The sequence below is a fragment of the Chanos chanos genome, chromosome 3 (genome assembly GCF_902362185.1).
Source record: "Chanos chanos chromosome 3, fChaCha1.1, whole genome shotgun sequence".
NCBI lineage: Eukaryota > Metazoa > Chordata > Actinopteri > Gonorynchiformes > Chanidae > Chanos > Chanos chanos.
The window spans coordinates 51811711-51925275 of record NC_044497.1 but is presented as its reverse complement, the minus strand read 5'-3'; the positions used below and the strand labels follow the sequence as shown (position 1 = coordinate 51925275).

Sequence of the window (113565 nt, the reverse complement as noted above, 5' to 3'; positions counted from 1 at the left end):
AAGTACACAAACTAAACTAAATCCATTAAATGCCCACCAACAATGACCTGTTCTTGTGGATTCCTGAGAAAACCGCATCGGTTTAACAACTCGTTGTTATAAATCTGTAAAGTTGTTTTTTTTTTTTTGTTTTTTTTTTTAACTGGGTACTTTTCGGACCGACGAATTCATGGGGCAGGTATGCTAATTGAAATACCTACAGTGGTTTCTCACAGCGTTTTAACATTTGAGTTCCCTCATCTGAAACGAAGCCCCGCACACATGTGGGCCATATGTCAAAGCCTTTTTTTATTAGGGGCAATGTGTGTGCAATGCACTGAGGGAAACGTGCACAGGGAGCTTTTGGAGTGTGGTGACCAGGTGCTCCAAGCCTGTGCAGAAAGTCTGGGCTCACCACGAGTGCTAAACACATCAGCACTAAAGCAACAGCGATTTTTTTTTTTTTTTTTTTTTTTTTTTTTAGAAGCTGTAGGATAGCTTGAGTGAATGATTTATTTTTTTTTTTCAGGTAGAGATTAGGACCGAAACAAGATGACACGTTTTACATCCGCAAGTCCCCGAGAGCCATTTCACAGAGAAAGCGTACATGATTTCAGAACCTGGGAGGGAGAGAATTTTCGATGGTAATAAGAATTACAGCAGATATTTTCAAAGATTCGGGGAGAAATTTCCAGTGCTTTGAATATTTTACAGAAAGGAGAGGTCCCCTGGTAATGTCTAATTGGTTCCAGGAGATCTGCTATGAATAAGACTACTTTCAGAAACTTAGGCACAAACAAGCTGGGCTGACAATCCAAAAGTTTCCTGCTGCACACGCAAAAGAAACTCTAAACATACAAACCAACCACGTACCCAGCACAATATCAGGTAAGGTTCCCATTATCTCTAGACAAAGAATCAAAGGTAGGGGGAAGGAAATAAGCTGTACCCTGTCTTGTGAAAACATTTAGCCTTTGTAGGATTCGCATGCATGTCTGTGTGAGTGACTTTGTGCGTGTGTGTGTGTGTGTGTGTGAGTGCGTGTGTGTGACTCAGCAAAGAAAAGTGAGGAGAAACCTGCGGGGCGTTTGCGTGTACTTACTGTATGGGTCGTCTTTGCTTTTGGTCCCATTGACTTTGCCATTTTTATCAATCCTGAGAAAGAACTTCTGGAAGGAAAAGAGTTTCCTCTTGCGTACATCTCCCTGGAGATGGCTGTAGCTACGCACATGCCGCCCCACAACCACAGAGGAGTTGGCGGTACGGGGCGTTCGCGGGGTCCTTTGGGCATCATCGTGACAGGCGACGGGCAGCGAGCAGAGGAGTAACACCAGCAGGAGAGAGAGGCAGGAGAGATGAAACCAGGCTGAAGCACCCTTAGTCACTTTCCATTTGCACATTGTACTAGAGCTGGGAAGACTGGGAAGAGCCTCACAGAAAGGTACATACTGGAGAACTGGAAGGGAGAAGTGGTGAGGCCAGGAGACAGACCCCCAAGCCGCCGTTGCAAATGCTGCTGCTGCTGCCGCTGCCGCTGCTTCTGCTGCTTCTGCTGCTTCTGCTGCTTCCTATTCTGGATCTGGTTCCCCTCGTGTCCGAAAGGAATGTGTCAACATCCATAATTCAAAACACCTCGGCGGGGGGAACAGCTTCACCTCTCACCCTCTCCTTCTCTCTCCCGCATGAAATCCACTGAGAAAGTTATCGTACCCCTCTGAAGATGGGGAAATCAAGAAGAGAAACAAAAAAAAATGTTCTTTCAACAGTAATAATAGTAATTAAAAAAAACAAAAAACCCTATATATATATATGTATGTCAAAACGGCCAAAATGTAACAACAGCAAATCTGTTCTTGATGAAAATGAGAATCCACAGTGGGAGAAGTCATGTAATCCCTGCTGTTCACTGCTCTTTCTGACTCTTCAGTCTCTCTCTCTCTCTCTCTCTCTCTCTCTACTCTGAAGCAGTTTCACTTAGAGACCAAGCCTCACAGTGTGTCTCTGTCGCAATCTCTCTTTCTCTCTCTCTCTCTCTCTCACTCTCACTCTATTTAAGAGTATGTTTCTTTTCCCTACTTCGTCCTGTTCTCGGCTGAAGCACGGTGTGGATTCCGAGGTGGAGTGGTTCTCCTCCTCTGAAATGACTGAGCACTGCCACTCTTCTCACCTTATTTATCTGCTGCAGGGTCCCAGATGTAATCTCTTTAGCTAATAGGCAGTCTATGAAAAGCAGTTGGCTTTGAAGATCTGAGTGTGTGCGTGCGTGTGTGTCTGTGTGTGTGTGTGTGTGTGTGTGTGTGTGTGTGGTGTGTGTGTGTGTATGTGTGTGTGTTTTGCTTGCGTGTGTGTGTGTGTGTGTGTGTGTGTGTGTGAGTGTGTCAGAATGAGAGGGAAAGAGAGTGGTGCATTTTTTTCCCTCCTCCTATCTGTTTCGTTCTCTTTTCTTCCAATTCTTCTCTCTCTCTCTCTCTCTCTCTCTGTCTCTCTGTCTCTCACTCACTCTCTCTCTCTCTCTCTCTCTCTCTACCAGTCCCTCCCACTCTGCTCCCTCCCATTCAGCCACAAGTGTTGCCAACAACAGGTCTCACTCTCTCTCCCTCACACAAACTCTCTTGAAGCTAGGTGGACCAGATTGGGACGAGATCTGAATGTTGTCACAGGTGTCTGGGGCTGATTGCTCTTCATGTACTCATTTTGTCTTTGCTTTATCATCAACACGGTATTAATGTAATAAAGCATCTCTGGTTCTTTTTATAGATATGTAATAATACTTTTCATGGGGTTTTTTTTTTCACGTTGAAAATAACCAAAGAAGCCTCAGTCAAGGCTTCGGAAAAAAAAAAGGAAAAGAAAACGAAAATAATGTTCACCTTTCATGTCAGAGAATTTTACTCCGTGAAAAGAATCTGACGTTCATGTCTGGTTGGTTTGTTGTTTAATTTCCTTTTCACATTGTCAGACAAAATGCATATCTCCGGTCTTTTCCCTCTTGATGTTTACCTACAGTATCAAACATGTTCATCTGTTTTGGTGGTTAAGGGCAATCGAGTTAAAGCGCTGCAGAGGAAATGTCATTTATATGGCAAATGGAGGTTTTTCTCCGTATGCGGCGGTAGCTCTTCACTCTGAAGTGCTCTGGAAGTTTCTTTTTTTCTGTTTTTTTTTTTATTTATTTACGTATTTTTTTGTTAAAGCATCACCCACCATGGAATATGTGATTAATCTGAGAATGTGGGCAATGTTAATACTTTAGGCATGTTAAAGCTGTTGTGATTCATAGCGTTCTATGTTTTATAATTGTAAAACCACTCTTTTTTCGGTTTGTCCTGGGGAGTCTTCGGACTTCAGTCTTTTGTCATTCTAGTGAGCATTGCGTAACTGCTGTACCTGCATTAGATACTGGCTAATCTGTCTCTTGCGTCACAGGGTCTACTGGAATCTCTATCATTCACCCAAACTGAGGAGAACTCCCAAACCAGGGGAGACATGAGCTTGTATGGGGCTGGGGGAGGGGCCGCTAGAAGACCAGGGAAGGGGAACATCTGTTACCTACCCCAAAAAAAAAAAAAGCACTGATTTCAACGGCACACACCGACAAAACAACTTACTTTAACAGCCATATATCATTAAGAGTTGTCAGTCGGATTGGAATACGTCTGTACATATACCTCACACTCTACATAGATCTAATTGTTCTCAAATGAAGTATGAAAAATATTGATACAGTTATAATTCCGTTCTTCTTTATAGGATAGTTTTCAGCTGCAGACCAAAAAAAAAAAAAAAAAGGATTGCACTTGTGCCTGATAAAGTGAAAACAGAACTTCACTGGGTCCCTCTAGTGACAGGAGCAACAAAGGAGACCCAAAACGTCCAGAAGCTGATCCATTTCGGCAGAACTTTACAAAGAACTCACTATTTTAAGACACATGACCGAATCTCTGTCTCTGTCATCCTTTAAGACCTGTCTACCAACCTATAGCTCTACAGTAAGGTCCAATTTACAATCCAGACCAGAGCAATGTCCAGGAGGTCAAATGTGTTGTCTCAGCATTTCATTTCTTGTCCATCTAACACCCCAATCTTATCGGGGCACTTCCTCTGTTAGACATTTCCTGCCAACAGCCAATAGCTGACAAAACAAATAAGAACTCTGGCCAGAGGGACAAACGTGATTGATTTTTAAGGTTTTGAACCTGTTCCAACAATTGATTTTTCACTGCTGTGCCACTGTTGTTTAATTATTATTTGCATTTGGAGCTAGTAAAAAGTAACTTCGTCAAACGATGATCTTCAAGTTTTTGTTGTTGTTGTTGTTGCTGTTTTCTTTTTGATGAAATTAAGATTGTTGTGTAATCATCACCTTGATGACCCTAACAATCATTCAACAAGGTGAGTTTAGTAATTTGTTGCATGTATTAAATACAGATGATGATGATGATGATAATCATGATAATAATAATAATGATAATAATAATAATCAGACCAAGAAAGTCCAAGAGACTGTGGAGTGCTTTTCAGAGAGATAACATATCTATTGGAGATTTGTGAAAGGGGAGACTATGAGACAGCCAAAGGACTTTTCCCGGCCAGATTTCGCCACTGAATGTCCTGCAGTGTTTCGCATTGTGTTGAGCCTCATGGGAGATAGCCAAAAGAGCCTGAGAAAACTATAAAACAGCACTATTTAACGGAATTCAATCTGTCCCACTAGATTTGAATCACTAACTTACATGTCTGAGTGTAGATTCTATCTGACTAATGAGAGGCCCGAATCCGTCTCTGTTACTTCAAAGGGGCTGAAATTCTACCTTTCTTGAAGCACAGGACTTTAGCTTGGGCTCTCTGTCAGGTGTTTCACTGTTCAAGGTGAAAGAGAGTTTTTCAGAGCGCAACCTCCCACGGACTCCCCACCCCCCCCCCCCCCCCACCCCCCCTCCCCTCACCCCCCCTGCCCCACCGTTGCAGTCAGGTTTTGAAGGAAAACAGAGATAAATACGTCCACCATGTTAGAGGGCTACATTATTTTTCTTATCCTTCCTCTAACCATGTACTTGTCAAATTCTTAACTTTTATAAATATGACCCATAAATGTAGTTCTGAATTCAAGTTTCAATTTTATTTAGAGCCCAGTATCACTGTTTACAGTCTCAAAGGGCTTTACAGGCCATAGCAGTCAAAATCAAAACAGGACGGCACCCCTTGACTTAATCCTCATGGCGGGCAAGAAAAATGGGAAAATGGGAGAAATTTTGAGAGGGACCACAGAGAGAGGAGACCCCTTCTTGGCCAGACAGGTGTGCAATAGGTGCCGACCCAGCGGGCAGTTACAGAATTGTCTATTCTTTATGATTTGTTTACATTTATGTTCAAATCATAGGTTTCAGATTGTGTTTAGAATAAAAAAAAAAAATAAACAAAATGGGGATGACACAGGCAATCTGTTGTTGCACCGAAATAAGAGTGATACCACTTTCTAGGCACCAGTCCATAGTTTATCAAACAACTAGGACTCCCCTGATACAATTAGGGGTTGCAGCTTTAATGGGGGGTTGGGGGGTTGTATGGTTAAGACTTCCTGTACTAGTGGAATTCTATTTTAAATCAATACAGTGAAGGAGATTGGGTATTCAAATCAGTTTGGAAACAGAGTGTAGGAAACTCATCAAGTTTAATATCTTGGAACGTAGTAGATTAAGATGAGGTCATAAAGGTTCTAATTTTATATTGAAGGAAAGTGTGAATGCACAGTCTCATATACATCTGTTTCACAGTCATCAGCCATAGACATATGTAGGACAGACATCCGTGATGCAAAAAAGAAAAAAATATATAATAAAGAAAAAAGTAAAAAAAAAAAAAAAGCAAATGTTATTCTAGTAAGGCAGAAAACTGGTACGTATTAAGCTTTAAAAGGTAGTAATCCAATATTTTGTGTTTAAAGGGTGTATAAATCATGTACAATAAATTAACTGGCATTGACAGACAGCAGTTGTGGTGAGGAAGGTTTCAACAGAGACCCCCGAACACCTCAACGCATGTTCACTCTTTTTCACCCTGTGAGAGACATAGACTTACATTATTACCAATGATTAACTGTGCCATGAGTTTTCATAGATTTAAAATTGATCACTTTGACTCCTTCTGAGTTCATTTAATTCCTCAAAGTGATCTGTACCTCCCTGACCAAAGTGTTGGTTACCTGACCCTGAAATATTCATAGGGTAAATGTTCATCAATGGTAAATAATGTATTGGACGCATTAGTTCTGGTTTCGGGGAAAGCAACAGGCAAATGAATAAAAGCCACCTAATAACTACCTCATACCCGAATCATCTGCAGCCTATATTAACTGAAACACATGTACACACACACACACATGCAGACAAAGATACACATGCAATCATACATTTTCATTGTTTTTTTTTTAAACAAAAACTAACCAACTAACTAACTAACTAACTAACTAAATCTGCCAGTTATGCTCTGGGTAAGCACCCTGTGAGTACAGTCAAAGGAAGGTCAGCCGTTAGAGGGAACATTTTTTCATTTTTCACAAGCTTCAGTATATGACTGACATTCTGACCACGTGAAACTGAAAGCTATTCCCAGTTTATTTTCACAAAAAAACCCCCCAAAACAATAAAATATCATGACTGAAAAGTTCTGATCTTAAATCATTAGATTTGTTTGTAGGAGACAGAAAAAAATATGCTGAGCTGTGCAATGTTATAATGTTCTTAATTTTGTCAATCCAGTGGAAACATGTCCAACCCGATGCCTGCTGCTGCAGTACAAAAATGTCTTGTGAGCGTTTCCCTACATTTTGGGGTAGGCCGATAAATCCAGTTTAGCTGTGGGTGGGTGGGTGGGTGCACACTCTGATATTAATCATTTTGTTAGCATCATGTGTGTATCTTCACATCCCTGATAGATTTTTCTCAGGTGTTCTGCTGTTGAGTGAAAGATGTGAACTGTAAGTAGAGGATGTGAGGAAATGAAGTCCAGGTGGCTTTGAGTGGGAAGAATCCTGAGGCGATTAGGACAAAACACTCCCAGGCCCTTTCTGAATGAGGGAATCTCCTTCATGTCAGGTTCAACTAACACAAAACAAAGAAAAGTGCCGAAATAAACCAATCAGGTTCGATGTTCCTAATCTGTGTGGTGAATTCAACCCTGAGCGAGCAGTAGAAACTGTACTGTCCGCCACGATGCATGTAACACTGTACATCTTCTTGTCATTACAGCTCTGACTAAACTGATAAATAAATGAATAAAACCAGAACTGTGTCTCCTTTGACAACGACAACAACAACAACAGCAACAGCAACAAAAAAAACATGTCTCTCTGGTTATGACATCTTTACTTCCAGCTATCATTTTCGCATGGCTCTCCTTTTGCTATTACATCTTCGAATGGTATGTAGGGAAAACGGTTTGAGTCATTTGGAGGTCACCAGTAGTAGAGCCAAGCGGTGACACCTCTAGCTAATTGTCAAGATGACATTGGAACCACCTTTGCCCTCCCCAGTGGAGAGGGTGAACCTGTGTATCACTCTTGAACCGGTGTCAGGATGTGAAATATCACTCGATCAGTGACAGATCTGGGTTACTGGGTGTCATCAGAGTCAATAGCGGCAGTTTCTTTTTCAGCTATTAAGGAGTAGCGGAAAAACTACGCACAGACGCTCTGCAAATTTTATTCTACAAACAATTTAATTGCGGAAACTAGATAGTCGAACTATCAGTTATTTTGTTAAATATTGTATCTATATGTATTAGTATCTCAGATCTAAGAAGTTGAACATTTGACTTACAAGTGTAATAACAAACCTTTTTAGCCTCAGGGCTAGTGTATACTGTCACTACCATGTGTGTTTTTCCAGTCTTGTTGCACACCAACTCAACCTATCAGGTGGGGTTTCCAGTTTCCATTCACAAAGATCAAATACACAGCAACACTAGGCTGAAGCTTAAAAAAAAACAAAAAAACCTCTTTGTTATCAGGAGTCCCAGACAGATATTCAATTTCATATCTGTAGTCCTCTTAAACTTGTCATTCACCACTATAAATTCTGCACTAAAGTTGGAGAAAAGGTGAAATCTCACAGGTCTATTTTCTGTGAAATAGGGTAAAAAAAAAAAAGAAAAGAAAAAAAAACCAGTTTAAAAATACTCTTGAAGGTCTTTTCATCATGATAAGCAGTTTCAGCACACCTACCATTACACCGTTTTTACCTCATTGAAGAAGAACAGACAATGAGGCTGAAAGGTAATGTCTGGAAACCAGAGCAAATGAATCTAACAAAAGAACTTTGGGGCTCTGATGTGGTCAAACATCTCAGTTTCAAACAATAGTCCTTCAGCTTACAACCAAGCCCCTGTCTGTCTGCACTCCTGAGTCAGGGATTGAGTGGAGACAGTTCTACCGTCTGATGAGTAAAATTGCAAATATTTCAAAACAAGAAAAACATTTTTTTTTTCTCTCCCTAGAGAAGCCAGTACAGAGCAGCTGCTCTGTTGTCATACAATAACCACCACAATATTTGAACTAAAACCTTATATTATTGCACTTAAAAAAAAAAAATCTACAGTGAACCATTTCAGAGCAGATAAATATGTTTTTTCCCCTATTAGATGCAAAAGGCAGACAATGTACATATAGTTTATTTTAAACTATATCAGATTTGATCTTCCAAGTTAACTGAAACAACAAATAAACATGCTTGGATTGACTGGAATAAAACCCTTAACTGTATTACTTTATGGCAAACAGAACATAAGTGGTTGAATACTGGCCCACATTTGCGTCAGTTGCTGCGTCCTCACTTTTTAAATTCAACTTTCCGTGTAGGATGACATAACATATTAAATTACTCACAGTGTGGACGTCAAGATTGTCAACATTTTGCCAGCAGACCAGTTAGTGGTGTTCTCCTTTAGTTTCAGGCAGGCGTTTGTGCTCATATCTCATTAGCAGTACATTCAAAAGGAACCAGTTTTTACAACTGTGACACTAAGATCAGCTGTCTTTACCACCAACATACCCGTCAGCTTACTTCTATGTTCTCCTGTTGCCAAACTCTGTTTGAAGAGGTGCAAAAAGTAAAATACCCTGTGAGCTGTTTTGGGGGGGGGGGGGGGGTGAGGTGGAGTGGGGTGTGGTGTTACATTGCTACTTTACCACAAGGGTCATGGTGAAACCCAATCTGATGTTATAGCATTTCATGTTCAATTCCCTAAAATAGTTTTTTTTTTTTACCTTCACTATCTCTGCTTTTGTTTGAACGTCAAATGAATGACTTTATCTTTTTCTTCTCTTTCCGTCTTACGGCGTGTGCAGACGGTAGCACTTACCGTCCACAAAAACGATACAGAAAACAAAAATAAATCTATTAATCTGACCCTATTTAATATTGTATATGTATTAAATTAAAATATCGTGAGGAGGAAGGGTCACCCATATGGTCTTATATATCCTTTGATACTCATATGAATGCAACATGTCAGTTTTTCAGTGGCATACACACACACACACACACGCACATATGACTGAGGAATGGCTGGAATTGGAGAAGGGAAATGAGCCGTTGCTGTGAAGTGCGCAGTGGGTGTGAGGGACACACCCACACACACGTGTCATTTGCTAATGCAGCTTGTTTTATTATTTGTTCATTTTCTGATGTGGGAGAAGGGAGTGCTTCAATTAGTCATTAGGAAACGTCAAAAAGGATACCAGAACACACGCTGCAGTCTAAATAACACCACCGGACATACACGCCAAGCTTTCACCGCGTGCTTGGTTTCCTCTGTTCCTGAAACTTGAAAGGAAAAACCTGACTTGATTTACTTTAAGCTGTAAAGCTGACTGTGTGACTGAGGGTATACACTGCGTTAAAGCTGTGATTCATGCCAGCTAACTGGGTGTGTAAGTGACAGACTGCCAAGCCTAAGGCTTCAGTCATCACTATCACCTAGCTCAGAGGACTGTATGTCCCGGTCTCCAAAAAAAAAGGTCCCTCTAACCCAGACTACACATGTCAGCATGGCCGCTCATGGCACGGGCCACAGTGCCAGGAACATGTTAGTGAAATTTCATTTACGTGAATGCTCCATAGCTAAATACGATACAAACCCGATGACAATACAATCATTAGAGTAATTTTATTATTATCTAAAATGAAATACCTAACTTATTGTCCAGCAATTATACTATATCTATTACTATACCATACCATACCATACCATACTATACTATACTATGCTATACTATACTATGTCTAATCACTATATGTATATAATTACGTAGATGTTGTTGAATAAATGTAAACCTATACGTGGGTGGTGTTACTGTGTTAACTTGTATGTGACCTGGATTTACCCTGTCTGAAATCTATCTTTGTGTCATGGATTTGAGGTAATGTAGGCTGTAATCACTTCAGGAAAGATTAGAAGACGGAAACACGTCACACACACTCACCATCACGAGGTTAAACAGGAGACTCATTCTGGAAACTGAACACCTTAAAACAACCAGACTATCGCAAAGTCATGCAATATTGATGCCGATGACGAAGTAGACAGAACAGGTGAGTCAGCAAGTCTCTTACCGTTATCGAGTCAAAAACCGGACCAATTATGAGAAAACGTTGCCTGATGCTCCTTATAAAGTCTAAGTGACATGTCCCAGGAATCTTTGTTTAATTATATCCGCATTAGCAGTCATTTGTGTTCCCTTTGTGACTAAGCGCCCATGTTGTAACCTCTACCGTCTTAGTCATGTGCTCACATCCAGGTATTGCATAACTCCTGCAATTAGGATTTTGTTACCACTAAAACAAAGTGTTGTTTTAGCTTTGAAAGTGTGTGAGCAAACATAAAAAGCGGCTGTAAATTTTTATGACTCTTTTTGTAACTGCCTACTCAGGCTCTGAGTATGATTTACACGTTACACCCTTGCAAACAGAACTGTTTAGGGCTGTTCTTAACAAGAATGAGCTTTTTCAGCACTTTCTGGGAATTTTCATTATACATTATTATTAGGACTAATTTAGTAGATGTGGTATTTCAGTGGTTTTTCATGTTTTCATCCTTAGTTCAGTTATTAGCCAACATAAACTTTCATTTGAATGGCTTTGCTTGGAATAATTACAATTACAATTTGGCATTTAGCGGACGCTTTCAAACCAAAACGGCTTACAATTAGTGCATCAGTAATTACAAGGCATGCTCACACATCTGTACAGAATGTGGGGTAAGGGTTTCAATTAACAATGTATTTTGCTATGTATATTTTTTATATATAAAACATACAAGTTGTGTAACATAACCCTAAAGCAACACATCTGTGTAGGGAAAATATTGGAATTATGGGAAATAAATGAATAAATGTAACACACAGTCACAGGCATGTCACACTATATAATGCCAGCCAGGATTCCTCTCATGCTTTAGTAGTATTGCATCTTACTGTGTACATCTTTTGCTTTTCAGTATGAAACTGCAAAGACTTGACCAGCAAAGCAAGGGGGGAGAGAGAGAGAGAGAGAGAGAGAGAGAGAGAGAGAGAGAGAGAGAGAGAGAGAAAGAGAGAGAGAGAGAGAGCAGATTTAAGATTTAAACCAGCTTTTGTTTTGTGTTTTTAATAGGGTTAACTTCTACCTTGTCAGCCCTAGTTGTGAGAATTTGTTGTAGATGACTCCATTCTACTATAGCTGAATTTGGCCTTGAGGATGTATGAGATGTTTCTGGAAACCGGAAGAAGTTTTGTCAGTGAAATAGCTTAGACCTCCTGCTGTGCTAATAAACAGGCCTGACCTGCTTAGGAAAACTGTCACATTTTCATGGACAATAAAATGGCTGAAACATTCCCAATGGATCATGCCCAAGATTTAACTGCACATGGTGACTCTAAAGTGCTACAAAGTGATGGGCAGCCAGTGTAGAGTGAAGGAATCCTTTTCTAAGAATTCGACATCATTTGACCAGAAATTTACACACAGAATTAATCTTTTGGTGTTAAAGATTCGTCACTGTCAGAAACAAGTTTATGCTCCTTGTACAGATCAAGTCAAACTCCGTTCATCCGACAGTTGCAATTAGTTACGCAAATATTTTGACCCACATAAATAGTACTAACCCTAAAAGACAAAGAGTTCTCTTACTCAAGAAGGGCAGAATTCCATCTCAGGACGGTGTGTGTGTGTGTGTGTGTGTGTGTGTGTGTGGGGGGGGGGGGGGGGGGGGGGGGGGGGCTACGTTTCACAGATTTTCAGAACAGGTTGTTATTCATTTTGACAGGTCTAGACTCCTCTACCACAGCGAACATTACTCCAGAGACCCTCCCTCAGCTTTATCCCTCATTTTGACATTCTCTGCCTGGTACTGTCAGAGAGGCCCTCAGTGGCCTACCTCCCTCTTAGTCCTAAAAACCCACACAGAAAAGGTGAGGTGAAATAAAGCATTACTTATGCGTTAGTCATAAGAGAGAGGGGGGTGGGGGGAGGGGGGGGCAGGGGGTGCTTGCTCAAAGCCCTGAGGACAGACGGGCGACGATTCTTCCTCCAGAAGCTGACAGTTTCTCCTGAGTTGTTTTGTGTTGCAGATGTGCCTGACAGAACTCTCGTCTCAGCTCGGATGACCGCTCCATAAGTTCGCTCTGCCACTTTTAAAATGTTCAGGGTTTATGAGTCTTTTGACCTATGCCCATCCTGAGGATAAATCTTCCGTATCTTCAGCTGGTGGACCACACATGTATACATACACGGCTCTGCAGAACACATGATTATTTCAATTGATTTCACCTGAGCCAACTGGGGCCACTTTAATCTTATAGGAAATTTTGTTTTAGAGGTATATGTTGTTTCTTTGTACTGATGTGATTTATACAACATGTAGATGACTCCTTACAGCAAGTACTATGCTGCTATTTCTAATTCTAGAAGCATTTGCTTATTTCCACATATCACAACATAAAAAGTAATACAACACCAAAGGGGAGACGCTAAGCATCTAATAATAAATATCGACATTAATTACTGTAGTACTGTATAATTAGGCCAGATCTCTTCACATTGTGAAAGACAAATTTACTGTCAACACTTCTGAATGCTGTATTTTTACTGATATCAGTAAAGACTCCAGACTCGGTTTTCACATAACAATAGTCTGCTCAGCTGTTGCTGAGACAATTTTTTTTTGTCTTGTAAAAGAAGGTTTGTCTTAGTTTGACATAAAACTTCATGAGAGACTTTCACATTCAAGCTGTTGCAACTAGTCATAACAAATTAAAAAATTCATGGAATTCTTATATAAATGAAACACTACCTGAAGACTCCTGGAATTTGAATTGGAAGAAATATTAAATTTTCCATTCCAAAAATGAAATTAAGATCTGTCCAACTAAAACTGCTACACAAGACTTAGTACACTCCAAATAAACTACATACCCTTGGTTCTATTTATTCAAATCTTTGCTGAATATGCACACAGGAAAATGGTTAATTAACCCACATGTTATGGAAATACTTATGTCGCATCCCACTCAAAATGTGTTTGATTTCATTTCTGTAAAAATGTCAACAATATAGAGACACATCTGTCTCTGATCTTGGTAAAGGTATGTATAAAGTTATCTAATTTTCTGGAATGATAGCTTAGAAAACAGCACACTCTTGGAAAGACATCATCAATAAAAATGTGAAAAAATGTTAAAGGAAAAGTTAACACTTGAAAAAATATCATTTACCCTGGGTGTAAAACAAACATTATATACTCACATGCAGAAAAAAAAACCTATGATATTGAGATGTAATTCCTTTAATGTCATTATGACATAATATAGTGAGTACTTAATGTAATAGGAGAGAATATATGAGTTGCTTCTTTATGGCCTTAGCCTGTGTATGTGCTATTTTGTCTAAATATTACCTCACCCTTGTTTGTTTTTATCTTATGTGATCATATGGTTTACTATGTATTATTTTTAATAAAATATCTTGGAAAAAAAAAAAAAACAAAAAAAAAAAATGTAATTTTGTAAACTGGATGAATGATAGGAATGTGTGCTGGACTGCAGATGGTGTGACTCATTAAGAAAACAAACAAGCACTCAGAGGACCACAAACCTTTGAATAAACTCCAAAAAGAATTACTGTCAATTTAATGAGAGCATGTGGTCTAATTATCATGTCTTATTAGGATAAACTCTGACCGGCAACCAACACAATCATAATATGATTCATATGATTTCTGACCCCCCAGACAGAGCTCCACACAAATGAAAAATGCAATAACATCGAGAAGAGGTGTAGGCTTATGGACAAATAATTTCATTATCTCTGCAAATGGCAGTTTCCGATACTACAGAAATTAAAATGACGTTAACTGAGTGTGGCATTTCTACAGACTTGAAAGGCATGGATGAATTTCTTGCAAAAAATGATATTAATTCTGAATGACAAAATGATTCAAAGAGCGGTTCAGATGATAACTCATGATCAGACCGGCAATATATGTGGCATTGGGCTTAGTACTAAGGTATGTTTTAGCTTCCAAAAACAGCAGGGCAAGAGAGAAAGAGACAGCTTGAATATCAGAATACCAGAGTACACTCAGATTTGCTTAAGAATTGTTTACTTTTTTTAGCCTGCTTTTTTGTTTTTCTTTCTTTTTCTTGTAAGAAGCAAGATGTGGATGTACAGGCCCAATGTCAAATTCAGACTGACATGCAGAAAAAAATAAATAAATAAATAAAAACAATTGTCAAACAATTGTCAAGTGCATCTAGTGATCATTGTGTCAGAGATATTTACTCTGAATGGAAAATGCTTTGACAAGACAATTACATGGGTTGGGTCTGAAATTATCTATGGCTGATGGTTAAGCCACCACCATGAAATTTGGAGGAGACTATTTGATGTTGTGCAGTGGGAGGGTGTGAAATATGCAGAGAGGGTTACAAGAGTCACAAGTATCAGTTTTCTGTGGAAAAGACAGGGGAGCTTCAGCTACTGCTAAACTCTAGAATGTGGATATGTGTGGAACTGGTTAGACATGCCGGACAACATTCACGTTTCTTATCAAAGCTTATTCGACATCTATCTTTGTCATCCTGGCATTTCCTTTCAAACCACTAAACACTGGAGCAACCGTATAATACTATTCATTTTCGTACTTCAGACTGTCATTACTGAAATTCTGTCACATCTCAGAGTTGTTTGAAAAGAGTAGAAGTGCACATGACCACGAGGACACCACAAAGGAAAATTCCTCCCTGATGTTTTAGCTCGATAGTGACAAATTTAATTTTGTGTAAAAAAAAAAAATGTTATCAACAAGTATAAGCCAATAAGTGATGAAAAATAGGGCCAGCTGGATTGAACTCGTCTGCATTAAACTTTGAATGGTGTAATACCTGCTGATCTACATGCCTAGTTTGTTTTTTTGGGGTTTTTTTTTGTATAATGATAGATGACCTTTTTTCTTTTAAAGGAATAATTACATTTAAAAACTGACAAAGAACACTTTTATATGATTTTTAATTGGATATCACACAGTGGGTCTTAATTCGATTCACCTATTCCTCTCTAAATGATGAGAGAGCCGTAAACATCTGAGCAAGTGGACCGTTAGGCTCGTCACGTGAGATCTGACAACGGAAAAGTAGCTGCTTATAGATTATGTCAATTATAGACCAAAAGCAAACAAAAGAAAACAAGAAAATTTCTTTTCAGAAGGACAATCTGGGACTTCTGATCATTCCTTTTGGAATGAATGAATCAGTGTTCCTGAGGTGAACTGTGTGTTTAAATGTGGTTGATGTTGTGCGTTTTATGACTATTCCAAGGAGATACATAGGTATAGTGGCTGCTTTACTGCAGAGATAATTTTTAGTACAATTTGCTATCTTTTATGAGTATGCCCAGGAACAATTTCTGGTGTCAGCAGCAGATAACACATTACCAAGAGAACAGTCTGTTCAAAATGTTCATAATATAGCTTAGTGTAGGAAAGCGCTTATAAACATATGTGACCAGGAGAGATTGTAAGACTGTTTGAATACTCCTCGGTATAGGAAATAAACTTAAAAAGGAACCCAGGCACCAGTGATGCTAATTAGCCTGAGCACCACGACCTGGCAGTCACATGTGATTGAAAAATAGACATTTGACTTTTCAGAGTTTTTGAACCAAAGATAACATTTTCAACAGTGTTTAACTTCCTTTTCAGTCACTAAATACGTAATTTCTTTCACTTTAATCATTAACTGACTTTTATTTATTGGTTGAGTGCAGCTGTAAAATGGGACAAATGTTCCAATCAGCTTGTAATAACTGTTCAAACTTCCTTACCAGTCCATCATGTTATTTGGCTGCTATTTAAAATTGGCTAACTGAGAGCTGTAACTCGGCAGTCATTAGATGTTGCATTGCTATTTGTTTTCATCAAGCAAAGACAAAATATTAGTCTGCCAACACATTTGCTGTATTCAGTATATGGTATTTCAGGTTACACTTAAAATGTTAGAACAGAAATTGTCTATTACCACGACCAAAATTCTCCATTACAACATGTGTCTTGCACATGTGGGTATATTTCAAGATGTTAATTTCAAATCTGAGTATTCTTTTAAAAACAGCGCACATAGCAATTTAGGTTTTGTTCCAAGAGGCTTAGGTAAATGTTTGTCTATAAATATAACTTTATTTTCGGAATATTAACTCAATTTTCTGACTGTCTGCGGTCAGGATCATTTACATATAAATCCAGACCAGAATAACAGGCCTTGTTTTGTACACTTAATTGTTTAATGTCAAAGGAATAATTACATGAATTCAAATTTGTTACATCAAACTAAATTAACAATATACCATTATCATGGAAAACCACCATCTTTGGATAGTCAAACTTTGGCCTTTTTATAGAGGGAGGAGGGGGTTTGGATTGAAAGTCCAAAGGGAAACAATAAGGACAGACAGGATATCCAGAGCTTTCATCCTCTGATCAAAACTACAAAAAAAAAAAAAAAAAAAGTTGCCAGATTGGACAATCTAAAGCTACTTTCTGCATGCAAGCTACATTCTTGTGTTTCTAGAATGTTTTATCAGCTATCAGAAAACATCGGTGATTTGTGTCAAACGGTTTCAGAATATAGTGATGATTTCCTTGAATAGATCAGAAGGTGATGATTAAAGACCACATGTTAGCTATTCTATTTCACTGTGAAGCCAGCGTGGGTTCTTTTTCTTTATGTGAAGTAAGGATGTGGGATTTGTTACAGGAGTCAAGAAGGCAGGCAGTCATAAATAAGTTGGAACTGCATCTGTGCGCAACTCTGGCTTCCAGATTGGAGATCCTCCTTTGAAAGTAGTATGTTAAAATAGCAGGCACAGGGCCTAATTCAATTAAAAGTGCCACTGTACTGACTTTCCCCCCCTCCCCCATGTGTTATTCAGTGGTTACAGTGTTATCTGCTATCATAACAGAATACTTTAATCACCTAATTATCAGTTTATGGACTCACATCTTTTTATACGCTAGGCTCTGAATATAGACCAATACAAACAATTTCACATTATAGCTTTGTGGAAGAAGCCAAATCTTAAAAGCTAATAAACCTAAATAAGATATTACCATCATAGTATTTTTTCAAATATTTCTTACAACAGTAATACCTTATCTGGTTTAAATGTCATTTAATTATCCTTTGTATGTATATAAACAAATGATAACAACGTTATTCATACATTTGCAAAAACAAGCGCATGCAACAAATAAAAAAAAAAGGCAACAGCTCTCAGATGTTCATAGATATGATTCTAATAATCTTCATTATGGGTTAAGGTTTTCAGATGATAAAAAGAGATGAAACAACTGGACAACAAATTGCAGGTTGGTAAAGAGAAAATGCATCTGGCCTTCCTAATTCAAAACATATGAAATTAGCTGTACACACTGAATTCACCATTAGCAGTTCTGTTGACTATGTAAACAAATATGTGCCACAAAAAAAAAAAAAAAAGGCTGGAGAACACTTTGATATTTTGCCTAAATAAATGCAACATGTCAAAGTAACTGGAAAAACATAGATTCATGGGCAGTTTCACTCTTTTTGTTTAATCAGCATATTCTGTGTACGAGTGTACGGCTAACGTGTCCATATTAAATTATTAATAGTATTTTGTCCAAGTTACAACCTCAAACTGAGGTAATACGTTTATTTTACTTTGTAATTGAGACATCTCAATTACATTTACAGCCTCCAGAGAAGAAGTGCCAAGGAGTATTAATCTTCCGCTAATTCTTTTCAGATCCCAGTCGAAAAGTTCTTTCAAAGACTCAGAAGTCCTCAATTAATAACAATAAAGGAAAAGACGGCCAGTTGAGGAATTAGAGTGATAATAAAAATAAATAAAACAGTCTGTGGACCCAAGGAAAAAAGGCCATGCGGATAATATGGTTCAGCTGTGATGAAGTGATAATTGTAAATTTGTATTGGAATAAATCCCTGAGGATTTGCCAAGAGAATAAGAATACATCCAAAGAGTTATTCAGAGTCGTTGAACTCACCAATCAGGGTTCGTCGAGAGTAGCTTAGTGCTTTGAGGTCTTACCAGGACGTCATAATTAACGGCTAATACTAACGCGTGGGAAACCACATTTCATCGAGAGTTTCCTCTAATGTGGAAGACAACATGAAAACGTGGATGAGGAGTAGGTGTAATAGATGCGGTTGTGCCAGGAAAGGTGACACAATGTGAAAAAGGTAAAAGTTCCATGACCAAATGTCCATGAAAAAGACAAGAGGATTGAAGGAAGTAGGATTTAAAGTTGTTCTCACATGGGTACCTTGTGTTCACAAAGGTTGCTGTAGAGATGCAATTACACAGACTATAAAGGGAGTGATACAGTGTTGTATAAAAGGTTAATCGTGTCCCCGCGTACTTCAACATTCATGCCTGTCACCTCACAGACGTCGCATGAAGAAAGAAAGAATCCATTATTCACCTCAGCCGTTACACAAACAAAAGCTATACCCAGGCAAATTGGTGCAGTGGTTGTGCCTCAGGAAATGATATTTAGTATAATGTTCGGCAAGGACATTTCCAAGATCTTAGCGATGTTAACGATGTTTATATTTAGGTACATTTAGGTTCAAACTGAATGACTGCTAGTTGTGTAATGAAACCTGAAAGTAAGCACACTAGTCGTAGAAGAGCTGCTGACTTTTTTTCATTGATACACCAATAGCACTTGTTAGGGACTATAGACACAGGGTCAAGAAGTAAGAGTGTGTTATCTTTTGTGTGACATCAGACATCAAGGGATCCTAGAAAACAAAAGGGTAAAAGTCATGTTAATTGTGAATTATTTAAATATTGATTAGAACATGCAATCAAAAGCAGTATTGTTGTACTGTGTAAAAGTAAGTGGATTCACAGTGTAGACAGATTCATTCATAATTAAAAAAATGTTTTAAAAAATGTTAATGTTTAATCAGCTATGCAAATTTAAATCTCAGTTCAAAACTGAGGACGAGGAATTATATCACACATGTAAAATCAACCGAATAAGTAAAATGTTTCTTTTCTAGAAATGGTATTTCAGAATGTTTAAGCTCTGCAGGTTTCACTGCCAATGCTGCTCAGCTCATCAAAACAGGAAAGTTTATAAATTCTCCACATTTTCTGAAGATGCATTCATTTTTAGTTAAATGTCATATCTGGAATAGAACAAATACAGTTGACCTGAGATATATTTTATTAACATGGCTTTTTTCTGAAAATGCATGGATCTCTAATAGAGCACTGATAACTGGATTATTCACTTTCAGGATGTTATACAGTATTGTCTCAATGTAATGTTCTGAATTTTTCAACAAGTCAGTCTCTTTTTGTAGACAGCTTTGGGGATGTTACCTGACCAACTGGGTGACGTGGTAATGATTAATGGCTTAAAAATTGTCAAGCTGGGCTAGCTTTGCTGACTAGCTCTCCAGACACTGTAAATGTTAGCTGTAGTGGATTGGTGGACGAACTTGGCCAGAGGGCGTCAGATTAACTTGGCTCAAGTGAGACATGCCAGATACATTGTATCACGCTTTAACCCTGAAGAAAACCAGTTGGGAGATTCAAATCTGTTTTTACTTCAGCTCTTAAAAATAAAAATGTGCACAGACAAGCCCTCATTTACATACATGTGTGAATATACATTCATAAATTGTATAAATTGGTCTTTGGTGTGATAAGTCATGAATTTCTTATTTGAGGACAATGCCTCAAGTCTGCACCTAATCACTGGCAAAACACACATAGTTTATTCTTCAAATAAATACATTAATAAATACAAATACATTAATAATGCCACTAACAATGTCACTCTGAAACTTAAAAGCATATGGTCTAAGGTCTTTTCCCAGTGGACAAAGTTTTATTGGATAGATAATACAATAGAAAGCAGCAAGGCCTTTCTGCTGGGTGGGAAACCTTGACTGGGCGAGTTAAGAGCTATTGTCAAATCACATTTTAACGTCATTGTTTGAGTTTGTCCGCTTTTAATTTTAAACAATTTAAAGTTTTGGAATTCCAAACTATCACATTCAGTATTCTATTGAATGAGTCGCTGGTATTTTAGAATCATAAAATAAAATCCCAAAGGGCAAAAATGGAGGATCTACTAGGTCTGTTACAGTATATGGCCATAGTTCAGCAAGGTTTCCATGTTAAAGCCCCAAAAACCTGTGTTACAAAATTCGATATCTTACAGATTATATTGAAAGCCTCAATTATTCTAATTCATCCTCTTCCTAATACCAAGAATAAACTTGCTGAGAACAACTAATCCACACTGGAAGGGAATTTCAGTCCGACAAAAAGAAGACTGGTGATCTGCCAGGCTGGATGGAGAACAGACTTTAAGGTATTTTCAGTCATTTGGAATGAAACACTCAGGCTGAAAAATACGTTTCATCTGTAAAAAGTGATCAAGGCATTGTATCGGTTCACAGCTTCCATCTCCAGAGTTTATCATCTCCTGTAATCCATCCGTGTTACAGTACCACTGCAAACCTTCACTGCCAAACTTTGAACATCTTTATGCAAAGAGATTAGGTGGCTTTCGGTTAGTGCATGACCATGAAATATTTTTATTTACCGATGATTTGTCTCCGTTAGTGAGAACATTAAATATGCTTTGACTTTTATCGCTGCTCTGCCGTGTCACATCAGGATAACAGAAGAGATTAGCCCCCCCCAAAAAAAATTCGCTCCACATTTAATGAAATGGCACATGCCTGGGACAAACCAAAGGAGAAGTGCGGAGACAGCTGAAAGGAAAGTGTGCTCTGACACATCCACACATACAGAGATGGGGGTTGAAGACAGCAGAACATATGGTGTCTGTAGGTCCAGCTTTGGTTTGGGACGAGACAGTTTGATCCGCCACATGCCAATGGAGAGGCAAGCCTCTCGAAAGCCATTTCCTCACAGGGTCCCTTGACAAGTCGCTAACGATTTTCCACTAACACGACTTGCCTTTTGAAGTTCCTTTTAAGAGCATAATTATGCCCCCCCCTCCAGACAGTACACTCACTTCGCACCTTTTTAATAAGCCACTCATAGACAAGTGTTTGACTTTTTTTTCTCTCTCCCTTTCTCTTACCTACTTCCCAAAGAGCCTAAGTGGTCTCATAAATTCTCTGTCACTTGGCTGCAAAAAAAATGGAAGTTCCCCCCTTGCCCTATCACCCCCCACCCCCACCCCCACCGCCCCACCCCCACACCCCACCTCTCCCAGGTTGATTCGTTTTGAGTCATTGCGACTGTGGGCTCCGCTCTTTGATTCTCAGTGAATCAGGTGTGAGTTAGTGCACAAGAGGCCACTCGAGAGGGGACGGGAGGGGTTGGAGGTGTTCGGGGGGGCGGCGGGGGGGGGGGGGGGGGGGGGAGTGGAGGGTCTCCCACGCCACGCTATAAAACATATATTGAGGGACACACTGAAAGACAAAGTCTTTGCTCTGAACTGCCTCCCAGCCTCACCGCGTAGAGCTATTTATGATTCGCCTGTACACACAAAAAAAAAAAAAAAACTGAAAAGAAGGGAGGAGGTGGTTAGAAGGTCCAGATTGAAATACTATGTCATTAATAATATGATCCCATCTGTTTTGAAATACAACTGCCACATCTGGCCCTGTTTAGGCTCATAAGAACCTGATGTGATTGCTGTTAGGGAAGGGAGTTTGAGAGCGCTGGTGGCATGTCAGGAAGCCTAATGCACTGACACAACCTGTGGGATGGCTTTTTTTTTTTTGTCTGTTTGTTTATTTGTTTGGGTAATTTTTTTTTTTTTTGAAAGAACATCATTTTAGTGTTAAAACCATGGTCCAAGAGATAAGCTACATGCAGACCATTGGGAACTTTCTTTTCAATCTGTGGTATTTTTTTTACAAACTTTTCACAGAAATCAAGAAACCACAGACCAGGAAAAATAAAAATTCATCATTCAGCTGTCACTTCCAATTGGGTCTAGTGAGAGAACGATGAAGAAGAAGAAGAAGAAGAGGAAGAGGAAGAAGAAGAAGAAAGAAACACGGTTAAACATTCGTGTATGCCGCAAACTGTGCTTACTAAGTACCAGAGTAACTTTATCTCGCTGACCTCAATTAGAGAGGGGAGTCAACCGCACTCTAATCAGTTTGGTTAAGCAGTAGTCCATACATCTTGCAACAATTTAACAGCATGTGCCCTGTGTGTCGTATACATTCATCAGTTATGGTTTTCTCAGCCCGGGCGTATTAAGGCTCAGTGTTTTGATGGTGCGTCTGACGGATGATGTAAAGGAATAAGAGCATAACAGCAAGTTACTCAACAATCAAAATGTGGTCTCATTTGACAGAAAGGCAAAGAAAGCAAGAAACTAACAATGACAAGCAGTTCTGGGAACAGATTTTTACTCTAGCTAGTTAAAAAAAAAAAAAAAGTTTAGCTGTGATATGCTATGACATGGGTACATAGAGAATAAAAATTAATTTCATTTCATTTTTGGAGTCAGGTAATGTTGAATGCTGGTGTGATACATTAGAGTGTAGTAGTTTTATACGTCTGAATGACAGTATCTTTTATTTGGACACTGTAGTGTGTCTGCCCCAAGGGCTACATTTTCTCTCAATGTTCACATTTACTTGAAACCTAAGGTAAAAGTTTTTATTCAAACCTAAGCTTACCCGAAGCTGCTAAAACAGCATCAGATGTTTAGGAGTAGATATAGTGATCTGAGAATTTCCAGTTATTTGAAAATAATTTGAATCTTATAGCATTCATTCCAACATATTTTCACCAAAACCTTTCAACTTATCTAAACTCAGATCACAGCTATGTGGGACTGCGGATCTGCAGTAAGACAGCAATATATAGAATGCAAAGCTCCCCTGAGAGAAATATGCAGGTCCTTATTCTCACTTGGCCGAAAGGCGCTTATTAGCAGGTTTGTAAAAAACATTGTCCCACACTACCACCTAGCTGACACAAGGATAATCGTCTTATTTACTCTGACTCGTACTTTGAGGAATATGGTTATTTATGCATAAAAAAAAAAAATGGAATTACCCAAATTAAATGTATCACGACTTTAAAATAGATCATGTGTCTACAGTTTTCTGAAAATCTGCAGTATCTGGTTAGTGTCCCGTAGGAACCTTCCTCACCCAGACAGAAGTCATTGACCGTTGTCCTCATAAACACAAATTGAAAAATTCAGAGGAGCTCTGAAAGCATCTAATACATCACTTTTGGAGTAGTATTTGTGTCAAATTCATTGAAAAAGACCACAAATACTGAAATTATTATTATTATTGTCATTATTAATTTAATGGTGTAGAGGGGCAAGATACAGTGCCACTCGTATGCAAATTGCTATTCGTTGTGCAGTTGTGTCAGAGAAGAAATGTGAGAGGGAAGGAAAACCGGCCTGGTGTGGTGTGGCAATCGTTAGTGGAAACTTTCTTCTCTACCTTCTGGTCTGGACACTTGGCTAGGAGAGGGAACTCTAAAAGGACTGAGCCACCGGGAACAGACAAAAGGGGCCGTGACATTAAACAAAATTCTTCTGGCAACACATCTGAGACAACTGCAAATAGAAGACAATCCGTTGATGTGCGCTTATGTGCATGCAGAATGTGATAGAGAGCTTGGTCCTGAGGTCAGAGGAAGCCTGCAGGCATGTCCACTGTCTCTTCACCGTCTCCGAATGGTAGCAGTAACCCCTTCCTCTGAAACAACCCCATCCACTCAGCAAGTAACAAACATAAAATGGAATTCAGGGGTTGAAAATTGTCCGGTGAAAGGGTCCGGTATAAGTTTTGCAAACATTTAAAAGTATGTGAAATCCTGAAAAAAAAAAAACAAGCTACAAACCCTACTGCCCATAACAGCATATTGTCATTAACAGGCCGTTGCACTATAATATCCTTGGTTGTTTTTTTTTCCTTAACCCCCCCCCCCCCTTTTTTTTTCCCTTTAGAGACGTGTGATAGAACAATCTATGGCATAACAGTCGTTATCCTGTCACGGAGGACTTCACACACACACACACACATACCACATCATGTCTATTTTTTTCACAATGTTTTATCCTTCTTTTCAAAGTTTTGAGTTAATTACCCTCTGTCTCTGTTGCGTAAGAAACTATATGTGTCTTATTTTAGTGCTTACGCAAGATGGCCGAGAATATCTTTGACACCCACACTGCCATAGAGGTTATTGGTATCCACAATGTGATTAAAAAAAAGGTTCAATTACAGCTTTATAAAGAATATGGTGTGCTTGAAATTAGCGATCCGATTAAGTTCAAGAAGTAATTAATTGTTCGTTCTCATATATCTTCTCTATACCACAGATACATTTTTACCAGTTTTAAAATGAACAAAAAATTGCCATTTGTTAGTCTTATGTAAGTCTCAGATCTCAGGAACAAGCCTCTATCACCATAATGAATAGTGCTAATTGCAGCCAGATGACAGATGCAACCATTAGCAGACTTTCCTCCCAATGACAGGTGGAACATCTGAGAGTGAGAAAAACTGATCTGTTTTTCAGCAGAGGTCACTTATTATGAAATAGACTTGTTCGTCTTAAAATTCAATTTCAATATCAACGGTTGAGCGATACATCTTCAAAAATGTCATGTTTCAAGTCACTGTCTCTGTCACTTTCCATTTCCAGCTGCGTCCCTCTTCAAGAGTCTTTAGAATATGTGGCACGTCCTAGAGATATCATGTAATTCATTATGTGCAATTAAACAAATTGTTTCAATTATTGAATTGATTTTGTCCTTATCTCCTTTCCAACAGAGAACAATTAGACATCTACCCGTACCCCCCACCCCGCGAGACATTTCCACTTAGCACCATTTTAAATTATTCACAGCCTTCATACAGATAAGGACAGACAGTTGTATAAAATGAACGATACAGTTAATGAGCTTTATTTTATGCTCATTGTAAAAAAATGTTTCTTAAGTGAATACAATTTATCTAACAACAAAAGAAGTTTAACAGGTTGGTTACAGTATCTTTTCAGTCTAAAGATATGAACAGTAATAAAGATGTGTTTTGAATCAAGGAGACCATGCAGCAGAGACAGACATAAGAACTAATTCATCACAATTTTAATTACTTGAGAAAAAAGTCTTTAGCAAACAATTTTGCAAATCCTTCAATATTACAAAGTCTTAAAAACAAACAAAAACAGAAAGCACTTTAGTACGTATTTTCTTTAAATAGTTGTACAATCCATGAATGCTATCTGAAACAAAAGCTTCTGAGAGTGCCAAAAGAATCATTTCATTGAAAAAGGGTTTAAATGCCAAATTTCCAAGCACCTGGGGACATTGATTTGCTTACACACTTTAATGGGGCAGCACAGGGGAAACTGATGCCTGATTCAGGTTTTCCTGGTTTCTTTTCTTCCATGTGTGAGGTTTGTTTATTTGAACTTTCTTCTTCCAAATAGGCTGAAAATTTTGAGATCTGGCTTTACTGTTAAAATTTCTGCCTCACATCTGAACAAAACAACCATTCAGAGACAGATAATTTCCAGATATAAGCTACACACTGCAAAAATTATGGCTTGGTTATCAACTATTCCGATAAAATGAGCCATTTTACCTAGAGAACAAGTACAACATAAGCTTGTTAGTAAACCTAATTCTATGTAGAACAAAGAAAGAAAGAAAGAAAGAAAGTAGCTACCCTTTGCTTGAGTTGGCAAATTAAACTGAATCAATAACCTATGTTTAATAAACCTGGCAACTAAAAATGCATGCACTTAAAAAGGCTTACCAAATTAACTTTCAAGTTAAAGTCTGGTACTTGGGTTTTCAAAGGACAATGAAATCCGAATCTGGCTGTTGTTGTAACTGAGCACTGGTAACGTGCTTTAGAAGTGCTATACCATTATTCTTTCAATTTTTTTTTTTTTTATCAATTTATGTTTTTGTGCATTATTCCCACAGCTCTGGATTCATATTTCAGGTCTCTGTCTCTGCTGTAACCCACCTGATTTAACCTAGTGGCTAATTATCAAGCCCTTAATTAGATGAAGCATGTGTGCAAGAGCAGGGAAAAACCTTAAACACACAGAGCTGTGCACTAGTAAACACTGGTTCACTAAACATTTGAATGTCAGCCTTTGTTTAGTGTGTAGTGCATGTGCATAATTTCTGGTGGTTACACCAGCTTGAGAGAATGATGATAAAAAGCAGTTGAGAATATGGCTAGAGTTTTATGTATGGCACATTCATGATCACATTATTCAGTCAACGAAGTGTTTTCAGCGATGAATAACAATCGATTTGCAAGGTCAGTGTTCCTTACCGGGATCTAAAAAAAATTAAGCGTTTTTTGCTTTAGGGGGTTTGATGTAACAACTGTTGCTTTTCAGAGTAAACAAGAATAGTTCTCTCGAAGTGCAAGTAAGGACATCTTTTTTTAAAGCCTTCAAAAAAGCCCTCTTTTTACAAAATACTGCATGCATTTGATGCAATGTGTGATACAATACTAATATTGTGATAAATTATTCACAGCAAAACTTCAAGCAACCAACTTCATCAACTAACTTGTAACTTAACTGTAGTGATGCAAATTCCAGCATTCATTGCTTTCTGGGGGGGGGGGGGGACACACAAGTGTCAGGTAGAATTTTCTCAAATGCTACTGACCAACTACAAATCATGGGCCTTTAAAATCAAAGTAGGCACGTGGGCTTAACCCTTTAGGTGTCCTGAATAGAACAGGCAAACTGCAGAGGGCATTTCCTGCAGCATTTCCTTGAGTGAGCAGAAATCTATGAGGAAAGTGCATTTTGTCATGTGGGGCTTTTTGTTGCAAGAGGATTCCCTGAAGAGAAAACTTAAAAAAAGAGTTACATAATAAGAAATTTAAAGAACTAATAAGGATAGGCATCTAAAGACTAATCGCCTTCTTTATGACTGTATGTTCAAGCATGCAGACTCTGAATAGAGGCCTATGTCTCTCAACGACTGAAAAACATTCAAAGACAAAATGAAGTTAAAATGAAATGACAAAAACAACATTGCTCTAATTTACCAAGTGTCTGATAACTGTCCAAAACATGCATATGCCTGAAACAATGTATAAAATGCATATGGCAATTTAAAATACATAGCTAAAAATATTTCTTAATCATGCAATGCACTGTATATGCAAATCTTGATATTTAAAGGGGTTTCTGCACCTTTAAGTCATCAAAATAATTCAGATTGCATAGTAACAATATCAAGTTGTGACATTATCAAAAATAATACTGTTTCTTGACACTTTCTTGACAAGGACTTGAGAAAATATGCAATATTTGTGATTGAAAAATGCTGCCTGATTGTCCATTGTTATCTAGAATATGGGCAGTGTATGTCTTTTTTTGTTAGACTTAGTTGTTTACTATCTTCAGAATAGTGTTTTTTTCCAAGGTGTTCTCATAGAGGACTTCCAAAAGGACAAACATGACTTAGAAGACATAACCGAAGGCAATACTTATGATTCATAAGTACATAAAGACATGGAGCTTGGATGGACGGAACCCGTGCACTCAGTCCAATGTGACAGGAAACGAAAAAAAAAAAAAGAAGAAGAAAGTTTTGAGTTCCTCGAGTCATTCTTGTTTTGGCAGCGCGTCAGCCGATGTGGCCAAACAGCTTCACTTGGTTTCTGTCGGCATCTTGCACATCATCAAAATTTGCTTCAAAGCCTTTTGTACATCTTCATCCATCTGGCCCTAGAGATAATAGAGGTGTTATTCAAAAATTAAATGAAAAAAATATCAATAGTGTGTGTGAATATTAATGCGTTTCTATGAGTGCGCGTTTACAAAATACCCTTGAACCATATTCACACTCTATAGAAAGATGAATGAGCAATGACTCTGTAAAATAATGGAGCTCTCCAGTGATTTTCAAACCGAGACATATTCTACTTTAGACCTAGTGGAGTCAACCAAAATAACATTTTTCAAATTCCACATTTCTTTTAAAAACTAAAACGTGTCAAAAATAATCACACCTCTCTATTCAACAGTCTGTACAGGGGTTACTCACAAAGATATCTCTATTGAGTCATCCTAAATGGGTTTTTTTTTTTTCCACAGATGGGTGAACATATTGGGGTGTATTTTTGACTGTTCCCCTGAAAATAATGTTTCAAGACCTCTCAATCTGCACGGGCCTTATTTCAATGTGTTCATCCAGACTCAGACGGTCATTGAAAAACACAAATTCTGTAGTGAATCTAACCATTTTTTATTTCAGAGCACTTTCCCTCTTTCAACAAATCTTTAATTTCTTAATTACCTAACATATAAATTTAAAGAATAAATTATTAAAATGTCTTTAATCATTAAAATAATTCAGCACTGCTGTAACATCCATTTTAGTATTTTTATTCAGGAATCTCAGGTTAATGTTTTATTTGAATACTAACACAAATGCATTCGTTTTGTTCCTATATACATCTGGAAGTCAGATTTTCAGAGTGTCTGTGTTAGCAGAGAACAGTAAAACAGTACAGACCTGAACAGCATAAAGGAGATGCATTCTGTAAACAGAGACTATTTCATGATGTTGCTTCTTGGATTCCTATGCACGAAGAAGAAGACAAAGAAGAAATTAAAGAATAAAGCAAAAATTAGTCTTTAAATAGTGACTAAATAATATTAGTTCATATTTTGAACTAATATAACTGTTTCAGTTGCATGTTTAAAAACTTCACAAATTTAAAATTAAAGAAAGATCTAATGTAGATGTAACAGAGCTCACTGTACTGTATTGTGCTTTGTTAAACTGTAATCTCCATGATGTTTCCAGAATTAAATCTCATTGATCTCCTATTGAAGGCGGTTAGAGAGTCAGATTTCCAGAACTTGGATGTCACTTGCAAAACTAGCCTGACAAGGAAAGACCAGCAACATCGCTCTTCAGACTAGCTGAAGTTCTAGCACTGGCTCTGGTACATCATTAATCCATGTACATTCACTCAGATGCTAGGGACTTTTTTTTTTTAATCCGCTTAGGAAAAGAACAAAGAGAAATTTTACTTACTGCGAGTTGAAACTGCAGCTGCTTGACCTGTTGTTGCAGAGATTCCAATTGCTGACTCTGTTGCCTCTTGGGACTGCCGGTGGTGTAAGACAGCTGGGAAAGGCTATTCAGAGCATCCTTTAGTTTGGTCACTTCCCTAGATAAATCATCAATCTAAAATAACACAGCAAAAAAAGAAAAATCGATTACGGCAAGCCACAGGAAAAATGACGGATTTTACTGATTGTCTGAGAAGCCAGTGAGGCTTTTCAAGTTTACCTTTTTATTCTTGTCTCTTTCTGAAGCAACATGGCTCTCCACCTGTTTCTTCAGCTGCACAATTGCGTCTTGTGCCTCCTTATACTTGGTGTTTAGTACATTATTCTCCTGCTCCTTGGCTGCAGCCAGCTCCTGAGCAGTCTGCTTCTCATTCCTGCAATCCTTTGTCTCCTGCCAGGCTGCAGTAATCTCAAGAGCAAGTTCATCCTGCTTCCTCAGGGCATCCTGAAGCAGGTTTGTAAGGTGACTGATTTCACCTTCTAATCCCTCCCTCATCTGTTCATGCTCCAGCCGGGACACGGAGTCATCTGGCGTCACGTCTTTCTCAACTGTCAGCCTGTTTTGCAAAGCATCCACCTGCAAGGTCTTCTGAGCAAGCTGCTGTTTCAGCTCCTCAGCTTCCGCCTCTAAGTTCTTGATGGCACTTCCTAAGGAAGCCACAACCTGAGTGTGATCTGCGAGAGCCACTGACGACTGGGCTTGGGTTTCAGCGTCTTGCTTGAGTTGGGCGATCTCCTTTAAGGCTGCCTGATGTCTGATCTCAGCGTCCTTCAGCGTGTTTTCCGTTTCCTTCATTTTTTGAACCATCTCCTGTATTTTTTGTTCATGCTGGTCTTTAGTAATACAGGCCCCATCCGGCCCATCCCTGGATTCGGAGGCTTTGTCCTGAAGTTGGCTGCGGGCAGCACTGAGTTCGCTTTTGGCCTCGCTGTAAGATTTTGAGAGCTCCAAAAGACGTCTTTGCAGACCATCAATAACCTCGGCCAACTCCGTTTTCATCTCCTCAAAATCTTTGGCAGCAGCTTCTACGGGCACTGTGCCTCGAAGTGCCTCCTGAAGCATTTTGATCTCTTCTTGTGCTTCCTTGTATTTTTCAATCAAAAGACTTTTCTCCTGATTGATGTTCTCCACCAGAGCACCGTAAGAGTTTTTAAGCGCTTGAAGTTCCTCCTCAGGTGGTTGGCCACCTTGAAGACGAGCCTCAAGATCCCTTATGATACGAGCATCATGCTCCTTCTCCTCTTGTGCCTTTGCTAATTTTTCCTTCAGTTCTTTTACTTCTTGTTCCAGACAGGTCTTCAGAAGCTGGAACTTCTGCACAACGGGGTCTTCCCCTTTACCAGAGAGTTCCACCTTCTCCTCTGTTTTAAGTGTCTGAGCATCTGAAAGTTTAGCCTGCAGTTCAGCCATGTTATCTGACACACTGTCCTGTCTCATTTCCTCTATGTGAGAGTCAGGATGGAGCTTGGCCTGCAGGGCACGATTCTCCTGCTTGGTTTCTTGGAGTTTAGCTTGAAGATTCTGCAGTGCATCTCTCAACAGCAGGATTTCTTCCTCGTTTCCACCCTTCGTGACTTCCTCATCTTCCACATGTCTCAGAGATCTGCCGCTAACATCCAATGAGGAGACCTCCAAGAGGTCTTGATCTTTTGAACCTGGAACATGAACCTCGCTGGTCTGATCAAAGTCTGCATGTGTTGAGTGGAAGGAGGCATTAGAATCAATGCTGTTTGGCCGAGACTCATCCTTGCCCTCTTCACCCTGCGGAGATGGACGTTTCTAAACAATAAAAGAAATAATATGCCTTTCAAACCACATACTGTGGTGATTTCTGAGAAACTGGGCAGATGCAATTAGACAAAACTGTTCTTTACTCTGAGATCATGAAGACTGTAAGTCCTGCAACAGTTTTTCTTGATATGTCTGCACATTCTTTCCATTCTACTGAGCAAGCTACCAAATGATTTGTTAAACAACAGTGTCAATTACCTTGATTATCTGTGCAAGCTGTTGGTTTTCAAGGGAGAGTGAGGCAATCTTAGCTTGTAGGGCTGCAACCAGTGTTGAGTCTGTGCTCCTAGAATGTATTGTCTGTTTGAACACAGGAAGATAAACAGGACTTATTTTAAAAGACGTTTTTTATTAGGCAGAAATGCTCCGTAAACCACCGCTAAAGCAAATAAGCATGCATGATTCCAAGCGATTCCTCAGCACATACAGCATGGGTTTTACTGGGATAGCCCTGACCTATAACTACAAAGCTCCCCGGACAAAACCAAACCACTACAAGAGCATCATCGTTATTGGCCATGACGCATTACTGCTCTTCACTTTGAAACATGCCACCTTTTTTTTTCCCCCTTGGCGCTGAAGGAGGAGAGCATATCATTAAAACCATGTCACAATAATGAGAAAAAAAGGGATTTGGATTTTCTTTCAAAAGGTGAAATGAATGAAACTCAAACACTCGATGAGGGAAGTGAGGGCTTAAATGAAGAGCCTTAATCCTGACACGTATTATCTGAAGACTGGCGGAGGAGATGAGAGGTGTGCCGCCGTACCCTAAAGCAAGGTCCTTTACCTGGACAGGACCAGTAAAAGAGCAGCTGTTTAAATGGGTTCCAGAGCGCAAGAACGGCTGAGGATCAAAGCAGCTGCCACATAAGGGAATATTAAAGGGCTGTGCTGTACTCGCCTTGGGCTCAGTCTGCTCCACAATCTGCTTCAGATCTTCAATGGTCTCCAGCAGCATACTCTTCTCCTCCTGAAGCTTCTCTATCTCCTCTTTCAATACCCCACCCTTCAGTTCCTCCTCCTGAACACAGGTGACAAAAGAAAAAAAAAGGTCAACAGCTCTTAATAAGAGAATAACGGCATTATATTCCTCTGTCCCCCACATCAACATGTATACACAGGGAGAAGCTGTTTTTTTTTTTTTCTTTCTTTTTTAAAATGTTTACCTTATAATTGAACCTTTTCGATGAATCGCTTTTACTTGACAGTGGAGTTTCAGACGGGGTCAAGTAAGGCGGAGAAATAATGCCAGCCAACTGAAAGTTGTAGCGAAAGGGAAATAAAAAAAAAAAAAAAAAAAGATCCAAACAAAATATTGAATGCAAACAGACTCCGATGAGGAAATGCAGCTTATACTTGCACAACACAAGAAAGCAGTTCTGTGAAATAGCATTCAGATTTTCTGATTCGTCTCATATTTTTGCCATAAAATGATATCAGAACTTTATGTGGACCCCAATGATGCATGAATAGAGCAGGAGCATATAATTTTTTTTATCAAGGTTTGGTGCTTGTTTTCATTAAGCCATTCAATATCCCATATTCATGACAGAAGAAGTCAATGCTTCCCTAGAGCCAGCTGAAAAAAAACTTCATTAAACAATTAAAACTTATTTAGACCATGCTCTGCATAAAACTCCCCAATTTCTGCTCTCATCAACACCAAAATGAAGAAATACATCTGATAAAATATTCCTAACGACTTCCAATAAATAAATAAATAAAAGCTATAGATGCCTATCAGTCTGGAAAATGTTACAAAACCATTTTTAGAACCCTAAGGCCCATCTATTGGATGATACAGACATTCAAAGGAATGTTCTGCAGACAAAAGAGTCAGCCTCAGCATGTGTGGGTACAGTTTAGAGAAAACCAAACATTGCATTGAGCTGATATCAACTGTCAAGCATGGTGGTGGTCAGGTCACGGTTTTGGGGATGTTTTGCTGCCTGAAGAAACTGAGTGATGTCATAATTAAATGCAGAATGAGATCTGCTCTGCATCAGAGAATTCAATGTTTTTGGAATAGCCCAGCAATAGTCCAGCTCGGACCTGAAACTCATAGAGGGGTTATAGCAAGACCTGCAATAATATGGAAACAATATGATAATGACAGGAAGCCCTCAAGCTCGTCGAGAAGGAATGGGTCAGAGTTTTTACAGTGATCTGAAAGACTGATCACCACTAAGTAGAAGCCAACAGCTGCAGTTATTGCAAGGTAAAGGTAGTGCAACCAGTAACTGAATATAATGGAGGGCTAATGGAATGTATGCAGGATGACTTTTCATTTATGAAAGAAATAAAACTTCAATGCCGATGTTAATGGTTCTCTCAGGCTCCACTGATATACATCACGAGGTACCACATGAAGCTCTGTCAACATTCAGATGCAAAAATATCCATTAAATGCAGAAAATCTGAAAGGTGAGGACTTGTTTTTTTTTTTATGAAAGTATAAATTTGAGCAAGACATGAGAACGACAAACACATAATTTACAGGACACACAGAAGCACTTCATTGTATATACTTTCCTTAGGGGGAAAAAAAACTGATTTGAGATTTTTGAATATGAGATTGCAGGGGACACAGAATGTGCTGTTACCTGGATGGGGCTTATAGGTGGTGGAGGTGCTTTTCGTTTTTTGGGGGTTGTGCTTCTGTCCTCATTTAACCTAGCCACATGATCATGCTGAGATTGCGTGAGTGAGAGGGGGGGGGGGTGGGAGGGGGAAGAGAGAGAGAGAGAAAAAAAAACCCAGAAGAACGAAAAAGGGCTTTTAGAGTGGTTAGTAACAGAGGTGAACTTAAAAAAAAAAAAAAAAAAGAAAAACAACAACAATAATCTGAGGGACTTAAGTGAGGCTTTTACTTCTACTCTTTCCTTATTCCTATTTCTTAAGAGTTAGGTCCATGCTCATGCATATTACTAAGAGTGCATTGAAGAAACCTGAACCAATCACTTGATATAACACAAGAAGAGTGTATGTATTTGAAGATATTTACAGTGTCGCTATCATAGCAAAGCACTGAGGAGGGCACAGCGCTAAAAAGAGACTATAGCTGCATGATATTACATTGGGGTGACGTCCAGTTTTGGCAAAGTTAAAATCATTAGCAGTCTGCAAGTTTGACACAATACACCTCTCCCCCTCAGGCTATCAATCACAAACGGAAAAAGCAGAGAAAAATTGGCAACGTGATCTGAGTGGTCAAAGAAGATTAAAAAAAAAAAAAAAACCCAAAAATGTACAAAATAAATAACCTGGCTTACCTGAGGGCTTTGAACTAAACTTTTATCTGCTTTGGGGAAAAAAAGGAGAAAAAGGGAAAAACAGGGGGAAGGGTCACTTTTTAATGCACAGTCTAATTATGCTTTCAGGTATAATGTTTATTTTTTTTCTCAGAGTAAGTAATTCAATGAATAAATAAATAAGTCGAATGAAATAAAATATCTGAGAGTCAACTTCTCTCAGTTTTCATTTTGCTTTTTGCAGCAAGGAGCAAGTGTGTGTGTGCTAGGCTTAAACAAGAAGACGAAACTCTAAAGAGGATATAAACTGCCACAAGGTGGCAATGTTAAACCAGAACAATGCGAGCAGTGAGAAGATGTACACTGTCATCTAACCACAAACAGAAAATGTCAGAACTAAGGACTTAAGAGAGGCTTATTTTTTTATATCTATATTTACCTATCTATCTATCTCTCTCTCCCTCTCTCTCTCTTTCTCTCTCTCTCTATACATATATAGATAGATAGATACAGATATATGTGTGTGTGCGTGTGTGTGTACGTATGTACGTATCTTTGAGATGTTAAATAACCATGGGTTCTGTCTGTAATTCTGCGGAGTTATTTGAGTTTGAGGAATAATCGAACTTGTTTGGCAGAGGGCATCTGGGATTAAGGGAAGATTACCTGACTCGGGCTGGTGCCTGTGGAGTGCAGCGTTGAGCACAGCTCGCACCTCGCTGCTGCCAGACAGTTTGGCGTAATGCAGGACATCGTGACCGAGCGAGTCAACGACGTGCAGGTCTGCTCCTCTCTCCACTAACACCTCCACAGCAGCTGCACAGCTGCTCTCGCTGGCCAGCATCACCGCCGTCCTGAGGTGTCAAAAGGCTTTCGTAAACAACAACCGGCGCGGCCAGAACGCGCTCGCGCGACAAATTCTTACTGTGCCTCGCGCAGAGGTCTTACCTGCCGTTCTTATCGCAGGCGTTGACGTCGGCGCCCCAGTCGACCAGGCTGCGGCAAACCTCGGCGTGGGCATGCCTGGCAGACAGCAGCAAGGGGGTGAAACCGTCCTAGAGAAAGAGAGAACATTGGACTGTCAATTCTCTCCCTCAAACGTTGCAATTTTCGAGCTAATGGCCTTTCCTGCGGTAACAGCGCTGCTATTGCACAGGGGTAGTCTATGATTAAGACCAGTACGTGAGCTTTTTTCCCATATATGGGAAGAATGATGTGTAAGGGAGTTTTTGGTGAGGATTTGTGATGAATGTGCTATAGTTTTTGGCAGCATATTAAAACGGAAATGACACACAAATGAGTATGAAAGAGCCAAGCAAGTTTTTTTTTTTTTTTTTTGTTTCTGCAATATCCTTTGGCAAGGTAGGGAAACCATTCCCGACCCCCCCCCCCCACTTCTACAAATATTGCCCCTTCACCTCTTCTTCCCAGGTCAATGTGGGTTGGGCCAATGAGTCTAATGTTGGAAACTGACACCTCATCAAAGGCATATTTAGACAGCTTAAGCTTCGCTAAAGCTACAGCTTGTTTCCAGTTCCTTGCTGGAGAAAGGAAAATGATTCACCGCACTCACAGTACCAGTGCACATTTTAAGGCATTACATCTACGACGGAAACACCACAAAACTGAAGTTAACAGAATTCTCCCGGGTCCCCAGATGCCATGTCTTTTTCTACAAAATCACCCAGTCTTCTGCCTTCCTAAAGAACTTTGCTACTGCCTCTTTTAAATGTCACGTAGATATGGACATGTCAAAAAGACACAAAGTTTCTCCTTGTTTAAAAGTCAACTAGTATGTTCTTTTTTCACCTCTGTACCTCAGCATGCATGAGAGGCTAGTTTTTGACTGACTGTCAACTGAGTGAGGCTTCTACTAGCAAGGTGTGAAAACACTAAATCTCTTTCAGTCCACATTCATGGAACGGGCAGGCTGCTCAAATCTAACATACACAAAACGTGCTTGCTATGAAAGAGTGCCTCTGTTTACGTGTGTGTTCTTTGCTGCATGTGCTGTATATGTTTTTTTTTTTCTTTTTTTTTTCTTATCAAGTAAACTATTTGTTCCCCTAAAATCCGAGTGATTAAAAGATCCTAAATCAATCCTATTCGCGCTGAACAACCACCAGTGGCAAACAATTTAGAGCCTTCTGATTAGATGCTCCATTTAACATGCTCCAAATTTGTTTCTTTGATTTCAGAAGGGAAGAAAGAAAGAAAGAAAGAAAGAAAGAAAGACAGAAAGAAAGAAAGAAAGAAAGAAAGAAAGAAAGAAAGAAAGAAAGAAAGAAAGCAGACTGTTGCTCAGAGGGTAAATATTAAGAAAAGAAAAACTAAATCAATAAGCACAAATCTAAATCCAGAAGGCTCACCTGCCATTGATCTGCATGCAGGAAATTCAGAGCAAGGGGAACCAATTTAACAATCTGACATTTAGGCCATCTGTAATGTTAGTGCTGAGCACAACGTGCCAGGGAATGTTATGGTTACAGTTTAAGCGAACGGGGGGTGTGGAAGGGGGGGGGGTGCAAAAAGTGATTTGAAGGGCTATATTCAGACCATTACATACTTAGGTGGTGTTCGTTTCTGACACGATGTGGGACACGTTCTAACTTTTTAGGTATATGGGCCAAACCCTCAACTACGTCTTGTAATAATAAACTCTGCAATTACCCCCGCTTGCATTTCAGAGGGCGAAATTTAGAAAGCACTCTGAAAATTCAGCTCTACTGACTTATCCTCAGCGTCATTCTCCCAGGATTCTCTCGGCTTCACACTTACTTAGCCGCAGCAAAGTAATCAGACACGAAAAGGCAGACCTCTCTTTTGCTCACCTGACACGCTGCCTTTACAAAGCTAGCCTCATTATACTAAACGTGGTCGTGCTCTGTTGTCCGACCGAACATACGGTAAACGTTCGGTTTAGTCAGTCTGAGGTCTGTTGCTGCTGTTAATAGCAGGATTTTCAATTTTTTTTTATTGGAACATATTTGTGGTATTTATTCAGAGATACATAGACATACGGGATGCCAAGTCTTAGCGAGTTGGTATGCCCTGTTTTAAAACAAGAATGGGAATAAGAAACAGATGCGTGTTTTTTTTTTTTTTTTAACTCGACGTTTGGACCAACGCCCTGAACCAAGCTTGTACCCTGTCTGTCTGTCTGTCTGACCGCTGAGCTAAAGAGAGTCCTCCAATCACCCAGCGCAAGAGTAAAACTCCAGGAACGAACCTTGGAAAACAAATCGGCCACGCTAGATCGGTGCCGCTTTGTCCGACGGTCTCCCGTTCTGACTGGCCTGGGTTTTGAACTCTGGATTCTTCTCACTTCTTCCATTCTGAATCCCTATTCCCTGAGCCTCAAGGGACAATCACTCTTTCCAGACGAAACAGAGCACCACGGTGGTGTGACCTCCGTTATTTTCAGGTTTCCGAGTTTTTAGCGAAGAAAGGCCTGCGTGTACCGCCGAGGGGACGAGTGAAAATTGAGGGAGTTGAGTCTATAAAAAGGTGCGCTCTTTGAGGAAAGAAGACGAGAGCGCAAAAAAAAAAAAAAAAAAAAATCCACAGACAGAATTTTAATCCGAAACACAATGCAGTTTTAACTGTGCTTCTCAGCAGGCCAAAACCTGGCAGTCTCTGTTATGACCATCTTTACAAGATGGGCACAGCTTGAGCTGACGGAGAGCCTCCCACACAATGAGCCTGGCCATTTACGGCTTAGAGAGTGATCATTTACCGTGTCAACAACGGTAACACGCAAAGGCAAACTATACAGTCGGAAAGACATGCATAGGTTCTCAACCTATGATTATGGCAGAGCCGTGCATGAGCGTCACTGGGGACTCCTGGTGTCATTTAAAATAAGGTCTACAACACCTGTGCATTATCATCTAAGTGCTCAGTGTGCAGGTGGTCACCTATAGCTTAGACTTAGTATACATGGCAGACAAGCACTGCTGAACTGTGTACAGCCTCTTTCCACTGATCTTTAGTGACGCTCAGACGGCAGCGAGGCCACCAGAGCACGGAGAATATTGCGCTTGTGTTGCATCAGAGATCCGAGACCTAAAGAGAGACCTTCTTTTTGAAATATGACGGAGTCACTCCAAAGGAAGAACGCAGTGTGAATAATTAAGAAGTTAATAAGCTACACTCTGAAAGACTGGGCGTCAGTTTGAACGTGCAGAGGGGGATAAACATGGGTTTGTGGGGAAAAAAAAAAAAAAAGACAAAACAAAACAAAACATTTTTTCTTTGTTTCTCGGTTTCTTTTAAGTTCTCGACGCAGCCCAATTTTTCAGGCAGCCCGTGATTTGTCGTTAAAAAGAGGATGAGCACTTAAAATAAAGAATCTATATCCATAGACAGAACGCACATTAAGAGAAAACCCCGATGGGCATTCACTTCCGTGCATTCGATTCTATGCTTTATCCATTAGCACATTAAGTTTAACATCTGGAGAAGAACTTTTCTGCCCTCATAGCTCTGGACTGAACTGTGATCTTCGCCGTGTCAATGATCAGCTTCATTCAGACTGAACGTTGACACATCTGGGTGTCCTTGAATTTGTGACTTACTTCATTTCGCTGAACAATGTTGTACCACTTTTAGATTTTGAGTTACCCGATTTTAGTAACAGGGTGCAAACGTTGGTTTATTTGCAGCACCGTGCAGAAACGCTATATTAAGTCAGCTCTTTAATGAGAGGAAGGCCATGGCTGTAATGGAGCTATTTAAAAAAAGAAAAAAAAAAAAAAAGAATGCGTTTGGCAGAGGGTAGCTTGGCGCCATCTTGGCAACTGCTATGGCATGACACCAACTAAGGAGAAGCCCAGCTGAAAAAAAAAAAAATAAAAAAAACCTCAGGCGCGTCATTTCCCTTTCGCGGAGACAACAAGTCTGCCATTGGTAGCTTAATCATCATTACCAAAACACTGCATCTATGCTCATGGGAACAGAGTCAGAGAGAAACTGGATGTTTGTTATTGCACATGCTTGAGGTAGACCACACAGCAGATTAGGGGAGCTGAATCGAATATCAAGGATACATGGGGTGGGGGGGTGGTAAAAAAACAAAAACAAAAACAAAACAAAACAAAGAAAAAAACCCAAACAAAAACAGTTATACATCAAAATAAGTACACACATAAATAAAATAATAAAATGAAAGATTGAAGGGACTCTGAGACATACCGTATCCTTGAGGTTAACTGGAGAACTGTGCTCACACAAGAGCTGAACAATTATGTTATTTCCACTGATAGCTGTGTGAGAGAAAACAGATGAGAAAAAAAAAAAAAACAGATTGAGTTGATCATTGCAACAAAGAAGCAGTCAAGGTTTAAAAAAGAAAAGATAAAAAAGGAAGAAAGAAAGAAAGAAAGAAAGAAAAAAACGTTTCCAAAGAACTACAACAAAAAGTACAAATTTCTAACATTCTCCATGTACCCAGTTTAAAAGAAATCTTACAAACAGTCATGATCCATTGACACATGGTAGTTTTCCATCAGTTAAATTATATTCCAACGATGTTGTCAACAAGAATGTCAATAATTACTTGTTTGACTGTGTCAAAGAGTTTGCTTTTGACTGTCACTTTTTTTTTTTATCTCCCATAATTCATATGATCTGCCAGCACATTTTGTTTCTAGGCGGTTGAAAGTCCCTCTGGTATTGTCCCTGTTGTCACAAATACAAACAGCTCACAAAAAAGGGCTCAATTTTCGACTAGCACGCTGACAATTTACCAATACAACAATATCTCACGATAGCTAAAATGGCCGTGTGGGAGTTCAATTTTCTTTTGTGCTGGACCCTCACCCGTCGCCGACCAACGTTTCAACAGCATGTGTCTTGGCGATAAACGGCGCCGCGCGGTGCTCTGCCGCGGCGCTAACGTCAGGTAAACGCGAGGGGAGCATCAGTACTCATAGGCTGTTTGCCAAAGACCTGCAACTGCGCGCTATCACAGCGCACTATCCTATACAAACAGCAACGCAATGATAAAACTGCAGGTGGTAATGCTCTCTAAAACGGTCTGTTGGCTTCAGAAACATCTCTTCTACGGGCCTTGATGTTCAAGCCCAATGGGTTTGCAGGGTTCTGATGATCTTGAATGTACTTTAAGCCAATCTTACCTGCATGATGAAGCGGGGTTTTTCCTGAGCCGTCCACGGCATCAACCAAACATTTACTCTGTTGGTCAAAAACGCATTATTGTGGCATTACAAATGTGTCTTCACATTTGCAATCTTCGCAATGAAACATTCATTCGAGACAAGCATATCTAACTGCAGATAAGCAGCTGGACAGAAATTCGCAAGTTTCAGTCAAAAGAGGGCAGAGTCCACTTTAACACCTTCTCATTCATCATTTAACAGCATGTCGAGACAGTGTTCATGGTGGGAAGGAAACACAAGACATTGATTTGACGGGCCTTATCAGACAAAAAGAACTACCTCACGTCAAATATGACAGAAGCAAGCAATCGGCTCCCAAATTATCTCTGGTATGGATGTATCATTAGCTGCTGTATCATTAGCTGCTGTCACCGACAGACCATAATTCAGCGTAATGGTTACGCATTTGAACCCAAGGCAACAAATGACGAGTTTAGCTTGAAAGACAGTTGTTGCATCATTAGATAAGACAAGCTGTCAAATGAAGGCAAGTTACAATGATCAAGTGCTTGTCTTGTTTAATATTTCAAAGCTGACAGAAAGACTGAAAAACAAGACGTGAGTAATGACTGTGCATAATGTTAAGAGGTGAAACACACCTGGAAGACCTCTATTTGTTAACAGATACAGATTTTTGTCTCAAGCAACGCAGCTTGTTAACGTGTCGAGACAGTTATGAAAATGTACCGAACCGTTTCCAGCCCAGAGATGAAAGAGATGGGAACAGAGTGTCGAGCAGAGAGAGGAAAAGCAAAAAAAAAAATTCCGCGAGGAATTCTCCACCACTCCCGGCAGACGCAGCAGGAGTATATAAACCCCAATCTGAGCTTTCATCTATGGTGGGTGACTCAGTCAGTCATGTGCTGGTTGTGCAACAGCACCAGGGACACTGAGAGAGACGTGATCCACGATGAACACACCACAACGGCCCACGCCGGACCGCAGGAGGTGGGTGATAGGACTGGAGCCTGACGTTAAGTTCGTGGAAAAATATGCAAGCTACCAGGCAGAACACTGATTTGGTTTAGTGTTAGTGGCCGCAGCAAAACTCCACGCTATGGCTCTCATTCGCCCGTGGTTTCTTTCACAGTAAGCATGTTCTGCATCCCGGATTAGTGTGGAGTTCAGCGCTTATAACCCTGCTTTTTTTTTATTATCATTTATTTATTTATTTATTTAACGAAGTAAGGTAAGGGGAAAAAAAAAAAAAAGAAAGCTCATAAGTTGATTCCCTCTGGAATTCCCAAAGACATCTGGAATCAATGTATTAATTATTTATCAGCAAAAAGAAAATTGAGAAACTGCATTACCTGTATTAATTTTTTGGCACACTCTTGATGGTTGTTTTTGGCAGCGAGATGTAAAGCACTAAAACCTAAATTAGGTGGAAAAAAAAAAAGAAAGAAAGAGAGAAAGAAAGAAAAAGTCATAAGGCATCTGATGTGCATTTGGTCCGAGGCATTATTCAATTATGCAACAAAGAAGAATTGAGTAACGCAAATGCAGGACTAAATCAGTCGCTGGCAGGAGGGGGAAAGAAAGAAAGAAAGAAAGAAAGAAAGAAAGAAAGAAAGAAAGAAAGAAAGAAAGAAAGAAAGAAATTCAGAGGAAGTTATGGGAACAAACCTGAAGCATCTACAACGGACAAATCGGCTCCGTGGGCTAGAATCGTTGCCAGACACTCTGTTTGTCCACGGGTGGCTGCCACATGCAGACTGACAGAGAGAAAGAGAGAGAGATAAAACAGTGTGACAATTTAATTTTCTTTCCAAACAAGAACTTAACATCATCACAGACGATAGCAGAATGCATGACATAAAAGAGCACTGATTCTATTTAGACTTTACCTGAGGCTAAATGCTCTATATGACAGAATGTTAATAAAGGAGCCACTGAGAACCATGGGATCAAAACTGAATGGAGCTGAAATCGATTACAATGGGCAACTTATAGAAAGGTAAATGTACTGAAAAATTTCACAATAAAAATGAATGAATGATCAAATGAAGAGTGTTCCTTAAGGCTGAAGAATGTAGGTTTTTTGAATACTCCAACATTTCAGAAGATTACTAGCCTGAGATAATCCTGAGGCAATTTCTGCACAAAGAATTTCTGTTCCTTTACTTGTGATTAAATCTGATCTAAGCACTGAATGAAGAAAAAAACAAACAAACAAACAAACAAAAAACGCTTCCTACTGAATGGCTGCTATTTAAATTTGCAAGGCTAAATATCTATACAAGTTTATCCTCAAATGCTTGATTTTCTAGACATAAAACCAGTGAACTGTGAACAAAAGTGATGGACATGGAGACTCCACCCACGTCAGGTGTATTATGGAAGCATTAGACCTTAGGGAAAAAACCTCGGATCTCTTCACACAATCTATTGAGATACTCAGATCTGTCATTTTACAGCAATGATATACTGCACAATGACCTTCGACACATTCACTTATGTTATAAAAAACAGCCATGGCACGTCAATTTAGCTACCGTACATCCCCGTATGACCATTTCAATGTGTTTTTGGTCAGGACTGAAGGGGATTTCAAGATCATTACGCTAATGATGTTGATTATGTGAGTGAAGATCAGTCAATGAGGTTATTTTCAAAAAAATCCGTACAGCAGGAAGAGACTTTTCTATCTCTAACTGCAACATTATTGAGATGACTGAAATGGCTAGATCAGTCTTGAAAGACATTCCTGGTGTTTTTTCTTTCGCTTTATCTGATTGGAAAGAGCTTTTTGAAAGAAAGTCTTGACAGCATGAATATTACTCTTTTAACTTGGTTTCCACGGACGCGTTGATGATATCTCTGACACTTTGAACATGTAAGAAGTCAGATAATAAAAAAAAAAAAATGAACTATGTAACCATGACATTCACAATAAAGGGTACATTCCGTCTCTTTTTCATGGTCTTGATGCAAACAACTGAAAATCAAATGTGAGCGATATACTCTCAGTGAATTATTTATTTCCCTGGCACATAACATTAAATTAGAAATGTGTACAATTTTTTTTTTTTTTTTTAAACATCAAGTTAGGTATAGTCATTGATTCTGACATTTTTCCTGGTTACTGTAATTAACATAACTGAATGACAAATTTGGGACTTTTTCAAGGTAAATAACACGGTTGATGAAGCAAATGATTACGAAAATCGTGAGAGGTCTCGCGTCTTATCCCCCTCATTATCCGCAAATTACATATCCCCGTGGTGATTATGACAGCTCAAAAATGCCGTGCACGTCTGTGGATACGCTGCTTGACAGGGCCTACCACTGAGGATGCAAACAATAGGCTCTTCAAACGGGGACAGATAAAGGGGTATTGTGGGGATTTTGTGAATGTTTCCTCTCAGAGTCAATCTGCTACAGTAGGCTGGGACCCATTCAAGTCACCTGTTTCCTGTTAGGCCACATTCTTGTGTAAGACATTGAACTGGTGTGGGTCTCCCTTTGGTTGGGTTTAACTATAGTGGTCTCAAACAGAAAAAATTGCCTCTGATAGTGCTATTCATGGGCGTACAGTGGCACAGTGGGTAGCGCTGTTGCCTCACAGCACGCAGGTTCCGGGTTTCGATTCCCGGCCAGGGTCCTTTCTGTGTGGAGTTTCCCCCACGGGAGCTCTGGTTTCCTCCCACAGTCCAAAGACATGCAGGTCAGGCGAATTAGAGATACTAAATTGCCCCTAGGTGTGAATGTGTTTGTCTGTGCGTCTGTCCTGCCGACTAGTCCAGGGTGTTTCCCTGTCTTTTGCCCAGTGAATGCTGGGATAGATAAGGATAATTAGGATAAGCTGCTTAGATAATGAGCGAGCAGTATTCATTATCTACCATTATCTACCTTTCTCAGCTCCATGTATTAAAAAAAAAAAGACCACGGTTCTGTCATACCACATACAATGGATCTTTTCTCCTGATTTCACATATTTTCTGTGTTTATGCTGCTGATTGGAGGAAAGTGGCGTTAATATTGAAGAATTATTTCACCAAACATATCATTCAGAGCACTGACAGGTAGTTTATGGTCCCTGTCAGTGAAATGATATATTCACAGAACAGTTCCATTTCCAGCCTCTTCTGACGTTTATTTAACCTTGTATAAATAGAACATATCACATCACTGTTTTTTAAAAAAAAACAACGTGGACGAACAACTCCAAAGTCTCTAACCGAGACAAATGAACCAAACCCCCCCCCCAATTTGTTAACCGAACTTGGTTCTATCCTCTACGTCAAAAGTTTTTAAGCAAGTGGTTCATCAATATAATGCAGTTTGGGATTAGGGTTGCCAAGTGTAAAATTAACTCTGAAACAGGCCATGGAAGGTGAACACATGTAAAATCAGTCCTGTGAGAAGGGTGTCTGTATTCACTAGGTTTGCTTTCCCTTATATTCTGCAATGTCTGACCTACTCTGGTGTTTTGAAAAAAAAGAAAGAACTAATACAGTGCAGAAAACCAAAATAGTTAGCCCCTTACTCCTTGTGGTAAGTGAGGTTTTATTTTAGTGAACTATATTGCATAGTTGACCCACTGTAAGATAATACATTAAACACAGCGCTGACTTAGCCGAGCGGCTTTTGCCTTCATCGCGTACGATGAATGAATGCAAAGCTTGTTCACGAGAGATGCTCGCACAGCATTCTCGCACAGAAAACCCGCTCCAGGGTTCAATGTCCCAAATGCAAAAGAATCAATATAAACATGACCATTTAAACACGACCTCCATTCAGTTCCCCCCCCACCCCCCACCCCCGGTACTCACGCTGACTTCCCCTCGCTGTCAAGCTTGGTGGCACTGGCCCCTTTTTTCCCTAAGAGTGAGGCAACCTTATCGACCTCCCCGTGTTCCACTGCGCCGAGGAGCCGTTCGTCGTTCTTACTCCATTCGTGGGCCTAAAGGGGGAGGAAGCCGAAATGTCAAGTCTTATCACAGCCACACGCATTAACACAAGTTAATTTACAGGTCACCGCTCCACACTGCAATACTATGAGTAACAAGCTCACGTTGTTTCAAGGAGTTATCGCACAGTGTGTTGCAAGCTGTTCTGTTTACATAATTCGGTAAAAAAAAAAAAAGAGAAAGAAGAAAAAAGGGACAATGGATTATTTCAGCTGCATCAATTAATCAGATACCAAAGTTTTATTCAACGTCTCTTGTTCATCCAGTGTCTCAGTAGCATCTCCTATTGTATAGAAAGAGTGAGTGACACTTTCCAAGAGATACTAGCAAAGTAGTTGCAAATTAGTTCATTTTCGAGCCATTACGACACTTTTCATGACATCATCTCTTTGTGTTAGTAGCTCTGCAAATAAAACAGCATAATGTTTTCCAATTTGAGAGAGCAATGCCTTGCCATGCAAGACAAAAAAAAAAAAAAAAAAGGATGATGTCATCAAACTGCACAGTGTGTCTCTCCTGCTCAGCAGATAATTTCCTGCCATAATTGCCATTATTTTGATAAACTGGACAGGGTTCAGCCATGGCTTACACAAAAAAAGAAAGAAAGAAAAAGGAAGTGGTTTGATGTTTTTTGCTGCATTCCATTCAAAATCATCCCCATAGGACCTCCTATCCATCTCAAACTACAAAAAAAAAAAAAAAAAAAAGAACCCTGACAACAGCGCTCAACAAGGTCTAGGCACTGAGTCATCGGGACAAGCCATCAAGCACCCCCCCCCCCCCCCCCCCCCCCCCCCCGCCCCAACTACGGCGGCTAAAGCAGGAGAGCGAATACACAATGGCAGGCTAGAATCAGTCCATGGGAGAGCTGGTCTCTTCAAATGTGTATACAATACAAGGTCCTGACTCCGAGGATACATGATTGATGCAGTGTCTCCACAGGCTATTGAAATGGAGGTGAGGCATCCTATAGAGCTACGGCTTCAGGAAACTGTCCAGATCTGCTGGAGGCGCTCTTCAAGAGGATTTAAAAAAAAAAAAAAAGTTTTAGAATCATTCTTTCAATCCTCAGTCCGAGACAAATGTGAGGAATTGTAGAGGGAACTTTATTTATTTGAAGAGATGGAAGTTCTACAGGGAGCTTTCGAAAGCATGAATCTGATTTAGGACAATACATTTTAGCCTACATTGTTTAACACATCAGCGAATGTGAAATAAGATTGCCCAAAAGCGGCTGGGGTTGCAAGCCTTTTGTTGGCGGAGACTAAACTAATACAGCACAATGAGTGGACAAATATGCAATTCACTGTATACAAAACAATCACAATGAAAATGTTAGTTTGTGAGTTTGTGTACAAGGGAGGGACAGTGTTTACAAGAGCCTGTAAAAAGTAGACCACAAAGGTCAGCCGACGCTAGTCGAGGTTGCTGCTTAAGTCTGTCACTATTTTCGGAATGCATGGTAACACTATACGACTGGCTGACAGACAGTGGAAAACCCAGGGTTATTTTTATGAACTGCATGGCTTTGGTCTACAATACGCAATGCACCCATGTCAGAGTACCACAACTCAACAGGCCTAAAGGACCAAACATCTTTTTTGAGACTGAACTCCGTGCACTGGTACGAAAAGGGTTCTCAGCTCATCTATGCTTGGTAGCCCTCAGCTGTGTCAAAGTTACAATTAAATTAAGTTGATAAAATGCATATTTCAGTTCATTTCACATTATTGCAGCTGATATCGCACAGTTCAGTGCCATCTTTACTCATACATCACCTCAGTGAAGGTAGCTACCAAATGTTTCTGTCTACACAGCTAAAAATATTAGTTTTCTTTTATTTCCAGACAAAGATCAAGCCCAGAATTTAATGAAGGTAACCATGAGCTTGCATGGGAGAATGGTGAAGAAAGATCAAACGATGGTCTACCACTTTTACGACATGTCACGATTTTCAAAATAGCTGTAACGTATTAAATCAGTCAATATTCTTCTGATGTGTACAGCTGTGTTTCAGAGACATTTATCACGGTTTGATTTTGGCCTCTCTGTTTATTCCAATCAAGTTGATGTTGACTGTAAAAAAATAAATAAATAAAAAATAAAAAACAACATGGCAGCAGTCCGAGGGCAATTAAATCCAACATCTTTTGTGTCGACATTACCGCTTAGCATCAGGGAGTCTTCCTCTTAAAGCAGAAATTACAATGCAGCGGAGTGCATTTAAAGTTCAATTTAGTTATGCACCAGATTGTAGAGATAGTGGAGGTTGAAACTGTAATCAATGGGATTACAGGAGAAAAGAGAATAACATGGAGTAAACAGAAGGAAGATAAGCTTACTGTCACTCAACGCCAACGCATAAAGCTTAGCCTCGAAACTAACATGCATTTCTTCAGCTGTCTGTAGTGATAAAAGGTTACCGCCGAGAGGCAAAAAAAAAAAAAAAAAAAAAAAAAAAGGCTCAATAAAACACAGGGCTGTAGCTTGCAGAATCCTAAAAAACGTCAGTTAAACATTAGTGGGCGTGTAAGAACGTAGAAGATATCAGAAGATATCAAAATACCACGTCTCGCATACCCAGTCAGCATGAGCGGAACAGCTGCCCTGGGTCTCAATAAACAAATGAAATAAATAAATAAATAAAAAGACCCGATTTGAACCGCAACGCATCACTGTCACACGTTATCATCTTAAATCATGTACTATATTTCAACAGGTCTTTTATTTTTCCAAAAGAGCATGGAATTAAAACGACAAACTGAAGAGGACATCCGACTGGGTTCAGTCGTCCACTGTTCATTGAGGAACCAAACAGAGGGTCTAAAATACAATTAAGTTCTTAAATTAAATAAAGTTCTTACAATAAATGAAGAAAAGACCTTCACAGTTTAAACAGAACACCAAACACTTTATACAGACCACAATCACCCTCTTTGGGGGGAGAAAAAAAATATTTTGGAGAAACAGTGCCAAGGTTCCATGCATCACTTCAGATTCCCCATTTGAAACGAAAACTTCGGAACAGGCCGCCAACTAACGTAACGCTGGTGACGATGGGGACGTGGGCAATAACCCTGGGAAACCGATATCTACAACGGGTACACAAAAATGTCTTATTCAACCTGAAGGCAAATAAACCTAAACAGAAAAAAACCCACTGAATCTTGTAGGCTAATCTTGTAGTGAGAGCACTGCAAATTACTCAAAGTCCTCTCCTTTCCTGGTACCACAGAGATCAGATTTAAACAATGAGGGGGAAAAAAATCTGGAGTAGCAGCTAATCTGGCATGATAAAATATACCCTACCCACAGTCATTCTCACACAGTAGTCAGGAAAAGGAGGGAAAAAAAAAAAAGAATTAGATTTAAAATTAGTTCATTGGAAAAATGTGGGCACAGCACGAAACAGACGCAAAAATGTCACAAAAACATGAACCATAATGAGCGTGCATAAAAATAGACTGTTTAATTGGGTGCTCCTGCTAAGAGACAGCTAATTAAACTCGAAACCACAGTCAAACTTCAAACCTAAACAAACTAGACCAAATTAGCTTTGTTAGAACGAGTTTAGAAGCTTGTGATCTCCTGCAATCTTGACACAGAGAATCGAGGGGGGGGGGGGGGGGGGGGTCTTTAATCAAAGGCCTCATTCAGGCTGTAATACTGACATTTGTGATACTTAAGAGAAAGTTGTGCAAGTCTTTTTCTGTGGTTCAAATCGTAGCAAACCTATGAAAATCTGCCACGATATCTGTAAAAAAAAAAAAAAAAAAAAAAAACCATGTAAAAACATGACAGAGTCCTCTTTTGTGTCATGACCAGCCTCCTACAAAAACAGGAAACACTTAACATTATTTGAAGGAGGCTTGTGACTAAATAACCACAGGGAAAAAAAAAAAAGAAAAGAAAAGAAAACCGTGTAACAAAGATCATCTCCACCCTTTTCTCAGTGTAAACATTAATCTCTTATCTGATAAAGGTGTTCCTTGCCACAGCAATATTCCTGGATTTTGTGGAAGTGGTTTAAAAAAAAAAAAAAAAGCAACGTTTTACCTCATCAATTTTCATTACCAAAGAACATACAGCCAACAGTCTGGAAATCGGTACAGCCAAAAGCTAAAAATACAAACAGAATTTCTAGATGATTGGTGTGGTGTTGTATGAGAAATGCTTGGAAACAGAAGGTAAGTTATCAAACGTAGAGCCGTCGGCTGTACATGAAACCCTGCGGATCAAAAGCTCATGTAACTCAATCCCCTCGTGTGAAACCCCACAACAAGGATTTCACACTAATAGGAAAGCTTGATTGAGATGCTCTGGCGGCTAAGCTAAACCACTGAGAAAGGACTACGCTAGGATCCCTTATCACAAGGAATCTCTGTTCAAAGGAATCCCTGCTCAAGCTCCATTCTCCACGATATCCAAGAACACACACCAGCGAAAATGTCTCTGAATGCTTGACTTTATTCAAACTCAAGAGAGTGTTACAAAGTTTGTCCAGAGATTTTAAGGCTTTTTTTTGGGCCAAATTAGCTTTGTATGACAAGGGAGGGAAGTGAAAGTAAAACATCTTCATGTGACCATGTGGGTGGACAAGCAGGTCCTTTCTCTTGAATGTTATTAGTGCAAATATACCTCACAATGTGTACATTATATACTATCCCATGACACTACAAATGCCTGCGTTTCAACCTCTTTGTTCTTGATAAAACCGGATTTCCCATTTACCCCAGTCAGGGAACAGAACGGCACAGATCACATCAGGATTTGTGCTTGACATTGCACTTTAATCTGTAAAAACATCATATTATTTAGCAAGTGTTATACAAAGCATAGACTAATCCCCCATTGGAAAAAAAAATGTTGCATATGACCAGTGCTGAGATTGAAATACATATTTGGCTATTTTACAAATCTTTACAGATGTCTTTTCCAGAGGGCGAAAGTACACTAAAACTATAATCTCTCATAATCCCGTTAATAGTTTTTTTTTTTGCCGTGTGGCATATTGATGAAACTAAGAGAAGAAACAAATGTTGTGAAGGAGAAAGAAAAGTAGATGTTCTCTGTTACCACTGAGCTCTATACCATGTGTTCTTCCAACAACCATAGCGGCTGTCTCCAGTGTATTACACCTTGTAAGAGAGAACTGTACAAGATTCCTTGGGTCTGAGAAAATCCTTAGACCAGATTTATGTTGCTCTGTGTAGACAAACAACAGCTGTTAAAACCACTTTAGATTCTGCTAAAGCCCTAGACATTTTTTTGTCCTCTGAGTTTTTTTTTTACCCAGAGCATTGAGCTGGGCTTTTAAAAAAAAAAAAAAGGGGGGGGGTGTTTGTCTTCCCCCCACCCCCCCACCCCCATTTCTCCTAACACACATGAACCAATCCCATCCATCCCTACAGAAAGCAGCATGTCACCCATAAAGCGGATGATTATGAATGTTGTAATCCCTAGTTCATAAATGTCACACACTCCCTGACATGTCGCTTCCCGTGGAAATTCTTATTCTTGCTCATTATTGCTTATGAAAAAAAGCTGCAGCCACTCATTAACTAAAGATAAAGAGGAACGGCTGTCAGCTGAGATCCTACAATGCTGAAGATGTCACAGAGATAGTTCCTTCCAAACTAAGACCAGCACTGATGCATCTCAATTTCCAGTATTAGCCAATGCTGAGCATATGAATCATGAAGCAAAAAACAATGCACAGTTTCTACCAGAGACCAGCTGAGAAAAATGCATACTAATTCTCAAACTCTCAAGCTGTTTACATTACTCTAGATGCTAATAAAGAGAGAAAAAGGCCCAATTTATTAGTTTCAACCCCCCCAAGTGCTGACAACAAAACAAAGCTTTTTTTATTTATTTATTCATTTATTCAAAAGCATGTAGTTATGGTTAATTTCAGCCACCACATTCCAAGTAGAAACCCAAACTAATAATTGTAAAGAGATTTCCCCCAAAGTTTTTCAGATGAGGAGCACAAACCAGAACAGACAGATATGACAACTGATTGACATTACAAAGTACAAAGCCTGAACATTACTTTAGATTTCACAGTCCTGGAATGAGGTGGAATGAGTTTAATCCTGACGTATTGATGTGTACAGATAGCTCTACACCTCTGCTTCCTTTTACCAAAAATAGCTTTCCCTGCTGTATTAATAAAATCTACTTGAACTTGAAAACCTCTTCGCATTCTAGTACCATTCAAGAAATCACAAGGCTTTTTGAGATGAAGATCAGGAACGGGACAGGAAAAAAAAAAAGTAAGGCATCTCTTTTTAAATTTCACCCAGTTGCACTAGACACAGTTACATAAGGAGTCCGAACACATGAATTTGGCTTTCCCCGAGGTCCTGAAAGCCAGCTTCCTTATCTTGGATCTGCTGCCTAACCCATTACTTCATTTCTGCAATGCACACACTCTTGCCTAGGGAGGCAAGGAGGTTTGAATTGTTTGGACAACTTTATTTATGACTGCATTAAAGACAACAACACTTAGAGTGACATGATATACACATGAGCTATAATTACCATCTTTGACTTGTCACTTTGACCTGTTCCCCTGATGTTATCTTGCAAAGCCATTTAAGAGCTAAGGTTGAAATGCTTGAGTATCTCTGGTCTACAACTGGATTCTTTTTTTTTTCCCCCTATCTGCTTCTTACTCCATCTGTATCAGCTGGTTATCTCCAGTTTATGGGAGGAAATGAGAACTGAGCAATGAGCTCATGGTGAGTCATTTTATGCAGCCGCGTTAAACAAGAAAATATAAAGCATAATCCTGAGAGCAAATGAATTAGAGACTCAGGGCTGAGGTGAAGGCTATCTTAAGACTAGCTCTTAATCTTTCTGAGTAATGCAGTGGGGAGTAGGTTATTACAGAGGCTCCACTCTAACTGAGAATACCTGCTGTGCCAATTCTCATCCGCTTTATTGCACTCTTGCCAGATTTGCTCTGACTGGTTGTCTGAGGCTTTGTTTGCCTGTTAGCTTCATCGCGATTGGTCGCCGACACAGAACTCTGCAGCTGTGAGCATTTGATTGGTCCCTTTATTCGAGAGACGGTATAAGGGATTCACACGGTTGTAGGTGGCGACTAGCCAATGCAAAGAGCCTGTAAGGCACCTGAGAACAATGTTCTGGCATTTGCTGATTTTGCCAAACAATCTTTACATGTATGTCCAGGGGTTCGGCTAATTTGTAAAAGGCTACTCTTTACCCTATCTTTTTCCGAGAGACATAATATCAGGTGATTATTTGAATGTGGCTTGACACACCCCAAAATATGCAAATGTGCAAACACCTGGCACTGTCAATAGAGGTAGCTATTTATGATCTCACCCCGATTTGGTATGGGGGCACTGGGACATAAAAAAGCAAAGGGTCACTCCCCTGTAAGGCTTGTATGAAGAGGCGAAGGCAAATGTTTGGCAAAAGCCTCAATCCAGGCTCCAGGTACGGCATGGAATCAGTGTCCAATCAGTCGGCTGTTGCCAACCAGATAGTCTGCATGAGAGTGCAGATAATTCTGTTCAGTGCCAGAGTGTTGTAGTAGTGAAACAAATGATATATCTTACATCAGTTGACTGATGTGCTGATCCTACACCCTTCTTCATCAGTAATGTCTCAGCTATGACATCATTGCTCAACCTCTTCCATACATAGTAATCTCAGCTTGCCTTCTTAGCATTCAGGAAGGGCTGTCTCTCTGTAAGCTTTTCTAATTGTTCCATTTGACATCTAAAACTGTTTCTGCAGAGACACAAAAAAGGCCAAATGAAATCTTCTGGGTTACGTGTTAGTTTGTCTAAAGGGCTTAACGGTGTATTGATTTTCCGTTGCGTGCTAATACGTGCAATAAGCTTCAAGAAAGGGCAGGTTTAGGCATACCACGACTTGAATGGAAGTCATTTATTCACAGCAGATGGGTGATTCGCCAGCAAGCATGAGAATGCGCACTGTTTTCTGCTTTGATAGTCAGGCTTTGCGCAACTTTTGCCATCATCACGATCTGATAAACAGGGACATTCTGAGGTATGGCTTTAAATGACAGCGGTAATTCAAAACCCCTTCTTTTTTTTTTCTACCCGAGAACGATAAAAGGATAAACAAACACACTCAGTAAGATCTGCAGAGACAGGCTTTGTTTCACATAAGCCAAAAAAAAAAAAAATAGTCCAGAGACATGTCAAAATGACATACTCCATAAACTGACCGAAGAGTTTCTTTGATTTACATCCATAATATACGTCATAATATTTTAGACATGTATCAAAATCTGTGTAAACTATTTAGTCAGGTCAGCGCTACCACTGAGGTAAAAGACAGAGACAGATTAACCAGTGTGTGGTGGGGATAAAGAAGGAGCTAATGGTTTAGTGTGAACAGAAGAGTCATTTTGAGACAGATTGCAACAGTCTGAACTATGAACAACACCGTTTAATAATATAATTATTGTTATGACTAAAATGCACTACAGCTAAAACATGACTAATTATGATATAATGAATAAAAATGTGATCATTCTCTGCCTGATTTGGTAAGTTTCGGGGAGTGATTTGTCTTGGAGGGATTGCGGACATAGTTTGGCTTCAGCTGCAGTGAAGAAAAAAAAAAAAAAAAAACACCCCTCTTGAGATAGTTCTGCACTGATTGAGCAGTGTCCCTTTGTTCTGGGGTATGTGGCATAGTCTAAGAGGCTAGGGGGTGGGGGTTGCTAGAGGAGTAGCTAGGCAAGGACACTGAGTAATTGCTGTGGACACAACAGCATCCTAGATGAGATAAGACCAGGATTTGGCCAGGAATGTAACAGGGGCTCAACACTTTCAGCACACGACTCGGCACAGAAGAAGAAGAAGAAAAAAAACAACAACCACGAAACATCTCAGTCTGCTGTCCACTCAAAACTTTGGTTTCATTTCCATTTATTTTGGCTCACAATTGCAATTAGGCTACTACTATAGCCTCACTAATCACATGATGTTTAGCTAGAGCTGAGCGTTCAGTCATAACCAAAAGGCTTCATTTCCCTTTTGTTTTCACTCCACATAAATCTCCTGTAAAGCTCCGATCATTTTTTATAAGGGTTTTGTTCATTAGCCTACCAGCATTAGTAGTTTGCAAGAATGTGAATTACTGGTTCATATGTGATCAAATGTACCCAGGAAACTATAAGCCTCCACTATGACCAAAAAAAAAAAAAATTCTCACTTGATGACTGACCTTCGCGCTGTCTGAATCCTTAGCAACCCTTTCACTTCCGAGAAAGTGCATTTCATGTGCAGCGAATTACATGATATAATGATGTTAATGCTACGAGACAAAAGATGTAATTATACCCTTTGTGGCTGTTCGGAAAATGCTTTGATACTGACATCATGAAAGTTGTTACGGGGCCTAGTTCAAGTAAAGTGCAGCCAAAGTAAAAATCTCTGTTAATGTTACAGGAACTACTTGGCAAATTGGCTGGTTTCATAAAACTATTTATATTGGCATCCCTGTTCTCCTGTTTTGTTAAAGAATGAATGTCTGGCCCCAAAAATAAATTCCAGTGCAATTTAGAATGACACACAAAACCTAAAATAGAATCAAGGGGATATTTTGTTTTTGCCTGAACTAGACTACCCTTTCGAGAGAGCATTGTAGACGGTAGAAAAGCAAGAGAACATATAGACTGCAAGTTAAATATGAGACCCTGTCTACTGGACACAGTAAAGAATGCAGAGACTGAAGAAAAAAGAGAGGAAAAAAAAGACACAGCCAGGAGGGAAGTTTCTGGCTCAAAGGAAACCACAAACAGTCAGAAAACAAAAATCTTCTGTTCTATACTCCATCTGCTACTTAAATTTTGATGTTGTTCTGTGGAGTTTACATATAGCGCAGATATGTTTTCAAGATATTCATCTGTGTATTTCATTGATGTTCAGCTCTGACATCATTTTTAATAAAGTCTGAATCTAGGTTGCTGTAACACTGACCAATTTCAATATTTATGGACACAAATCCGTAAATAAGAAATGCACAACAATCAATGAAAGGTCTTGAAATTTGATGGGGTAAAAAAAAAAAAAAAAAAAAAAAAAAAAACTTTGACCTTAGACATCCTTCGCTGTTCAAAGATATTTCCAAGTCTGTGTTAAGACATGTTTTTCAATCAAATTTATGTAAGGTGGACGTATAAATGATTATTGCAGTGCCCATGTCTGAAGAGTGGAGAGTGGTGGTGTGGGTGGTTAGGTGATAAGCCCACAGTTTTACAGCACCAAGCTGTTTCCAAGCAACCACAATATTCAGGAATCTACACCCACCATACTTCAACAAATTCTATCAAATTTCATAAAAAAAATCACCACATTTAGCTTATATGCTTAAACAACCCAGACTCCCCCCCCCCCCCCCCCATTTTCATAGACATGTCACTGGTTTTAAGAGTAAAAGGCACTGGAAAGTCCCTTTCTGCAACACATTTGCTACAAACCATGGACTCCTCTGATATGTCTCTTACTAATGAGGACAAGCACGATGAGTATACTGGCTAATCACTGATTCAAAGCTTGAGCAATTTAAACTTCAAGAGGCAATCTAATTTCTGGCATAATCTGGCTGCGTTATAAAGATTTTTCTTTTTTTTTTTTTTACAAAATGAGAGTGCAATCATGGTCATGGAGCAGCCTGGAAAAACATCCAGTTGGTTATATAAAGCTAACAGCCATTCTCCCTCTCTAAAAATTCTTCCTCTTAAAAAAACCAAATGATGTTCTATTATGGTCAATGAAAAGACAGCTGAACCAAACTAACTGGAAGCGAGTCACTTCCTGTGGAGGGAATTTTTGTGGGATTAAAACTCAGACAGAGAGAGAGAGAGTCACTCCCTGCTATGATTCAATTCGTTGATGTCTCAATCATTCAGTGGTAACAGACACACCTTAATTTTCAAAAGTATAACTACTCTTTAGGAGTCTTTGTCCATCAAACTATTGACTTCTTTTGACATATGAAACTCAAGTTGCGTGAGAAAGCTGTCTCCTGTGTGGATACAGAGACAAAACGAAAATAAGAAGGGGAATATTTCAATTATGCTATGCTGTGAATTCTGTAACCGTTGATTACATCAATGAAAACACTGCCTGTGACAAATACCAGAGTCACCCAGCATGGCAGCACAGTGAATATGATTATCGCCATGGCTACTCAAAAGAATGAGGCCTTCGAGTAGATAAGGCCACAGCCTACCTGCAGTGATACATTTTCATGCATCATATAAGAAAAGGGCGACCAAAGTTGCTACTTACATCAGTCTTCCTAAATTTCGCTTTTAGGCTCTTCATGTTAGTCCATACAGTTTCACACAGGTCCGGGGAATTCTGCATAAAAATCAAAAGCCCGTGAGTTTCAAACTCAACAGTACATAAATTATTCTCAGGCCGTTAAAAGCGAGAGATCCTTTCATTCAATATCTGGACAAAAACTATGCAGATATCTATTAATTACCCCCAAACACATCTGCGTTCATTTGGGTAAATATTAATGGGAATGCGCTCAAGTTTTTCTTACCTCATAAATTATCTAGAACACAATTATACAAAGTGTTGAAAAGGCGCTTCAAAACTGAGAGCGTGCATATTTTAAATCATTAATATTCCAAGGGCGCAATCACAGTTCCTGCAGAGCAACCTCAGCGGGAAAGTAAAAGTTTGTGTCAGCCACTATCAGGTAACTAGTAACTAACATAGGTCAGACAAGCAAACAGTCTGGGAGATTAGATTTGTTTGAGATAGCTAACATAAGTAACAATGGAACGTACCTCTTTCCAGTACACGATTCTAATTGGAATAAGGTAAACAATGGCATGCACAACAAGCAGTGTGACGACAGCACTCTTTTTCTCTTTCAGTAGGCTAACTTACAATAGGCAAGCTGCTAACTGGTAAAGAACGCGCTACTGCAATATTTACATTACGTTCTTCACTGAAACAATAAACGTAAATGGGAAAAGTGTTTATAGATCTGGACACTTACCCACTACAAAACAGTTGAAAGACTCGGCTGTACGATTTGTTGTATCCGAACTTTTTCAACAGGTACAGAGAACGTTATAAGGCATTTAGAGGAGTGAAGTGATTTTTTACACTGAACGAGAAGAAAATATGCACGACACAGGGTCGACGGACAGTGTTTTACCGACCGCTAGCTTGAGTTAAGTTACACATCGACTTGACCCCATTCAACTGGCTCGTTTTACAAACTGCACGGTGGCGCTCTCTCTGTATGATTGTTCCCTGGGCAGAAACAATGACGTCACCTCCCATTTGTCCTCGTGACTACTGAGTTTAGCCGTACATATTAGTGACTAACTAGTAGTTCTCTCCCATTAGCGCGAACCCTGAAATGCGAATGCGAGACTGTATGGAATTATTACCAGTACTTTGAAATAGGCCAGTTATCCAGTGGTTCAAAATAAACTTTGCATAGTCACTGCGTCCATGTGAATCACTAGGGACAAGACTAACATATGAAACAATAGTGCAGTTTACCTTCCCCTCCGAAAAACCTATCAATGCCTGTGGAGGGCGCAGCAAAGCGAATCTTGTGGACAATTTAGGGTATTGAGGAAAACAGAACTTTAGGCTCACAACAGCACCAAATTGTTACTTATTTATTATCACTTACCTTGTGCATACGCAGTGTTTTGCAATCATATACGTTCTCAAGAGAGAACGTTGCTATCAAAATGAAGTGATGAAAATGATTTAGGCTAACTTCTTTAAATCCGGAGTGTGATGAGAGTGTAAATAAGATTTAACTTTGTCTCATCGAAGATTCGATTAGTAAATGCTCTTTCCTCGCAAATCAGTGAAGTGCACGGGTTTTTCCGGGTAGTATGAATATGCTTAGTAAGTTTTTTAGGGCATGTATACATTTCCGTAACTAATTCATTGCAGAATCAGCTGTATCGGTGCTGTTTTTTAGTTTAAAAAGTGTTGCACAGAATATCTTCGAAATGTGAGCTATGACGATAAGTGGACACCAATCGCGCAACTGTCAACAGCACCACTTGTGAGTGGCATGCTTGATCATTTCGCTGTCATGGATTGCCTCACGTATCCCTGCAGCCTGGTAAATGCGGATTTGATTTTAAGTACAATTTGTCCAGTAGGTGGTAGTACCGCTCTGTTATAGCCACTCCCATTCACTCCAGTCACCGTGCGTTCTGTCAAGGCCGTTTTATCCCTAATTAAACGGTTTGACGCCAGAGAGATATTTACATGTATATAACCTATATTGCCTATATAACTCTCTTGATACCATCCACCCCTACATTTGAAACTGAGAAAGGCTACAGCAGTCAACAGCAGTTTACCCGTATGTTTTACTGAATTGATTTGTGGACGCAGGCCCGCGTTTACAGTGATTAAAATCTTTTTAAAGTCCTCGCTTTTCTCACGAAGAGATAAAAACAAAAAGCAAGAATAAAGACAATAATATGCCACTGTTTTTGTTTTCATTGATCTAATTATTTTTCGTTTAAATTTAATTTACAAATGTTAAATATGATCTCACCATAATTTGTTCATAGTCACAATCATATTTCATTTGTCTTTGTCTTGGTTCAACCATATTCCAGCTCAGTTTACGATGAAAATATGCGGTTCTTTTTGCTGGGGTATATAAACTTACATTTATGAAGTAAAATATAACTCAACACTAAAATACATATGCGCTAATAACAACGGTGTAAGTTTGTAAGAGGGCTGACAGATATTATGCTAAAATGTTTACTTCTCGTAGTGTGGCGGTTAGTATAATAATATTAGTTTTGTGATTTAGTAACATGTTGATGTATCGGCTCACTTTTTCATAAAGTTTAACTCTTGTCATGAGCTGTGTCCTCTAGATACCGTATTGTAAGTCTAACCTACAGACGTCACAGTTGCCATTCACAGATATTACGTACCTTGTCCGTGACCTTTTCATACTGCTTCCAGGGAGTCTTTTCACCTTTACTTTTCAGACAAACTGAATTATGTAATATGTTCCAATCATATAAGGCTTTACCTGTCAGTAATGGGTGATGAATGAAGCTTTTACTGACTTTTCTGTCAATACACACACACACACACACACACATTATTAAGTCCAAAGCAGTATTTTTATGTGCACTTATTTTCATATATACTCATTACACTCATTTGCACAAGCAGCAATTTGTTATACCAGAGCACTGAAAACCATTTCTAGCTTGTATATTACTTTAAGATGCTTTACTTTTAGATGTCTTTATTTTCTTTAATCCAGGTCATCAGTAACAGCCCCCTTAAAATGTGTGATGTTGGCTTGATGTTTAAGAATTTTGTTGATCCAATCAAGGTGTCTGTTTGACAGACGAGTGTACACGCCAGGTTTCTTGGGGTCTCCACACCCGTGTCCACCTGACACTAGACCAACAATTTTTTTGTTACACTCCAGTGGTCCACCGGAATCCCCCTGAATACAAACACACACACACACACACACACACACACACACACACACACACACACACACACACACACACACAACATACTATACTTATGTATCCATTAAAAAAATCACAAATTGGTAACAAGACTTATTTCAAATATAAGAGTCACATACCTGGCAAGCATCTCCCTTTATTGCCTTGTTGCCTGCACAAAGCATATCCTGAGTGATAGTAGGCTTATTGTTGTAATAACAACTGCAGAGGTCTCTGTCCATAATTGTCACCTTCACTTCTTTAAGCGTGTCTGAGGGAACATTTTTGCTGGTGAGTCCCCAACCTGTCACAGAACATTTGGATCCAGGAGAAACATCTTTGCTGGATTTGCTGGATTTTGGAATGGTCCACACTTTCACTTTCCCTACTTTTTTGTTGAATTTTGTTTCAAGCTGTTTCAAAAAAAAAAATTAAAATGTTGCTCTCTTAAATTACTCAAATACTGTTTTTACTAATAATGCACAATACTAAATAATGGCAAAGTGCCTATTTTTTCAGATAAAGGAACAATCAAAATGAAATTGAAAAGCTCAGTTTAGATGACAATTTTTTTTTTTAATTTGTGGTTTGCAAGTATGTCTGGTTCCTCAGTGAAACTTGGCTCACCTTGATTAACATGATGTCGTCTTGCTTGGTTTTCACACTGAATGTTCCAGAAGGATGAAAACTTTTGACTTTAATGCGCTGGGTGCCCTTCTCTTTCCTCAGGGAATGAGCACCCAGAAGAACAGTCACTGCATCTTTAGGTTCCAGAAACCTAAAAAAATCAAATATATAATTTGCAAGATAATGTTGACCATTTTACCATTTTATTGAGTATGAAACCATGTTGAAAGTGTTTCATTAAATAACCCAAAGTACACATACATTTTGCAGTGTGCAGCAGTTAAGACCCACTGGTCTTTAATAAGAATCCCTCCACACTTGTGCTGCTGATTGAGTTGGATGGACGCCATCCATGGTTTAGAGTGAGGTTTAACATCCTTTCCCCCAATAATAGACATCTTGGAGGAATCTGAAACATTTTACACAGATCTTGTAGATAACAGCAAGTTTCTTTTGAGAGGTATTGAAAGTCTAAGGGTTTCTAACTGTTGACCCTTTTTCATTACCTGCCAGTTCAAGAATGGAGAACACGAAGAGGACGGTCAGTGGCAGAGATCTTCGAATATGCATCGTGCAGCTCCTTCTTCTCTCAAAAACTGCATGAAAATGATGGTGATGGTGATGAGTACCTCGTGAAAGTTCATCAAGATTCAGGGGGTGGGAGTGAGGGAGCCCAGAGAGGAAGCACTGCTTTGTTATGCATTCATATAAACACTGTGTGGTTGGCTTTGTGGTTGAGGCATCAAGAATGTAACAGGCTTCACATAAGTGTGGGTGTATTGCAAGCATATGATTCTACATACAATCAAGACTTTTTTTAAAAAAAAAACTTTTTTTTTTTGGTTTTAATTTTTCCTGAAAGTAGTTGCCTCCATTTAAAAGCCTTCATAATTCTGACGTGATCATCCTCAATTACGCTTTTGAATTGCGCAGCAAAGATCGAGCAAGATTCAAAGCTTCAGAGACACAGAAAAAAAAAAAAAAGAAAAAGAAAGTATCAAAGATGAAACTCAAAGAGATACTGGGAGCAGTCTGGTTATTAAACCCTCTCTGAGATCCAGTCTGCCAGAGGAAACACTGGCCACTTTGAAGTATCATTTTTTACCCCTCTCCAGAGGTGTCTTTATCACAACAGAAACCATTAAAATAAGGATGAGAGGCCTACAATGTGTTCACAGCTTGGAACTACAATAGTTGGCCATAACACAGATTGCACCAGGGCATGTGCATGTTCTCAGTAAGATGCATTGATGTAAGGTTAAACCATGCAACGTCTATTTTTCACACCTTTGAAAATGAAGCACATGCTTCAAAGTCAAAAAACAGGTCTGTACTTTCCCCTGTTGCTGTAGCGTCCCTAAATGTGTGAAGATAAGTTGTAGCTTCAATCTGCAGCCCTCTGAGAGGAAAGAGAATGTTCCTTGCCTTTTTTTTTGTTATGATAGAATTTCATAAATTGATTGCCTCTGAATAAAATCGGAAAGGCTCTTGACAGCTTGACTGCGACTGAGATGAGGGTACAGGTGAAGGGGAGTCAGACTTATATGGCTCACGGGGAGAGTGAATTAGAAAATTAGAATATTTTTATTTTGCTTCCAGCTGTATCTCTTTTAACAAGAAACCAGCTGCAGTCTAGCTCACCACCTACTGTGTTTGCTCATAAAACCAGTGGCGCAATACACGATATATATATATATATATATATATATATATATATATACACACACACATATATATGCATATACATATGGTGGCAGAAATTGTATGTTTCATGCTGAGCAGCTTCATCATGGTGTGTCACAATACCATTTGAGTATTGAAACATTTGGAGGTGGTTAGGTGAGAGACAGTGTTAATTCACTAAATATTATGTTGCATAATATTCCATTCTGAATGTACACTCATCAGTTCATTATTACATAGAGTCTGGAAACACACTTTAAGCATAAACATATTGTATACAAAGTATACACATACTATATGTGTATATATCCTTCTTTAGCTAGGGCACAGTACATAGTGCGGTCCAGCAAATATTTACTATGTGAATACTTAGTTACATACATTTCTTGTAAAAAAAAAAAAAAAGAAGAAGAAAAAAAGCAGTTATGAAACATAAAGAATTTGCTGAAATCCAATGACAGAATCTAATGACAAGATCTAATGACAGAAGAGATGAGTTCGTGACAGATGTATTTATATGACTGTCAGATCTAGTTATATGATTGCATTGTGGACTCTTACAACTGGCAACAGCGACCATAAATTCTTGATCTCCTGACCTTTGACATCATCGATCTGTAACTCTATTGTGGTTGCTAAGGTGCCACAGCAACCACTAACAGAGTATCTAAGATAAAGAAAAAGCGATTACATCACCTTTAGAGTCTAACTGACAAAGGTTTTAAAGCATGAATGAAACAGTGAAATAGGTGCAATCATGTTTGTAAACTTAAATTTGGCCCGGGGTGGGGGGTGGGGGGGGGGGGGGGGGGGGGCGGTGGGGGGTAAATAAATGTAACCAAAGCATTTAGGTTTGTGTTTGCTGTTTTATATGCCGAAGGCATTCTAGCTTCGCACAAAATTCTGCAATTATAGTGTGATCATCTTCTATAGTGACTTAATAAGCTCATTATTATCTCAAATGAGGATCTGCATAAGCACATCTTGTTAAGCAGAGACAACAACAAAGTCACAGGTTCAGAAAGATGTTTTATGACAACCACTGGGTAAAAAAAAAAAAAAAAAAATAGTTACAGACACAACCTGCAGAACTCACAGCTATATACCTATACATCTCACCTATATGTTTCCAATTTTCAGCTCAACCATCTGAACCTGGCATACACAATGTATTATTTTGCCGCTTCTTACTGGTTAAGTAGAACAGTCAGTAATGGTAGCCTGACAGTCAGCAACTCTCATTTCATTAAAGATGCAGCCTGCAATCACTCCTTTAAATGTTTAATACGTATTCAGCAAATCAAGAAACACTACTGTGACTCAATTCCAGCAAGAGAGGCTTAAATACGATAGAAAGCAGAAAAGATACACAAACCAAAGAGAACAGTTCCTCTAGCAAAGCAAAAAGATGGTTTTGGAAAGTGACCAAGCCTAAACAACAGGCCATTCTGCCCTGACTTCAGTGTCAGAGCAGTACAGTAAGTGGCTATTACAATTTAAAACTTGGCAGCAACTTAGCAGTTGTATTGTATCAATGGAAAATGGCATTTAATGCATGGTTACTTCAGTCATAGGGCAAATTATCCTCAAAGCCGGCAATAACTTGTCCCAAAGTGCTGTCACTGAGCGCTCAGTGGCAGGTGAGATATATGTGGGTATGCAATGACAGGAGCTTTTTCTTTGACAGCACAAATAATTGGTCTCTGTCGTCGGAAGGGGATCAGAATAAGCCGAGTGTAAAAACGGAATGTGACGAAATTGGATCTTTTTTTTTTTTTTTTTTAATCCACACAAAATTACTTTGCTCACTCGAAATTACTCGACCATTAAGTCCATTTTAACAAGTGCCGTCGGCGATCTCAGTGTTTGCAGGCTCAAATTAATACGTGTTCATGTTTCGAAATTGTAGGCAATTTGTAGTCTTAAGTCTGCATTGCACCCTCATGTAACATCCGTCAGTTGACTGATACGTGATATTTTGAAGCATATCGTCCTTATTTTGTTCAGTCTTTTTCACTTTTCTTGGACAACTTCAGCCATTTCCAAATCTACACATCTGACCTATATTGCGAAGACACTGTAATATTTTGACATATCATGGTAGAGCTGGCCAACAGCTGTCTTGTTTAAAGCCAGTTACTTACAGGCTGCCAGCACTGACCAAACTGGCCTGTTTGGAAGTGTGATCCCTGTCTCATACTAATATCTTAAGTAAAGTCAAGCAGAAAGAGTGGAGTGAGAGAGTTGTTTTCCCCTGTTGAGCGGAACAGGCTGGTCAGTTATTTTAGAGCACTATCCCTTCAAACACTGTTGACCTCTGTACGTGATTCATCTGATCAAATCACTCAGGGTCATGACTTGGGTGATATGACAGCCAACTTCAAAATTATGTTTTTGTGTAATATCCAGTCACCCCATTCAGAAAAGCGTGGAGTTTGTGGACTTGTTTCATCTTCAGGTTTCAACCTGGTGTCCCAGTGAACTGACTCTCTTGTGAGTATGGATACCCAGAGGATGACTGCTTAATCATACTATTCATTCTCTTGGGGTTTTCTTATTAGCATTTTACCTGTGTACTTTGTATTCTTGGGCAGGAATTTTCGGTATCACTCTTTGTATTACAACTCAGTCTTTACTCTTAAGTACATAATCTATTAAATGAATGCCAGCTTCATACTGACGCCCTCCGTAATAATCTTTGGTTCATTATTCTTTTATTTTATTTTCACCTGACTTTAAGTTAAGAAATGAAATTTGTGCCGTCAGCATAGAGACTGCGACCAATGAGAGACAGGATTACTGACGAAAGCAGAGTAGCCTTTAACATTACCAAACCTGGAGCGTGCGTCAAAGTAAGTCATAAGAAACTGATAACTGTAAGTTAAACACACACACGCAAAAAACTGATGAGTCTTTGGTTGCTTTCCATGTATTTTTATTTTATTTTCCAGGGGCACTTTGAGTAGAGAATCCCTCCCAGCAGATATGCTGGCTGTTAAAGGAAGATAAGGCTGGTTTCTAATCCTTTCTTCGGCGATGCGGCTCCAGTCCTGGCCATGCCTGTTTATCCAAGGAATGGGCCTCCCTTGGGGGAAAAAAAAAAAGAGCAAGTGCAAAGTTTCTGCACGCCAGATGAAAACTCACTCTCGTTTCATTAAAGCCACTACCTGTGACCACATTCTTGGCTGTAGCCTCCATCAAGAGCAGGTCAATTGCTCCTGGTAATTGCTCCTTGTGAAACTCGTTCAAAGTTGAGCCAAAACAAAAAGAAGGGCGTTCTGTCATAAGGTAAACACAATTCATTTCTGTTTCAGTGCAGTTAACCATTCCTTCCTGAGTTCCTCCATGCCTAAATCTTTACCTGGAATATGCGCTGTGACATGCAGAGGTGCCTCAGAATAAGTGGGTGGACAACGTTATGCACTATCTGCTAAAATAACCGTCATACGTAATGATAAGAAACTGATACGAAATACGTTTGACATTTGACCTTTTGAAATGTCAAATGTTACATTAAAAACGACAGTACTTTATCAACGTGGAAAATAGTCGTTTAAATAAATTAATCAAAAATAAACAAATAAATAAATCACATTTAATACCACAACCATGCTGGATCCGTATAACAGTCACACACAACAGGTAGCTCTTAATCCTCTCAGCTACACTGAGGAACAACACAGCTGACAAACAGATATATAAGCCTAAAGTCAGGATCAATATCCAGGAATCAAAGCACGTATGGTGGAGTGGGATTGGTGCGACATGATGGAGAGACAAGTTAAATAAAATATGAGTGACTCTCTCACTTTTGCCATCTTTGAAATCACTGGGAGTTAAACTTTTGTTGACCTCTGTTTTTAATTTCGTCTTATATTTTATTTAACTACAGATTTCCTCTGTGTTGAGAGATACCAAACAACCATTGCCCAACTCCCCGGAGCTCACACCTTTGTCTTGACCTGAGTTTGAACTTACAGTGAGAAAGAACATTTCACGGCCTTGTAAAGACACATTTAAAAATTATGCAACAAACAGCGGTGTCTCTGAGTGACCGTTTTCTTTAGAGTCCCAGTTTGGAGAATGGTACTTTGGCAGTGGTGATGGGAACACTTTGAAAGCGCGACAGTTCCTGGAGGCAGTGGAAATGGCGTGTTTTCACACAGCCCCCCCCCCCCCCCCCCCCCCCAAAAAAGAGTCCTGCGTCAAAATCCCTTTTGGGAAGACTCCTACATTATTAATCTTGATTATGAAACTCAAACTGATCTGTTTGACTCCATAAATGATTGCCAGACTCACATGTCCTCAATTTATGCATATCGGTGATAATGTTTGCTAAGTTCCAAGTCCATATGTTAAGTTAATAAATCTGCTAGGAGGCCTGAATTTATAACTTTGTTATACTAACAATCTCTGTTATTCAACGAAAACATTAAACAATGCATGCACAGCATTTTATCTGATAACTTTGAGACAATGGGAATCATGCTTCAGTGAATTGAAATTACAGCTAGCTGCTCTGGTTATCAGCTGTGCAAAGTATACAATACAGCACATTTTAAATGTTAAGTGTACCCCCCGCCCAGTATGTTTTATTCAACAACATTCAAATAAATGCAGAATGTTAGCAAAAGTGGAATCCTACCTCTTATACAACATGACACTTTTAAAGGTGCGCAGACAACTGATGTAATATGGTTACCTAGTAACGGTTTAGGCAGGGTATGTTAGTGATGGACATTGACCCCTTTGCTAGCCCTCCATGAGATGAAAAGAAGGTAATTTGACAGTAAATTAGGTGTGTGAAACACAAAGGCTGTCAAAACACGACAGCTTGTTTCTATGTGTCTAGGAATGGTGGTATCTTTACAGTCAGTAGAATTGCTAGTCTTATTCAGTCTATGTTTCACTGTCAATCTTTCAGTCTTTAAGTTTCATTAACCTATAAAACTTTTTTTTAAAAATCTAGTATTCATGTTAAAACTATGACCAACTATCTGACCACAAAGGAGTGAAAAATGAAATATCGAAGTCAGCCTTTAGAAAATAAAAGTTGACAAGGTTGGCTCTTCATCAGATGGAGCAAAGAATATCTGTATAATAACAAGCGGCTTTATTGCAGATTAGCCTACACAAAGTGACTTTGCAAAAGTAGAAAATGAGTGTTTCGTGACCTAAATTAGATTTTCAGTTCTCTTTAATGTGGTTTCAAAGACAATATTTCACTTTAATTTCTGTCCTGTCTGGTTCACGCTCCTCTCGACCCAAAGGCACTATGGGCTTCATTAGTCTGCTTTGTGTGCCTTTACAAGAAGATAATGAGGACTTGAAGCGGGACAGAGTTCATTTCCACTAGGTCTGGTCCAATACAGTTTAAATGCACAAACAAATCCAAAATTCTTTCATTTATGGTGAAGAGCTAGGCCATCTTCATTTTGCACAAAAAAAGAAACATCTTACTGGAATTTCAACAGCTCTGAAATGGACTCTTTTTCTCTGCTATGATTGATCTCACTGCAAAATCAGTTTAAGATCATATGCCATTCATTTCATTTGAGATTTATAAAGTAAAATTGTGTAGAATCTCTGTAAAAATGAATGGAAATGTCATTTGATGTAAAGTGTGACTGTTCATCTGTGCTGCAGAAGAGAGACTTGAAGGATATCACACGCTATACTGGCCAATAAAAATACATCTATCGGTGAAATAAGGTGAAAGCCATTTTATAAAACTGCACAAAATGTGACCACTTGAACAGGTAATCAAAGGTGTAGCGTGAATTTCCTTTTATGTCACCTTCTCAACATTTTCTTGTAGAAATTCGCCAAAAAGGATAAAAGTATTACTGGGATATTGCCTTGAAGTGAAGGACCTTTATCCACACAATTAAAATTCTCAAGTGCAGAACATGTCATTTCCCCCCTGCTGGGTAAAGGCCAGCTATCCTCACTGATAGACAAGCATACAAATGTAATCATGAATCACTCAGAAAGTGGACCTAGAGTACACAAAAAAAAAACACCCCACAGATTGGAATATCTAAACCCATGCAAATGTCTCATAATCAGAATTCAGAAAACTTGTTGTAGCACTCCCTGCAGTGCTTTAGAAGTACGATAAACATGGCTGCTAAGCAGAGAAAGAATCACAGGAATGAGTTAAAATGGATTCTGTCCATGGGTACACATGCCCCCTTGAGAGTAGAAAGCTTTACCCCACACGTGATAACAACACTGCAAACAGTTTAATCATTCTTATTAATGGAGGCTCTATTACACTTTCAGAGCAAATATTTGTGGTCTATCATTCCTTGCAAATGAAAATGGAAATTTTTGTGCGTGTCCTTTGATCATGGGGAGGACGGGGGGGGGGGGGGGGGGGGGGGCGACGAAAAGGCTTTAAAAGGGCCAGTGTATCCTCACACTGCCGTGTCAGACATGGAATGAATAATTGTGTAAGACGCTTTTGGCAGAGAACTTTAAACAGTGTCATCAACCAAAATATCTGTTAGTAGAACTACTTTAACTTTGAAATGTAATCATACGGGGCAAAAATGAATTGACGACATTTCCAGCCGACTCCATTGTACTGTAATAACCATCAATAAAGAAAAACCTCACATATTTTGCGTATTTTCAAATTGTCGTTTACAGGTGCGTTACGCCTTAGGTGAGCTGGCACTCACATTACTTGAATAATATGTTTTGGGGGATATATCGGTAAGCAATCGCCTTTTATTGTACAACAGCACGAACAGAAACGTGACCAATGTAAAATCTGCCATTCTTTGGAGAGAATTTCAGTTTAAATATTCCAGCTAAGCGGAACAGAGGGAATTCAAAATGCAGGGAGTGAACATAGCTGCGCGTGATGCGTAAAAAACGCCATCCAATCCATGGAAACTTACCTCAATAAAAGGCCACCTCACAGTCGCTTCTCCCAGAATTTAACATCTAGTCTCAAATCATACAACGCTTATACTGTTGCAGTTGTATGTGTATTATTTTCCCCCCTCAAGAACTGTTTTGCTGTATTATTGTTTGTATGACACAAACATGAAAAACAAGGACTAACGCAGCACTCTACGGTGCTGTCTATTATTTGTTATTAATTACTCTGAAAGGAATAAGTGTTTAGTGAGAATTCCGGTGTTGCCTACAATATGATATGAGAAGAGCGAAAAGGAACATGAAAACTGTGCAATCACCGGGATTTCAGAGTTTCGCCATGCACCTAAAGGAGGTCTTATTGTCGATACATCTTTGATCCAGGAAGGAATGGTTATAATGATCGACAGCTATGCAGCAGACTTCGGAAATGCAAGAGGAGCAAAATGATGACATTTTTGGAAGTCTACCGATAGCTGAGTACAATGTAAGTTTATTGTTCAACAAGAGCAATTACTCATGGGGTGATCTAAATAATCTTATTGGTTTGGATAAAACCGATTTTGTGGGAGATGGATCCGCTGTCCTGAGAATAATCATCTCGGTCATTTATTCAGTGGTCTGTGCTCTCGGGTTAATTGGAAACATTCTTGTTCTATACCTCATGAAGTCAAAGCAAGTATGGAAGAAGTCATCCATCAACCTTTTCGTAACCAGCTTGGCTGTGACAGACTTTCAGTTTGTTTTAACGCTTCCGTTTTGGGCAATAGAGAATGCGTTGGATTTCACTTGGCTTTTTGGTAAGGCAATGTGTAAGATAGTTTCTTATGTCACAGCTATGAACATGTACGCCAGTGTATTCTTTCTCACTGCGATGAGCGTGGCACGATATCATTCAGTCGCTTCCGCTCTGAAGAGCAGAAGACGTCGCCTTCGCTTCGCCTCAAGGTGGATGAGTATTATCATTTGGGTAGCTGCAATTGTAGCCGCTCTTCCGCACGCAGTGTTTTCCACTACTGCCACTGTATCAAACGAGGAACTGTGTCTGGTGAAATTCCCAGATCGGACTGGCGATGCTCAGTTTTGGTTAGGCTTGTACCACTTACAAAAAGTACTACTAGGATTCGTCATTCCACTGGGGATCATCACTATATGTTATTTGCTTCTTCTGCGTTTTATAACCAACAAAAACGTGAACACGTCAAGCGCAAAGAGACGCTCGAAAGTCACAAAGTCTGTGACCATCGTGGTCTTGTCCTTCTTTCTGTGTTGGTTGCCAAATCAAGCTTTGACAGCTTGGGGTATCCTCGTAAAACTGAATGTGGTACATTTCAGTTACGAATATTATACCACACAAGCATATGTGTTTCCTGTTACTGTCTGTTTAGCACACTCAAACAGCTGCCTAAATCCCATACTCTACTGTTTGATGAGGAGGGAGTTCAGAAAAGCCTTGAAAAAATTATTTTGGCAAATCACATCGCCGTCCGTAACCAACATGAAACCGTTCACAGCTTCAACAAAGCCCGAACAGGATGAGCAAGGTCACGCGTTGGTCCCAGTGAGTCCAGCTGAGCCGGATCTCATTTTTTATCCACCGGGAGTTGTAATATATAACGGGAGAAATGACCTGCTCCCCAATAGCACGTAAATGATATTCGAAACAGCGAACTGTTGACTCAGCAGACTTTCATTTGTTTATTTGACACTGTTATCATATTTCTGCCATTTACAGCACCGAAGCTGACGTGTTCAATGTGAAAAGTGTGTATTACAGGCTCTCAAAACTGTATAATGTATTTTCAGGCTCAGCAAACGGGGCCCTTGAGATATTCTTGTATTTGGAAAAAAAAAGCACGTATGGAATACCTTATATTTATGTATAAATGCTGTGAGCACCCTTGACGTACAAATATAAATCACCATAAACTTTTGATATACTATCAAACTTATCTTTGTAATCCTAATTGCTTTTATGTTACGTGGTGTTTTCTAATCAACAGCTTCACCAAATGAAAAAAAAATGTCACCTGAGATGGCACTCAGAAAAAAATCATTCACGGTCCTTTAAACCTCAATAAAGCAAAATAAACAAATAATGGAATGAATAATTCATTCCGCTGTGTCAAATGTTTATTTTCTTGCCTTTTTTAAGTAGATAAAAATCTTGAGGGTAAAAAAAGTAAAAAAAAAAAAAAAAAAAAAAAACCTTAAAATTGTCTCATATTTGACCCTTTCAACATCAGTTTCAGGGAGTCACATAAACACATACGTTTGTGATGTAAAGCGTAGATATTTTGTTCATGCTGTTGCAGATGTTGTCCCACCTACGTGCTTTATTTTCATTGACATTCTCAGTAAAAATCATCCTCACATCCCAGCCGTGGCTGCGATTAATGTGTGTAATTAAGATTATGTGAAACTTATTGTGGATAGAACAACAACAACGCTACAAAGTGGATGTGTGCATGTTTGTATGTGATAGAAAAACAGTTATTTTGTTGCACAATGTACCGAAACATGAGGAACAACAATCCTCTCTCTCTGTCTCTCTGTCTCTGTCTCTCTCTCTCTCTCTCTCTCTCTCTCTCTCTCTCTGTCTCTTTCTCTCCCCCTCTCTCCCTGTGTAGGTGTGTGTTTGAGTGAGATCACGTGTGCACATGCGTGAGACACATCATTCAGTGTACCTCCCAGAAAATCCAAAGAAAATCAAATCCTCACATGGAGCTCCCATATTCTAGCAGCTGTAAAAAGCCTGATGCATTTGGAATCTGCACATATTGGGACAAGTTTAAGTGGCTTTAGTGCATTTATTTATCACGTTCGATCAAGTTTAATCCACGTATCTGATGAAAAGAACGATAAAGAGACAGCCAATAAGGGCCACAGTTGAAGCTGAGAGAACCACCACCGTCACACTGCCTGCAAGATTGACCAGGGCACCTAGTCCTGCACCAACAATAATCTGAGCTAACTGAACCATGCAGGTAAGAGCAGCACAGTCCACACCAGTCCCACGTCCTTGATCATCAGAGCCTTCACTGGCCATTTTCCTTTTGTCCTGGGAAAGAAAAAGAAAAAGAAAAAGTTTAATTGGATTTAGCAATTGGACAGTGAGGAAAAAGTGACTAGTTCATAAAAATGTACCATGTCTTTTAAGGAATGACCCACTAGCTTGCCCAGAGGCATTTTGTGTGTGTGTGTGTGTGTGTGTGTGTGTGTGTGTGTTCGTGTGTGTCTGTGTGAGTGTTAGACGCATACTCAATGAGGACCATTTACAGCATCACCAGGACTTCCGATAAATCCACCAGCTCCTTTCTATCTGCAAGCAATCTGTTTACCTCAACACATCTGACAAAATGATAAAATGTTGGGGAGGGGTGCTGTTTTAGAATTCGTTTGTCCTTAATTTATGTGCTCTTAAAAATCAATGCAATGCTGCATTAAAAAGGACAAGTGACACAGTCTCCTGCTTCTTTTTGTAAACACATAAAAATCTTAATTGAGGAAGAGATGATTAGGAAATATTGATATTAAGTATATTATTCCTCTCTTGGAATCAGAAACAGCTATAACAGACATGTTAGTAATGAAATTGCTTTGGTTTTGTATGCTAAACTAGGAACCTTTCCATTTTTAAAAAAAAAAAAAAAAAAAAATCCACTTAACCAAATGCTAAAAGTTTTAATGCTGGAGTACAGAGTGTTCTCTCAAAAACTTATATTACCTTATTTGCAACTATCCACACCTTTGAAAAGAAGACATACATGATTGATCAGATAACGATTACACGTAAAACTATTGTTGATTTGGGACTTCAAAGAGTTTCGTAACTACAGTCCTTGTTGAACTGCCACACTCAGGTCATAATGATGTTTAACTATTGTTGCGAAAATCTAACTTTGATGCACAAAGAAAAAACACTGCGGTTAAATGAGAGAAATATCAACGCCTAGATGAAATAAGACGAGAGAACAATATGATGATCATTTTTTCCATAGCATTCCTGCTGTTAGAAACTGACTCAGATTCCTCTGGACAAATAATTCCCCAAAGATTTATAGGACAGCCTTTACAGTAATGAGAGGAGAACTGAGCACTAAAGCTTTGGCTATGTACACAGACAAAACCAGTTCTATGATAGAATGACACTGTGTGAGATGATGACATATCAGTTCTTTCAAAGCAAACTGCAGCCCACTCTGTTCTCTAGTACTACTTTACCAGAAACAAAGCAGAACTGTCAGTAGTTTTATGGTTCTTTTTTCTTTTTTTTCCCCCAGTGCTTTTAAAGAAGATCGCTCCATATCAGCGGTCTTGCTGTGGATAGTCCATTGAGACTGAAACACTTCAATGCACTCCTGCACTCTCAAAGTCACTTTATCACACTTGGTATTTTCTAGAGAAGCTGGCTGGCATCCAAATCTTAGAAAGTCCTCAAGTTTCTCCGAAAGGTCATTTGATATTTGATTTGGATCACCAGGATATAATGCATGTTGACTTCAGCTGATGGACAACGAATTGCATTTTAGCTATAAAGGTTGCCTTAAATGTTTGCTTTAACCAAAAATAATTTCCATACTGTTATCCTCTTCCTCCTAAAGAGATTATGGATCCTTATAGTAAATGTATGAATATGGGTATGAATTATGAAACTTTACAAAGTTTGTTTTTTGTAACCGGACATCTCACAACACGTTCTTAGTTTAGCCGAGTGGACATTGGGAAGGAAATTCGTCATACTAACCTCTTCTTCCCTGTGGTACTCAGAGATGAGATTGAAGGGAATAGTGTAAAGTGTGCTAGACATTACACCAAAGACACTACACAGTGTCAGTGTGGAGATGATGTTTGGAAACAGTCCAATCAGACTGGTGCCCAATCCAAAAACAAAGTAACCAACAAAGTACAGTCCCTTCAGACCAATATAGGGCAAGAGGAGCCTTTGCACATCTAGAGAAAAACAAACAAGAGGCAAAATTAACTCCAGGGCATTTCTTATCTCTGCAGAACACAGCATTTTCAAATAACAATAATCTGTAATAAAACGTTAAATGAGAAATAAATGGACAGAATGACTTGAAAACATATATCAGATAATAATATTCTCGCAGAACGATGTTCAAACGTAATTAGAAATCCTTTCCTCCCAAAACATATTCAAAACCTCTGTAATATCAAACAAAGCCAGAAGAAAAAAAAAAGTGCGTCCCTTTTGTCCAGTTTGACTTTCTCATTACGCGGTCAAATGACACAGTAACAAAAAAAAAGGTGGTGGAATTGTCTGTTCTGGATCACATCATCACTATAACTTTATTACTCCAGAGACTGGTGTCAGTTCAACATATTAGAGGAGTTCTTTTTTTTCCTCTCCCAGCAGACAAAGAGAGAACAAATATAGCAGGGTCAGGTTTATAGCAGGACTCTTACAGGAATATAGAGCAGAGGACACAGCATTGATACACAGTCCCCAGCAGCCAACCTCCACTCCTCTCTCATAAGTGGCATAGGCTGTGGAGTTGTGCTCTGCATACGGGTTCCCCTTGTAAACAATCTGTGAATAACACACAAAATACACAGTGAACAGAGAGAGGTGTAAGTCGTCTTCAGTTAGTGGACGGAGGAACAGGAATACGGAGAACAAACGTTCGATTCGAAGCAACCTGCGTCCAGTTTCGAAATATCAGTTCCAAAACTACGTCGATTTTAAGAGATTCGATAAAGGTCTTACGCGATCACGAAAATGTTAAAGGCGATACCGTTATTTTTGTCTCAGATTAACAAATTACACCTGTGATTCATTTGAAAGCGGTGAGACAGTTTATGCAGTTTACAAAGCTTGTAAACAAAATATTGATCTTTCGTTAAGCAAAAATGTATTTGCCATTAAGAGGGAAAAATCTGGGCTCGAGCGTGCATTTGTAAACCGCGCATAGGATTTTTGAAACAGTATTTGTGCAATGTCGTGCATTTTTGCTTTATGCTTTATGGTTATTTGTAAGAATTCCCCTGTGGTGCCTGCAAACATGCCCACTATTTCAAATCTGTGACTTGGAAATCACATGTGCAGGCCTTAATACTGACGCCATTATTCTTATTCCTTTCACACAAGCAGATAAACACTGTGTGATGTGACTGACCGTGAATGACCCCGCTCCGACAAACGGGACAGAATGCAAAACAAAACGAAAGAATAAACGCTTTCCTTCCTTCCATGTTTTCACTTTGGCATACTTCAAGTACCATCAGAATTTCTATTCAGCCAAAGGTGATAAAAGGACCATTTTGAACGTTCAGATTAAAAGATCTAGTCAATGTCTTCTGGGATGATGTGTGGGAATGAAAAAATTCATAAATCGCCCTCAAGTTGTCCACACGGGCAGAGCCAGAAGAAGATTTTATCACTTCAAGCTTGGTATTGAACAATAGATTTGGTTACGTTTTTGTCTCAGGTATCTATCTGTCTGTCTGTCTGTCTGTCTGTCTGTGGTCTATCTATCTCGCACATTTTTCTGTGTTTTTGTGAAGACAGACTTGCCTGGGCAGTTGTTCCCTTTACTCTAGATAATAACGGCTAAATAAAGAACAATATCAGGGGTCATTTATCACTCAGTTTAGTAGTGATGTACTCATCACGCAAGTCTTCTCTCTTCCTGACAACAAAGGCGTTCAGTCTTTATCTCAATTCGCTGTCGCTCAGGCTAGCCATCTAAATAAAACGCGCTCATTTATAAAACACAGGCAAATATCATAATGTCATTTTCCATATGAAGGTGTCATCTGCTTATCACATTACAATATCTTCGAACAATTCTACAGGGAGTTAAGGTTCCCTCTGGTAAAATTAGATGGATATGAAGGATTTCCATAAAAGGACAAGATATAATCCACACACACCTGGCCCATGAAGTCAGTGAAGAAGAGCATATTACAAAGGAAGGCCGTCCAGCCCAGCAAGTGGCTCATGCACAGGCATCGATAGTGACTGGGCATGTTAATCATAGTGGACAGCAACGACTTCAGCGTCATCCGCTTCTGTGCCTGCAGAGCACATCACCAGACATTGGTTAGACTGAAAGTTACCTTGAAAGTCAAACACACGATGATACTATCCAGTCATTCAAACTGCCTCTAGATCATAAGTATGTCAACCAAAACCTTAGACAACATGAGCTTGTAATCACTGACAGGTTCACGATGCCAGTAGGAAAGACACTAAAAAAGAAAGAGAGGGGGCGGGTGGGGGTGGGCAGAGACAGGGAGAGAAAGTAAGATTCGAGATGAGTTGCACTCTGCAGATATGAGGGTAAGGCACCATCTGTCCTCAGTTCATTACCAGAGATGTGCTCCTCTGCTGTGAAACAGCCGAGCCCCCTGAAATCTTCAAAGATTGCCCATAAAAGATAAAAACCTGTCATGCCAATTACCCTGCTAGAATTGAAGAAGAGATCTGATAAAGGCATGCTACATCATCGAAGAGATAAATAAGAGATGTTACTACTGCTGCTAGACAGTATATCGCTGATCGTCGTGGATCAAACTGTTTTTATCAAGCTGCACCTTCTTTGAACGTCCGATGGGCTTCTCCAGAGCTTGTGGTCTATGGGCGGTCTTTGTTGTTAGAATCGTATTGTATGCTCTGTGTAGCTGTTTCACAATGCAAATGAAAACATTCCTTTGTAGTGGATGAATAGACCAGAAAAAAAAGCGAGTGTTAAAAAAAATGAGTGTTTTGTGTAAAATAACAGGATTACACGCTCCCAACTTTTCATCTTCTAAAACAGAATGTACCACAAGAGGCACGTTCTGTTGATGTGACGTGAGCATTCTGTTATTTCTGCCACAATATATCATATGTGTCATATATCATATATGTGTGTGTGTGTGTATGTATGTATGTATGTATGTATATATATATATTATACATACATATATACATAGTGGCTATTGGAATATATAATATGCATTGGAATATATAATATGCATATAATTGTTACTGGAATGATGGATGCACAGGAACTAAACTCAAATATCACTGAACAGGTGTGTGTGTGTGTGTGTGTACGTGTGTCTCTAAGCATCATTTGGTGTTTATGTGCTTGTATATATTTACATTCATATGGTGTCACACACTTGCATTTTATGGCCATATTTCCATACTTGTGTATGATCCTATGCCGTGTACGCTTTTGACAGGGACACTTGTAAACCGTGGTTTTATGGTAGGAAGTGAGATTACCAGAGTGAGGTATCCATTTCACCCCCTCCCTTTTCATCTGCCAAGTGCCTCACTAAATCTTTAGAAACCTATGCTCTCATTACATTCAACTGTTGTCTAACAGTTAACTGAAATGCAGAATTCATGGGCATACGCATACAAATCCCTCCTGTTCAGAAAGATCTTTTATTTATACTAAAATAAGCCCTTCTAAGTGACACGTCTCATAAATCTTGTTGCCATGACATTTTTTAATATATAAATCCAAAAGTCATCGCTAAGTCATTGGTTAACTTCATATATATGAAGGTGTATCTTGTATGCAGAAGTGATATTTAAAGCAAGGCAGTGTACTACAATATCCCCATGTTCAAGATTCGTAGAAGCGAAAGAATTATAGTTTTCCTTGAAGAGGAGACCTAAAATGACAGGCATCCGGGTGTATAAAAATGCTTAAATGGTTCAGTGACTGGCAAGGTGATTGCACTGAGCTGCTCTCATCTGTAGGGAGTTGAATTGTTATGATTTAGATGAAGAATAAAAAAAATGTTTGAATGGAACAAGCAAACACATGTCTATCTAAGTCTATTCTTTTGTACAAAAGAGTCACATATGAGAAAGATTACCGTAACAGCAAGCGCTTGTGTGTATCACAGACAAACGTCACCATGACCTGCAGATAGCATAACTAGTTTAAAAAAAGGGAGTCGACAAGAGTACTTGCCATTACTGTGTGGGGAAAAAAAAAGAGTCGTGATTTTTTTTTTTTTAATCTTCGGGCCCGCAGTGTGTGTGTGTGTGTGTGTGTGTGTGTGTGTGACCCTTTCAAATGTCAGCCTTAAACGCTGAATAGTGTTTAATGCTTTCTGTGCTGAATTACAGTGATGAATCTTTGAAAAAAGGCAGAAATGGCAAAATGTACATAATGATTTAATCAAAAAGCAGAAAAAAGCTCATCACAAAGCATTCTGAACAAGACATTATTTATTTGCTTTTAATGAATAGAGAATTATATGAATCATTTTAATCACTGTACGCGTGACTAATGTTTAAGGGGGGGGGCAGTGTTAAAAAAAACATCACACTCTCTATACAACAAAACGCAAAGATTGAAGTGCAAGAGACAGACAAAAGAAGCGGGTGGGGTGGGGGTTGCTGATTGAAACAGAAGATTGAAGGACATCCAGAAGATGCGATTTGACATTCGGGCGTTGAGGTTAATTTCAAGGGACTTGTTTAGGAGACCGTACCTCTTTGTTGGGCTGCTTGGCGCTGGAAGTGACGGCGTTTGCCTCGCTCAGGGCAGAGAAAGAACGAGGCCTCAGATCCGGCACGGGCGTTTGCTCCTTGGGTAGCGCCCCGTAGCCGTTGGCATGTGTGTGCAGAAGCAGCAGATTGGCGTTAGCTGACGAGTCAGACCTGCATGTTCTGCTCAGGGGCTGCTCAGGGATGCTGAAGAGGTGCACAGTGAGAAAAGTGCCCCATGTCAGTGCGGAGAAGAAATAAATAACTTGGTATTCTGATCCTAGCAGCACACCCAATGATGAGTGACCCCAGTCCATGGCTCCAATCAGGTATCCGCAGGCACCCCCGAGACCTGTGACAAATCGACACAGCGTGGGTCAGCTGTTACAAGGAAACAACGGTGTCCTGTCCAAACTTTTCTTCTTCTTCTTTTTTTTTTTTCTTCTTTTTTTTTTTTTATAACTTTGAGAAAACAGTACTTCAGTAAGAGCATCAACTGTGTAGATGAACTTAAATCTCTTTCAAACAGTATTGCCTTGAACTCAAAGAATACACCTCTATTTTGCCCGTTTAAAGTGAATAGTGTCGGTTCATTCGATGCTTTGCTCTAAGCCGTTTTGTTACACGGACTGATTTTATTTATATATATTTTCAACCTCTTCACGTAGCATTCTTCTATTGAACTCAGTCTAACTTCCTGAAAAACTTCGGGAAAGCTCCCAGCTGAAATGCCACTCAAATCATACAGGGCAGAAAAACATAACTGACAACCTATGAGGGACAGGAATAAGAGAGGACTTGATGCAACCAAAGAATTGGAAGAAGGATTTGATGCAACTGAGAGAAAACAATAGTCTATGTAGGTCAAAAGTATGCTATGGTCATGACTGTATACATTGTACAAATAGCACATATGACAAAGTTAAAGAAAAAAAAAAAACTGAAGAATTTCTCAAAGCTTAAAGTCTTCATACATATGAAGTCAATAACAACTTTTTTTTATCCTCATCCCATAATGCACTTTGTTGTTTCATCTTAAGAATATGCTTAGTGATGACTTTTAGCTGGCCACTGGACGCGTAAAACTAAATCCCACATCGCTGAGAGCAGACAAACTGAGCCCTGAGAGCTGAAGGGGAGGGAGTCATGTGCCTCCCCCTGTTAACCAGTCTAACCCATGATCCCAGCACATGACTGCGCCTGGTCCAGGGATTAGGGCACACTGAGTCCTCTCACACCAGCCGGTGCCTGCTTCTCCTGAGGCTCGACTTACTCCGTTTCATCCGCCAGTCTCCTATGAGTCCGTTTTCAGTTTTATAATTAAACTTCAGTCAGCACTCACGTCACATCTCACAATCGAAAGAAATCTAATTACGTACCGTACAATGCACTGGATAGATATTTGTTTGCTCGGGGTGCAGTCTTTGCTATATAACAAATAAGTATCGTGGCAACATCACAGACTGTTAGACAATATTTGGATTCGGTTTCTATTTGGAATGATAAATAAGAACTGATTTCTAAATGTTTAGCCCATTAGTTTTAATTGAGCTGGTACTTCTGCTGAGCAATCTGCTCTCTGGCCAAATATTCGATTCAGCAAAGCAAGCCTCAGCTCAGCTCAGCGAACCTGTCTCACCGAGGGGACATGATGAAATGGAGAGAAAGTCAAACATCAGAGGATCTGAAAACTTAAACTTTCAGGCACGGAATGCGCTGGCAGTTTAAATATTGGAAAAGGCAAGTGGACCCTGATTTCTCATTAACGCTACAAAATCCTCCAAAAAGACTGTTCGTGTGCTACAGCTGTTGGATTAGATGGACATTTCTGTGGGGGAGGAGACAGAGCAATACATCTCTTTCAAAAGTTACTGAAAGTGAAACATGAAAAAAAAGGTTAAAACTGCTACAGAAGAGCTCATCAGTTTCACACTGAGATCTACAAGCTGAGTCATTCTCTCAAACAGCCAAAAGGAAGGACCACCCTGAAGCTCAGGCAAAAAATTTTTACCATTCATCTTGAGTCAATTTTTGACAGGGGAGTTTTAATTTTAATGAGTTCACTTTGACGCATTTCTGCAAAAGGCAAATGAAATTGTGCTTGGAATGTGAAATTCGCATAGCCAACTACTGTTTATGAGGAAACATTTGCAGGGAAAACATGCTTGCTGGTAAAATGGCTGTAGTATAGTTCAGACTATGGGGCTGCATTTGCTCTCATTTTACAAGATCATGAAACACTTCTTCAATTTAGTAACAGGCTGCAAATAAAATGACACCCAGGCATTTCAAACAAAGAACATTTAAAGAGTGAGTTTCTGATTAGCCTAATGCTAGGATACCTTGAGGCCAGACTACGTTTAAACGTTTCCCCGGCAACAAAGAGGAAAAACACAGAGAGAAGTGACATGCACTACAGAGATGCCAAACAACTTATTTACAATTCTTTTGAGGACTTACTGAAAAATGTTTGCCATCCAGTAATTTCTCTCTCCCACAGATAAAGACAAAGCAAAGTCTGTTTTACTGATATGTATTTTTAACTCCACAAAGCGCAGCTGAAAAGTGAAGCACATTAGGGTTTCACTGTGATCAGTACTAGAGATAAGTGACTTAGAGATGAATTCCTAGAGTAACCCTCACCCAAGAAAACGACTATTCCCCAATCCACTCTGAACTACCACTGTCTCATGTCATTTATAGCTTGACTGAAAAATGCCGGAAACAGAACGGGATGTTGCTAAATGGCTGTACCTGTGAGCAGGGCATGGTAATGAAGGCCCCTTTCCTTGTCCTGATAAGAACAGACGTCGAAGAGGTAGGCTTTTACAGGGCCGTCAATGAAGTCTGCTGCAAAGTCAAACAGCACCACTCCAAACATGACCACCACGATAGCCCACGTCCTCTTCACATTCCTGTCCTGTACTATGGCTGTAACAAGCAAACGTTATTGTTATTCATGAATCTTATTCATAATTCACTGCAAATATGACCATACTCTGGGGCACTTAATTGTCAGAGGTTGAATAAATCAAGCACGGTCAGAAAGTCATTAAATCATACTGTGTAACGTAACTGAGCTTGTAACAAATGAGAGCTAATAGGATTTTATTGACGCTTGATAAAAGATACATGTTGTATTTTCAAAGGATTTAATGTTAATCCTTCGGGAGTACTTTTTTTTGAGTGAGACAGAGAATTCCAAGCAGTTTTCCAGGGGATCATATAACATGGTAATGTTTGGCAAAATATTCCTTTTACACTAACCATAAGTCTGTTCAAGGATAAAACTGATAATTATCCCTGTAATATAATCTATCTAAGAAATACACAAATGTACCACAGTAGAGCCTTTGTTTTATTTGTTTTCCTTTTGAAATGTACGTTATTCAGCGTTCTGTTTTCTAAGTGGATTTCATGTCAGTCAGAAAAATATTCACAGAATAAAATCCCATCCGATAAACCGATTAAAGGTCTCGATGCACTTCAGGTGCTTAAAGAAAAGTTGTTGTGCTTGGTGGTGGTGTTGTTTTTGAATAGAGATAAGGTGTACCAAATAATTCAGTGGGTCTTGGTTCAATTAGAGAGGAGACTGGCAAGCAGCATTGCAGCAGAACTAATAAAACAGCATACAACCATGACATGTACTGATGAAGTGCTCAAGGTGGAAGCATTGATTAAATGTAGGTGGTTTCAAAGAATGTGTTCATGTTTTGCACTGAAAGGCAGAATTTTAAAACGGTCTTTCATTGGGCAAATGTAATAATAACATGAGAGGAAAACACAACGTGCTCTGACCAATAAACAATAATAATGTATACCGTCTGTGCAACATGTTAATTGCTTCCCATAATGTATTGTAATTAAAAATATAGAGACTCTGGGGTAAAGGCTAGAGAAATGAATAAACAGCTTAGTTTATCAGATTGGTCTTTGCAGGGTTTCGAAATGCTCTAAGTAAACAGATAAAATTCCATGGCAAAACCCCATATATTTGAGGTTTAGAAGACGTTGAGCTTGTTTGATCAGATTTGAAGAGCTAAAACACGCAAGCAGATATACAAAACGTTTTGATTGAATGAATGCAAATGAACTGCGGTTCCAGTGCCCCTGACAAAAAACATTCAGCATCCCTCACCTGATATCACTGCGTCTCCGTTTAGAAACATTGTGATCCCCACTAGCATCATGATTCCCAAAGACAGGATGTAGGGTCTCCTTCTTCCCCATGGGGACTTACAGTAATCACTTGCTGAACCTATGACAGGTTGCAAGAGGAAACCCAGAATGGGGCTTAAAAGCCACACCAGACTGTACAAGCTCCTTGGGAGTCCCACACTGAGCAAAACTGGCGTGACAAATGCAGCCTCCACGGCATAGCAGAATTCCCTTCCAAACATGACCATGCCATGCATAATGAGTCTACCTCGAGACCTCTTGGGAGGTTCCACCACCTCAAACACGGCTTGTTCCACACTGTCAACGTAATCCAACTTGGATACTCCATCTACTACGTAGGGCTCCATGGCTGTGATGTGGTTCCCAGGTTCGGGGAACCTGCAGGGTTTGTCTTCTGTTGGAAGAGTCATGGTAGTGGGTCTAAATGTGACTCACTCTGCTCCAGTAGTGGTAAACAGCTGAATCTGCCCTCTCACTTATCTCTATTGCATGGCTGAGCGGTAGTGAACAGGCGTCTCACTTGCACTCCCAACATGTTTTGAGCGGAGAGTAAAAGGGGGCAGAGGCTTGATTTGGGTGAATGGAGAGAGATTTTTCCGACTATCTGTGTTCCCAGAGGCCTTTGAGGAATTAAAAAGTTGGAGTCACGTGATAAAGATTATCAGCTGAGGGAATGTTTCTCTTTCTCCCTCCCTCCCTCTTACTCTTTCAAAGCTCTTGTCCGACCGTATCGTTGACCGAGTGACTGCAAAGCTGTACAAGAAAGAATGGGAGGGAATTACTACGTGTCATTGCAAGTTCATAAAATAACATGGTATTTGAAATCCTAAAACAAAAAACGAAGAGAGAGAGAGAATAATGAAGTTGTTTGAAATGTTGACTGAACAAAAGCTTACCCCTGCCTTGCTCAGCAGTCACAAGAACTCTATTGTGGCCTCTCACAGCAGTGATTTTGCACATTACGTTGATCAAGTGATGTAACATGTGATTCCCAGAGAAAGAAACTGTTTTAGTTTACGATGAGAAGCTGGAAGGGCAATGCTAAGGATCGACGTGAAAAATTATGCAGAGATCAACATGTTGTGTACACCATATGTCCCTAAGCTAGCAATGGTCCCTTTATTAGCTAAATTCATTTTTCAATTTTTTTTTTTTACTTCCTGAATGTACATCAGAAATATTTATCACAAGACAGTCAGTGAGGCTGGAACTATCATGTGAGTGCATTCCACTAGCTTCTCATGGTACAGCAATCACCCAGTAGGGGTTAACCTGGGAGGGCCGCAACTTGAAGAACAGTCAGATGTTGGTAGTCATAAGGATTAAAATGTCACATTCCACTCATAACCTGAGATTCAGCTGTGAGTTTTTAGCATTTTACTGAAAGCTATAATCGACATTTAATGGTTGCAAAAAAGTAAGTCGATACCGCATTAAAAGACAATATTTAACGCTGTGCTGATGTAAATGTTTACCAGGGAAAACAGATTTCAATCAACAATAATGCATGCTGCGAAAGCCAGTACAAAGTAAACAATATTTAGAGTCAGGAGTACTTTAATAATTAACAAGATTTACAAGTATAAATTACTTACAGTTTCACAGTACGTTATTTCAAGGGAAATTAAAAACAAAAGAGAGCTGATCATATTGATCTATGATAACTGATATCTTACAAATCTTTCTTATAAATTAGTCAGCCCCTGTAAAAATATTCTCTTTTTTTTTCTTTACAGTGAAATCGCTCAGATTCCTCTGCAGGTCCCTTAATCCCTTACACATTACATAACTAGTAGCAGAGTACAAGTCCTAATGATCAACAAAACGCCTCCGTGGCCCAGCGCTCCTATATCATTAACAAAGGTCAGAATGAACATATGAAGATTTGAAGATAAGGACCTTTTTCCAATAATGAGAAACACGGATGTCCTTCAGAACCAACAAACGTCTGAGACGTATGTAGAACGTGACCAAGCCAAATTATACACATTCCTGCTTTTGTACAATTGTATCAAATCACAACATTTACTGAACATAATTCATGACACATAAGGGCACTTGACGGCTTGGGAAATGGCAGTGGTCAATGGTTTGAAGAGGAAAGTGATTTTGTACTTAAGTGCTCTCCACCCCCAGTTCTTGGTGGACAGCCACTAGGCTCTAAGGCATAACATATATATATATACACACGCACACACGCACACACACACACACACACATATATATATATTAGTTCACATATATGCTGAGCACTCGCTGGTTGCTTTGCCTTCACTCATCCCAAACCATCTCAATTGGGTTTAGGTCAGGTGATTGTGGAAGCCAGGTCATCTGATGCAGACCTTCACTCTCCTTCTTGGTCAAATAGCCCTTACATACCCTGGAGGTGTGTTTTAGGTCACCGTGTCATTGTCCTGTTGAAAAACCAAATGATGGTGCCTCTAAACGCAAACCAGATGGGATGGCGTGTCGCTGCAGGATGCTGTGGTCGCTATGCTGGTTAAGCGTGCCTTGAATTTCGAATAAATGGCCAGCAGTGTGACCAGCGAAGCACCCCCACACCATCACGTCTCCTCCCCCATGCCTCACAGTGGGAGCCACACATGCTGAAACCATCCGCTCACCTTCTCTGCGTTTCACAAAGACACGGCGGTCGGAACCAAAAATCTCAAATTTGGACTCACCAGACCAAAGCACAGATTTCCACTGGTCTACTGTCCATTCCTTGTGTTTCTTGGCCCGAGCAATTCTCTTCTTATTATTAGTCTCCCTCAGTAATGGTTTCTTTGCAGCAATTTGACCATTACGGCCTGATTCACACAGTCTCCTCCCAACACTTGATGTTGAGATGTGTCTGCTACTTGAACTCTGCGAGGCATACATGTAGGCTCTAATCTGAGGTGCCGTTAATTGGTGATGTCTGAGGCTGGTAAATATAATGAACTTATCCTCTGCAGCAGAGATAACTCTTGGTCTTCCTTTCCGGGGGCGGCCCTCATCATAGCGTTTGATGATTTTTGCGGTTGCACTTGAAGATACATTCAAAGTTCTTGAAATTTTCCGGACTGACTGACCTTCATGTAGTAAAGTAATGATAGTCTGTCATTCCTCTTTACTTAGCTGAGCGGTTCTTGCCATAATATGTATTACTACAGTAGTTGAATGGGGCTTTTTACTTTACACGACCTCGGCACAACACAACTGATGGTCTCAAATGCATTAAGAATGCAAGATATTCCACAAATTAACTTCTGTTAACACCTGTTAACTGAAAACCATTCCAGCTGACTACTTCATGAAGCTGTTTATGATATTGCCAATAGCGTGCAAAGCTGTCATCAAGGCAAACAGTGGCTACTTTGAAGAATCTAAAATATGAAACATATATATATGGGTTTTTTTTTAAACACTTTTTTGTTTACTACATAATTCCATACACATTATTTCATAGTTCTGGTGTTTGTTCTACAATGTAGTAGTAAGAATAAAGAAAAACCCTTGAATGAGTTGGTGTGTCCAAATTGTATGACCGGTACTGTATGTATATATTAGACTATGCAGTCTACAGACGGGCTTTGGCTTCATTACATTCCACAATTCCATCAGACAGTAACTGTTCTATGTCAGCTGACTTAAAGCCATACTCCATCAGCACAGAGCGCGTGTGTTCACCAATCAAAGGATCTCGAGAAAGGCTTGGCCCAGCCGGAGTGCGGGACAGGACAGGCGCAGGACGGGGGCTCAGTTCTCCTCTGTCATCCCTCAGAAAGGACCCTCTCTCCTGGTTATGGGGGTGTGTAAGGACTGTGTCCAGGGAGAGTACAGGGGTGACACAAGCGTCTGTTCCATCGAAAATCTGGCTCCACTCAGCCAGGGTTTTAGTGGCAAATACTTCAGTGAAAATCTTCTTCAGCTCTGGCCAGTCAGACACACTCATCTGATCCGGGAGGTCGTCCGGGTCCAATCCCAGCCCTGTGGGGGCGACAGGCAAGAGGAAAAAAAGTGAGAGAAAAATCAATAAAAGGGATCTGATGAAAATAACAAGTTAGATGTCAGGAAGAACTGAAGAGCTACAAGATTAAAGCACCTCCCAGTGCTCAAGAAGCACTGACATAGCTTAAACAAGGATGATATATCAGTTTAATAATCTGCAAGGTTTATATACACTGGACTAACCACAGTTAACGGTGATGTGCATATAAACATACCATTCACAAGTTCATTATTGTGAAACTGAACATACTGTTTGTGAAACTAATTACATCAAGATCAGGTTGATGTTGAAAGTCCTTATTTTCATTTCAAACTGAAAACAGCGATGCAAGAGGGATTTCTATGTCAGCTTTTTTTTTTCTGCCCAGCATTAATAAATATGCATCTCAGAATAGCACTCATCTCACCATTATCAATCCAAGACCTCCAATAACAGAGATTTATAATGGAAATAGAAGTTTGGTACGCTGGGTTCATAACAACGTGTATGACTAAAACCCCTTCCGTTACTTCAATTCATGACTCTTCACTGGGTCACAGTACAAGAGACCAAACGACTACAATAAAGGGGAAGCCGCGTAATGCACTGACCTTGGATGAGCTGCTGGTAGAACTGAGGCTCAATGGCTCCCACTGCCATGTGCTGTCCGTCCAAAGTACGGTACGTCTCGTAAAACGGAGCCCCCCCATCCAGCATGTTCTCTCCGCGGGCACGGTTCCAAAGGCCAATGTTCTGAGACTTCCACATAAAGGAGCCTACGTAGGCTGCTCCCTCGACCTGTGTACACAAACATGCTAACGGTCAGCCTCTGCCAACTAGCAAAACAAACAAACAAACAAACAAACAAACAAAAACAAAGCAACTACAAAGAAGAAACCAACAAACCAAACAAAACATCAAAACACACACACCCACACACACGGGCGTGTTTAAGATGCTATTTATGTATATTAATTCAAGCTGTCCTCTGCAATCCACTTTCAGGCCTGACAAAATTAAAATGAAGGGAAAGTATGTTCGTATGTGCTGATGCGATTGGTAAAATGTAAAAGCCCCCAAAAAACAAGAGACTGATTAGATAAACTGTTATCTGTGTATAACAGCAATAAATATGAACACAGAACAAATGTCCTCCATTACTGCCATTACTGTGGTTGCTTTAAGACTTCAGTTACACAAACAGGACTATGACAGACACTCAACAGTCACAACCCTCCAATATCCTCCACATGACAATCTCAATGTACAGATTTAGATAGAAAAAATAAAAACACTGCATTGAGACACTTCCCCAAAATGGCCTTTTCTTATAAATTACAGTTTGGAACAGTTATTTTCTTACAAAAAAAGAAAAAGCAATAAAAAAATAAAAAAGAAAGTGAGAAAAATTGTTACTTTTGTACTTGCTCTCCAAGTGAACTCTCAGAAAGAACCATGCCAATTACGTTACACTTCTAGGAACGAAAATCTAATAAAAGGTTCCTGAAACTTCTAACTGAAAGGACTTTTGTAGGTCACAAACTCCACAACCACGCATACATATAAATATGTATTTGAAAAGCTAACTTCACACGGAGACTAATATATTCATATATTAATATTGCATGTATTTCACAGAGACCTCATTCCCCCAAATACCCAAATCTAAAAGCATCATTGACATCACTGACATGTACAGCTTTTTTTTTTTTTTTTTTGGAGGGGGGGGGGGGGGGGGGTGATGTCGTGCCAGTGTCTCGATATAGCAATCTATTTAACAAGCATGATGCTGGTCCTGAGATGTCTGTCCATGTTAAAAGCTCATGACTTCAGGAAAACAAGAGACCCAAGTCGTTTAACATTTTGCCTTTGGTCAGTGTTTCACAGTGAGTGAGTGTTATTAGGCCAAAAAAAAAAAAAAAAGAAATCTATCCCATTTGGATCATGCATTTTGCTTTAGCAGTAGACATTCATCTTTTTTATTTATTCATTTTTTTCTTTCTTCGTTTTTAAGTAAAAAACAATGAAGTGAAGTATTCAGCTTTTTTTTTCACCCGTTTTTCTTTTACATTATTTTATCTTGCTGCTTTTTTTTTTCCTCACTTAAAACTCAATGCATTAAATTTGAGCTAGACAATAAAATTTCACCTTCAGATAAAATTCAGAGCATGGTAGAAATCAAAAAAAAAAAAAATCATTAACCTTGTTTAAGCTTGGCAATCCCAAAATGTCCCAATTTAAAACACTTCCTCAGATGTCCTATGGAATTTGGGGATGATCAGCACATGGCTGTGAGGGGGAAAACAGGGAGAGCAGCTATTTGACTGTGCTGACGTGGGACAGTCAGGAGGAATGATGTTTATTGACACATAAAGTTGTCTGGCCCTGTTAGGCCAGAAGCGGAGCAGTTCGGCCCAGGCTCTATCTGACTCACACAAGCTGACGTTCAGAAAACAGAGCGTAAAAAGTAACAGAGCGTAAAAAGGAAAAAAAAAAAAAGAGGATACGAACAAAACAAAGCAAAGAAGTTACTTTTTGAAGCATGAATAGCTTATAACGATTTTAGGCTACACAAAAAAAATGTGAATCAAATAAAAAAAAAAAAAAGAAAATCGATCCACCGTTCGCAACTAGTCATTAAAGAAAAACTATTCCGCTGTAATTATCGACGTATTCATAACAATATGCTAGGTACGACTTAGAGCAAAGAACTTTGTGAAGTTTGCTTTTCAAAGTAAATTTAGGAGTTTTTCTGTGATGTCTGCTGCAAACAGCTCCTGGCTTCATGTCCGATTAACTTCACTCTATGGATTCCTCCGAGACGTGAGAGTGTTAGAGCGTTCCCTGACTGATACGTTCCCTGACTGATAAGCAAAGGACACACAGACTATTGACAGTGGGAGAAAGAAATACAGGAACCACCAAGGTTTGATGGGATGACAGGGCACTTCTTCCAAACTGAACGTCGCTGACATCACTGCGTAATCATGGCACATCATAAAGACCATAAGGTCTCTCATTAGTACTTAAACAAACAAACAAACAAACAAATAAGGCATTCAGAAGGTGTACGCTGTTTTGTAGTCACCCGAGTCTTTGTTTTAAGATAAGAGAGAGGAAATCGAAATCAGAGAGTCCCAGACAAGGAGACACAGCAGACGATGTCAGAAAAATCAGTCAAGACATCAAAAGATACAAAGTGAGTTTATACACTGTTGTACAGTCTGTGCTTGTGTGTGTGTGTGTGTGAGTGTGTGTGTGTGTGCATACACTAGTGTGTAACTGTGTGTTATTTTATAGAACATTCATGTATAAAAATATAACATTCTATAAGCTGTATTTATTGTATTTAACATGAATCAATCAGAAAACAGCACTTTGTATCTCTGTTTGCATCTGTCTACTATTCATAGTCTGCTGATGTAGGAGGATGACATTTCAGATGGTTGGAGTTTAAAGAAATGCCAGTGTTAATTAACATGCAAACATACAATTATACTCCAATTGTCCTCCAGTGAGTCATTTAAATTTATGGCGTACATAATCGCATGCGGTTTTTCAGGTCGACTGCCAACAATAATCTGAAAAGATGCGTGCTAATCAGAATTTGTTGTTTGTTTTTTTTTAACAAGAATGTCTGAATGTTCAGTTTTGCATTTTTTTTTAGGGCCAGAGGGTACAACAGTGCTAGGAAATATAGAAAATTCATATTTTGTCTGGCTATGCCAACACTTTGAGCTGCCGAACTTTTTGTTCATCAAATCCAATTATCCAGTCCAATCCAGTTAACCCAGGGACAACAACCCCTCAACAAAACTAAAAACTACAACAGAACAGAACAGAACAGAACTTGGAGAACTTTGGAGAACTACACTTGTCTTTGGGCAATGACACATTCTTTGTTGTACTGCCTCTCTGCAGTCCCTCCTGCTTAATGACGAACCAAACAGCCGTTTTTGGCATGCCATGTGTTTCTGGAATGTCTCTGTCTTAAGTACTCTCATTTTTCCAACTCATGACTGTCAGCTTCACTTGCGTTGACCCTTCTTTGTATTGGTCCCTCTGTTACTCAAGTCCAGTGATAGCGTCCAAAAAGCAAAACAAGGCGTCCAATCAAGACAAGACGGCCCTTTCACAGATGCTCTAACAACACGGAGACGCCTGATTGTTGGACACAGCTGCGGAGTCAATTATAACAGTGTTCGCCGTACCCTAAAATGAGCCGCGCCATGCGCAGACTTGCCTGTCACTTCTAAATAGCTGAACTGATATGAATGAGAATGCACTTAAATTCTCACTGTGCATTTCAACCACCCTAGCCTCATTCTATCATCCCACATCTGAAGTGCTGGCAGACAGAGCCAAAACCAATGTAGTAACGTGTTAAGATTTCCTGGAGTTCACTTGTACGACAAACTTCAAACTGAACGTGCATATTTCAGTCCTTATTTGCATACTGATTATAGACTGCTGATATGGGAGCTGGAGTTAATTAACACGTTTTCCATAATCATCGGGATGACAACTGCCCTTGAGGTTTATCACTGACTGTACTGGAAAAACAAACTCCCCAGGTTACCCCGGGGTTTTAATGATCGTCAAGACGGAAGATACTCCGCCCAAGTATTACTGCAGCAAATACCATTTAAAAGTATACCTACCATTTAACAGAAAATGAGGTGCTATAGAGTCTGTTTACGGAAATCCCACACTGCAGTGCGATCAATATAAATTCAATTGGATTGACGCATTCTCTAAGACAAACTAATTGTGAACACTTTGCATTAATCTAAATGAAACAAAATACAAAGAAAAACATACAATCATCCCTGCCTTAAGATACAGAGTCTTGAGCTAAGTGCTGAGTAATCTGGCATCTTTTCAAACACTTTGGAAACTGAAAGGAAAACGCACTTTTTGAGGTACATTGGCTGTTACAATGTAAAGCAGACAGTGAACACAAAGGCTCGGAGTGAGTGAAAGAAGGGAAAAAACATTTTCGGAGACGAATGAAACAAACAAAAGAAAAAAGCAGAACTTTGTAAGTCTGAACTACCGCAGACGCTATTCGTCATAAGGAAGCTACTTTTACTGATTAAAAATACTTTCCGTGGATTCATTTATGAATAATAATTCATTTATGAATTACGTTAAAAAAAAAAAGTCCATTGTATTCCACTGATATCCACCTCTACAGCCTCATTCCTTATTACAGGACTGGACCCAGCTCCTGGGAAGCCCTACACAGAGCTGAAATGACTTACCATGCTGGCATCAATGACCTGGCCCTTGCCCGATCTGGTTCTCTCAAGCAGAGCCAGAACAATTCCAAAGGCACACATCAGACCTCCACCTGCAAAGTCTGCCACCAAGTTCAGGGGCGCATAGGGCTTCTCTTGACTCCTACCCAGCATAGACAACAGCCCTACCAAGGAAAGAGAAATGAATTGGATGGAGAACGGCGCAGATCAATATAAAATGGATGCTGTCAAAAAAAAAGTCTTCATCCATTTATAGGGCCGACGGGAACCGGCGGAAAGCTCCAGAGCGTAGGACCTGGAGAGAAATTAGCACTAATCAGATAACCTCAGTCTAAAAGCCGGGATGGTGTCGGCTTACGTTAGCTCTAAAATGTCATTCTCTTTCACTTTGAAAGGGCTTTCCGGCTGTGGTCCCAGTCAGACAAACTGGAACGTGGTCGGAAATTCAAAATCTCACTGGGAATAAGAACCGAATGTTTAGTTACGTCCTCAAACGTTTACACAGAAAATTACACAAGATCTGACGATTACAGATCAACAGAAACCCGAAATCCAAATTTTAAAACTGAAAGTTTCGAGAGATTAAGTAATGTTTGCGAGGATGAATATAACTGGACAATATCCTTCCTCCCAAGAGAAAGAGGCAGGCAATTATAAAGTAGTTCTCATTTATCACAGCTGAAAAGTCACAGTTTCACTTTGTTATGACGGACGTGCTTTTTTTTTAAAAATTTTTTGTGAGTGTGTGTGTGAGACTCGAGAGGTCCTTGGAGAGGTCTTGTTCTGCAATAATAAAGGAACACAATTGCATTGTAACATCATCCCTGAAACAACAGGAACTCCAAAGCTGTTTCATTATTGAAAACAGTAACTGCTTAATTCTCAAAGCGTCTAACTTTTTAAAACCAAAAAAAAAAAAAACGATGGTAGCATCTGTTCGCTGTCTCTGATCTGCCTGGTCCGCCCACACAGGTCACCAGAGCCGATAATAACTCTAGACTCAATGTAAGGCAGATTGTACTGCACCCTGAGAGACAAAGGTGACGAACGGCACAGATAATGAGCTTCAGTGATTAACTTGGTAAATGCATTAAAGTAAGCGCCCGGGAATTTCAATGCGTTGAGCTTTTTGTCTTAACGTCAGCTCATGCTGCGGATCTGAAACCTGCAGTCAGTCTGGCTGCTCCAAAAAAAAAAAAAAAAAAAAAAAAACTTAACATGAAGTAAGTTACAGCTGAGTCAGACTAACTGTAAAGTCCTTATTAGGAGCAGCATGCCCCAAATGACATTTCATTGACAATGAATGTGGAAGACACAGCACATTTGGTATTAAATGAATGTCTGCATTTTTAGAAGTTCTAGCAGAGAGGGAAAGGAGGGCCATAATGACAGAGAAGTTTCAACTGATTCAACTGGCTTCACCTGATATGGCTAGGTAGTTGATATCATGTCCAGCGGATTTAGCGTAAGAGCCACTCTGGCCGTAACCAGTGAGCCGGGCGTAGATCAAACGAGGGTTCTCCTTCAGCAGATCCTCGGGACCTAAGCCCAACTTCTCCATAACCCCTGTCCACCGGTGAGAAATAAAAGCACAAATACAGTCAAACAGAATTCCAGGCTGGGATTAAGAACTTCAAGCCAAAAAAAAATAAAAATAAAGTATGAGCCCACAGGAATGGGGAATTAAGTAACTACAACCTAAGACTTAAAATGACAAGATACGGCCATCACTCTTTTACAGTGTGGTACTGAGGAGAAAACCAGATTTCATTAGATGGTTTAGATTTATTAAGGGTGAGAAGCCATTGCTTTGTTGAAGCATAAAAGAACATACTGTTATTTTATTCATAAACCATTAGGCAATAAGAAAACGAAATAAATAAAGCTTCTTTAATAAAGTGAGCTTTGAAGTGGAATGAGCTAAGAGACAATACAATTTACTTTCATTCACTGTTGATGCTCCTACAAACCATTCAACAAATAACTTGAGCTTTCCTTAAGTAAAAAGTGTTACTTGTTACCAGGACGCATACTTAAATAGGTGACTGAAGAGGAAATGGTGCTAAATGAGAGGCACTGAAGCATAAAAAGTTTATTCCAGTAAAATAATAAGGCCTTTTTTTATAATTATTATGACTCAGAACTTGTCGATGGGAATTAAAAATCAGAAATTCAATTATTCCCTGTTGTTGATGTTGTTAATCTGCGCAACATATGGTATAAGCAGTCTATTAACCACATTTGCTTCAAACTGACATCAAGCAGCGAAAAACAGGTTGAATGAATTCGGATTCAGAGCGTCTAAAGAAGAAAATTATTGATATGTTTTCAAAAAAGCAATGGACTCACGCTCACCTTTTATTATTCATTTGAATTCTGAACATTATTTTACATCTAAGACATAAATTTTTCTGACCTTTACGGAAAGGCTCGATGATGACATCGGACTGTAAACACAGTCTTTTGAGTATGACTACACCCTGGGGTTTCTTCAGATTGAGCGCGACAGATTGCTTCCCTCGGGCCTGCGTGTCCACTGCCATGGAGACCTTTGTCCTATCAACGCGAATCACTTTGGCTCCAAAGTCTGCCAGAAGCATGCCGCAAAAGGGAGCAGGGGCCAGTCCAGCTAACTCAATGACACGGATTCCAGCTAGAGCCATGACTGAAACACCTCATGGAGAAAACAATAAGAAAAAAGAAAGTGGTTGCAATCATTGAAAAATTAGAACTTTTGATTTGTTGAGCTTCAGTGAATTTTACCCAAGGACTTCATTTTAAAATTCTCTGTTTATAGCTTTTTAGGATTTTCAAACAGACAAATCTTTGCAAACGTTATGCACTTCAAAGCAGATTTAGCATTTTTTGTTTAACATGCTAATATTGTTTATAGCCATTATGATGGCAGTATCAGAGCAAATGACTGCTATTGTCTTTATTACTTTGTGGTTTAGGTATAAACATCAATTTTGGGATGAACATTCAACAAACATTGACAGGTCAGCGGTGGTAACATTAACTGCTTGGCAGTTTATAACTACACAAAAAAAAACGTCATTATGTAAATTTGTAAATCTGTAAACGTAGTGGTACGCAGGAACGTTACAGATTTCAATTTTTTTAAAAGTCCACCTACCTTATTAACACAAGCCAACGATTGTCGCTGGGACTAAAAGTAACTTGTATGTCGCATTCGGCGCGAAGTAATGACAAGTTTCACGCTAAGCAGTATGGGAGTTGTGGTTTAAATGGAACATCAATACAGTACTTGGCTTCGCCAGTTTGTTCTTCAAGGGTTCTTTCTTTCTTTCTTTCTTTCTTTCTTTCTTTCTTTCTTTCTTTCTTTCCTTCATATGTACAACCAGTGCCTGTATGAGTGATTCCTCATGGGAACTGGACCATCAAATGAGATATTTTTGCTATCTTGAAAACCAGATTAAGCCACTGCAGATGGCAGACAGGACCGAATTATTCCAATCACTTGAGCTTAATTTTCTGGATAAAATCTGATGGATGGACACAGTTTTTTGTTTTCAAGTTTTTCGCTTGACATTTGCCACATGTGATGGAGCCTGACATTGATGAAATCAAATCTTAATCCCTGCGCACCACTGACATTATCGGGGCATTTTTCAGCTACAGTGAAAACATTTCTTACTGATGAAACCTGACATTCAATGGTGATTTCTCTCCATTATCATGGTAAAATCACCTTATCACCTGCATTTAATTTTTTTTTTTTAACTGTCTGTCTGTCTGCCTGTCTGGCCTTTTTGTCAGTCTGTTTGTCTGTCTCTTCACCCGTTTGTTCATTTGTCTGTCTATCTGTTTGTTTGTTTGTTTCCTCAAGGAACATCATTTTTTTTCCTGAAACATGGCTTTCAGCATTCTTACAGCCATGAAGCCCCAGAAATCTGTACTGTCAAAAAGTTTCACTCTTCTTATCCACTGAGAACTGACATATTATGATTTCTTAAATGTCATATCATGTTCTCTCTCTGCCTACATAATGATTTGAATGCCGTTCAACAGAAGTCCTGTATACTCTGCTACCATAATTGCAGATTTCTTCTGCACACATGTGACGTGACCTCTTTGTGACTGTAATACATAAGCTTGGAGATCATACTATACTGTTTTTTTTCCATTGTTCCTGTCTTCCAGGTTTTTTTTTTGTTTTGTTTTCATTTTCCTTTTTCATAAAGTAAGAGTGAGAGGGTGAGAGGGCAGACGCCTGTCACACACTACCTCTCTGACTCATCACTTTTTGAGAATCCTAACATTGATTGCATTCTGAACAAAAGTGTGGAATGTTTAAACGCATTCTAAATCCTCGCCAGCCACGTCCAGAAGTTTTTCTAGATCGACGACGCAAAGAATTGAACTCACTTGTGAATACCATGCATGCAGAAGTGAAAACCATAATCACTGAACAGCATTTAAAAAAAAAACAAAAAAAAAAAACGGAAGTGGAACGATGAAAACGATTTTCTTTTCCATTACGAGGTTGTCATATTGACTATGTTCCAAGCTAAAGAAACTGTTTTAAACAAGAAAAAAAAAACATGTCTTTGTATCCTTTCAAATTTATTTTCCACTACTCTGTGGTGTTATTTTCTCTTGACATTTCTGACATGTTATTTAAATCATTAGTTTATCTTGACCTTGCCAGAAATTGCAGTGCCAAATAAATCTGAATATCAAAAATGCAAACCTAGAATGTATTATTTCACAGCTGTGATTGAACTGAGCAGTGTAATCAAATAAATAACACATTAAAACAAAAGAATTTTCTCAGTTAGTCTGTACGAAATGAAGATTGTTAGTCTCCATGTGCCAATCCTCTCACTTGTCAGACAGATACAAAATAGATGGAGTAGTTCAGGAGAACTGTTTCTCTCTTCATTGATATTCCCTATGAAGACAGACAGCCTGCCCTGGAAATGACATAATAATAGTTCAGGATCTGCTAGACATAAAGCTCTTGTCATTCAAAGATTTTTTTCTTTAATTGTTGTTTTCCAAGTAAATGATTGGGTTTTTTTGTTTGTTTGTTTTGGTAAGATAAAGCATAAATTTGATTGACTGGACTTCGTGAACAGGTGTCTTGTTTAGCACCCATCTGCACTGTTAAATTCTGATTTTAATGAGAATTCATTTCATGTTCTAAATCTGCCACTATGTGTTTAGTAATGATATATGTGCGTGTGAGTCATGAGCCTCCCACATGTCATATCAGACTTGTACATTAGCATCCGTGTCACTCTGATTAACTGAGCAAACATCACCTATAAATAACCCCAGAGGACAGGCATGTTTCCATCTCCATGCAAAACAGTTTAGATCAACCTCATCTGTGAGACATGGCATCTTGAATCTTTCAAGTTGTATTAATCTACGTGATAACTGATTAGATGACATTCCCTTGCTAATAAAATACTGGGCATTTTAAAGCTTGAGCAGATACATTGTAAATTAGCAATGTTCAGTTATCACATTATGACAGGACCAGAATGATATATTCTAATTCTACTCCTTTGCTGGCATGGACAACACGTAACAAGATTTAACTGGATCCTCAGAAGGTCCAGAAAGAGTCACCAGGACTGGTCTCTTGCCTTTTTCAGTACTGTTGTATTTTTGTGTTTGGTGGATGTACTTAGTAACATTAGAGCCTCCTCTTCAAATATTAATGTTTGTCCTTGGATCAATCCCCGCATCTGTAAATCTAACTGTAACTCATAACACTCTCGTTGCTGTTATCGTGAACTAATTAACCCGTGATGGGACAAACATGGTAAAGCAGCATGTGTCTAGCTGAGCAATTCCGTATTCATAGCGAGTCTTCCAGCTGTGTCTAAGCAATTAAAATCAAACTCGCCCTCTCAGGAGGCCTGTTTTGTTTTTTCTTCTCTGCACTACATGAAAGAAAATGAAATCTGATTACAATACAGATGAAAGGAATCCGAAATGAATTGTCTTTGCCTTAGTAAACTCTTTAGGCAAGGAGGTGCTATAACTTCAAGGACAGAAAAGACCTTGATATTACCGTAACATTAGCTACATAAATTCAACCCTCACATAAGGTGTAAAGCATCACAGCTTGAGGATGCACTGAAAAGCAAATGAAGATGTGTGTGCGTGTGAGTAGTGAGGCGTAAAAGCTTTCCCACTAGTAAATATGACAGATATCCTACTCTTTCTTTAGTTTTAAGACTGTCAACGGCATATCGAAGACGAACAGAATTCCCTAAAAATGTGACAAAATCATTCATGGAATTGGCGACAGCTGTAGTGAAACATCTTCTGATCCTGCGCTAGGGAGCATCATCAGTGATGTAACTTGGGAGTCCTCATGTGTTTCAGGTCTTTCAACATCAGATACCTTAGTCCAGGTGTCCCCAGCTGAGGTCGATCAGTCTGCTGTTTTTGCCCTAACAGCAACATCCAGCCGCAGATCCCCTTTCTTGATCCAGAGCCATCTGGAGGTTTTCTCTGCAGCCTGTGTGCTGTTATAGATGGTTCTCCTCCTCCTCTCTCAAGTGATGCAAAGTGCAGTGTGAGCATTGCAGAAGGACTTTCCCATGAAGTCTCTACATCCTACATCCACTAACAAGCACCTGGCCCTCCGGCCTTGTCTGTTGCAGTTACTAACCAGGCTTTGGTACTTCTCCTTCTTCTGTTTGAAGGTCTCCTTTATGTGTTGTTCCCCAGAACCATTAGCCCCAGCATGAGCATAACCCCTCATCGACGCTGACGCCGGGACAGTGCTGGGCAGGAGGGCGGTCTTGTTGATATTCCCAAGTCTGCCAGAAGCTGTCAGATGGCTCCTCTTTGACTCTGATGAATGTGGTGAATTTCTCAGTGGTTTCTGGCCTCTGTTAGAAAAAGCCTCCCACTCCAGACTTCCAGTTGCTTTGTATAGAGCTGGAAATGGCTTCCTCAGTGGTCTTGATGGCTTGTTTGCCGGCAGAAACTGCTTTCCCACAGAGCCTTTGGACAGCAGCTCAAGATGCACTCGAGTGTCCATTTTCCCTGGTCCCTGTCATAATGACGGTAGGAAAGGTTATTAGTCCTACACTTCTTCTGATCATCACCCCCCCCCCCCCAGGACTCTGTGGTGTAGATGTGAACCCTCCAACTTCAGTGTGTCCTCTGCTCTCCACTCCCTGCCAGTCTTCACTGTCACTCTTGCCCCGGAGACTCCAGGATCGCTTGATCCTCTATATTGCAGGATCTCCCTCACATGCAAGACTTTGATGGACTTCAAGGGCAGTCTCAGCTTGCAGGTGTTAGCACAGAGGGCAATGCTGCACTAACTCCTCAGCAGACCAAGCTATCTCCTACAGGTAGCAACTTACTCTCCTCTCCCCATGTCTGTGATAATGGAGACTGCAATACAGCGCCACCGTCTGGGTGTTTGGAGTGAATTTGATGGCCTGAGTAGTGGAAAACATTAGAATCACACCTGCAGAATTTCATGGCTCTATCGATTTCCAGACATTTGTAGATAATAAAAAAAACAAATACTACTACTACTACTACTACTACTACTACTACTAATGATAATAATAATAGTAATAGTAATAATAATATGGCTACAACAAAAGAACTGTAATAGTGTTGCAGTTTGAACCCATAATGAGGAAAAAAAGGAAGAGTTTTCACATTCTCAGTAAGCCCTGACATTTTCATCATAATCCATGGGGATTCCCTTTCACTTCATTTCTTACTATACTTTATAAAGTCTGACATTTAAATCAATAGACACATTTGCTCTGTTGCTCAATGCGAGAACAGTTGCTGTAATAGACAATAACTTTTAGTCATAACGAATAAGTGTACAGATGAATCACCTTCAAGTTCTCAAATAATATAAGAAATCAAACTTTAAAAAAAAAAAAAATCAAGTTAATAATGTTACATTATGACTAACTAGCTGAATTTTTTCCAATAGGCATATCTCATACTGCAGTTTGCTTCTAAATTTTTTTTTTTTTTCCAATTTGAATTAACTGATGTTTCCTGGTATGGAAACTATGCAATCTTAATGTGTGCTTCTCTACAAATGAGGAATGAGGCTTATTCAAACCAAGTAAGTATTTGAACTATTCTCACAAGTCTTGTATTGGACGTGTTATAACATTGTAACTTCGGGGTATGTTATCGTATTAAGCCAGTAACGTAACCTGTTAACATAACATAGTGTAATGCAATAATTTATCAGATTCAGAAAGTGAAGGTTTCCCTGGTGCATGGTATAAAGCTGAAATCCAGTCAGTTTTTTTTATTACTATTATTATTGTTATTATTTTCTAGTAGAGCAGTGTGTGTGTGTGTGTGTGTGTGCATTTATGTATACACCAAAAGTCAATTTGTTTTCTAAAAAATTTGCGGAATGCCTTTTGTGGATATTTAAAACTGATCACTGACTTGTGCCCATTTGAAGCACTCAGCACAATTCTCAGTGTAGTTGACATTTTAAAAAATTGAATTTTAAAGATACTGGAATACATGTAATACATGGGAGTGGATGAGAGGGGGGTGTGTGGGGGGAGGTGGGCGGGGGCGGGGGTACCTGCCTGAATAAGCAATGAGAATGCTGTGAGTCCTTCAGATGAGCATCAAGAACATTTCTATCGATCTACCCTTCTGTTTTTTATTCTGATTTACCCTGAAAAACCTTTGTTTTAAAAGCAGAATCCAGACATCCGGTGACTTACTTCTCCCTTATCATACCCCAGAAGAGCTTTGATATAACTTATCATTCGTCTTCATCAATGTTTATATCTCTGAACAAAATCAACTGCATAAATAAGTATCAAGAGTGTGTGAAAGCTTGTATGTCCTGAGATAATGAATGTGTCATGTAATTTATTCCAACTGTTTAACAAAGAGTTGAGTGAGTTAATCTATGACTGTTAAGCATGCGTTTTATCTCAGTGAATACCTGGGTAATCACATCATCACCAAAGTGAAATCGGGTATTAAGGTCTTTCGATACAGATGAGGAGCTACTTTGTTCCATATTGATTATCTATAAGTAATCATTATCGCAATCATGTTATGAATGTATATAATTATGCTAATGTATACGCATGCTGATGAGTTACATTTACATGCCATTATGTCAGAAGTGTCTTTGTGAACAACAGACAGACAGAAAAGGAGTCTCATCTCAGAGTTTCTTTACCTCATAAAGTGTGATAAACAGTTGAACAGTTCCGTTTTTCTTTTTTTCTTTGTGCATTTATCTCTGATTCTAAGTAAATGAGTACAGAGCTGTTTGGTCACACACACTTTTGTTTGTGTCTTCTATTGAGTTGTATCAAAGCACGTCTGAGACAGAATGAAATTTTCTGACGTTGTTTCAGCTCAGTTCAGGGTAACATGTTGAAAAGTAATCTCAGTTCACACTTCATTAGATGTCAGTCATGGTTATGTGATATGACAGCGCCAGTAAGAGAGAATTCTTGACAGCTCTTCATACTCACTCTTTGGTTCATTTCTTTTTGAATCTCAGTATCTTCTAAGAAGGAAAAGGTTTAAAAATAATGAGGAAAAATGGACGGAGCTGAGAGACTACTCTGAAACCGAAACAGCCTGAAGTAAAAAAAAAAAAAAAAAAAAAAAAAAAAAAAAAGAAAGAAAGAAAGGACCAACGGCTGTACGTGTGAAAATGTTAATTGCTTTAACGTACCAGGTTGCAAGCTAAAGCGATACCGTTTACATCATTAAAAAAAAAAAAAAAGAGTAAGAAGAAATGAACAAAATGCTCAGTTAATTGTTTTAATATCTGTTTATCTGCATGCTTTATTTCACAGGTGGTTTAATCTTCTTGCACATATTTGTAAAGTCTGATTGTATTTCTCATTAATGCAAAAAGTGCCTAAAGCCAAAGGTATGACGTTTATACATAAGAATACTCAAATTAAAATTTTGTATTTCCACATGCTCATTCGAATTCTATTCAATATGGCCACAGTTTAATCTGACTGATTCAACAGATATTATTCAAAACTAGTCACTATTTACATAAATGACTTTATATTTGTTTTCCTGTCTCCCTCTCCCTGTCATTTTATGTCAACTGTGACTGGTCAAATAGGGCCAGTCACATACATTGTTTGCATACATTTTACTCAATAAGTTCATCTTCAGCTTCACATTGTGCTCTCCTGTTTGCCCACAGTACTGACATCAAAATGAAAATATTTGTGTGTCTGATCACAAATTCATCTGGCAAACCATCAAATAGCCTGCTAATGTTCTAGCCATTGAAGAGGCCTGAGGGTATTCATTTGATAATGGAACCGATGGCACATGTCTGGGATGAAACAGGCTCCAGTTCTGAAAGGAAACAAAAGAGAAAGAGAGAGAGAGAGAGAGAGAGAGAGAGAAAAGAAGAATTTGCGCAAAATACAAGAAAATGGTAAACATCAAAGTCACTGAGAATGCTCTAAGATTTGATAAGGCTTTTCTATTGCTTTGACTTAGCATTACAGCAGCAGTTTTCTAAGCTAACACGTGTAGTGTCCAGTACAGAGAGATAAAGGTGCTTGTGTTCCACCCTACCTTGATCCTCGCTTAAGATTACAGGTTTGTTCCAGATCATATTATAGACAGAGAGAAAAAGGAAAGGTTACAGAGTGCTCTAATGGGAATGTGTATACTGTACAAAGAGAGATTAATGTTACTATGGATCACAACCATGTCAAAGACAATCAATGCTTCCCTTGTAAATTCTGGTACTGCCATGATAGCTTAGTTATATGTACACATTTACTAAATGTATTTTGCTCAAAATACAGCTTTTAGGCAAAGCAACACTAAAGCCAGAAATATATACACTCAAAAACATAATTTGTTGAATGAACGTAATTTAACCATGCCACACACTTAACGAATCAAATGAAACTAGTCTGTCTTTATTCTGTTCTATGAATAAAACATACATTTGTTGTAAACATGAAATGTAGTCGCTTCATTTAAGTTCAGTTGATTTGCCTTGCACTGAACCCAAATGTTTATAGGCCTAAGTCTAGTCAAATGAGCTAGTACATTGTTTGTCCGTCTTACTAGTATGAGGCTTGTTGGATGACATAATATGACATTTGTTCGTCTTACTTTCACCGGAGGTGGATTAATTTTAAATAGACATACAGAAACACAACCTGTTTAATGTTTCATTTGCTTTTATTGCTTACTTACTCATTCTTTTATGTACTCCAGCATGGTGAAAGGAGCTTCTTCAGGGATGATAATGTTACTGGTACTCTCTTTGCAATAAGTCTTTTACTTAGCAAAGCGACAACAAAATACTAGATGTATCAAAATACAGCGTTTAGTCAAAGCAGCACTAAAGCCAGACATATATAGCTTAGACAATATGTGGTATAAAGAACGTCCCGAATTAAATGAACACAGATGGAAAATGATTGGTATTAACAGGTGTGTTAATGAAACAAAGGCCCAACAAGCACTCCCTATCACAGAGCTCCATGTCCCTCACAAAGAAAAGAAAAGAAAAAAAAACTGACTTGAATGGGTGATATCTCCTGTGCAAGTTCTTATGGAGAACTGCCTTGTTCAGAGATCAAATTAATCAGGCTCAACACCTCCTGTATCAACACATCCTCGGAGTCAATTATTGCTGAGCGGCACCTAAGCTACGCCATATACTGTAAGAAACGCACTTGCACTTGAGGCAATGCTGAGACAACATGTGAGGTTGTGATGAATAATCTTATGTGGATACAAAGCCCACTACCAAACAAAATCAGTTTCAGTCTCTCACTGGAGGATGTCTCAGTTACAAAAAAACACAAGCCTCATTGTAAAATATACAACAGATTTTTGAATCTGTGATAAATAAAGCAATGCATTCATAAAAGTTTGTTAAGAGCGAGCCCCGCAAAGAGACTGAAGGCATGGTAGAATGAGGACACAACGTGTCTTTGAAAAGAATGAAACATGTCATTTAAATGGGGCTATTGCTGCTATCAACTCTTATACAAGCAATGAAATGGATTCATGGACAGCTGCTCCTCAGTCCACTGTCTTTTACAGCTGTCGACACTGTAATTGAAGCTTGGATGTGGGGCTGTTTTTAAACAAAACAGGGTCATAAAATACTGCTACATATAAAACACCTTGTGTATATGTATCATAAACTGTGTCCTCATTATAAAAGTATTTTAAAAAAAAAAACTGTTCTCTTCTCTCCTGGGTTTTTTTTTTTTTTTTTTTTTGCACAAAATGAACGCATTCAGAAAAGGCTCAGACAGACTCAAAGAATGTTTGCCTCTAAGTTTTGAAACATGTTTCTTCAATGAATAAATCAGAATTGAAAATTTAGTGGCTGACAGACTGGCATAGGATGATTGAAAAAGCCAGCAGGCATGTAATCCCTCATGTTAAATATGTTGTGTCATGGCGTTAAGCACTTCTTTCTCCTCTTTGCTATTCCTGAGCAGTATCTCTATTATTAATGCTATGCCAGTCTCTCCTCCAGGAGAAAACACATTGCAGCCTAGATATCCCACGCAGAAATGAGTGATTTCTGCTCTCCAAGTATGCCTGTAAATGATTTCCATTCAGGTTTTGAATAGGGAGAGAAAAATTGGTGATTCACTGAATGCACGGTTTCCTCTGAACCAAATTGCCATAATTATTTGCTACAGATCCTCTCCGAATAACACGCTGGACTTTATTTTGTTTGAACAAATGCATGTGGCACCCGCACAGTTCCTTCAAAAGGGGGAAATTAATTTTTAGCCATGTGTGAAATAAGACGGAACCTCATGTAATACCTGATGACATTTTGATGTCATTAGAATAGTACAGATTTGCCCCCTTTACTGTCTCAGTTCGTTTTTTTTGTTTTTGTTTTCGCTTTTTTTTTTTTTTTTGTCAGAATATCTGAGCAGAATGCAGTGAGCTCAGTTTGAGGACCGGTACACAGTATAACAAATAGTGAAGGCCAATGATTAATAAAATCTTGACAAGGGCATAAAATTGAGCATAAGCGTTTCACCTTGAAAGTATAGAGCACACAGGCGACAATCACTCAGTCCGCACTTCCATTACAGAAGCCACATTTAAACAACCTTTTGATAAATGGCCTATTAATAAAGCACTAAAACTTTAAACAGCCATTAAACCAGGCTCCTAAAACTTAAAGTCATGACCACTTTTCCACCTTACAATTAAAAAAAAGAAAAAAAAGAAAGAATAGAAATCCCTGGCTCATCACTAAAGACTTAAATATTGGATGGGATAAAAAGCCTTGAATCCTTGGGTCATCGACAAGTGCTTTAGAAAAAGACACCTAGAGGGAAGTGTAATGCATCGACAGTTCAATTCCAACTCCTGGAGTATCACCAAGTGGATAGAAGCATGGCCCAGTGAATTAGAACGGCGCTCAATTACTCCGAGACATCTGCTGGGAATGTCCACATTGACCACAGAGAGGAGCATTGATCACGCTGACTGGTGACTACGTCTTGTGTGACAGATGGAAGCATAAAACAGAGCTTGGTGGCTGGATTACATGTGTGTGTTTGGAAATGAGCTTTCTGTGAGCGGGATGACTCCGCCAGCTCGGCTCCAGCTGAAACCGTATCCCCTGGGAGGGCGACACAGGTGCACACGTACGAAGACCATACCTGCCATACGGATGGTTCATGCTGTGTTGTTTGTAGATAAGTCTCTGATTATGGCTAGCTACTTTTTTTTTTTCCTTCTGTTTCTGACCAGCGTGACTCAAAGGAGAATTAAGACTGATCTCTGTTTGAACTCTAGATGGCAGTGTGGCTACTGAAAATAAAAGCTGTTTCCATCTGTATTTCCTTAATATTGAATTCTATTCTCTGAGCCTATTTATTTAGCGTATAACGTATTTTCTGCATCAGTGCATATATTTGAAAGAAAAAAAAAACATACGTTTTGTTCAGATGTGTATATAAATTACAAGAAGTCTCTAAAAGAATAAAGTCTGTGCAAATGTATAAAGGTGAGACTTATTCAGTTATTAGCTTGTTTGTTTTTTGGTTTTGGCTATACAGTCATCTCTTAATGAATTTGTTTTTTGGGTTTAGCAAAACTTAGAATGAGGTTAGAGAGCTTGTGTGTGTGGTAATAGATCTTATCAGTTATTTATCTCAAACTGCGAGACACACCTTAGTCCTTCCCCTAAGTGTTCAGTATCTGTTTTAGCAGTGGAAAACAATCAGATAAAGGTCATACAAGTTTCTTCAAAGTCTTAAATTGGACTTTTACACTCAGAACAGCCATTATCAGAGTCCTGATGAATAAGTGGGTAAATACTAAAGACAAGACCAGGGCCCTCTAGTTTAATCTGGTTCAGCTATTTTTGGGTTGTGAACGCTCTACAAGAGAACTGATGTCACCTGTCAGAAAAGTCATCACGCATAAGCTTACATATTAGTGTGATTCTGTCAGTTCAATAGATCTTATGCAGGTAATCGATGTATGGCCTGACACAGTTTACACTTTTGCTCTCACGCTGTATTACGGAATGGTCCACGCATTTGACATGGTGTCGATGAATCACAAAGCAGGAGCAACAGCTGAGAAACACACTATGGCCATGTGACCTCATGAACTGAGGTGCAGAATTCCTGACGTTCTTTGATCACTGACATCAGGCCAAGTCAAACTATTTATGGCCCCGTCGAAACACGAGGTCTACTCAGCAGGTCACATTGGCAAGTTTCTGTTGGCATAAGCCCTCTGACAGGTTTCTAAAGCAGATACTGAGGGGCAATAAAAGTTCTTTAAAGAAGAGCGGCCGCCCAAAAGCGTTATCTGTTAAGGTTGTAGTTAAAACACCATAGACTGGGTCAGAAAGAGTACCGACCTTATAATCAAAGAAGAAAACAAAGTGGTAAATTGGAAGGAATGCTGTTTTCCTCAGAAACCGGATCAAGGAAAAAGACATCTGAGTACCTTTGGTCATTATCTGTTATGGAAGACTTCAAAAGAGGGTGTGGGAATAGCAGCTAAGGATATGCAGCTTTCACCTGAATTGCATATGCATCCCATGAACGCTGAGTATAAACCTGAGCTTATATCTTAACACTACTGACATGTGATTCATCTACATTTGAGAATAACATGAGTGATTTGAAAGTATGAGAAGACGACACGGTCTGCTTTCACGAGTGAGAATGTTTTATTGAAATGTATCTGCGTTCAACCAAGGCACTAAATAACACATTCCTTTATTATGAAAAACATATGGACATATCAAAATCTTTCCACATAAACAGCGAGTTGCGCCAGTAAAGTCAGCAAAACTGAAATCAGATTTAAGATGCGCTCAGCCTCAATGCAGACTGAGAATCCCAAAATTTAACAATTCAAAGAAATCCAAAAGGACGTTATATTCTCTATATTTGACAAGATTCTTTAGCTGTAGCACTCAAGTACTCAAGTATTTCAATAAAGCAGAGGTCTGCATCTCCCATCTTTGTAACAAACGCAAGCACACAGAGGACTGTCAAGGACATTACTATTGTTCAAAAAGTGACTCTTCAAAAATCACTTCATTCCATGGAATGTTACATGGACTAAAAGTTACACTACAACATGTGAGCACATGTATGTCTTTAACAATATTTACTATTTCAATATAGAAGAACTCTTTCTCATGACACATTTAGGATAACTGAAAATGTATTATTGTAAAAAAAAAAAAAAATACTTAAGGTCTGTGAATTAAATCAATGTCAAAAATATGGAGAGGTTCAAAACAATATTAATAATAACTACATTCTGACAAAGTGATTCATAAACTTTTGTCAGTTTTGACAATTTACATCATACAGTAAACACAGATGTCTCAATGAAGACACCACAGCTTTGAAAGACAAGCTAATGAGGAAAAACAAAACAAAAACAAAAACGTGATCTAGACACAAGACATAAATAAATAAAAGTGCGGCACTAGGTGATCATTTGGATTTCTGATCTTCAAGATTCTCTGATATGGACAACAAATTGGGTAACTATTTATAAAACTTTATTTGAGGTCACTCTTAACTGAAACATTTCGACACAGCTTCAGTTCATTGGCATAACATCTAACTTCATTCCAAAACTCTTGAAATCCCCAAAACTGCTCCTTTAAAGCTTTGATATCTGTGTTGACATAGCTGAAATGCTGAAAAGTAGGCTACTCTACGACACTGCTGTCTCTATCATTGCGTTTGATATTTGATGTTTCTTTTCATTTCTCTTCTATAAATGAAAGAGTATAATGCACTAAAGGTTGTAATCGGTTTAACCAGAGGAAACATAACCGCTGCTCTTTCAGGTACTGGGGCTGTTTTGCATTCATGAAACATTACACACAAATTCATAATACCTGGCACAGGTAGAAAGGAGGAGGCCACACCCATTAGGAAAAACAAACCGGTACCACCTCCGAGAGCGATACAAGACACAAGCAATACAAGGCCATTTTTAGATCACAGTTTAAATGAGCAAGAGACATAGTTAAGATGTCAATCATTTATGTATCTCATTGTTTAGTTTTCCACGGTCACAGAATAAGTTCATTTCTCTAACTTGGATTGTTTGTCTCATAATAAAAACATGTGCATGAGCAAACAACATGAGCTGCAAGCAAACCTTAAGTGGAGACTGGGTGTAACTTTTAGGTCATAATTGATTCCATGACGTAGCAGACAATTCATTCAAACAGATACAGAAGTTGGAGAAGCTGGAGAAGTTAGTGCTCTGTATCTGTCTTGCATCTGATACAAGAAAAAAAAGTTTCACCTCATCTTTGCAAGTTGTCTGTATACAGTTTTAGACATGCTGACAAACACAAAATATCCAATTACAATGATTTCAACAAGAAATGTTCCTCCTTTGACACGAGTGAGACCAGCCTGTTTTGTATCACTTTTCACTATGTCGCTCTCGGTGCGGCCTCCAGATTCCCACCAGACTAATTAATGTCAAATAAATTAGTTAAATGTATGCATAATACAGTAATAATTTCTTATCGTTGTTCATCCAGTCCTTCACGAAGGACAAACACAATCTACCTCAGCCTTGTCAAAGTCCACATGATATGAAACTACTTTATGTCAAATAAATTAGATCGCTGTTTGCATACTACAGTAATAATCTCTTACAGTTGTTCATCCCTGTCTTTTATGAAGGACTAACACACTCTACCTCAGCCTCATCAACGTACATCGAATGGCCGGTGAGAGGAAGTGTTGCGCTAAGACTCTTTTTTTTTTTAGTCAATTCAGACCGAAAGCAAGAAACGGTGGCAGTGTGCAGTGTCCGCTTATACTACTCCAGGCTTTTATCCTGTCCAGCAGGAAGCAGCTTCGTTCGTCTCAACGTATCACTGAAACGCAGAGCAAAAGAAGGAACTGAACATTCTCAATTATTTTTGGAGAGAGAGAGAAAAAAAAAACCTACTCTCCGCTGTTTCTAAGGCTATCGCTTAAAAGAAAAAAACCAAAAAAAACCCTTCTGCATAAGGAAATTTCATTTAGCCCAAGGTTGATTTAGGCAAGGTGGCATTTTTATAATTGATCAGATTGGAAAGCACACAGAACTTGGAAATAAAAACAAGCATAGCAGGAGATAAGACAGTTCTGCCCCTCAGGAAATGAGCCAGCCGGGCTCAGGGCAATATAACAGCTCCTGTTAAGAGAATGTCTTGTTCTTGTTGACTTTATACACAAGCTTTAACACGGATGATTTGTAGTTTTTTAGATGTGATTTTCAGACATGCTTTCGGACTGAACTCAGCTAAGCGAGGACCACTTTCTGTGTCTATATAGGGTGTGGAAAACTTTGCCATGTTGCTTCCTTGCCAGATGGGCCTCAGCTCAGTTTAAGTGATGCCAAGTACAGGGGGTTTACTTCCATTCCGGGTGCACATTCAAATTTAAAAGAGTTTTTGGTGCAACGCTTGGCTTGATCAAACAAATGGATATGCTGTTTCAACAAAGAACTGTGAAACAATGTTATAACACGTTGTCAATAACTACAGAGAATTATTGGAGTAAAAACTGCCCTAATTGCTTTGAATAGTCTGCATAAGTTACATGAAAGAGGATCCAGTGAACATCTTAAAAAATTGTCAGGTTATTAAAGTTATTATGCACGAAAATGTCTGTAGGCTTTTTGCTACATCAGCATGCAGAACCTCCTGTGGACCTCTAGAATCGACAATATTGCAGAGGTTATTTCTGCAAAAATGTGATACACAAAAAAGTACACCCACGAGTTATTTGTTCGGGCCCCCCTACCCGCAGAATCAATCGAGTTTTTTTTTGAAGGCTCAGGCTCAAACTCATACCTTATACAGCGTTTGTTTCAAATGTTTCTGCAGGAAGAGATGAAACTTCGTTTGAATTGGTAGCATGAAGCTTTTCGATTTCAGTCCCTTTTTCCTCCTTTTTTTTCCTCCTTCTTCGAAATAATTTATGTCGGTTGCTGTGACGAGAGAGAACAACAGTTATGCTCATGTTACTTGTTGATGTTCATTCTTCTGATTGTACGAAACACAGCAGCGCGCCCTAAGCGATCAACTAAAAATAAAGATGGCGTTTTGCTGTGACACACTTGGATTGAATAACATGCTTTACACTGATGATTATATTTTATAATATGCTCCAATAACATCTGCTTACAGTCTAGCAAACAGCGTGGTCTTCAAACGTACAACTTAATTTATATACGTGACTACACTTTTGGGTTCCACTTAAGTAACATTTAGCTGAATTGGACTATAAAACAAAAGACTGATTGAAATCCCCCATACTTTAAGCACGCTCACTTTGGACACAAGATCAACAATCAGCTCAGATCATGACATAAGTTTCTAAAACAAATTTTGATATTTACTCAACAGAAACATTCGTTCATTTAGAGTGTTGGCTTTCCGGTGTAAAATTGCTCAGAGCTGCACAGAGTTCATCATTTCAGTGTTACTTCACATTTAATAGCACCCACGCTGTTACAACTGACGTTCGTTGCTTCTCAATGATATTATAGTTGAATTTACTCTGAAGAGTGTGTTTATAGAATAACTTGAAATGTGTAACCAGCTGTAGCATTCTTCAGACTTTCTATGTGAGGATGGAAAAATGTCGTGATGCACTCAGAATAATCAGTCGTAAATGAACCGTCTTACTTACTGTACACAGATGCAAATAGAGACAATGAGAAGTAAAAGGAAGACCAATGCAACAATCATGCAGATAATGACAATCTGCTTTCCATCTCCTGTATGCCCAAGGTCTAAGTATTCGCATCGAGAACCATGATATCCACCTTTACATCTGTGGAAAAGAACAGAGACGCTGCCAGTGAGTTTTCATTTAGCATGTTTTTCAAAAGAAAACATCTCAGAACTTCCAGAAACCTGACAGCCCCCTTTGGTTGGATTTTGGTTGTGATTATAAAACCTCAGACTCTCAGAACTTGAAATTTTGAATGCTTTAATACAGCTGAATTTACTGAAATCATTTGGGTTGCACTCATTACATTCAAATAGCCTACTCTCCATTTTCTCTCTTATACTCTACATCACAGTTTCTCATGTCCCATCCTAAGGGGCAGAGAACTGCTGGTTTTTAGGCTTGTCACATAACCATAGACCAATTGCCTCCTTATAAGGTGTGGACCTCTCCTATAAAAACCAGAACTTTTCTTTTTATTCAGCAAACACACAACACAATGTGGCAGTCAATGGACAGTCATTAACCGAGCATACAGCTGTGAGAAATAAGAAACCATTAGGGAGCATAGAAAACCTTTGAAGCAGGTCCGTGGTAACCTAGGTAACCTCGTTAAGCTCATACTGAAATAGTGTTACGGTGCACTCACATACACTTACAACACATTTGTTTGAGCTGAAACAGAGATCATAAGAGGCAGTTTTTGGACGAATAAACCTGAAACGCGAGTAAGGCAGGTATGGGTGGCGACTACAGGAGTAAGATCAGAGCAAGACTATAAACACCCACTACAATAACAAATTAATATGAAAATGAAAACAAAAATTCAAGATCATCCAAATACAAAAGTACGCTTTGAAAATGAATCGCTCTGAGAAAAAGCAAACACTGCTCCATATATGGTATGTTAGCGTAGTTTTCATTCACAGTTATGCATCTCTTCAGTCACAGTACATAATCAAAACACAGTCAAGCATCATTATGTGAGGGGAGATGACTCAACAGCAATACACAGATCAAAGGCACACCTGCACGAGGGAGTGTTCTGTTCCTGGACAAAACGACACGTTCCATGAATGCAGTAGTGACTGTATTCCTCAGGGCATTCTGAAAAATGACCGTGCCATCTGTGGTCATCATCTGAATCCACACAAAAAGAAGACATGCTTGTTGGCAAGGTGAATATCGTTTGAGTGGTTGGAAAATGTATGTTTTCCGGTTACAGTGTAATTCTCAGAGGAGATGAATCAAACTAAATACACATAAAGGTAAATTTAGAAAAGAAAAATGAGACACAGAATTGCACATGAAAAATGAGACAAGAAAACAGGAGAAAAGGTTCAGCTCAGTTAGAATGAGTTGGACAGCAAGATGGATTGTGTAGAAGGTGGCCCTTGGCACCAAGAAACATGAGAACCTGACTTCAGACTGACCTAGGAATTGAATGGAACAGGATCCTGTTACTACAGCTGAACTAATGTAAAACGATCTGCACTTTAGTTTTGCACCGGAAGATTACCTGTACCAAAAGGCCTCTAAGAAACTACTACGTGATCGAGACAGGATATTACTGCCAAGCTGCTTGTGTTCAGACAATCAGAGTCTTCTTAAAGTAACTGCACATACACCAATATGTGTTCCCATACACTAAAGATCAGATGTCATTTACAGCACCTGCTGATTTATAATTCAACATAATAACCTAGTGTAAACTGATGGGATCAGACAGCAAAGTCACACCCAGACAGACTTTGTGAACATCGCTCATAGCGTTTTGTTACTGTTAGGGACATATTGCCTAGAGCTAAGCCCAGCCAAGGCTACAGCTCATAAAGGAGAATGTGACATCTCGTAACATTCGCAGGAGGTGTGAGATGTACAGTGTCAGTGATATTCCCAAGCAATCCTCTCACGGTTACAAGTTACAAAAGAGTTTATTGCTCAAGCCCTTTTAACTTCTTTGCACATTTATAAAAAAAAAAAAT

At 39.2% G+C, this 113565-nt stretch overlaps 6 protein-coding genes across 6 annotated transcripts in view; 1 reads left to right on the top strand and 5 right to left on the bottom strand.

Moving 5' to 3' along the window:
* The window catches only part of fgf10a (fibroblast growth factor 10a), a 17251-nt gene extending 15863 nt beyond the window's left edge, over positions 1-1388 (bottom strand). Inside the window, exon 1 of the mRNA XM_030769685.1 lies at positions 1082-1388. Coding sequence (XP_030625545.1) covers positions 1082-1379 — 298 coding nt within the window. The 5' untranslated portion in view covers positions 1380-1388. The remainder of the gene's footprint in view (positions 1-1081) is intronic.
* A 26768-nt stretch (positions 1389-28156) lies between these two features.
* Positions 28157-57842, bottom strand: rai14 (retinoic acid induced 14). Its single transcript, XM_030769642.1, has 18 exons — positions 57793-57842; positions 57066-57137; positions 45622-45752; positions 42473-42561; positions 42157-42221; positions 40805-40862; positions 39861-39931; positions 35616-35722; positions 35334-35521; positions 34689-34714; positions 34020-34106; positions 32583-32672; positions 32318-32437; positions 31612-31713; positions 29842-31401; positions 29584-29736; positions 29056-29121; positions 28157-28265 (listed from the first exon to the last, which is right to left on the bottom strand). Exons 2-18 carry the CDS (start codon positions 57099-57101, stop codon positions 28188-28190), a joined length of 3027 nt encoding a protein of 1008 aa, XP_030625502.1. The 5' UTR covers positions 57102-57137; positions 57793-57842; the 3' UTR covers positions 28157-28187.
* A 2218-nt stretch (positions 57843-60060) lies between these two features.
* Positions 60061-61465, bottom strand: LOC115807167 (granzyme K-like). Its single transcript, XM_030768039.1, has 5 exons — positions 61402-61465; positions 61157-61304; positions 60896-61046; positions 60409-60681; positions 60061-60258 (listed from the first exon to the last, which is right to left on the bottom strand). The coding sequence occupies exons 1-5, from the start codon at positions 61463-61465 to the stop codon at positions 60061-60063; spliced, it is 834 nt and encodes a 277-aa protein (XP_030623899.1).
* An 8413-nt stretch (positions 61466-69878) lies between these two features.
* rxfp3 (relaxin family peptide receptor 3) lies at positions 69879-71117 on the top strand. The gene has a single exon (XM_030769723.1). It carries the CDS (start codon positions 69879-69881, stop codon positions 71115-71117), a length of 1239 nt encoding a protein of 412 aa, XP_030625583.1.
* Positions 71118-72299: 1182 nt separating this feature from the next.
* Positions 72300-83518, bottom strand: slc45a2 (solute carrier family 45 member 2). Its single transcript, XM_030768474.1, has 7 exons — positions 83068-83518; positions 81684-81860; positions 78935-79281; positions 76364-76507; positions 74897-75020; positions 74214-74419; positions 72300-72527 (listed from the first exon to the last, which is right to left on the bottom strand). The coding sequence occupies exons 1-7, from the start codon at positions 83516-83518 to the stop codon at positions 72300-72302; spliced, it is 1677 nt and encodes a 558-aa protein (XP_030624334.1).
* Positions 83519-86609: 3091 nt separating this feature from the next.
* amacr (alpha-methylacyl-CoA racemase) lies at positions 86610-95532 on the bottom strand. Its single transcript, XM_030769207.1, has 6 exons — positions 95479-95532; positions 94759-95016; positions 93765-93908; positions 92346-92506; positions 87693-87879; positions 86610-87080 (listed from the first exon to the last, which is right to left on the bottom strand). Exons 2-6 carry the CDS (start codon positions 95003-95005, stop codon positions 86671-86673), a joined length of 1149 nt encoding a protein of 382 aa, XP_030625067.1. The 5' UTR covers positions 95006-95016; positions 95479-95532; the 3' UTR covers positions 86610-86670.
* Positions 95533-113565: the final 18033 nt, after the last annotated feature.

What these genes read in the sequence shown, in the direction of transcription:
- rai14 (XM_030769642.1), bottom strand. Translation starts at nt 57,101, where the DNA reads ATGAAGAGCCTAAAAGCGAAATTTAGGAAGACTGAT. An exon ending in GACAGCGAGGGGAAGTCAGC is followed by an intron (nt 42,562 to 45,621) that starts GTGAGTACCGGG and finishes TCTCTCTGTCAG; the next exon opens with TCTGCATGTGGCAGCCACCC. An exon ending in AACCCCGCTTCATCATGCAG is followed by an intron (nt 39,932 to 40,804) that starts GTAAGATTGGCT and finishes TCTCTCACACAG; the next exon opens with CTATCAGTGGAAATAACATA.
- LOC115807167 (XM_030768039.1), bottom strand. Translation starts at nt 61,465, where the DNA reads ATGCATATTCGAAGATCTCTGCCACTGACCGTCCTCTTCGTGTTCTCC. An exon ending in CTCCATTCTTGAACTGGCAG is followed by an intron (nt 61,305 to 61,401) that starts GTAATGAAAAAG and finishes AAAATGTTTCAG; the next exon opens with ATTCCTCCAAGATGTCTATT. An exon ending in ACTGCTGCACACTGCAAAAT is followed by an intron (nt 61,047 to 61,156) that starts GTATGTGTACTT and finishes TGATTTTTTTAG; the next exon opens with GTTTCTGGAACCTAAAGATG.
- rxfp3 (XM_030769723.1), top strand. Translation starts at nt 69,879, where the DNA reads ATGCAGCAGACTTCGGAAATGCAAGAGGAGCAAAATGATGACATTTTT.
- slc45a2 (XM_030768474.1), bottom strand. Translation starts at nt 83,518, where the DNA reads ATGACTCTTCCAACAGAAGACAAACCCTGCAGGTTCCCCGAACCTGGG. An exon ending in TCACTGACTTCATGGGCCAG is followed by an intron (nt 75,021 to 76,363) that starts GTGTGTGTGGAT and finishes TGTTATTCACAG; the next exon opens with ATTGTTTACAAGGGGAACCC. An exon ending in AGTACCACAGGGAAGAAGAG is followed by an intron (nt 72,528 to 74,213) that starts GTTAGTATGACG and finishes TTTCTTTCCCAG; the next exon opens with GACAAAAGGAAAATGGCCAG.
- amacr (XM_030769207.1), bottom strand. Translation starts at nt 95,005, where the DNA reads ATGGCTCTAGCTGGAATCCGTGTCATTGAGTTAGCTGGACTGGCCCCT. An exon ending in CAACTACCTAGCCATATCAG is followed by an intron (nt 92,507 to 93,764) that starts GTGAAGCCAGTT and finishes TTTCCTTGGTAG; the next exon opens with GGCTGTTGTCTATGCTGGGT. An exon ending in AGGTCATTGATGCCAGCATG is followed by an intron (nt 87,880 to 92,345) that starts GTAAGTCATTTC and finishes TTGTGTACACAG; the next exon opens with GTCGAGGGAGCAGCCTACGT.